Source organism: Dicentrarchus labrax, unplaced genomic scaffold (assembly GCF_905237075.1).
Source record: "Dicentrarchus labrax unplaced genomic scaffold, dlabrax2021, whole genome shotgun sequence".
Lineage (NCBI taxonomy): Eukaryota > Metazoa > Chordata > Actinopteri > Moronidae > Dicentrarchus > Dicentrarchus labrax.
The window spans coordinates 1-121,731 of record NW_026136824.1 but is presented as its reverse complement, the minus strand read 5'-3'; the positions used below and the strand labels follow the sequence as shown (position 1 = coordinate 121,731).

General features: G+C 40.4%; 3 protein-coding genes across 4 annotated transcripts; all 3 read right to left on the bottom strand.

Annotated features, from left to right (window-relative positions):
- Positions 1–2,715: 2,715 nt before the first annotated feature.
- On the bottom strand, positions 2,716–59,870 carry LOC127359923 (NACHT, LRR and PYD domains-containing protein 3-like). Its single transcript, XM_051394253.1, has 13 exons — positions 59,823–59,870; positions 57,024–57,146; positions 56,348–56,464; positions 55,797–55,895; positions 55,567–55,645; positions 55,176–55,404; positions 46,643–48,446; positions 46,327–46,500; positions 14,347–14,520; positions 12,976–13,149; positions 11,548–11,718; positions 4,441–4,487; positions 2,716–4,289 (listed from the first exon to the last, which is right to left on the bottom strand). Exons 2-13 carry the CDS (start codon positions 57,110–57,112, stop codon positions 3,718–3,720), a joined length of 3,729 nt encoding a protein of 1,242 aa, XP_051250213.1. The 5' UTR covers positions 57,113–57,146; positions 59,823–59,870; the 3' UTR covers positions 2,716–3,717.
- Positions 59,871–70,319: 10,449 nt separating this feature from the next.
- LOC127359924 (NACHT, LRR and PYD domains-containing protein 3-like) lies at positions 70,320–81,950 on the bottom strand. The gene is made up of 9 exons (XM_051394254.1): positions 81,828–81,950; positions 81,152–81,268; positions 80,628–80,706; positions 80,237–80,465; positions 75,018–76,821; positions 74,732–74,905; positions 72,946–73,119; positions 72,206–72,252; positions 70,320–72,054 (listed from the first exon to the last, which is right to left on the bottom strand). The coding sequence occupies exons 1-9, from the start codon at positions 81,914–81,916 to the stop codon at positions 71,504–71,506; spliced, it is 3,264 nt and encodes a 1,087-aa protein (XP_051250214.1). The 5' UTR covers positions 81,917–81,950; the 3' UTR covers positions 70,320–71,503.
- LOC127359925 (NLR family CARD domain-containing protein 3-like) lies at positions 70,320–121,725 on the bottom strand. 2 transcript variants are annotated; one of them, XR_007883046.1, is made up of 12 exons: positions 120,807–121,725; positions 120,312–120,437; positions 119,636–119,752; positions 119,085–119,183; positions 118,501–118,579; positions 118,140–118,368; positions 115,709–117,512; positions 115,397–115,570; positions 114,126–114,299; positions 113,129–113,175; positions 111,834–112,977; positions 70,320–70,925 (listed from the first exon to the last, which is right to left on the bottom strand). XR_007883046.1 is itself a non-coding variant. In XM_051394255.1 (11 exons), exons 2-11 carry the CDS (start codon positions 120,398–120,400, stop codon positions 92,940–92,942), a joined length of 3,372 nt encoding a protein of 1,123 aa, XP_051250215.1. In that variant the 5' UTR covers positions 120,401–120,437; positions 120,807–121,096; the 3' UTR covers positions 91,876–92,939. The 2 variants fall into 2 exon arrangements, 1 of the variants encoding a protein (XP_051250215.1); XM_051394255.1 differs by lacking the exons at positions 70,320–70,925; positions 111,834–112,977; positions 113,129–113,175; ... (3 more) ...; positions 118,140–118,368; positions 118,501–118,579 and adding exons at positions 91,876–93,490; positions 93,642–93,688; positions 98,298–98,468; ... (2 more) ...; positions 104,193–104,421; positions 104,584–104,662 and having other exon boundaries at positions 120,807–121,096.
- Between the last annotated feature and the right edge of the window lie 6 nt (positions 121,726–121,731).

The following is a 121,731-nucleotide window of genomic DNA, read 5'->3' as shown; positions in this document are numbered from 1 at the left end:
ACAATTTAACAGAGTCCTATAACGACTTTAGTCCCTCTGAAATTGATAATCTTGTCGATAGTGCTACAGGCTCACTACGATCAACATTAGACTCTATCGCTCCTATAAAAAGGAAATTAAAACATAGGAGACTAGCACCTTGGTACAACCACCAAACCCGCCAGTTAAAGCAAATAGCTAGGAAATCTGAAAGGAAATGGCACTCTTCCAAATTATCAGAATATCGCTCAATTTGGCAAGATAATCTTAAAACTTATAGAAAGGCCCTCCGTAATGCCAGAGGAGCCTATTACTCAGCACTAATAGAAGAAAATAAGAATAACCCTAGGTTCCTCTTCAGCACTGTAGCCAGGCTGACAGAGAGTCACAGCTCTATTGAGCCACATATCCCCATAAACTTAAGTAGTAATGACTTCATCAGCTTCTTCTATAATAAAATTATTACTATTAGAGAGAAAATTAATCACGAACTGCCATCAACAGTTACCAGTGGCTCTCCAAGTTTAGGGACTTCTGCCAATGTAAACTTAGATATATATTTAGACTGTTTTTCTGCTATCGATCTTCATCAGTTAACTTCAATCATTTCTTCATCGAAGCCATCAACCTGTCTATTAGACCCGATCCCAACTAGGCTGCTTAAAGAAGTTGTTCCCTTAATTGGCACTTCTTTACTAGATATGATTAATCTTTCTTTATTATCAGGATATGTACCACAGTCCTTTAAAGTAGCTGTAATTAAACCCCTTCTTAAAAAGTCCACTCTTGACCCAGGGGTTTTAGTCAACTATAGACCGATTTCTAACCTCCCCTTCCTCTCTAAGATTCTGGAGAAAGTAGTCGCCAAAGAGTTGTGTGACTTTCTACATAACAATAGTTTATTTGAGGATTTTCAGTCAGGATTTAGAGTTCATCATAGCACAGAGACAGCTCTGGTTAAAGTTAATAATGACCTTCTGACTGCTTCTGACAATGGACTTGTCTCTGTACTTGTATTATTAGATCTTAGTGCTGCATTTGACACCACTGACCATAATATTCTTTTACAGAGACTTGAGCATCAAATTGGCATTAAAGGAACTGCACTAAGCTGGTTTAAGTCATATTTATCAGATCGCTCGCAGTTTGTACATGTTAACGATGAATCTTCGATAAATACTACAGTTAGTCATGGAGTTCCACAAGGTTCTGTACTTGGACCAATACTATTTACTTTATATATGCTCCCTTTAGGCAACATTATTAGGAATCACTCCATTAACTTTCACTGTTATGCAGATGATACACAGTTATATCTATCAATCAAACCCAATGAAATTAATCAATTATCTAAATTACAAACATGTCTTACGGACATAAAATCCTGGATGACCTGCAATTTTCTGATGTTAAACTCAGAAAAAAACTAAATTCTTGTTCTTGGCCCCAAAAACCTTAGAGACTCATTGTCTAAAGATATAGTTACTCTAGATGGCATTAACTTGGCCTCTAGCACCACTGTCAGGAATCTTGGAGTTATCTTTGATCAGGATTTGTCATTTAACTCCCACATGAAGCAGACCTCTAGGACTGCCTTCTTTCATTTACGTAATATTAGAAAAATTAGACACATCCTGTCACAGACAGATGCAGAAAAACTAATCCATGCATTTGTTACTTCAAGGCTGGATTACTGCAACTCTTTATTATCAGGTTGCCCCAATAAGTCCATTAAAACGCTCCAATTAATTCAGAACGCTGCAGCACGAGTACTGACAGGAACTAGAAAAAGAGATCACATCTCTCCTGTACTAGCTACTCTGCATTGGCTCCCTGTAAAATGTAGAATAGAATTTAAAATCCTCCTCCTCACCTATAAAGCTCTTCATGGTCAGGCCCCTTCATATCTTAAAGAGCTCATAGTACCCTATTACCCCACTAGAACACTACGTTCTCTGAATGCTGGGCTACTTGTGGTTCCTATAGTCTCTAAAAGTAGAACAGGAGCCAGAGCCTTCAGTTACCAAGCTCCTCTCCTGTGGAACCAGCTTCCAGTTGTGGTTCGGGAGGCAGACACCATCACCACATTCAAGAGTAGGCTTAAGACATTCCTCCTTGATAAAGCTTATAGTTAGGGCTGGATCAGGTGAGTCCTGAACCATCCCTTAGTTATGCTGCTATAGGCCTAGACTATCGGGGGATTTCCCATGGTGCACTGAGCTCCTCTCTTCCTCTCTCTTTCTGCACTCATTCATGTCCCATTAATGCATGTTACTAACTTCACTTCTTCCCCGGAGTTCTTGTGCTTTCTCGTCTCGCAGGTTCTCATGGATCCTGGTGGAGCCTCCTGCCATGGTCCTGCTTGACTGCCATTGCCAATACTGTTGTTGCTGTGCACCTGTCTGTCTGTCTGTCTCTCTCTCGCTCTCTCTCTGCCTCTCTCTCTCGCTCTCTCTCTCTCTCTCTCTCTCTCACCCCAACTGGTCGAGACAGACGACCACCCACCTAGAGCCGGAGGATCTGTCCTAGGTTTCTGCCTTTTAACAGGCAGTTTTTCCTTGCCCTTGTCGCCAAGGTCTTGCTCATGGTGGTACTGTTGGGTCTCTGTAATTAATGTTAAAGAGTTCGGTCTAGACCTGCTCTATTTGAAAAGTGTCCTGAGATAACTTCTGTTATGAATTGGCGCTATACAAATAAAATTGAATTGAATTGAATTGAATTGAATTGAATTGAACATTCAGAGTCAACAAACTTAAATTTAATTTTTACACAAATAATGAAACAAATACAAACAAGAAAAAAACCAGTGGAGTAGAAAACAAATGAAGAAGAGAAAGATGGATTGTGTACAGAGTGAAAAGCTGCAGATTGTTTGACGTCAGACTAATGTGACACTATCTCTACTGTACTAATGCCAACATGTCAGTCTGATCACTTTTAAATTTGTTCATGAAATTAATCATTAGACTTTATCTCATTTCAAAGAACTTTTGGACTCTTTCACTTTCAATATAAAGTATGAAGCTGGATTTAACTAATCCTTCATTTTATACAGTGTTGGATCCATTTGGACAGTTTTGCTTTGACATCATTTAGATGTGGTTTCCAGCATCATTTATTATCTAGAATCATCCCAAAACTTTGATTTCTTTTGATTTCAACCTGACTTATCAAAGTTTGTACATTTGTTCCACGATGACCAAAGATGATGAATTTAGTTTGTTCCAATCAAAGCCACTCTTTACACCTTGGAACTATTTTTACACAGATGCTGAATTTGATCCTGAAAGACTCTTGTTTGACATTTGAACACATTTTTTCTTCACAGAAACAAATGTTTTAAGGCAACAAAGTTCAGTTTTAGACTCAAAGTTGAATATTTGTTCACACTTTAATATTTGAGTCATAAAAACACTTTCCCTCTAACTGTGCTTTCAAAAAGAAGAAGATTTGAAAAACAAGCAGCCACACTTGATCCTAAAAATGTTCATTTTTCTCAGAGTTATAGAAGAAAATCAATTCTTTCTATCATTTCTTTATCTCTACGTCTGCAGGCTGCACATTACCCTCACACATGATCCCTTCATCCCAGCATGCTTTGCTCTTCTCTTCCTTCAGCCTCCTCTTCCTCCTCTATTACAGTAAACACATCAGGTTGGTACTAACTAACATCAGCTGTGTGTGATCCTGTACAGACTGAACTATCTGGTCAGCAGTGAGAAAGTTTCTCTCTCCCTCCTACAGAGGACACAGAGACACTGAGGAACCAGAGCTGAACCAGAACCTGAACCCAAACCCAGGATAAAGAGGTTCAGTGAATGTGGTGTTGAAGGTGTGGAGGTGGATCAGTGTGTCAGAGGAGACTGTGTAGAAGGACAGAGTGCCAGCAGGACAGTCCACATACATTGCTACTCTACCAGAGGAGAAGGAGGAGGAGGAGGAGGAGGAGGAGGAGGAGGAAGAGGAGGAGATGGGTGTTTTTATGTTATTGTGACAGACAGAGTAACCATCATCAGAGCACTCCAGACTCCAGGACTGATCATTCCCTCCAAACAAACAGTCTATACTGTTTCCTCTCCTGCTGATTCCTCTGTAACTCACTGTTATAGTAACTCTTCCTCTCCACTCGACCTCCCAGTAACAGCGACCAGTCAGACCATTTCTACACAGCAGCTGCCACCTGTAGTCAAATCTGTCTGGATGATCAGGATATGACTGATCCCCGTTCACTAGTGTCATCTCCCTGTTGTTGTCAGACAGTTTGATGTATCTGTGTACTGTGTTTGTGTCGACTGTGAGTTCACAGGAATCTGATGGAGAGAACAAGACACAATACAGCTGCAGTTATTGATCTATCATCTGATCATTGATTGACACTTTGATGATGACATCAGAGCTGTGAATGAGTGATGTCACAGTGTGAAGATGGTTGAATGTGTGCTGCTTTGTTTTCACACTTACACTTCCTCAGACCTGGTCTCAACCATCGGACTCCAGCAGGCTCCACCCTGAAAGGAGGAGGGGGGTCAGAGCAGCATGGAAACATGGACATTACATCGCTCTCATACACAGAGCTTATTCTCTACACACACACACACACACACACACACACACACACACAGACACACACACACACACACAGTCTTTGGTGTGTATCATTGTATGGTCCCTGGGTATACTCTCAATTTTTGCCCTTTTTTAACGCAGCCCTGTTTTAGAAACAGTGACATGTAATTTATTAGATATATTATATATTCTAATATTATTATATCTATTTAGTTTACCCAAAAATCTGTCAGTAGTATTTGCTCATTGTCACATCATTTCTGCTGCTTGATCTCAGGGAGGAAGGATTATGAAATTACTGAACCAATACTGGCCCACAGACTAGTGAGAGACAACTATGCATTTTGAGTGAACTATTCCTTATTCCTGGAAGGACACCTATTCTCTCACTTGGCAAGTCAGTAGTTTCTTTTGTAAACTGTCTTTGAACAGCTGATTGCAACAGATAGCGTGGGCCAGAGTGTGCCACTATTATAAAATGAACATGACTTGATCAGGAGCAGTTTGTAGGTATTACTGGTCACACAGGCAGCCTGCATGAATGGAAAATATAGATGAGGCAAACATGGTGTTTCAGTTATTTTTTGAACATTTATTTAAACTAGAAAATTCCTAAAGAAATTTTGATTGTGCCTTGCTCTGGCCAATATGTTAATACCATGTCTTGCTCTCTAGCACGCTAGCATATTAATGCCAGAGCCCGTGTACCGAGAGCCTGGCCTCTCTCTATTAAGTCCCATTGTACCGAATACTGGTTGCAGTTCCAGCAGAGGTCCACTGGGGGCGATCGCCCATCAGTGCAGAATGAATGGGAGCAGATGGAGCTAGACGGCTACATTTGTCTCTTTCACCTGATTGTGGTTGAGAAATCTCAGATGTGATTGTAGTTTTTAAAGTTCAACATGGGTTATAGGTCGAAAGCTGAATGAACGAGTTCTGATGTCCTTTAGATTTCTTACAGGACGAGTTGTTGTTGCCCATAACGCGCTAGCATTCTGCTAATGAACGCTGATTGGTCAGTGAAGGACTGATTACGACCAGAGATCCCGCTCGATGGCATCGTGGCATCCGAACCGGGACCACAATGTTAAGGCGGATTTTTTCGCCCAAGTTCTTTTTTTTTAACACAGCAACTTTTTTTGTGTTGCTGGTACTTTTATCTGCCGATCGTTACGTCTGTGTCGTCGAAGCACAAAGAGACTCGAGGCTTGCCGTATGACGTCATTGACATTTTAAAAGACTTTTTAAAGCAAATAAGTGACTCTAACAAATCTAACACCCAGCAATGTGTCATTTCTTTGCGTCCCCTTTCGAATGCAACATTCAAATTACTAGACAAACAATGATATCCTGAGAAAAGTGGATTGTGAGGGTATAGCTCCATAGAGCTCCATTCATTCTGCACTCATCCTGTGAGCGCCCTCACATGGAGCCAGAGGGGAACTGCAACAGCTCAGAACCCGGACTACTTACTGAGAGTGGAAGTTCTCTCCTTATTAGACGTTCTCTGTTCATGTAATCCTCCCTAGCTAGCGCTAACATATTAATACCATGTCACTCTCTTTAGCTAGCTAAACACATTAACCAAAGCTAGCGATTAGCACTTAGCTAGCGTAGCTAAGTGCTAGCTTTAGTCAATGTGTTTAATTGTATTATGCTCCTGAAGAAGTGCTAATGTAAATTAAGGAACAGCTCATAGTAGGGTAAAATATTTAAGGTGTATTGTTCTTATTTTGTGTTAATATTAAAATCATTCAGCTTTAAATTGTTTGTTTGTTAGCCGCCTGCTAATTATCTTTAGCTAGCGCTAGCTTATTAATGCCTTGTCAGCCTCTGTAGCTAGCTGTGTGTGTGTATGTGTGTGTGTGTGTGCCAGTGTGTGTGTGTGTGTGTGTGTTCACAGCCAGGCCTTTGTTGTCGTGGCAACCAGGGGAGGCCACAGCACTTGAGAGTCTTGAGAGAGACAGAAACATTTAAAATGAATCCCCTCGAACCCATGGCCAGGAACGACCCAAATGAAAACCGAAAACACCGTGAGCGTCGTCATCTTGTTGACTATAGCACTGCCGAGTTTCAGTGGCTAAAGTTAAAAAATGTGACCTGGGGAGATTGAGAGAGAAGAGGTTCAACGAGCTCCTTTAAACATTTCTCCTCTCCATTTTAACATGGGAGTAGATGGGGCCATGAGAGGGTGTTGCTGGCGCATCAGTGTGTCTCCCGCCAAAACTATTTGTCTGACAGCTTCAACAGTGGTATCACTGAGACCCCAACGGATTTACCTACGTTTCTATCTATAAATTATTTCTGTAGAGTGACATTTGTTGACTTGAGAGCAGTTTACAAATGTATTTTTTGACAAATTTTTCTCTCTCCCCACACTCTAGTGATGATGTCACGCACTCTAGCGGCTGAACATTCTCGCAATACACACCCATTCATTTTTTGGACCGGTTTTTGGCGATTTATCGGCAAACCGGTCCAAATTAAAAGTGATATACTCTCTGAACTAGGGCTGTAGCAATACACTAATCTCACGATACGATACGATACGATACACGATATTCAGCTCAAGATACGATTCGATACACTTACATAATTTTTTGAAAGATTTTAAAGGGACAGTGTCATTTTGGTGACTTGTTGTGAGTGTTCCATTGAATTGGATTGAATTAATTGAACTAAAAACTGAAATATATATTCAATATATGGCTCTGACTGGACAGATAGTCTACAGCTTGCAAATGCTGGACAAAATGAATCAAAGATGTGGTGAGAATTTTTTATTTTTTTTTTATTTTATTTAAAGTGCAGTATTACAATGAACAATGGAGAGTTAAAAAGTGCAGCAAGTGGCCTGTTCTGAACAGATTCTTTGACAGCTTTTATAGTTTGACAGCTTTCCTTATTCTTTTTAAACCCAAAGTGCTCCCACACATCTGCTTTTAAGCATGAAGGTGCTGGATTTATATTCGCCGCCATTCTTTTGAATCTCCTCGCTCTGACTGCGTAAACAGGAAGAGGAAGACGTCGGCGTCTGTGTAAAGCAGTGATCCTCACTATTTTTTTCACAAGAGCCAGATTAGCAGAGCAAAATCAAGGGGAGAGCCACTTTTACGACAACATACCAAGTCACCTTTGCAAATGTGCATTTCTACATATAAATTGGACATCCCACAAAAAAAAGAAACAACACAGCCAATACATTTTCAATTAAGAACAAATAAGAATTCGTCTATCCACTTCTCTTGAAATGTCCTGTGCTCATCTTGTATGCCTCGTACCTTTCGTTTTTTACTGGGAACACCTGACGTTTGCCTGCTCGTCCCCTCTCCGGTGTCTTCATGTTGATTTTCGCTGCTTCCTCAGACTCTTTTTCCTCACTATTCGTTACAACGCTGTGTGTCTGTCTGTTCGGTTTTTGTCCTGGTTTTTGCTACTTTTTTATTAGAAATCGATCCATTTTGTGTCTGCATCTCACGCTGGCTAGCGGAGCTAACGTAACCTGGCTGCCACCTATGGAGGACTGAAAGTGCCACAATTAAATAAATAAATACACCATTAAATAATGACTTAAATGTGTCATTAATTAATTAAAATTGGAATTAAATACATAAATATGATATTAAATGTGTCATTAATTAATTCAAATACGATTCATTTTATGTAAAATACATATATAATTATTTCACTATTTACATTTACATTTCATGGTCCTGCGTTGCAGTGCTTCATGAATTACTTAAAACTGTCAAAGCCAGCCATCAAACTCAGTGGGTGGGGCCAACGCGAATCTAGCCTGATCCATTGCTTTGGTCTGAAGTAGAGTGCCTGGAAGATCTTCATGAACTTTCTAGGGCAGAGGTCGCTAACAGGCGAGTCTGGACCCAGACACCGTCCTATGCGGACCCAGACCTATAATCAATTCATTATTGAGGATTCTAAATTTTGATGGGGAGCTTCTATTTTAACCAGCACAGCTTTTCTAGTCTTTACGGTATTTGTTTAGCAGATCAGGAAGCTCACAGACCAACTCAACCAGTATCCTGACCAGTGTTGGGAGTAACGGCGTTTAAGTATAACTCAGTTACTTTTTGGGATAAGTAATTTGTAACTATAACTAATTACTTTTTTAAAGTAAGATGACCAACACTGATCCTGACCCATTCATTCACTGCCCAACGAGGGAGAGAGGTTAGAGCTCAATTCTCTCACTGAACAACAGAAAGTGTGTAGAAAGATATAAAAGGGAAAGAAAGAGAAACTGTTCAATTGTAAAGATGTGTTGATATTCATTTATAAAATTTGTTGAGACTGTTAATCAAGATATTAAACAGTTAACAAAGAAAAAGGGAAACTCAAGCTGCTGCTACACTTTATTTTTCAAAGTTAAACACTTTATTTTATTTTTTAGACTTAGCAGAGGATGTGGAAGCAGGAGCTGCTGACCCAGAGCATGTAGCGAGTAAAGCAGAGGCAATGAGTGTCTCTGGTGTAAAGGGAGTATCTAGACTGTTCAAGGTGTATGAACTCAGGGTTTTTTTTCTTGAATTGATGCTTTAATAGAAACTGTCATGACAGATTTGTGACTTAAAGAAGATGTCTCATCAATTAGGACAGCTAACTTACTGGATGATGCTATAATGTTACTGACAATTGTGCTCTGCATCTCACTGGCAACATGTTGTATTATTTGTGTTGCACTGTAACCTGAATAAAGTATTGAGCCCATTTTTACACCATTCAGTTCCTGCAGCTCAATGAGGCTCTCATGGTCAGAAAAGGGTCGGTTCTTTTTGGCCAGATGGTAGGCTGTTCGAAACCCGGCTTCAGTTTCCTTCATGTAGGACTCACTCATATTCTCCATTGCATTCTCAATGGCAGCTTTGTTCTGTTGCTCTGCCACGTTCACAGCCTGAGTGTGGGCCTTGGACAAAGCATGTTTCGTCACCTTATTTCTAAAGGCAAACAGACTTGTTGTTCTACTTCCCTGGCCAGACAATTTCAAAGTTCATCCATTCTCTTGAGAGTGATACACCTTGCTCCTTGTTGATCCCAATGGAGTCGGCTCCCGTCTCCCGGGTCGGTCAAAAAATGCCTCCGAACACACCAAACCGACGCCGACTGGAGCGTACATTCTGCGCGTGCGCAATATGTACCCATAACAGCAGGCGGCGCTAATCTGTGTTGTCGCCCAAAAAAATTTAAACCGGAAAAATGACCTAGTAAACACAGCGCACGCTTTTGTCAGTCATTGTTTTCATCAGAGAGTGTTGATAGTAGTCAAGAGGGATCGTTATTGTCATTACTCGCCAAAATGAACCCCGACTGAAGACGGTACGGGACACACCGAACCGACTCGAGTCACCGACCTCGCCGATAATCGGGTTGGTGTGTCCGGGCCTTTAACTGTACCGGTGTAGCATCGCTAACATCAGCTGAGCTGCTGGCTGATGTTGATGTTTGTAATTGTCAAATGAAATGTTTGTTTGGATAGCTCGCTTCATCTTACCGGTTCATTACAAATCCTAAAGGCAAATCATTTAAAGTAAACTTGTAAAAGTGAATTTGTCTTTAGCAATATTTACCTCGGCATGACCCGCCCTTGTCTGCCTCCGATTGGCTCATTCCTCGTCATGCCTAAAGTTAACCAATCCAATCAGTAAAGGCAGCGAGTATTGGCCAATTAGAGGCAGAGAAGCGTGGGTCATGGCTTCACCATCCTAGGGAAAAAAATGGGCAATTTGGCTCGCAGATACTACTGAATGGTGGCATCAGGGGGGTTTAGAAATGGGTATACGCAATGCTGACTGAAAAATAAGCGCGTATACATTACTTATTTTACTAATGTAATGTTTTAAGGCAATTGTTAGTTTGGTTAAGGAACAGCTCATAGCAGGGTAAAATATTAAAGGTGCATTGCACTTATTTTGTGTTGATATTAAAATCATTCAGCTTTAAATTGGTTATATATTTTAATGATTTGTTACCCAACTACATTGTGTTTGAGCTGGTTTTGTTTATTAAATTGTACATGATAAATACATCCAATTAAACGTCCTGTTTATAGTCTAAAATATTAAATGATGTATGGAATAGTTAAAAACAATGTTGCATATAGAAAGTGATGATAAATCATTTATTAGTTGATGATAGAATACCAATTGTTGAGGTACATAGAAATTCATGATTGAGATTTGTTGGTGCTTAAAGTACCAGTTGCTATTACATTTGGTAGTTCATTCCATTGTAGTCATTAGTCATTGGTTATTACTAAGCTAACTAAGAAAATTAGGTAATGAGGTTTCATGTTAGAAATAAGAACAGAACAGAGTAACTTAATACTCGGCACTATTTGTGCAGGTTGGTTTATTGAGCTACCAGAAAGAATCTAGAGGATCCAATGATGGCGAGCCCAGCCCAGAGTGACTGTGGAGGGTCGGGGACGCGGTGAAGACATTGGACTAGTTTGCACATTCAGGAACAGATAAGACTGCCTACTTACTATTAACTCCACCTGGGTAGTAGTAGTATAATCAGTGATCATATAATAGGATCAGGAACTGAACCTTGAACTCTGAACTCAATACCTGACTCCTTAAAGGACTATTTCTTTTCTTTTATTATTTTACATCTGAGAGAGCTCTATTTGATTTTGTATTTTTATTTACATTCCATGTGAATTGCTGATCATATTGTTGGATTGGTTGAGACAATAAATACTGTCAACTGTTCAATCCCCAAACTAACTCATCCTGAGTTATTAAAGGCACCGTACCTCTGACCTAGGTAGATGTTAGTTGCTCTACTATTACTTCCTTTGGGTAAGCCTTAGGGGCACTACATGTTCATTTGATAACTGGCTGTATGAGTTTTACTTTGGGTCAGTTACACAGTTCTTGACTCCTAAAATTCCTCTTTGGTATGTCAGGTTCCAGCAGCAGAGGCAAAATAAAAACTACTCTAAAATATGAGGATAGAAAGAACAGATTAATGAATCCTCACCTGATGATTTGTGTACAGTGTGGACTCTCCAGTCCCACATTCAGCAGCTTCAGTCCTGAATCCTGCAGGTTGTTGTTACTCAGGTCCAGCTCTCTCAGACTAGAGGACTGGGAGCTGAGAACTGAGGACAGAGCTTCACAGCTTCTCTCTGAGAGGTTACAGCCACTCAGTCTGTAGAGACAATGATCAACATGAAGAAATGATAAGATATTCAAGGGATCATACCTGACAAGCTCTATGTTCTATGGTTGTAAACAGATGACACAGTGGTTAAGAACCAGCCTTTGTCAAGTGCTGGGTTTAAAATCTACTTTGGAAACCAGTAAAGAAATGTGCTTTCTCGTGTCGCAGGTTCTCATGGATCCTGGTGGTTCCTGCTGCTGTGGTCCTGCTTATTATTATTATTATTAGTAGTAGTAGTATCATCATCACTATTATTCACCATTACACATCTCTGTGGCCATTGACAACGTCATTGTCATCATCATCATCATTATCATTAGAATTGTCTACTGGTATAGTTTTTGCTTTATACTTTCAAACAGATTAAAAACATTAGAATCCATAATGATAACTAGATACTACAAAGTACTTTCAGACCTCCACCAAGGAGGCAGCTCACTGAGGAGTGATGGTTAAAGTCTGTAAGAATGCAGTCCTGATTGTGTGATCTGTTATTGTGCATGTGACACCTGTAGTTAAATATGGTTTAATACTACAGCTCACATAATTCTGGGGGAAACTAAACCAACTATTGGTTTTAATACAGAAGTCAGACAATAATTGGTCTTTTTTCATCAATTATCATTATCAACTAAGTAACTGTGATCTGATTTCATGCTGCACACAGTATGAGTCTGAACAGCGACAGTGAAAGTAACTTTGGTTACCTGGCTGAGAGGTTGCAGGTGTGCAGCGTGTCACCTGCAGCTCTTCCTCTAACAGTTCACTGTGGCTGCTCCTTCTTGTTCCATTACTCCCTGACATATTTCAAACTCATCTACTGTCAGAAATTATCAAAAATGGCCGATGTCTTGGTTTGTAGATGTATTTTAGATTAACAATAGTTGGCAGCCAACGTCAAACTCACAGACAAACACGCATTTAATTTCAACTTGTTTTTCTCCAGTTAAATACTTTTAATTTGCAGCTGCTGCAGACGGAAATGTTCGGTTTTCATTAGCAGTGACTTAATGCTGCAGTTTTTCTGAGTACGTCCCCATTGATATTAATTTAACACTGTAAATATATAAATACTGAAATACTGTCATCAGTAGCTATGCTGTGGGTGGGATGGCAAGCTTTGGCGGGTCGGATGTGGCCTGCGGGCCGCCAGTACGCTAGGACAGTAAATGTTTTTGTCAGAGGGGCCAATCGGGCTGATATTTACCTTCCTTTAACTAAAGATTAACTATACTATGATCTGACCTGAGAGTTTCCAGTGTACAGTGTGGACTCTTCAGTCCCACATTCAGCAGCTTCAGTCCTGAATCCTGCAGGTTGTTGTTACTCAGGTCCAGCTCTCTCAGACTAGAGGACTGGGAGCTGAGAACTGAGGACAGAGCTTCACAGCTTCTCTCTGAGAGGTTACAGTCACTCAGTCTGTAGAGACAATGATCAACATGAAGAAATGATAAGATATTCAAGGGATCATACCTGACAAGCTCTATGTTCTATGGTTGTAAACAGATGACACAGTGGTTAAGAACCAGCCTTTGTCAAGTGCTGGGTTTAAAATCTACTTTGGAAACCAGTAAAGAAATGTGCTTTCTCGTGTGGCAGGTTCTCATGGATCCTGGTGGTTCCTGCTGCCGTGGTCCTGCTTATTATTATTATTATTAGTAGTAGTAGTATCATCATCACTATTATTCACCATTACACATCTCTGTGGCCATTGACATCGTCATTGTCATCATCATCATCATCATCATCATCATTAGAAATGTCTACTGGCATAGTTTTTGCTTTATACTTTCAAACAGATTAAAAACATTAGAATCCATAATGATAACTAGATACTACAAAGTACTTTCAGACCTCCACCAAGGAGGCAGCTCACTGAGGAGTGATGGTTAAAGTCTGTAAGAATGCAGTCCTGATTGTGTGATCTGTTATTGTGCATGTGACACCTGTAGTTAAATATGGTTTAATACTACAGCTCACATAATTCTGGGGGAAGCTAAACAAACTATTGGTTTTAATACAGAAGTCAGACAATAATTGGTCTTTTTCATCAATTATCATTATCAACTAAGTAACTGTGATCTGATTTCATGCTGCACACAGTATGACTCTGAACAGCGACAGTGAAAGTAACTTTGGTTACCTGGCTGAGAGGTTGCAGGTGTGCAGCGTGTCACCTGCAGCTCTTCCTCTAACAGTTCACTGTGGCTGCTCCTTCTTGTTCCATTACTCCCTGACATATTTCAAACTCATCCACTGTCAGAAATTATCAAAAATGGCCGATGTCTTGGTTTGTAGATGTATTTTAGATGAGCAATAGTTGGCAGCCAACGTCGAACTCACAGACAAACACGCATTTAATTTAAACTTGTTTTTCTCCAGTTAAATACTTTTAATTTGCAGCTGCTGCAGACAGAAATGTTCGGTTTTCATTAGCAGTGACTTAATGCTGCAGTTTTTCTGAGTACGTCCCCATTGATATCAATTTAACACTGTAAATATATAAATACTGAAATACTGTCATCAGTAGCTATGCTGTGGGTGGGATGGCAAGCTTTGGCGGGTCGGATGTAGCATGCGGGCCGCCACTAAAGATTAACTATACTATGATCTGACCTGAGAGTTTCCAGTGTACAGTGTGGACTCTCCAGTCCCACATTCAGCAGCTTCAGTCCTGAATCCTGCAGGTTGTTGTTACTCAGGTCCAGCTCTCTCAGACTAGAGGACTGGGAGCTGAGAACTGAGGACAGAGCTTCACAGCTTCTCTCTGAGAGGTTACAGCCACTCAGTCTGTAGAGACAATGATCAACGATAAAAGAAAAAAAAAAAACATTTGTGTTATTAATATATTCATAATGATAGGGTTAGTAAGATAGCACAGTATTTAAGTAATGATACAGAAATCCAACTCTGTCTGTACTTACAGAGCTTTGTTGGAGGATTTGACCACTGGCAGCAGCCTCAGGAGAGCCTCCTCTGAAGCAGAGTATTTCTTCAGGTCAAACACGTCCAGATCTTTTCCTGATGACAGTAAGATGAAGACCAGAGCTGACCACTGAGCAGGAGACAGTTTATCTGTGGAGAGACTTCCTGAACTCAGGAACTGTTGGATCTGATCCACTAGAGAACGATCATTCAATTCATTCAGACAGTGGAACAGATTGATGCTTCTCTCTGCAGAGGGAGTCTCTTCGATCTTCATCTTGATGTACTGGACTGTTTCCTGATTGGTCTGTGAGATACTTCCTGTATGTGTCAGCAGACCTTGAAGGGAGATTCTGATTGGTCTGCAGTGAAAGGCCCAGGAGGAAGCGGAGGAACAAGTCCATGTGTCCATTTGGACTCTGTAAGGCCTTGTCCACAGCAATCTGGTGGAGATCTTTTAGATTCTGTTTGTCAGAAAAAAAAAAAAATAATAATTGAGACCACCAGGATGTTGTTTGTTCTTCTGCCAGCAGATTGACTCCAGAGTTGATGAATGTCAGATGGACGTGAAGAGCAGCCAGAAACTCCTGAACACTCAGATGGACGAAGCAGAAGACCTTGTCCTGGTACAGTCCTTTCTCCTCTTTAAAGATCTGTGTGAACACTCCTGAGTACACTGAGGCTGCTCTGATATTGATGCCACACTCTGTCAGGTCTGATTCATAGAAGATCAGGTTGCCTTTCTGCAGCTGCTCAAAAGCCAGTTTTCCCAGAGACTCAATCATCTTCCTGCTCTCTGGACTCCAGTGTGGATCTGTCTCAGCTCCTCCATCATACTTGATGTTCTTCAGTTTTGACTGAACTACCAGGAAGTGGATATACATCTCAGTCAGGGTCTTGGGCAGCTCTCCTCTCTTTCTGGTCTTCAACACATCCTCCAGAACTGTAGCAGTGATCCAGCAGAAGACTGGGATGTGGCACATGATGTGGACGCTTCGTGATGTCTTGATGTGGGAGATGATTCTGCTGGCCTGCTCCTCATCTGTGAACCTCTTCCTGAAGTAGTCCTCCTTCTGTGGGTCAGTGAACCCTCTGACCTCTGTCACCATGTCAACACACTCAGGAGGGATCTGATTGGCTGCTGCAGGTCGTGTGGTTATCCAGAGGCGAGCAGAGGGAAGCAGTTTCCCCCTGATGAGGTTTGTCAGCAGCACATCCACTGAGGTGGACTCTGTAACATCAGTCAGGATCTCAGTGTTGTGGAAGTCCAGAGGAAGTCGACACTCATCCAGACCGTCAAAGATGAACACAACCTGGAACTCTTCAAACCTGCAGATTCCTGCTTCTTTGGTTTCAGTAAAGAAGTGATGAACAAGTTCCACCAAGCTGTACTTTTTCTCTTTCAGTACATTCAGCTCTCTGAAAGTGAATGGAAACATGAACTGTATGTCCTGGTTGGCTTTGTCTTCAGCCCAGTCCAGAGTGAACTTCTGTGTTAAGACTGTTTTCCCAATGCCAGCCACTCCCTTTGTCATCACTGTTCTGATTGGTTCATCTCTTCCAGGTGAGGCTTTAAAGATGTCTTCTTGTCTGATTGTTGTTTCTGGTCTGTCTGGTTTTCTGGATGCTGTTTCAATCTGTCTGACCTCATGTTCATCATTGACCTCTGCAGTCCCTCCCTCTGTGATGTAGAGCTCTGTGTAGATCTGGTTCAGAAGGGTTGGGTTTCCTGCTTTAGCGATCCCCTCAAACACACACTGGAACTTTTCCTTCAGGTTAGATTTAAGTTCACGCTGACAGACTCCAACAATATGTTCTTAATGAAGACACAGAAAAGAAGATCAAGTGATTGATTAAAAAATATGACAGTTTCTTTCCACTAAAGCAGTGTTTCCCAAACATTGTGTTAAACTTTCAGCTGGTGGCAGCTACCTTGAAATAATAAAAATACATCATGAATGTAACGATAAGAGTTACATTTATAAACTAATAATGAAGAAGATTACAGCACACACTAGTCAGAAGAGCGTTTTCTCTTCTTCTGTTTTCAGTGTGAAATTTAATTCACATATCAAAACATTGTTACGTTGTTATGCATTTTAATTGGAGACCTGGAGAGATTATTGGTATCATACGTTTTATAACCGATCGCTGATAAAATCTGTGCCACGGTGGTTTTGATGGAGCTGCTTCTCTCTTTCTGTAGTATAGCTCAGTGTCCCGCCCACAGGTTTATCTGATTGAGAGTAAAATATAATATTAAATATTAAAAATGATTCTGAAAAAATATTTTGTTAAACACATGATTAAACTGATACTGATATCACACTACTTGAAGAGACTAAGATAACAGTTATTAATGTGTTCAATCTATAATATTGATTCATAATTTATAAGTTGATTTATATTTGATATTGATAATGTGAATCTGCAAAGTAACTAAAGTAATAAATAAATGCTCTTAGTTTTGTAGCAGCCTAGAAATAGGGTTGTCATGCTGCAATTAATTGCGCCAGCTGACCACTAGGGCGGCAGTACATAAGTACGGCCCTCCTTTCTCATGCTCTCACTAACTATGGCGGGGGGGACACTCAAAGGTTTTTATTATGGTACGTTAATTTTTCAACAGTTTTTTGGGTTGAGCCGGTTTCTTTTTTGCTCACAATTTCTTCACATTTGCAGTTATAAAGTGTTAAAGGCGCTCAAATTCAAAACTGTCTCAACCTGTCACCTGTCAGAATCGAGACGAGGCAGTGAATCGCCTGATTGGACTGCGAACCAGTCAGCTCCATTCAGGCAATGAAGCAGTTGTTGCTTCGGACGCCATATGTCACGTGATTTTTTTCGCACTAAAGCTTTGAAGCAGTGGTTCTATGGAGCTGTAGTTCAGGGTTTGATGCATGAATCGAAGCTTCAGTGTCACACTGCCATCACTAGTCCCTTGTCCTCTCTAGCGATGGTAGATGTCCGCTGCCGTGTGGGTCTCTCTCTCCCTCCCTCTCCCTGTGCAGGTTTGACTTTGAACATAGGGAACGCTCATCAGCTGGCCGAAATCTACAGGTGGTGATTCACGTGACTCCACCACCAGCTAATTGGGGCTACTGCTAGCTTTGTCTACACAGATTTATCTACACAGCTCTGTCTGCTGTTTTGTCTCTGCCGTTAAACGCACGGCTGTGTCGCTGCTGCTTTGTCGCTAGCTTTGCCTACCCTGCTTTGTCTACATAGCCGCTAACCACACAGCTTGTCTCTGCCGCTTGGTGCTGTTGCTGGCTTTTGGCTACAGTCGGCTTCATGGTGGATTGCTGACACCACACTTTTAACCTGTTTTATTTCTTTAATTTTAGCCGAATGATTGTGAGGAACTATTTCCTGTCTTATACTGTATGTTTTGTTGTACATTTTGGGTTAATTATTTCTATAGTAACTTCCTTTGTTTTTCCTTCTCAGTGGCTGCAGGCTGGTGGTGGTGCTGGTGATGTGGGTGGTGGTGTCCCTCCTTCTTGTGTGCTGTGCTTCCTTGGACTTGGTGAAATCATAGTGTGTGACTGCCACGTATGTCTGGGTGAACCCTTTTTCTTTAATTTAGTTTTGTTGAGTCCCCTTCCCCTTCACCTGCTCTTTCCCCACCAGTAGGCCTCAGCCCCTGATTAGGTTCCTTTTTTTTATTATTTGGGATGAATGATCATTTTTATTATATATTATATATATATATATATATATATATATTTTATTAAATAAAGTATCTTTGTAAACTGGGAACCACGTATCTTGCCTATCGAGTGGAACGAACCTGTGTTTTGATCAATGTAAAATAATTCCTTGGGTGCAATTCCCAAGGTGGCGTTGTTCACATTGAGAGCCTCCACACACGCCACAGTTTCGCTGGTTATTCAAAAGAATGTTTCCTGCGAATGTACGGTTTCCTTCATTACTAATAATCGGTATCTGTAACGGCCCTGAAAGAAACATATCAGTCGATCCCTATCAGTGACCCATTCTGGGTCCCAACCCAAAGTTTGGGAAACGCTGCTTTAAAGAATGAGTATGTGAATATATTTTGGTCCGTCTGTTGAGACATCAGTAAATGTCTCATTTATCCAGCGAGTTCAATCTTTAGAGAAATCCTCTTACTGCTCTGCAGACAGTCAGCCAGCTCCTCCTGCTTCATTCTCCTCAGGAAGTGCAGTGTGATCTTCAGAAATGCCTCTCTGCTGCTCCTCCTCTGCTCTTCATCCTCACCGTCCAACACCTCCTCATCCTCCCTCTGACTCTCCAAGCATTCTGGGTAATCTGAACTCAGAACCTTCTGGATCTTCTTCAGCTCGTTCTTCACAAAAGTGACAATGTTGTCCTCCAGCAGCTGGAACAGAATATTATATGAATGACTCAATCAAAGTCAAATCATGGATCCATGTTGGACAGACTGACAATCCACTGGTCTAAAAAGTGCAGCATGGAGATTATTGTGAACACAATAGATGTAAAAGTAGTTGTTGTCCATGTACAGACCATAAATATGGAGTCCAGGTGTGTTTGATGCTGCTGGGCAGACTGACCACTGGGAACCTCTGAGCTCTCCTGGTCCACTCTGTGGAGGAATCATGAAGAATGAGCTCACATTATGTCTGTCCACACAGAGACAAACACAAGGTAAAGGTCCATGAAGTGATATTTGGATGTGAACAGTGAATCTGATGACTCCCTGTAGTGGTAAAGGTTTACTAGTCCTTTGGTTCAGTCCCAACAGCTCTCACTAACCCACACTGCTGAAGTGCCCTGGAGCAAGGCACCTAGAGCCTCCAGCTGCTCCAGTGGAGCTGCTCAGTGTCTGCTTGTATCAGACTGGTTGTACTGGGCAGCTCCCAGTGTGAATGTGTGTGACTGTGTGAGTGTGAGGCAGCTGCTGCTGGAACAGAGTGTTGGTGCTCAGAGAACTTCATCTGAGTCAATAAAGGTTTAAAAACTGGAGATTTCACAACTGAGAGTCTGATAAAAACACATCAGTTTATTTTCATCATCAGTTTGAAATTCTCACCTTTGATCAACAGAGTGGCGGCCATCTTTGAAGTTTATAATTTGACCCATAGAGCGATCACTCTTCATGGACACACAGCTGGGTTCAGGTTCAGGACAGTCTGGTCTCTGATGGATCCTGATAGAAAGAAATTCATTAAAGCTCACATATTCAGAAACATTGTCACTGAATCAAAGACTTTGTGAAATGATGTATAATTTGAAATGTTTGAATACAGGGCTGGACAATAAGAACAATGTCTTCAATTACTGACATTATGGACGTGTTACTGAACACAATTTACTGATGTCACACACTTCAACACACTGTCTGAATTCCATATAATTAAAGTGAGAGCAGCTACAACATCTAACCAGCGAGCAATCAGCTCCCAGTCCAGTCCAGAAGAGCAGAATGTGGAACTGGTCAGACTGGAATGAATCAGGACAAACATCAGCAGTGAGCAACATGAGGAAGGAAATCTGCTCTGATTGATTCAAACACATGTTACTGTTACATTTCTCATTATGAAGCTGAATGTTTCTCCTGATACTGATTTGAGATCAGATTGTCCAGCCCTGTTTGAATACTGACAACTACGTACTTTAGCTCAGATAAATGTCTTTGTTTCAAATGGAGAATCAAAGCCTTTGTGACATGGAGAAGAGTCATGGACAGTTAGAGATCCTCATCTCACCTCTGAGCTTTGGTCCTTGTGTCATGTTCCCCACACAGAGTGCTTTTAGAGGGAGGGACTCCCTCCTCTCTGTCCTCACACTGATTCATAGCAGAGCCCACACCTTCACACAGACACAGCAACCTGCTGGGAGATATCACACATTGTTTCATATTTATTTCTACTATCAGTCCACTAGATGGCCTCATGGAGCTGAAGGGGGGATTTTACTGCTCTGCTTCATGGAAATAAAAAATATGTTGCAGTAACTGAATTTGACCACTTGAGGGCAGTGAAGAGTCACTTTAACCATTCTACACCTCCTTCTGTCTGCTCCTCTTTTCCTCCTCCTCTCCTCAAACCAGCAGCTGGCAGCAAACAAAAAAACTGTCTCAACCTGTCACCTGTCAGAATCGAGATGAGGCAGTGCCAGTAAACTGTCCGCCGGAGCCGTTGTGCTGCACACAATCTCTGCCACTGGCTGCCTGTGACTGTGACCGTGAGCTGAGACCCACTCCTCATTGGTCAGCCCGTATGAGCAAGGTCAAGGTGACCAATCAACGTGCACTGAGCACGTCAAGCGCCGCTACACAACACAACTCAAAAAGTGCAAACATGGAGAAGCTAAGTGGGAGCGCCGAACGGAAATTAAAAAAGGAAAATGATATCAGGAACACCGAAAATGTAAAATATATACTGAAAGTAGGGAGTTTCTTCATGCTAGTAAACGTTAGCAACTGTTCTGCTGAGGCAGCATCTGTCAACGAGGACAGCTCAGCTAGCCAGGACACTTCTTCACTGCCGGAGCCAGCTAATGTTCACAGCCCCGAGAGCGAAGAGCCCCCCGGCGGCATCTTCAACCGACGGCCCGGATTCTGCTGCGAGTGCGACCGTTGAGGGAAGCGGTGATGGGTCTCGAGTCTGCCCGCCATCTGAACCGCTCGTCGAGTCTGCGAGCAGCCCCTGTACGGTACAGGCTCCATGAAAATGCTGTCCATTGTTTATTGTTGTTGAGAGAAAACAGGCAGATTCAAACTGTTTATATCGCACTGTAACTGGATTGTCCTGTTGAATTCTGATTTTTGCTTAAAATGAGCTGAGGACCAAAATGCTTCTTGATTCTAGGAGATTATGGATTTTTGTTTGTGTCTTGTCTGTGGACTTCCTCTGTGATGGCTCTATCAGTTCAATACATTTGTGTTGGGAGTAGGTGTTGTTAGATAAATATTGGATGCTTTGAAAGTGGTTGCTTATTATTTGTTTGTGAAAATGGAGGACACTTCCTTCCCTCTCTATGTAGTGGGTCAGTTTTGCCAGATTAAACTGATGCTGATGTGTTTAGTTTTCATAACCTATGTGAGTGAGTGGTCTTGACAAGAGAACATAGCGGTGTGTTTGTAGTTCTATGAGCATTTGCACATCTGTACATCAAAATGCACTTGATGACAGTTACTTATTGAAGTATTGATTACATTTACTGTATATTACTGTCATTTATTCTGTATTTTGCCAGATTATGGCAATCCTGGGGTCGTGATGATGGGGCCCTTGAATATTGTTGCCCAGGGTACAGTGAAGTGTTAATCTGGCCCTGGTACTGTTGTAGAGTAGCTACCGCGAGTACCATGCAACACTAAATGTTTAAATCACAGCCCTACGTTGTACGGCAGGCTGTAGCCAACGATATATAGCACAATTCATTACTTATGGGAAACGTTTCAAGAGCAACAGGCTACCTCCAAGCAGCACAGCACAGGGAGAAGTGGGTGTAATGCGGAAGACGCAGCCAGTCAAACCAACCAATAGAAACTCTTCTCTCGTCCACCAGCATAGGCCCCGCCCATCAAGTGCAGTTGAATTCGCAAGTAAAACTTTATAACTCGCAAGTAAAGAGGACTGATTAATAAGCTAAATAGTTGTATGTTTTTACTTTCAAACATTAGTTTTGATTAAAGTTGAAGAAATCTCTCTCTCTCTCTTTTTGGTTTCAAATCTATTATATTCGATTGAATAATAAAGGAACAAAATTCTCTCCATATTCCTCCTCCTCTCCTCAAACCAGCAGCTGGCAGCAAACACAGACCTGAAACTGGTTTTCCTGCGTTCCACCACTGATGACAAGATATCAAAGGTTAAGTTGGAGCAGAGAGAAGGGCTTGGTTTGTTGGCACAACTTCAGTTTTGATTTTAGTTGTTTTTACAGTGAAGGCCGACTTAAAGCACACAAAGAAACACACATTCATTCAAAATGGCTTCTCTCCTGTTCAGCTCCGCTTTAACACAGAAAAACATCTTTAAAAACTGTTAAAAGTCTGCCGGCAAAAGTTGTCACATGGTTTCTGTTGAATTTCATTAAAATACAAACTGTTCATCTCCAATAAAAATACCATCAAATAACAGAGGGGGTCAGTCTGATCCCTGTTGGGTCCTAGTGCTGGACCGTCTGCTGCCTCCCCCTCTACATCAATAAAAGTCCTTACTGTTGTGGACCACATCAGACCCCAGATCAGACTGAACTCATCTTCCTCATCACAGAGTCATCATTCAAAGAGAGCACGACTGTTTGAAAGCAGCACAGACTTTAAACAATCACACATTCACCATCAATGTGAACAGAAACCATTTCAACCAATCAGAGCTCCACTTACTGAACTTTTAGCCACAAACTTCATCAGTGTGCAGCTCTCTTCTGTCCTCAGCAGCTCTGTGGAGAAAAGGAGCTTCATGCTTCAAGTTCAACTTCAGATAAAATGAAGAGACGTCACTGCTTCTCCTTCATTACTGTGTGTGTGTGTGTGTGTGTGTGTGTGTGTGTGTGTGTGTGTGTGTAAGCAGTCTAACTGGTTGGACTGAGTCTCAGACTGAGCTGCGTTCAAAGCAAAATAAATAATCTTGTACAGAGTTGGTTTGACAGCAGACTGGATTCTGATAGTTCAGAGGAGTTGTACTCGCCCCTCTTTGTGACCTGGATTTCTCTTCTATCTGGACTACTGGGGAAGAGGATCAAGCAGAAACCAGAGTCTGACTTCCTGCCCAGAACTTTAATTAATAATACAGTTAACAATATACTGCTTTGTTACCTGGGGAGAAAATCACCAGACTCTATTTAAAAATCACAGTTTTTGATGTGTTGAGTCAGAGGAAACTTTCTACAAGAGGGGTCTTAAACTGCCGGCCCAGGGGCCATTTCTGGCCCTCCATCCACCGCCCTCCGGCCCTCAACATGATGTAAAAAACATAGAATATAATCCGGCCACAAGACCTGCAAGATTTGTATGATTTCATAAGGAGTACGGTGTAGACCAGCTCTGTTTGAAAAGGTCCTGAGATAACTTCTGTTGGGATTTGGTGCCATACAAATAAAACGGAACTGAATTATTAATTGTTTTGAGTTGTTTCTTAGCAATTTGAACGCCAACATCACGTACAATTTAAAAAAATAATTTATATTTGTGAAAATGTATTTGCTTTGGTAGAAATTACTGGCACAGGTCAAAGGTCAAATGTGCCTGTAAATGTGTACCAACAGTTGATGAGAATAGAGTTTCATACCTTCATGATGATATAAACTGTACAGAAACTGCTGTATAATGTTAGTAATGGAAATACTCTCTACTCTCTGCTTTCCTGTAACACTTGAACGTTGCAGTGGCCCCAAGACAATGTGAGTCTGACTTCCTGTCCAGAATTAAATAAATACATTTATGAAGACAACAGAGACCGACCTAAGAGTGTTTTTTTATCCCTCACTCCACCTTGTTGTTGTTGTGGTTGAACCTGTTGGGGGCGGGGCAACTCACCCAGTTAGTGCAGGTAGTTTGGTGACATCCCATAATTCCCAGCACAGCTCCACCCAACGTCCTCCTGACTAGAGGTCTAATCAGCCAGTGAGTGAAAACAGCTGTGTGGGTGTGCAGAGACTTTGATTTGTAAAGTAACTGAAGCTGTCAGATAAATGTAGTGGAGTAAAAAGTACAAGCTGTCTCTCTGAGATGTAGTGCAGTACAAGTAGAGAGGAAAGTACAAGTACTGTAGTACAGTGCAGTAGTTGAGTAAATGTACTCGGTTCCTTTCCAGCAGTGAAATGGACGACACATTGGAACAGAGACAGAAATGTGTCACATGTGAATGAGTCACTGCTGATTGTTCTGGAGAACAATGACTGAATAATGGAGCTGAGATCTCCTTTAAATGAGGAGTGCTCCTCGTCATGGAGGAGGATTTGGCTCCCTTTGGTGTCACAAACATAAAGTGCATCCTGTCAGTTGAAGTGAAACAGATTACAGACTGTTTTCAGTGTTTGGAAATCATCCAGATATCAACAGGTAGATATCATTGGTCCTGATGTTACATCATGTCAGCTCTGCTCAGTAGTTTGTTATTTCCTGTGTTAAACAGCTGTCTTTGTCTTTGGGGGTGAAAGCAGCTTCACATCTGGAACATCTGGAACTACAGATTCACCCAGAAAGAGATTCTGTCTCTTCTTCTCTGGACTTTATAGGACTGTGTTACAGTCTATAACTATACTATACTATACACTGTAAGTGTGTTTGTTTCTGCTGCTGCACACTGGAACACAGACAGGAAGTTAGGGACTTTATTTTGGTGGCTGTATTCTATTCTGAAAGAATTCACAGGAAATGGCAGTATGCTGTTGTTTAATGATATGAGCAGTGTTGATTGGACAGTGCTGCAATTACTCATTTTGGCCACTGGAGGGAGCTGTTGCATTTAATTTCTGTTTTGGCTGATCTGGAGTCAGGTGTGTGTGTGTGTGTGTGTGTGTGTGTGTGTGTGTGTGTGTGTGTGTGTGTGTGTGTGTGTTGTTCATGTAATATTAACAATTATGATATTACTAATATTAATTTTCAATATCAAATTTCATAGATTTTAGTGAAGTTAATACAGATTTGAGTCCATCTGACAGGAATACTAGGTTAGAGAGGTCAGGACTGACACAGGCAATGAGTCATTTCAATAATCACTAAAACTTGAAATAAAGTAATATTAATAATATCATTATTGTTACCTTTATATAAATTAGACAGTGCAGACCTCCGCCCTGTATCTACAGCTCTTACATATGCACTGTATTTAACATCTGTCCCATATACACAGCACTGACTTCTATCCTGTATCTGTCTGTCTGTAACTTAGTATTATTGTCAAATAGAAATCAACCTTTGATCTGATTTCTGGACGCCAAAAGAGCACACGTCCAGGAGCACCACTCCGCTTGACCAATCATATTTTTAACACAATTCTTTTACTGATTTTACTTTTTTTCCCATTGTGTTGTTTTATGAGTTACTTTTGAACTGAATTATACCATAATGGCTGTATGTGCAGACTGTAAACTTCAGTACTCACAGCTAAGGGAGAATATCCATGCCTCAAGTCAGAGCTTCAGGAAAGGGATCACCAGATCGAAGGCATTGTATCCATAACTGCTGCCCAGGCAAAGCATATTTCCCTTTGGATTTAGATCATACTGCACACATATAGAGCCTTTTTGTTCCACTGATATAAAAACACAGTATATTTGTAGGATTGGTTGTATTACTACTTTAAAGAGAGCAGGGACACAGCCTGAAGTCTGAGTCTTACCTGAAAAGATGAGCAGCAGATGTTTAACATGTTTTCACTACATTTATGAAAGAAGACAAACATACTCCAGTTTATAAAGTTTTATTTGACAGTACACATGTCAGATTTGACTAATACAGTAAAAAATATCCTTTTTTGCCCTAAACTGAATAAAGTAGATAAATTGAAGGTTTTATAAGCTTTCTTGTTCTTAAAGTAGAAAATCAACCTGACTTATCAAAGTTTGTACATTTGTTCCACGATGACCAAAGATGATTCAATTCAATTCAATTTCAATTCATTTCAATTCAATTCAATTCAATTCAATTTTATTTGTATAGCGCCAATTCATAACAGAAGTTATCTCAGGACACTTTTCAAATAGAGCAGGTCTAGACCGAACTCTTGAACATTAATTACAGAGACCCAACAGTACCACCATGAGCAAGACCTTGGAGACAAGGGCAAGGAAAAACTGCCTGTTCAAAGGCAGAAACCTAGGACAGATCCTCTGGCTCTAGGTGGGTGGTCGTCTGTCTCGAGCAGTTGGGGTGTGAGAGAGAGAGAGAGAAAGAGAGAGAGAGAGAGAGAGACAGAGAGAGACAGAGAGAGAGAGACAGACAGGTGCACAGCAACAATAGTATTGGCAATGGCAATCTAGCAGGACCATGGCAGGAGGCTCCACCAGGATCCATGAGAACCTGCGAGACGAGAAAGCACAAGAACTCCGGGGAAGAAGTGAAGTTAGTAACATGCATTAATGAGACATGAATGAGTGCAGAAAGAGAGAGGAAGAGATGAGCTCAGTGCACCATGGGAAATCCCCCGATAGTCTAGGCCTATAGCAGCATAACTAAGGGATGGTTCAGGACTCACCTGATCCAGCCCTAACTATAAGCTTTATCAAAGAGGAATGTCTTAAGCCTACTCTTGAATGTGGTGAGGGTGTCTGCCTCCCGAACCACAACTGGAAGCTGGTTCCACAGGAGAGGAGCTTGGTAACTGAAGGCTCTGGCTCCTGTTCTACTTTTTAGAGACTATAGGAACCACAAGTAGCCCAGCATTCAGAGAACGTAGTGTTCTAGTGGGGTAATAGGGTACTATGAGCTCTTTAAGATATGAAGGGGCCTGACCATGAAGAGCTTTCTAGGTGAGGAGGAGGATTTTAAATTCTATTCTACATTTTACAGGGAGCCAATGCAGAGAAGCTAGTACAGGAGAGATGTGATCTCTTTTTCTAGTTCCTGTCAGTACTCGTGCTGCAGCGTTCTGAATTAATTGGAGCGTTTTAATGGATTTATTGGGGCAACCTGATAATAAAGAGTTGCAGTAATCCAGCCTTGAAGTAACAAATGCATGGATTAGTTTTTCTGCATCTGTCTGTGATAGGATGTGTCTAATTTTTGTAATATTACGTAAATGAAAGAAGGCAGTCCTAGAGGTTTGCTTTATGTGGGAGTTAAAAGACAAATCCTGATAAAAGATAACTCCAAGATTCCTGACAGTGGTGCTAGAGGCCAAGTTAGTTCCATCTAGAGTAACAATATCGTTAGACAGTGAGTCTCTAAGGCTTTCGGGGCCAAGAACAAGAATTTCGTTTTTTTCTGAGTTTAACATCAGAAAATTGCAGCTCATCCAGGATTTTATGTCCTTAAGACATGTTTGTAATTTAGATAATTGATTAATTTCATCGGGCTTGATTGATAGATATAACTGCGTATCATCTGTATAACAGTGAAAGTTAATGGACTGATTCCTAATAATGTTGCCTAAAGGGAGCATATATATAGTAAATAGTATTGGTCCAAGTACAGAACCTTGTGGAACTCCATGACTAACTGTAGTATTTATTGAAGATTCATCGTTAACATGTACAAACTGCAAACGATCTGATAAATATGACTTAAACCAGCTTATTGCGGTTCCTTTAATGCCAATTTGATGCTCAAGTCTCTCTAAAAGAATATTATGGTCAATGGTGTCAAATGCAGCACTAAGATCTAATAATACAAGTACAGAGACAAGTCCATTGTCAGAAGCAGTCAGAAGGTCATTATTAACTTTAACCAGAGCTGTCTCTGTGCTATGATGAACTCTAAATCCTGACTGAAAATCCTCAAATAAACTATTGTTATGTAGAAAGTCACACAACTCTTTGGCGACTACTTTCTCCAGAATCTTAGAGAGGAAGGGGAGATTAGAAATCGGTCTATAGTTGGCTAAAACCCCTGGGTCAAGAGTGGGCTTTTTAAGAAGGGGTTTAATTACAGCTACTTTAAAGGACTGTGGTACATATCCTGATAATAAAGAAAGATTTATCATATCCAGTAAAGAAGTGCCAATTAAGGGAACAACTTCTTTAAGCAGCCTAGTTGGGATCGGGTCTAATAGACAGGTTGATGGCTTCGATGAAGAAATGATTGAAGTTAACTGATGAAGATCGATAGCAGAAAAACAGTCTAAATATATATCTAAGTTTACATTGGCAGAAGTCCCTAAACTTGGAGAGCCACTGATAACTGTTGATGGCAGTTGGTGATTAATTTTCTCTCTAATAGTAATAATTTTATTATAGAAGAAGCTCATGAAGTCATTGCTACTTAAGTTTATGGGGATATGTGGCTCAATAGAGTTGTGACTCTCTGTCAGCCTGGCTACAGTGCTGAAGAGGAACCTAGGGTTATTCTTATTTTCTTCTATTAGTGCTGAGTAATAGGCTCCTTTGGCATTACGGAGTGCCTTTCTATAAGTTTTAAGATTATCTTGCCAAATTGAGCGATATTCTGATCATTTGGAAGAGCGCCATTTCCTTTCAGATTTCCTAGCTATTTGTTTTAACTGGCGGGTTTGGTGGTTGTACCACGGTGCTAGTCTCCTATGTTTTAATCATTTCCTTTTTATAGGAGCGATAGAGTCTAATGTTGATCGTAGTGAGCCTGTAGCACTATCGACAAGATTATCAATTTCAGAGGGACTAAAGTCGTTATAGGACTCTGTTAAATTCAGACATGGCATTGAATTAAACACTGAAGGGATCTCCTCCTTAAATTTAGCTACAGCACTGTCAGATAGACATCTGCTGTAGGAAGTTTTGCCTAATGGCTTATAATCTAATAGTATGAATTCAAAAGTTATTAAATAATGGTCAGATAGGAAAGGATTATGTGGGAAGACTGTTAAATGTTCAATATCAATGCCATATGATAGAACAAGGTCAAGAGTGTGATTAAAACAATGAGTTGGTTTATTTACACTCTGACAGAAGCCAGTTGAGTCTATTAATGATATAAATGCGTTACTAAGGCTGTCATTGTTAACATCCACATGAATATTAAAATCACCTACAATAATTACTTTATCTGATTTAAGGACTAAACTTGATAAAAACTCTGAGAATTCAGATATAAAATCAGAGTACGGTCCAGGAGCGCGGTACACTATAACAAATAGAACTGGCTGCAGTGTTTTCCAGTTTGGGTGAGAAAGACTAAGAACAAGGCTTTCAAATGAATTATAATTTAGTTTAGGTTTAGGGTCCATTAAAACGCTCGAATCATATATGGCTGCTACTCCACCCCTCGGCCAGTGCCTCGAGGAATGTGAGTATTAATATGACTGGGGGGGTGGATTCATTTAGGCTAACATACTCCTCGTGGGACAACCAGGTCTCAGTAAGACAAAGTAAATCAATATCATAATCTGATATTAATTCATTCACTAAAACAGCTTTAGAGGACAGAGACCTGATATTTAACAGCCCACATTTCATTCTCTTATTTTGTGCTACTGAGGAGTTGGTTTTAATTTTTATTAGATTTTTATGTTGAACTCCTCTTGTTTTAATTTCTTTAAATAACTTAGGTGGTCCGGGGACAGACACAGTCTCTATGGGGTTTTGGGTGGGTGACTGTTCTAAAGAAAGAGCAGAGAAGTGTGTAAGACAGCAGCTCTGCTTCCTGGTCCTAACTCTGGACTGTCAGGTTTTAGAAATAAACTTCGCCATATTTCTAGATAAGAGAGCCGCTCCATCCAAAGTGGGATGGATGCCGTCTCTCCTAATCAGACCAGGTTTTCCCCAAAAAGGCTTCCAGTTATCAATGAAGCCCACATCGTTTGCTGGACACCACCTCAACAGCCAGCGGTGGAATGACGACATGCAGCTATACATGTCATCACTGGTGACATTGGGCAGGGGTCCAGAGAAAACTACGGAGTCCGACATAGTTTTAGCATACTTACACACCGACTCCACATTAATCTTAGTGACCTCCGATTGGCGTGAACGGGTGTCATTACCGCCGACGTGGATAACAATCTTACTGTATTTACGTTTATCTTTAGCCAGCAGTTTTAAATTTGATTCAATGTCGCCCGCTCTGGCCCCAGGGATACATTTAACTATGGCCGCTGGCTTCACTAACTTCACGTTTCTGACTATGGAGCTGCCAATAACCAGAGTTGGTTCCTCAGCGGGTGTGTCGCTGAGTGGGGAAAATGTATTAGAAACATGAATGGGTTGGTGGTGAACTGTGGGCTTCAGTGTTTTAGTCTTCCTTCGCTCAGTCACCCAGCCTCCCTGTCTTCCCGGCTGCTCGGGATCTACCTGGGGAACTACCGGGGGAACTACCGGGGATCTACCGGGGGAACTACCGGGGGATCTACCGGTGTGTCGGTTTAACTGGTGGTTGAATTAACTGGTGATATTCCCGAGCATTGATGCAGATCTGTACACTAGAAATACTGACTGAATTGACTTCTTTTCATAATTTTAACCAACCAGAATGAAATCCTTAACACTGTCAACACTCCAGTTCTGATGTCTAATAAGATTAACGGAGGTACCTGGAGTTTGAATTAATTTTATTTGCGACGGCGATCTCCAGACGCTTGAAGAGAATGACACAGTAGGTGACTGTGTCGATGCCTGTTCCAAACACTGCAAATGTCTATAAATAATTCAGAAAATGTCTTTGCTGTCGTTTTACGAATCCTTATTAATCTGATGTCAAGTGTATTTGAGAAGAGTTTATACTGTCACACAGTGTGTAAGGAAACATACAGTCTGCAGTATATGTTTAATGCAATGTGGAGTCAGCTGTGGCAAAGCGTGATACGCCCAGATCAACTGGTGACAACATTTTACCATCGATCATGTGCGTCTACACTTTTATCTCACCAATCACAATGATATTATTTACACAACAGCACACTCTTTCTTGCAAATTAGACAACTGTCAAATCTCATTTTGCAATAGGAACAGAAATTGGATAATGTTAAAACTTTAATCAGTAGAGGGTCTACACTATACAAATCCTTTTCACATTCACAACTTTGTGGGATTTTGAATAAATGGGACAGAGATTATAAGATGTGGTAGAATTGTGGTATTATATATAGAAACAGTCAGTATATGTTTAATACCATCTTGAAGTAGAGTTGTGGCAAAGCATTATATGATCAGATTAACTTGTGATGCAACGTCTGTCTACCATTGATCACGTTTCATATTAAGGTTTACAGAGTTTTCTCTTTTATTTATATTCTATACATGTCATGAAGTCTTTCAACCAAATTACATATTGTAACTAATTTGGCAAATAGGAGCAGAAGTTGGATGCCCAGCTGAACACAACTTATTCAAATCCACAGAGCTGTGACATTCCAGCAAACATGTTGACTGAATCTTGTAGACTGTTGGGATGAGTGAGCGAAACGTCTAGATTTTAGTATTAAACCCGATCGTCAGTAAATACAGATAGTGTAGCCTGAATGAATGTGCACTCTGCCACAGCTGACACAGTTCTCCACACTGCTTGCAGCGTAAACTCAGACTGATTCATTTATATGCTGGATGTAATTACACACATTAAAAACAACTATGACACACATGAGGATTTTGGACGTTTTATTGACGTTATCAGTGTTATGTCACATACATTGCCATTCCCTATAGTCCTCACTTTATACTCTCAGAGATTTGAGAACCTGCTGGTTCCTGAGGAATACATAAATATTCATTATAGAGACGTTTTTGTGAAGGTTTTCTTTTTTTTCACATGAGAAACTACGAACAATGAGCTCATCATCTCAACCAGTCTCACTCAGGATAATATCACAGGTTAATCCAAACTCGAGCTACTCCGTTAATGTGGTTTTACAATAGTGTGAGGATGTGGTTGCCTTTATAAACAATTACATTTTGGTGTGTTTAAATTATTTAAAATAGTTAGTGTTTCTAAGATGTATTGTAAAGCCATTGTATGATTACTATATACGATATCCAAAGGAGTCTTTCTTCGATGTAACGTTATAGCTGTTAATGTCACCATGACAGTGAATAATAGTTCTGTAGTGAGGAGCAGACACCAACATTATTGTTCCAGTAAAGATTTTTTATTGCAGAATTTTAAAAGTCACCAACAAATGAATGTCATAGAAGTAGTCAGAATCTTTATTTCCTAGTTCGGCAATAAGGGGTCCTAAAAAGTTTGAAAGTAGCTTAAAGTCGCTAAAAGAAGGAGAAACTCCGAGTGCTTAGGTAGAACTAGTCTACGTTTAAATGAGTCTGTACGCTTACCGTAGCACGTCACACTTTGACTTGCCTGGTACGTGTTCTACCTGTTGAGCTCCTCTTCCTCCTCTATTACAGTAAACACATCAGGTTGGTACTAACTAACATCAGCTGTGTGTGATCCTGTACAGACTGAACTATCTGGTCAGCAGTGAGAAAGTTTCTCTCTCCCTCCTACAGAGGACACAGAGACACTGAGGAACCAGACCTGAACCAGAACCTGAACCCAGGATAAAGAGGTTCAGTGAATGTGGTGTTGAAGGTGTGGAGGTGGATCAGTGTGTCAGAGGAGACTGTGTAGAAGGACAGAGTGCCAGCAGGACAGTCCACATACACTGCTACTCTACCAGAGGAGGAGGAGGAGGAGGAGGAGGAGGAGGAGATGAGTGTTTTTCTGTTATTGTGACAGACAGAGTAACCACCATCAGAGCACTCCAGACTCCAGGACTGATCATTCCTTCCAAACACACAGTCTCTACTGTTTCCTTTCCTGCTGATTCCTCTGTAACTCACTGTTATATAAACTCTTCCTCTCCACTCGACCTCCCAGTAACAGCGACCAGTCAGACCATTTCTACACAGCAGCAGAGGATAGAAGTCAAATCTGTCTGGATGATCAGGATATGACTGATCCTCCTTCACATGAATCATCTCCCTGTTGTTGTCAGACAGTTTGATGTTTCTGTGTACTGTGTTTGTGTCGACTGTGAGTTCACAGGAATCTGATGGAGAGAACAAGACACAATACAGCAGCAGTTATTGATCTATCATCTGATCATTGATTGACACTTTGATGATGACATCAGAGCTGTGAATGAGTGATGTCACAGTGTGAAGATGGTTGAATGTGTGCTGCTTTGTTTTCACACTTACACTTCCTCAGACCTGGTCTCAACCATCGGACTCCAGCAGGCTCCACCCTGAAAGGAGGAGGGGGGTCAGAGCAGCATGGAAACATGGACATTACATCGCTCTCATACACAGAGTTTATTCTCTACAAATGGACTTACATCTTCACATGGAGCACTTATTATTAATCAGCTGATAGTGACATAGTCTTTGGTGTGTATCATTGTATGATCCCTGGAGAAGTGGGTATACTCTCAATAATTTTTGCCCTTTTTAACGCAGCCCAGAAAAACGTTTTAGAAACAGTGACATGTAATTTATTAGATATATTATATATTATAATATTATTATATCTATTTAGTTTACCCAAAAATCTGTCAGTAGTATTTGCTCATTGTCACATCATTTCTGCTGCTTGATCTCAGGGAGGAAGGATTATGAAATTACTGAACCAATACTGGCCCACAGACTAGTGAGAGACAACTATGCATTTTGAGTGAACTATTCCTTATTCCTGGAAGGACACCTATTCTCTCACTTGGCAAGTCAGTAGTTTCTTTTGTAAACTGTCTTTGAACAGCTGATTGCAACAGATAGCGTGGGCCAGAGTGTGCCACTATTATAAAATGAACATGACTTGATCAGGAGCAGTTTGTAGGTATTACTGGTCACACAGGCAGCCTGCATGAATGGAAAATATAGATGAGGCAAACATGGTGTTTCAGTTATTTTTTTAACATTTATTTAAACTAGAAAATTCCTAAAGAAATTTTGATTGTGCCTTGCTCTGGCCAATATGTTAATACCATGTCTTGCTCTCTAGCACGCTAGCGCTAGCATATTAATGCCAGAGCCCGTGTGCCGAGAGCCTGGCCTCTCTCTAGTCCCATTGTACCGAATACTGGTTGCAGTTCCAGCAGAGGTCCACTGGGGGCGATCGCCCATCAGTGCAGAATGAATGGGAGCAGATGGAGCTAGACGGCTACATTTGTCTCTTTCACCTGATTGTGGTTGAGAAATCTCAGATGTGATTGTAGTTTTTAAAGTTCAACATGGGTTATAGGTCGAAAGCTGAATGAACGAGTTCTGATGTCCTTTAGATTTCTTACAGGACGAGTTGTTGTTGCCCATAACGCGCTAGCATTCTGCTAATGAACGCTGATTGGTCAGTGAAGGACTGATTACGACCAGAGATCCCGCTTGATGGCATCGTGGCATCCGAAACCGGGACCACAATGTTAAGGCGGATTTTTTCGCCCAAGTTCTTTTTTTTAACACAGCAACTTTTTTGTGTTGCTGGTACTTTTATCTGCCTATCGTTACGTCTGTGTCGTCGAAGCACAAAGAGACTCGAGGCTTGCCGTATGACGTCATTGACATTTTAAAAGACTTTTTTAAAGCAAATAAGTGACTCTAACAAATCTAACACCCAGCAATGTGTCATTTCTTTGCGTCCCCTTTCGAATGCAACATTCAAATTACTAGACAAACAATGATATCCTGAGAAAAGTGGATTGTGAGGGTATAGCTCCATAGAGCTCCATTCATTCTGCACTCATCCTGTGAGCGCCCTCACATGGAACCAGAGGGGAACTGCAACAGTTCAGAACCCGGAAGTTTACTGAGAGTGGAAGTTCTCTCCTTATTAGACGTGTGTGTGTGTGTGTGTGTGTGTGTGCGTGTGCCAGTGTGTGTATGTATGTGTGTGTGTGTGTGTGTGTGTGTGTGTGTGTGTGTGTTCACAGCCAGGCCTTTGTTGTCGTGGCAACCAGGGGAGGCCACAGCACTTGAGAGTCTTGAGAGAGACAGAAACATTTAAAATGAATCCCCTCGAACCCATGGCCAGGAACGACTGAAATGAAAACCGAAAACACCGTGAGCGTCGTCATCTTGTTGACTATAGCACTGCCGAGTTTCAGTGGCTAAAGTTAAAAAATGTGACCTGGGGAGATTGAGAAAGGAGAGGTTCAACAGACTCCTTTAAACATTTCTCCTCTACATTTTAACATGGGAGTAGATGGGGCCGTGAGAGGGTGTTGCTGGCGCATCAGTGCGTCTCCCGCCAAAACTATTTGTCTGACAGCTTCAGCAGTGGTATCACTGAGACCCCAACGGATTTACCTACGTTTCTATCTATAAATTATTTCTGTAGAGTGACATTTGCGGTCTTGAGAGCAGTTTACAAATTTATTTTTCGACAAATTTTTCTCTCCCCCCACACTCTAGCGATGATGTCACGCACAATACACACCCATTCATTTTTTGGACCGGTTTTTGGAGATTTATCGGCAAACTGTTTTTGCGAAACACTTAGAAAAGTCATAGCACTAATGTCCTCACCGAGCCGCACGTTTTGATACCTTTTTTGTGTATGTGCGACCAAAACTGCGGGAGGAGGAGCGCGCCGAAAAACGTACGGAAGAATAATAATAAGTATGAGAGAGAGTAGTATTGTGCTTTTTAAGGCACAATAATAAAATACTTCAGATCTGAATTTGACAATGTATCCTTGTTCATATTTAACCGTAGATTAAAAAAACATAAATCATTCTCTTCCACACATCAAAACCAATCAGATAAACTCAAAAGTGCACTGTTGTAAAATTGAAATAAACACTTTTTTAGCATAACTCGTTATATATATATAAATATCATATGATGATTGAACATCATCATTCAAATTATTCAACAAAACAATATGTAACAAACAACAATATTTAGTTTACAATGAAAAAATATATATGCATTTACAACACATCAACAGTGATATACTCTCTGAACTAGGGCTGTAGCGATACACTAATTTCACGATACGATACGATGCGATACACGATATTCAGCTCACGATACGATATATATCACGATATTCAGCCAACGATACGATTCGATACACTTACATAATTTTTTGAAAGATTTTAAAGGGACAGTGTCATTATGGTGACTTGTTGTGAGTGTTCCATTGAATTGGATTGAATTAATTGAACTAAAAACTGTAATATATATTCAATATATGGCTCTGACTGGACAGAGAGTCTACAGCTTGCAAATGCTGGACAAAATGAATGTGGTGAGAATTTTTTTTAATTTTTTAATTTTTTAATTTTATTTAAAGTGCAGTATTACAATGAATAATGGAGAGTTAAAAAGTGCAGCAAGTGGCCTGTTCTGAACAGATTCTTTGACAGCTTTTATAGCTTGACAGCTTTCCTTATTCTTTTTAAACCAAAGTGCTCCCACACATCTGCTTTTAAGCATGAAGGTGCTGGATTTATATTCGCCGCCATTCTTTTGAATCTCCTCGCTCTGACTGCGTAAACAGGAAGAGGAAGACGTCGGCGTCTGTGTAAAGCAGTGATCCTCACTATTTTTTTCACAAGAGCCAGATTAGCAGAGCAAAATCAAGGGGAGAGCCACTTTTACGACAACATACCAAGTCACCTTTGCAAATGTGCATTTCTACATATAAATTGGACATCCCACAAAAAAAGAAACAACACAGCCAATACATTTTCAATTAAGAACAAATAAGAATTCGTCTATCCACTTCTCTTGAAATTTCCTGTGCTCATCTTGTATGCCTCGTACCTTTCGTTTTTTACTGGGAACACCTGACGTTTGCCTGCTCGTCCCCTCTCCGGCGTCTTCATGTTGATTTTCGCTGCTTCCTCAGACTCTTTTTCCTCACTATTCGTTACAACGCTGTGTGTCTGTCTGTTCGGTTTTTTGTCCTGGTTTTTGCTACTTTTTTATTAGAAATCGATCCATTTTGTGTCTGCATCTCACGCTGGCTAGCGGAGCTAACGTAACCTGGCTGCCACCTATGGAGGACTGAAAGTGCCACAATTAAATAAATAAATACACCATTAAATAATGACTTAAATGTGTCATTAATTAATTAAAATTGGAATTAAATACATAAATGTGATATTAAATGTGTCATTAATTAATTCAAATACAGATTCATTTTATGTAAAATACATATATAATTATTTCACTATTTACATTTACATTTCATGGTCCTGCGTTGCAGTGCTTCATGAATTACTTAAAACTGTCAAAGCCAGCCATCAAACTCAGTGGGTGGGGCCAACGCGAATCTAGCCTGATCCATTGCTTTGGTCTGAAGTAGAGTGCCTGGAAGATCTTCATGAACTTCGCTAACAGGCGAGTCTGGACCCAGACACCCTCCTATGCGGACCCAGACCTATAATCAATTCATTATTGAGGATTCTAAATTTTGATGGGGAGCTTCTATTTTAACCAGCACAGCTTTTTTAGTCTTTACGGTATTTGTTTAGCAGATCAGGAAGCTCACAGACCAACTCAACCAGTATCCTGACCAGTGTTGGGAGTAACGGCGTTTAAGTATAACTCAGTTACTTTTTGGGATAAGTAATTTGTAACTATAACTAATTCCTTTTTTAAAGTAAGATGACCAACACTGATCCTGACCCATTCATTCACTGCCCAACGAGGGAGAGAGGTTAGAGCTCAATTCTCTCACTGAACAACAGAAAGTGTGTAGAAAGATATAAAAGGGAAAGAAAGAGAAACTGTTCAATTGTAAAGATGTGTTGATATTCATTTATAAAATTTGTTGAGACTGTTAATCAAGATATGAAACAGTTAACAAAGAAAAAGGGAAACTCAAGCTGCTGCTACACTTTATTTTTCAAAGTTAAACACTTTATTTTATTTTTTAGACTTAGCAGAGGATGTGGAAGCAGGAGCTGCTGACCCAGAGCATGTAGCGAGTAAAGCAGAGGCACTTATTGAAGTTCTTGGAGTTATTTCCGCACTTTCTGACCAAGATATTGACCACAGAGTGACTGCAGATTTAGAAGAAGTAGTCCAATAGCGCCACCCAGTGTATTGGAATGTGTTCACTAGCTCTGCATCAATCCATTATCTGGAATTGATTTGTCTTGGCTTGATGCGCAGGGTAACCAATGAGGCGTTAGGTTCCGCCTACCAACTTTTGATGGGTGAGTTTGACAGTTTGAAGTAATTCATGAAGCACTGCAACGCAGGACCATGAAATGTAAATGTAAATAGTGAAATAATTATATATGTATTTTACATTAAATGAATCGGTATTTGAATTAATTAATGACATATTTAATTACACATTTATGTATTTAATTCCAATTTTAATTAATGAATGACACATTTAAGTAATTATTTAATGGTGTATTTATTTATTTAATTGTGGCACTTTCAGTCCTCCATAGCCAGCATGCACTGCAGTCAAATGTAAACAATGCCATAAGCGGGCTGCGTCGCCAGGTTTGACAGTGCCCCCTTTAGGAAACACCATTAATGAAGGTGAAAGGAGAAGTGTAATGCAGTGCTGTGTTCACTGTATATTTATGTAGCACATTTGAAAAAATGTATTGGCTGTGTTACCATATTGTTATAAGCTACCATGCGAGCCACCAATTAAAACTTGACGAGCCGCGCAATGAGTGTCTCTGGTGTAAAGGGAGTATCTAGACGGGTAACTTGCTAGAAATGCTCTACAGTGACACTAGCGGCTGGCTGACCTAATCGCTCTTCCTGCAAAGCCAACGGGGGAAATGGGCAGCGAGCAGAGTGCCAGGCGGAACACGGGGGATTTGAATGGGAATTAATGTATCGATACTCGCGGCTAGAACGCACAGAAGAGGCAGCACGATGGCTCTTCAACCAGGTCCTTGTATATTTTCTAGGATCAAACTTGGAAGTAGGCGGGCCGTTGATATTAATCATCATCAAGTTTGATATGTTTGAGATCAGTAGGACAGCCCTCTTGTCTGAGCTTATATTGTTCATAAGGCTGAAGTTCCTCTCACACTCTGCTGTACTGACAGGGAATGTTTTCATACAGTTCATGAGTGGTTTTAGGTCTTTGGGCTCACTACTGGGCTCTTCCAGTAGGTCCCACATCCCATTCAGTGCTTGGTCTGTGCACAGGTTAAATTGCTTGCACAGTCGCTTAATTTGTTCTTCACCATGGCGGATGCTGGGCTTTGATGGCCATTCACTCAGATCAAGGATGCTGAGGTCCTTGATGGTCTCATCCTCAAAACACAAGCGTTTCTCCAGATTGTTCACAAGGCTTTGTAAGAACTGGCCTGGGTTGATAGACTTCAGCTTATATGAACTCAGGGCTTTCTTCTTGAATTGATGCTTTAATAGAAACTGTCATGACAGCTTTGTGACTTAAAGAAGATGTCTCGTCAATTAGGACAGCTAACTTACTGGATGATGCTATAATGTTACTGACAATTGTGCTCTGCATCTCACTGGCAACATGTTGTATTATTTGTGTTGCACTGTAACCTGAATAAAGTATTGAGCCCATTTTTACACCATTCGGTTCCTGCAGCTCAATGAGGCTCTCATGGTCAGAAAAGGGTCGGTTCTTTTTGGCCAGATGGTAGGCTGTTCGAAACCCGGCTTCAGTTTCCTTCATGTAGGACTCACTCATATTCTCCATTGCATTCTCAATGGCAGCTTTGTTCTGTTGCTCTGCCACGTTCACAGCCTGAGTGTGGGCCTTGGACAAAGCATGTTTCGTCACCTTATTTCTAAAGGCAAACAGACTTGTTGTTCTACTTCCCTGGCCAGACAATTTCAAAGTTCATCCATTCTCTTGAGAGTGATACACCTTGCTCCTTGTTAAACCCAATGGAGTTCACACTGCTACAGACCAGACATCCTGTGAAGCATAAACAAACTGTACTGTATCCAGCTGTATGGGTGCATGGTCCATTTCTTCCATATACATCCAAGGACACACACACACACACACACACACACAATATTTCTGTGTGTCCACTGTTTCAGAAGAAAATCTTCTTTTTGTTTGGCAGTCCACAGGTCTGGCCAGTTATTATTAATGTCTACAGAAAAACAACAAAAGTGATTGAATTACAGGTTATAAAACAACAAAAGTGATTGAATTACAGGATATAAATGTAACAAGGGAAACAATGACCACAACCCATTCAAAAGTGTAAAGTTGTCATAATCCGTTTCATTTTATTTATTTAATTTTTCCCCCCTAAACAGTCAATTACTACGGAGCCCTGGAGGTGACATGGATGTGTTTTTATTTTACTTGTACGCGCGACCTACTATCTCTAAAAAAACCTCATCTCACCTCCAGGGCTCCTTAACTTACACATGATGTAGCTGTAGCTATCTCCGTGACTGTCGAGCCCTGACATGTTATTAACATCATTTACAAGGTCCAGCAATAAAAAAAAAGGCCCACGCCCACCTACCGTAGTTGACGTCTTCATCCGAAGTTGTACCGGCATCTTTGACTGTGGGCGAAGAGGCTGCATCTCCTTCACTGACAGCATCCTCTCCGACGGGGGTGGGGGCAGAGCGAGCCAACCCGATGGCCGACCGTCGACTGAAAAGCAGTCGGACTGATCAGTCGGCTCCCGTCTCCCCGGGTCGGTCAAAAAAATGCCTCCGAACACACCAAACTGACGCCGACTGGACATTCTGCGCGTGCGCAATATGTACCCATAACAGCAGGCGGCGCTAATCTGTGTTGTCGCCCCAAAAAAATGAAAACCGGAAATGACGGATCACTCTAGACCTAGTAAACACAGCGCACCCTGTTGTCAGTCATTGTTTTCATCAGAGAGTGTTGATAGTAGTCAAGAGGGATCGTTATTGTCATTACTCGCCAAAATGAACCCCGACTGAAGACGGTGCGGGACACACCGAACCGACTCGAGTCACCGACCTCGCCTGACTGTTCGACGACGTCCGACGGCCGATAATCGGGTTGGTGTGTCCGGGCCTTTACCTGTACCGGTGTAGCATCGCTAACATCAGCTGAGCTGCTGGCTGATGTTGATGTTTGTAATTGTCAAATGAAATGTTTGTTTGGATAGCTCGCTTCATCTTACCGGTTCATTACAAATCCTAAAGGCAAATCATTTAAAGTAAACTTGTAAAAGTTAATTTGTCTTTAGCAATATTTACATCGACATGACCCGCCCTTCTCTGCCTCCGATTGGCTCATTCCTCGTCATGCCTAAAGTTAACCAATCCAATCAGTAAAGGCAGCGAGTATTGGCCAATTAGAGGCAGAGTAGCGTGGGTCATGGCTTCACCATCCTAGGGAAAAAATGGGCAATTTGGCTCGCAGATACTACTGAATGGTGGCATCAGGGGGGGTTTAGAAATGGGTATACGCAATGCTGACTGAAAAATAAGCGGGTATACCCGCGTATACCCTGGACTACTAATGTAATGGTTTAAGCCAATTGTTAGTTTGGTTAAGGAACAGCTCATAGCAGGGTAAAATATTAAAGGTGCATTGCACTTATTTTGTGTTGATATTAAAATCATTCAGCTTTAAATTGGTTATATATTTTAATGATTTGTTACCCAACTACATTGTGTTTGAGCTGGTTTTGTTTATTAAATTGTACATGATAAATACATCCAATTAAACTTCCTGTTTATAATCTAAAATATTAAATGATGTATGGAATAGTTAAAAACAATGTTGCATATAGAAAGTGATGATAAATCATTTATTAGTTGATGATAGAATACCAATTGTTGAGGTATATAGAAATTCATTATTGAGATTTGTTGGTGCTTAAAGTACCAGTTGCTATAACATTTGGTAGTTCATTCCATTGTAGTCATTAGTCATTGGTTATTACTAAGCTAACTAAGAAAATTAGGTATTGAGGTTTCATGTTAGAAATAAGAACAGAACAGAGTAACTTAATACTCGGCACTATTTGTGCAGGTTGGTTTATTGAGCTACCAGAAAGAATCTAGAGGATCCAATGATGGCGAGCCCAGCCCAGAGTGACTGTGGAAGGTCGGGGACGCGGTGAAGACATCGGACTAGTTTGCACATTCAGGAACAGATAAGACTGCCTACTTACTATTAACTCTACCCGGGTAGTAGTAGTATAATCAGTGATCATATAATAGGATCAGGAACTGAACCTTGAACTCTGAACTCAATACCTGACTCCTTAAAGGACTATTTCTTTTCTTTTATTATTTTACATCTGAGAGACCTCTATTTGATTTTGAATTTTTATTTACATTCCATGTGAATTGCTGATCATATTGTTGGATTGGTTGAGGCAATAAATACTGTCAACTGTTCAATCCCCAAACTAACTCGTCCTGAGTTATTAAAGGCACCGTACCTCTGACCTAGGTAGAATAGGTCAAAATAAAACTACTCTAAAGGATAGAAAGAACAGATTAATGAATCCTCACCTGAGGATTCCCAGTGTGCAGTGTGGACTCTTCAGTCCCACATTCAGCAGCTTCAGTCCTGAAGCCTGCAGGTTGTTGTTACTCAGGTCCAGCTCTCTCAGACTAGAGGACTGGGAGCTGAGAACTGAGGACAGAGCTTCACAGCTTCTCTCTGAGAGGTTACAGCCACCCAGACTGTAGAGACAATGATCAACATGAAGAAATGATAAGATATTCAAGGGATCATACCTGACAAGCTCTATGTTCTATGGTTGTAAACAGATGACACAGTGGTTAAGAACCAGCCTTTGTCAAGTGCTGGGTTTAAAATCTACTTTGGAAACCAGTAAAGAAATGTGCTTTCTCGTGTCGCCGGTTCTCATGGATCCTGGTGGTTCCTGCTGCCGTGGTCCTGCTTATTATTAGGGACCTCGCAAGCGACCGCTGGAGGTCCCTATTGTTTTTGCTCGATTTCTTACCTATTATTATTATTTTTAGGCCACTTCGACAGCGTTTTTCCCCCCCTGAACATATACGAAAACTCAATTTTATTTGGCAAAGTTGTCAGGCCTGGTGAAAAATTTGATATTCTATGTGTCTTTTTCAGGTCGGCCACTAGGTGGCGCTACTATTTAGGAAAGTATTTTCACTTTTTGGTTACTTAATAACTTTTGCATATTTTGTCGCACATTCAAAAAACTTATATCCACGCGTTCAGTGAATGGAGCTGAATCTTCCTATATAGGCCCCGCCCACTTCCGCCTATAATTTTTTTTCGCTAGAGTGCGAAAAGTCCTTAAAGTACGTTTTCGTGGTCCTCCTACACGCTTTGTCCAATTCCCACGAAATTTTTCACCTAGCACCTGGGGACCGCCCTGGCAAAAAAAGTCATTTGAACCTTTTTGAAATTTCAAAAGATAAGCGTGCTATAAAATTAAGACTTCCTGTAGATTTTTCGTCAAAAAAGGAAGAGGACCATTTCTTAATATTGGTATGTTCGATTGACATCAAACTTAGGTCCATAGTTCCTCATGTCCTCCTTAGGCACCGTGCACAATTTCAGACCATTACCACTAGGTGGCGCTCTTTAAAATGAAGGAGTTTATATCTCTGCAACGGCACGTGTGATTAAAATGAAACTTGGTAGGATGCTTGCCCATGGCTCCCTGAGGCTCACCTTAAAAGGAAAAAAAATCAGGCCACTGGGTGGCGCTCTGGTGGCAGGATAAATCACTGTGCGGAGACCGTAATAGTTATGAATATGAAATTCACAGGGCACGTGTAGAGTAGTGCCTGAAGCTCACATACCAAAAATCGTGTTTGTCGTGTGTGTAGCGCCCCCTACAGGATAAAAAAACAGCAGCCCCGGCGCCACGTTTCACCGATATGTACGAAACTTGGTAGGCATGTTTAACATGCTGAGACGTACAAAAAAGCCTCTTGGACCCATACCCCAAACCCCACAGGAAGTCGGCCATTTTGATTTAAAGTTTCGATTTCGGTGAACTTTTCGCGTTGTATTTGAACGAACTCCTCCTAGGGAATTTATCGGATATGCTTCAAAATTTGTGAGTACACTCAAAAAATGGTGCTGATTAAAGGTTGTGCTATTTGTGCATGTACGTTGAAGCGAGTGTCCGTGGCGTGGCATCAAAGTCAGCCATTTAGATTTTTTGGGTCATTTTCTGTGATTTTTCGTGTTGTATTTGAACGAACTCCTCCTAGGGAATTTATCGGATCTACTTCAAATTTAATCAGCACAATCTAAAGACATTCATGATTAAAAGTTGTGCTAATTACGACATTCCGTCAAACGGCGTGTCCGTGGCTTGGCATCAAAGTCAGCCATTTTGCATTCTGTGCTCATTTTCTGTGATTTTTCGCCTTGTATTTGAACGAACTCCTCCTAGGGAATTTATCGGATCTACTTCAGATTTAATCAGCACAATCTAAAGACATTCATGATTAAAAGTTGTGCTATTTACGACATTCCGTCAAACGGCGTACCCGTGGCGTTGCGTTGAATTTCAACCATTCACCATAAACAGATAGTACTCAACTTCAGTGTACAGTCCCACCCTGAACACGTCCTCATAACTTCAGCGTACATTATCCAATCTCAATGAAACTTCACGTGTTTGATAACAGTCCCACCCTGAACACGTCTACATGACAATATTCAGACATAGTGATAGCGCCACCTTCTGGCAACAGGTGGTAAGCGCTGCATGGCGATTTTGTGCTGCGTTACGTGAAATGACCGTGCCAGTGACGACTTGTCAAATTCAGCGGATTCGCCATGAAATACCACTCATAACTTCAGTGTGCAATGTCCAATCTCCAGTGAACTTCATATATTCTGTAACAGTCTCGCCCTGAACACGTCCTCATAACTTCAGCGTACGTCGTCCAATCTCAATGAAACTTCACGTGTGTTACGACAGTCCCGCCCTGAACTTGTCTACATGACAATATTAAGACATAGTGATAGTGCCACCTTCCGGCAACAGGTGGTAAGCGCTGCGTGGCGATTTTGAGCTGATTTACGTGACATTTTCATGTTGTGGTCCCCAAGTGTTATGACGGCACGCGACGCGGCCGCAGCACGCCCCGAGTTGGGTGGGGTGCGAGGTCCCGCTCAACGCTGCTTGCAGCTTTAATTATTATTATTATTATTATTATTATTATTATTATTAGTAGTAGTAGTAGTAGTAGTAGTATCATCATCACTATTATTCACCATTACACATCGCTGTGGCCATTGACATCGTCATTGTCATCATCATCATCATCATCATCATCATCATCATTAGAAATGTCTACTGGTATAGTTTTTGCTTTATACTTTCAAACAGATTAAAAACATTAGAATCCATAATGATAACTAGATACTACAAAGTACTTTCAGACCTCCACCAAGGAGGCAGCTCACTGAGGAGTGATGGTTAAAGTCTGTAAGAATGCAGTCCTGATTGTGTGATCTGTTATTGTGCATGTGACACCTGTAGTTAAATATGGTTTAATACTACAGCTCACATAATTCTGGGGGAAACTAAACCAACTATTGGTTTTAATACAGAAGTCAGACAATGATTGGTCTTTTTCCATCATTCTGTGAGTAACTGTGATCTGATTTCATGCTGCACACAGTATGAGTCTGTGAACAGCGACAGTGAAAGTAACTTTGGTTACCTGGCTGAGAGGTTGCAGGTGTGCAGCGTGTCACCTGCAGCTCTTCCTCTAACAGTTCACTGTGGCTGCTCCTTCTTGTTCCATTACTCCCTGACATATTTCAAACTCATTCACTGTCAGAAATTATCAAAAATGGCCGATGTCTTGGTTTGTAGATGTATTTTAGATGAGCAATAGTTGGCAGCCAACGTCGAACTCACAGACAAACACGCATTTAATTTAAACTTGTTTTTCTCCAGTTAAATACTTTTAATTTGTAGCTGCTGTGGACGGAAATGTTCGGTTTTTATTAGCAGTGACTTAATGCTGCAGTTTTTCTGAGTACGTCCCCATTGATATTAATTTAACACTGTAAATATATAAATACTGAAATACTGTCATCAGTAGCTATGCTGTGGGTGGGATGGCAAGCTTTGGCGGGTCGGATGTGGCCTGCGGGCCGCCAGTACGCTAGGACAGTAAATTTTTTTGTCAGAGGGGCCAATCAGCCCTTGGGCTGATATTTACCTTCCTTTAACTAAAGATTAACTATACTATGATCTGACCTGAGAGTTTCCAGTGTACAGTGTGGACTCTTCAGTCCCACATTCAGCAGCTTCAGTCCTGAATCCTGCAGGTTGTTGTTACTCAGGTCCAGCTCTCTCAGACTAGAGGACTGGGAGCTGAGAACGAAGGACAGAGCTTCACAACTTCTCTCTGAGAGGTTACAGTCACTCAGTCTGTAGAGACAATGATCAACGATGAAAGAAAAAAAAAACATTTGTGTTATTAATATATTCATAATGAAAAATAATTAGTTGATAGAAAAGATAGCAGAGTATTTAAGTAATGATACAGAAATCCAACTCTATCTGTACTTACAGAGCTTTGTTGGAGGCTTTGACCACTGGCAGCAGCCTCAGGAGAGCCTCCTCTGAAGCAGAGTATTTCTTCAGGTCAAACACGTCCAGATCTTTTTCTGATGACAGTAAGATGAAGACCAGAGCTGACCACTGAGCAGGAGACAGTTTATCTGTGGAGAGACTTCCTGAACTCAGGAACTGTTGGATCTGATCCACTAGAGAACGATCATTCAGTTCATTCAGACAGTGGAACAGATTGATGCTTCTCTCTGCAGAGGGAGTCTCTTCGATCTTCTTCTTAATGAACTGAACTGTTTCCTGATTGGTCTGTGAGATACTTCCTGTCTGTGTCAGCAGACCTTGCAAGAGATTCTGATTGGTCTGCAGTGAAAGGCCCAGGAGGAAGCGGAGGAACAAGTCCATATGTCCATTTGGACTCCGTAAGGCCTTGTCCACAGCACTCTGGTGGAGATCTTTTAGATTCCTTTTGTCTTTAACTAATTTAGACCACCAGGATGTTGTTTGTTGTTCTGCCAGCAGATTGACTCCAGAGTTGATGAATGTCAGATGGACGTGAAGAGCAGCCAGAAACTCCTGAACACTCAGATGGACGAAGCAGAAGACCTTGTCCTGGTACAGTCCTCTCTCCTCTTTAAAGATCTGTGTGAACACTCCTGAGTACACTGAGGCTGCTCTGATATTGATGCCACACTCTGTCAGGTCTGATTCATAGAAGATCAGGTTGCCTTTCTGCAGCTGCTCAAAAGCCAGTTTTCCCAGAGACTTAATCATCTTCCTGCTCTCTGGACTCCAGTGTGGATCTGTCTCAGCTCCTCCATCATACTTGACCTTCTTCAGTTTGGACTGAACAACCAGGAAGTGGATGTACATCTCAGTCAGGGTCTTGGGCAGCTCTCCTCTCTTTCTGGTCTTCAACACATCCTCCAGAACTGTAGCAGTGATCCAGCAGAAGACTGGAATGTGGCACATGATGTGGAGGCTTTGTGATGTCTTGATGTGGGAGATGATTCTGCTGGCCTGCTCCTCATCTGTGAACCTCTTCCTAAAGTAGTCCTCCTTCTGTGGGTCAGTGAAACCTCTGACCTCTGTCACCATGTCAACACACTCAGGAGGGATCTGATTGGCTGCTGCAGGTCGTGTGGTTATCCAGAGGCGAGCAGAGGGAAGCAGTTTCCCCCTGATGAGGTTTGTCAGCAGCACATCCACTGAGGTGGACTCTGTAACATCAGTCAGGATCTCAGTGTTGCGGATGTCCAGAGAAAGTCGACACTCATCCAGACCGTCAAAGATGAACACAACCTGGAACTCTTCAAACCTGCAGATTCCTGCTTCTTTGGTTTCAGTAAAGAAGTGATGAACAAGTTCCACCAAGCTGAACTTTTTCTCTTTCAGCACATTCAGCTCTCTGAAAGTGAATGGAAATGTGAACTGTATGTCCTGGTTGGCTTTGTCTTCAGCCCAGTCCAGAGTGAACTTCTGTGTTAAGACTGTTTTCCCAATGCCAGCCACTCCCTTTGTCATCACTGTTCTGATTGGTTCATCTCTTCCAGGTGAGGGTTTAAAGATGTCTTCTTGTCTGATTGTTGTTTCTGGTCTGTCTGGTTTCCTGGATGCTGTTTCAATCTGTCTGACCTCATGTTCATCATTGACCTCTGCAGTCCCTCCCTCTGTGATGTAGAGCTCTGTGTAGATCTGGTTCAGAAGGGTTGGGTTTCCTGCTTTAGCAATCCCCTCAAACACACACTGGAACTTCTTCTTCAGGTTAGATTTAAGTTCACGCTGACGAACTCCAACAATATGCTCTTAATGAAGACACAGAAAAGAAGATCATTAAATGATTTATTAAAAAATAATATGATATTATAATATATAATATGATCTATAATATATACTGTATAGTTATATTAATAACATGATTCTTTCCACTAAAGCAGTGGTTCCCAAAATTTTACAGCTTGAAAGCCAAAAAAGAAACTTTTTACAGAGTTAAACTTCTGGTGGTACCCAGCTGGTGGCAGCTACCTTGGAAATGCTTTTTGGGAGAACACTTGTTCTAGCTGGCTGTTGCTGCTCAGCTGTGTGAAACGGCTTTTACAAAACACACATCATGAATTTCCATAAGATTTACATTTATAAACTACTGTTAAAGAAGCATATAGCGAGCGCCTGGTTAGCTCAGTAGGTAGAGCTGGTGACCCATGTACAGAGACTCAGTACTTGTTGCAGCAGCCTAGGGTTCGAATCCGATCTACGGCCCTTTGCTGCGTGTCATCCCCTCTCTCTCTCTGCCCCCCTTTCCTGTCTGTCTTCAGCTGTCCTATCAAATAAAGGCAATATAAGCCCCAAAAAATCATTTCTTTACTACAAAAAAAGAAGAAGCGTACAGCACACACTAGTCAGAAGAGCATTTTCTCTTCTTCTGTTTTAAGTATGAAAATGAATTCACATATAAAAGCATTGTTACACGACTTCCGGTCTAGCGGCCGCTAAGATGGCAGCGTGAGAGAGAATCTCCCCCGACCACTAGAATTTAAGTCCCCATTAACTTGACGAACTCGATTTAAAACTGATGGTAAAACATGGATAAGGGCAAGACTTCATTGCGAGATAGGCAAAGCAAAGTAAGACATAGGAAACCTGCACAGAATGCCAAAACACATGAAACCCAGAGTCCGGAGTCCCTCCCAGCTAGCTGTGGCTCACCAGCTAATGATGACGGAGAGGAAGGGGAAGCTTACCTGGAGGCTAGCCTGAAAATAATTCTCGCAGTGATAAAAGATTTCCGACACGATAATAAGCAACAACTCGAGGAAATTAAAGAAGAGATCAGCAAAACCAAAAAGAGACTCGACGAAGTAGAAGAGCGTGTTTCAGACACAGAGGAGAGAATGCAGTCGCTGGAAGAAGTGATGGAGGAGCTAACAAAACTTCAAGCTCACCTGGAAGAAAGACAGGAGGACCAGGAGGGGAGATCTAGACGAAACAACATTAGAATCTACTCCATCCCAGAGGGGTCAGAAAACGAGTCTTCGTCAATGATAGAGTTTGTCGGAAAACTGCTGAAACATGGCTTGTCTTTGTCAGAGGACGCGGACCTTAACATTGAACTTGGACCCGTGCCAAAAGAGCTACAGAACAAAAGAGGAAATCTTATGAACAGCGTGGCAGAAAAGGGGCTTTATGTGGAAAAATAAACAAATCAATCTGGACAATGACTACGCACCGAGTGTGTTGAAGAAAAGGCAACAGTACATAGAGGCTAAGAGGGTCCTGAAGGAGAAAGGGATCCGCTTTCAGACTCCCTTCCTGGCTAGACTTCGAGTTTTCTACGCGGATGGGACACGCACCTACAACACAGCTGAGGAAGCAACGAAGGAGATGGCAGAGAAGGGGCTGCAGGTCACAGTGCTTAAACCACCCGAGACGCTGCTGGAGCAGATACGGAGGCTGTCCTGGTCGGTGAGCGGCAGACGAGGACGAACACAGACGCATGCACGTCGAGGACCAATGATCAGAGACAAGCTCCAGACATTCAGCTGGGGTCCGGCGCAGAGAGGTCAAGATGCGGCTGAATAGAGAATGATCACGCAAGTATGGTTTAGAAGGAGTCCGATTACAGAATTGGACATCTTTGATTTATGCTCGGGCATTGCAGAGCTGTTTCTGAAAAGCAGTGGGAGCTCCTCACTTACGTGTTGTCTAATGAGTGAGTGTAAGACTTGTATAGAAGATGCAAAACCCCTCCACTGCGAGAAAAAAGTGTAAAATAGTAAGCCACACATCCTGATATTTTAGGTTTATGTTTGGAAGAGAGAGGATTGTTCTCCATGTAACAGAGGCTCCTAATTATTATTTCAAAGTGAAGTATAAAGGTGGGTGACGGTAGATTCTGTTAAAAAAAACAACGTAAATTTCATTTAAGTTATCAAAGAGCCTAATTGAGGATGATCATTATGTCGGGGGCACATTTTTGACATTATGGATGAGATTCCTGCTGAATCCATTACAGATGAGGGCCCTCTCATAGAAGAGAGGCTTTCCCTCTCTAAGGCCGCATTTAAACACCTAATACAGGGTTTTTCTTTTAACCCCACCTTTGGAAGCCCTAACGAACATTTTCAGTTTCTCATTGGTTTTTGTTTTGTTTGTGTGTTCACTGCAGTTCAGAGCAGAAATAGAGATGGTACTGATAAATAATACTCTGAAAGTGGTCTCTTTCAATGTGAATGGAATACTCCACCCGATCAAGAGAGGCAAGATATTGTCAAAATTGAGAAAGGAAGGTGCTCAGGTAGCATTCCTTCAGGAAACGCATTTATCTGAAACTGAACATGCAAAATTGAGAAGAGGAGGCTTCAAATATGTATTTCACTCATCCTATAAATCAGGCATCAGACATAGAAGAGGGTCTGCCATCCTTATTTCAAATCAAGTCCAATATGAGCACATTTCAGAGACTAAAGATAAAGAAGGCAGATATGTAATGATAACAGGAAGGATCGATGGGCTGATGGTAACTTTCTTTAGCATATATGCTCCTCCTGGGAGTGATTGGACCTTTTATAAAAAAATATTTGATATGTCTGCTGAAGCTCAGGGTGTGCTTATATGTGGAGGAGATATAAATATAAGATTATCAAAAATGGAATCTTCTATCTCTAATTTAGGACATAGTAAACCTATGAATAATAAGATAAACTCTATAATGAAAGAAATTGGCATAATAGATGTTTGGAGGGAGTTTAATCCAACAGGCCATGACTACACTTATTTTTCTGCACCTCAGTCTACCTATTCGAGGATTGATTACTTCTTTGCATTTAAGAGAGAACGATTTAGAATTCAATCATGCGATATTGGAACAATTGATATGTCTGACCAAGCATCAATTATAATGACAGTTAATATTGGTAATAACCCAAAATCTACACTATGGAAATTGAACTCAAGCTTATTGAATAACCCCAGGTGAAAGGAGAGTTGGAAAAGGAAATAGATACCTATTTCAAAGAAAACAACAATGGAGAAGTGTCTCCTCCTATGGTGTGGGATGCATTCAAGGCAGTCCTGAGGGGGAAATAATCTCTATTTCCTCATCACTAAAAAAACGTAGACAGGAGAGGCTGAATTCTCTATACACTAAACTCAGAGATTTACAAAAAGATCACAAGGCTAGACCAGGGACCAAGGAAGTATCAATTAAAAAACTGCAAAATGAGATTGATGAGATATTCTCAGAAGAGGTTAAAAAGAAACTGGTATTTTTGAAACAGGGGCACTATGAGGCAGGGAGCAAGGCAATGAAACTGTTATCATATAAACTGAGGAAACAACAGGCAGACGCCACTGTTAATAAGATAAGATGCCCTCAAACTAAGAAAATACAGCATAGACTAGACCTAATTCAACAAAGTTTTGAAATTTATTATTAGGAACTATACTCACAACCAAAAGTAGATAACGAAGAAGAGATGAAGAGTTTCCTTGAATCTCTGAATCTTCCCACAATCACACAAGAACAAAATAAAGCCCTGTCTGCGGATATTACTGAAATAGAGGTCAAGGCAGCAATATCAAGACTCAAACCACATAAGAGTCCAGGTTCAGACGGCTTCACAGCCGAATGGTATAAGTCTTTCAAGGAACAGCTGATTCCAAAACTGTGCCAGATATGTAATGGAGCACTCAAAAAGGGAGAGATTCCCCCCTCATGGAAGCAAGCCATGATCTCAGTAATACCAAAGGAAGGCAAAGATTCATTAGATTGTAAACAATTTCGACCCATCTCAGTGTTAAATTTAGATTATAAAATGTATATGTCAATATTGGCTAGGAGAATTGAAAAACTCTTGCCATCTCTTATTCATTTGGACCAGACGGGTTTTATTCATGAGAGACAGACCCAAGACAGCTTAAGGAGGACGCTACATATTATGTGGTATATCCAACAAAACAGGACACAAGCTATGTTAATGGGATTGGATGCTGAGAAGGCATTTGACTCAGTAAGGTGGACTTTTTTGTATAAGGTATTAGATAAATTTGGTTTTCATCATACTCTTATTGAGGCTTTCAAAGCGGTATATAGTAAGCCAACAGCAAGAATTAAAATAAATGGCAGTCTCTCAAATTCTTTTATTTTGGAACGTTCTTGTAGGCAGGGTTGCCCCTGTTCTCCACTTCTCTTTGCCCTCTTTATAGAACCTCTCAGTCAATATATTAGGCAAAACGGGCAAATCAAGGGCATAAATATTGCAGGACAGGAACACATAATATCTCTGTTTGCAGATGACATGTTCATTTTTTTATCACAACCATCCACATCTCTACCAGCTTTAATGTCATCATTGGATAGGTTTGGTCAATTATCAGGCTATAAGATAAATATCCAGAAAACTCAGGCTATGTCTTTTCATTTCAACCCACCAGATGATTTGGTAACTAAATACAGCCTGAGCTGTAACAAGAAATCAATGAAGTATCTGGGAATTAATCTTACCCAAGATATTACAAAATTATTTAAAGCCAACTATATCCCCCTCAACCTTAAAATCAAATCTGACATCTCCAGATGGAATCACTTACCTTTTCTGAGTTTAACATCAAGGATTGAATTGGTCAAAATGGTGATTTTACCCCGCCTGTTGTATCTCTTCCTATCGCTGCCAATTGAAATAAGTGATCAACAGTTCATTGAATGGCAGAAATTAATTTCTCGATATATCTGGATGGGTAAAAAACCAAGGATAAAATTCAAAGTAATGCAATTATCAAAATACAAAGGGGGAATGGCATTGCCAAATTTAAAAGATTACTACCATGCGGCTCAGATAAGATCCCTGGTGTATCTCTGTGACCCGCAGTTCAGGGCCAGATGGAAGGATATAGAAGAGGGAGGATCTATGGGCCCACCTGTGCAGGCAGCAATGGCAGACAAAAAACTAGTAGACAGTCTTTCAAATAAAAATAACCCCTGGTTAAAAACAACACTAAGAATCTGGTACAAAGTAGTTAGGAAATACAATTTAAAGGGTGCAGGAAAAATATTACGTTGGTGTGCATATGACATGGATTTTATTCCAAATAGGACAGATAGTAGATTTAAAATATGGATGGAAAGGGGCCTTACGGCTTACTGCTGCTTCACACACAATGGGTATCTTAAAAGATTTTTTAAGATACCTTCAAGTAAGGCATCGATTAAATACAATTTTGACAGAGGACTTGGGTAGTGATATCCTGAAGGTTTTTGTTTCAACTTACAAATCCGGGAGTGGAAAGAGACTAATATCTAGATTATATAAAAGTTTTCTAAACTCCTCAAATTCGAACACCCTGCATGTTAAATGTAGATGGGAAAGGGATAAATACCTAATGAAGATATTGTTAATTGGCGCGAAGAAAGCTGTAACAAGAAAGTGGCTACAACCCAACGCACCGACACTGGAAGAATGGCAAGGAACTGTTCATGAAATCTGCAACATGGAGAGACTGACGTTCGACTACAATCAGAGAAATTTAAGAGATGGTGGTCAAAATGGATTAGATATATAAGATTACGGAGACCTGAACTGCTTTAAGTACCTTTATCACATGGCCTGACGTACCAGATTATTGAATATTGGGATAACTGAAAATTGCTGTCGGTAGATCTGGATGGGAAATGAGGAAGTGTGACATCCGTTGTTCAATTGTTCGTTTTACACATTGTAAAAAAGAAGAAAAAGGAGAGTAATAGATGAGAGATTATATGATAGTGCAATTATGTAAGTGCTTGATTCTGTTTTGCGTTGTGTGTGTGTATAATTGTACTGACTTTACCTTGTATGTTTCTCCTTGATAAAAATAAAATAAAAAAATAAAAAAGCATTGTTACACATTTTAATTGGGGACCTAATAAAATGGGTCCATGACCAGGCATAGACCGATTATTGGATCCGATATTCAGCATTTTTCTATTTGTACCATACATTTTTTTAAACCGATTGCTGATAAATACACACATTAGTGAGAGTAGAGTAAAATGTAAAATGATTCTGAAAAGATATTTTTTGCAACATTTGATTAAACATGTTTAAATTACTCAGATATTTTACTTAAGTTAAAGTAGCAACATCACAATACTTAAAGAGACTAAGATTATAATTATCAATGTGTTCTATCTATAATAATTATTCATAATTTATAAGTTGATTTATATTTTATATTGATAATGTGAATCTGCAAAGTAACTAAAGTAATAAATAAATGCTCTTAGTTTCACTGGTTGTTCAAAATATTTTTTCCTGCAATTGTTCGGTTCCAAATATTGATTATCGGTTTCCTTCATTACTAATAATCGGTATCTGTAACAGCCCTGAAAGAAACATATCAGTCGATCCCTATCAGTGACCCATTCTGGGTCCCAACCCAAAGTTTGGGAAACACTGCTTTAAAGAATGAGTATGTGAATATATTTTGGTCCTTCTGTTGAGACATCAGTAAATGTCTCATTTATCCAGCGAGTTAAATCTTTAGAGAAATCCTCTTACTGCTCTGCAGACAGTCAGCCAGCTCCTCCTGCTTCATTCTCCTCAGGAAGTGCAGTGTGATCTTCAGAAATGCCTCTCTGCTGCTCCTCCTCTGCTCTTCATCTGTACCATCCAACCTCTCCTCATCCTCCCTCTTACTCTCCAAGCATTCTGGGTAATCTGAACTCAGAACCTTCTGGATCTTCTTCAGCTCGTTCTTCACAAAAGTGACAATGTTGTCCTCCAGCAGCTGGAACAGAATATTATATGAATGACTCAATCAAAGTCAAATCATGAAAGCAAACATCAGATCCATGTTGGACAGACTGACAATCCACTGGTCTAAAAAGTGCAGCATGGAGATTATTGTGAACACAATAGATGTAAAAGTAGTTGTTGTCCATGTACAGACCATAAATATGGAGTCCAGGTGTGTTTGATGCTGCTGGGCAGACTGACCACTGGGAACCTCTGAGCTCTCCTGGTCCACTCTGTGGAGGAATCATGAAGAATGAGCTCACATTATGTCTGTCCACACAGAGACAAACACAAGGTAAAGGTCCATGAAAAGGTTTAAAAACTGGTCTGGAGTCTGATAAAAACATCATCATTTCTTTTCCATCATCAGTTTGAAATCCTCACCTTTGATCAACAGAGTGGCGGCCATCTTTTAAGTCTATAAAACGATCATTAGAGCGATCACTCTTCATGGACACACAGCTGGGTTCAGGTTGTTTCCTCCTGATAGAAAAACAGGATCAGTTCTGCACTGCACCCACAACACACTGAGACAGAACCAGTGACTGAATACACCGACTGTACACAGTGTATTTGTACCCAGGGAGTTCTTGGTTAGGATTTCTATAAAGTCAGTGTTTGATTTAGACATGTTTCACTGTGTATTTTAAAGCTGTATCAGTGCAGTGTGCAGTATAGGCGGGGAAATGATGGAGTGCAGTGACCATATCGGTCCAATTAGGATAAAAAGAGGAACAGACGTGGTGTCAAAGCAGTGAGTTTCTATAAACTGCTGCAACTATTTGTTCACTGTGAAACTGAGGCTGTTGTAAACTGACACAAACCATCACCGTCCATTAAAAGACATTTTAAAACATTTAAAAATAGAGATTTCACAACTGAGAGTCTGATAAAAACACATCATTTTATTTTCATCATCAGTTTGAAATCCTCACCTTTGATCAACAGAGTGGCGGCCATCTTTGAAGTTTACAGGACGACCCATAGAGTCATCACTCTTCATGGACACACAGCTGGGTCCAGGTTCAGGACAGTCTGGTCTCTGATGGATCCTGATAGAAAGAAATTCATTAAAGCTCATATATTCAGAAACATTGTCACTGAATCAAAGACTTTGTGAAATGATGTATAATTTGAAATGTTTGAATACAGGGCTGGACAATAAGAACAATGTCTTCAATTACTGACATTATGGACGTGTTACTGAACACAATTTACTGATGTCACACACTTCAACACACTGTCTGAATTCCATATAATTAAAGTGAGAGCAGCTACAACATCTAACCAGCGAGCAATCAGCTCCCAGTCCAGTCCAGAAGAGCAGAATGTGGAACTGGTCAGACTGGAATGAATCAGGACAAACATCAGCAGTGAGCAACATGAGGAAGGAAATCTGCTCTGATTGATTCAAACACATGTTACTGTTACATTTCTCATTATGAAGCTGAATGTTTCTCCTGATACTGATTTGAGATCAGATTGTCCAGCCCTGTTTGAATACTGACAACTACGTACTTTAGCTCAGATAAATGTCTTTGTTTCAAATGGAGAATCAAAGCCTTTGTGACATGGAGAAGAGTCATGGACAGTTAGAGATCCTCATCTCACCTCTGAGCTTTGGTCCTTGTGTCATGTTCCCCACACAGAGTGCTTTTAGAGGGAGGGACTCCCTCCTCTCTGTCCTCACACTGATTCATAGCAGAGCCCACACCTTCACACAGACACAGCAACCTGCTGGGAGAGATCACACATTATTCCCCATCATTCCTCTCAGTCACATGACAAACACACACAGCTCTGATTGGAGGAAACGGCTCATTCAGCTCAATACTAAATCCACTCATCTGACAGTTTCCATGGCAGAGTAGAAATGTTGTTGGCACTTTGAGCTGCAGTATCTAAGAAATGACATTCACAATGCTCTTTAGTCTGTGGGGTTGGTTGAAGACTAGAGGAATATACTTCATGTTGCTGTTTCACTTCTATTTGACTGACTTTGAAAAGCTCCTCAACAGTTGAAATGTTGCTCTTTTTCCAAGTCTACTATATCCAGTCAGAGCATGCAGTGGCAGCTCGTCCAATAATCCAAAATCAATCCTGTTACCTTGGCAGCTGCTGCTGAATTCACATCCACATCAGCTCCCAGAGACTTTCTACCTTCATCTGTAGAGGAAACACTGAGAGCAGAGCTGAAAGCATCAGTCCAATCACTGATCAGCACTGAGAACTCATCATCACTCATTCATCCTTTACATCAGTGGTTCCCAACCTTTTTCTATCACTGAGTAAACTGACGACCCCTGACTGAGGGACATATTTTATACATATTTCATATTATATCCAAATCTGTACAATCAACCCAAATATTGAACTCAGTAACTGCAAGAAGTTGAAGTTGATTCTGATGAATTCTGGAAGTTTTTATACAGTTTGTCTGTGTTATGTATCTTTTATCATTGTTTTTATCATAAATACTTAATATGCTTATCTCTTCCCTGATGTTTGGTCATTGATCTATTAGACAGTTTACTTTACATTGACTTTTCTTCACAGAAGTGAACCAGATGCTGAGATATAGGCCGACCAACAGACCCCCCATGAAGCTATGGTGACCACTAGTGGGGGTCCCGACCCTCAGGTTGGGAACCACTGATTTACATCATTTCTCCTGTAAAACTATCAGCTGCTTCTCCACTGATTGGCTGCTTCTCTCTGTTTCCTCTCAGTGTCAGTTGAATCCCTTTGGCTTGTTGGACTGTTGCTCAGACTAAAGAAGCAGTTAGAAAACATGACTGTGAACTCTGGGAACTACTGATGGCCTTTTCTCATCACTGTCACACATTGCAAACTAATCAATCCATGGATCAATAGTGGTTTGTTATTGGCCAGAGGAGATGCTGCTTGTTCTCATTGGTCAGTGTTGAGGAAGAATGAGAGCAGAAAGCTGCCATCAGCTGCTCTACTTCTACTATCAGTCCACTAGATGGCCTCATGGAGCTGCATTTATCTGACAGCTTTACTTCCTGCTTACTTTTCAAACATGGGATCAGTTTATAAAATAGAATTCATTATTTTACATTCAAGCAGCCAAAAGTATTTGAAGTAGTTCATATTGGCTCCACCTGCAGCAACTCCAACATTAAAGTAGTGATTACATGTTAATGCATCAATAATAATCATCCACTAATATAATAATACAACACTGACAGAGGCCATTCTGTACACTGACTACTTTCACTTTACATACTTCAACTACATTGATAAGGTGAGCTCATAAAGACAGACAGAAATCATACAGTGAGTACTCTGAGTACTGTCAGTGAGTACTCTGATTACTTTGAACAGTGACACACTGACAGTAAGATGGAGGAAACTCTTCCTCCATGTTGGTTCTCAGTTGACTGTTAGTAGAGTTTTCTGCTCTTTCTACTGAACTAAACTAACAAGATGAACAAAGAGTCATTGAGGAGTCAAACAGTGAAAAGTGTCTCTTACTAACCTTCACATGGACAAAAGAAGAAGCTGCGACACGACGAGCTCACAAAGTGAAAGTTACCTGTGGACAGGGAGTGGCAGTGACATCACGGTTGTCAGGGCAACGGAAGGTGTGGGGGATGGGAGTGAGATAAGACTGAGTGAGTGTCTACAGAGAGAGACTGGGAGCTTCAACTACATTGTGCTGATAATACTTCTGTAAGTGAGGAACTGTTTTAATGCAGCACTTTAAGTTGTAATGGAGTATTTCTGTAGTGTAGTATTACTACTTTTACTATTCTCAGCTTTGAACTGTTGGTCAGACAACATTGTGTCACTGTGGGCTCTGGATGATTGTAACGGGCATTTCATATATTTTAGATTAATGACAATAATAATTAGTCACAGTCCTTCCTCAATAGTTGAAATCAGCTCCACCTGAGCAGCTACAACAGCCAAATACAGCAGTAATAATAATCTAATGATAGAATATAATATAGTGTAACAGCTGTAGTTCCTTACTCCCCCCAGGGTGTCCTGACTCAATCCTCTGTTCCTCTAATCCAAGTCTACAGGAGGACGGACTGGTCCCTGAGGCCTCTGGTTACTGGTTGAGGGTCAGTCCCCATACTGGGGTCAGAGGCCCGACCCTCCACCACAGGGAGCTTTAAACCTGCCGTGTCGTGGGGTCAATCTCTGTGTTCAACCCCAGAGGAGAAGGCCTCCAGCTTGGTTTGGACTCACGTGTTGATCCCACTCTCTATGATCTCTTCTAACCTCTGACACTCTCCAGTTTAAAGGATATCACACATACAGAAAGGCAGTTCTCATCATATATGACCTCTGTACAATGAACATATACAGATATCAAACATTTCTGATGCCCACCAACATACAGCAGACAGAGGCCCTGGAGAGGACTACTTAACTCACCTGGAGGATGCTGTATTCCTCGTACACCAAAAGGAAAATGGAATAAAATGACGACAAACAAAAGTGTTTATGAGAAATGAGTCTGTCTCTTTTCAGAGGCACAAACCTTGGACAGACCCCGGCTCTAGGTGGGTGGAAGAATTGATCTTCTTCTATAACTGAGAAACATTGGCTCGAATCAAATGTGGCTGCTTGTTTTTCAAATCTCTTTTTTTTAAATCTCAATAAGAGGGAAAGTGTTTTTATGACTCAAATATATGAAGAAATATTCAACTTTGAGTCTTAACTGACCTTTGTTGGTAAAAACTTTACTTTTCTTTGGTCATCGTGGAACAAATGTACAAACTTTGATGAGGTTTTATGCTCATGGTTGTATTTTATGGACACAGAGTCTTATAGATCAGTACTCACATGCAGTCTCATGTTCTTTAAAGTTCTCATGTTCTCATTATCATTGTTCCCTTTCTTATCAACATGTTTGCTTTTACTGATTATTCCTCTGCTGAAGCTAATGGCTTCCAGATTATTCACTTTATTTTATTGTTGGCACAAACACATATTCATAAATCTTCCAATCACAAACCTTCATTTTTAGTCTTTGACTAAACATAAAAACACGTTTGTACTCTAAGAACAAGAAAGCTTGTAAAACCTTCAATGTATCTCCTTTATTCCATTGTTCTTTAATATTCTGTTATGGTCAGTACCATACTCCAGTAGTGTCAGTGTTTCTAGTGTCTTCCTCTGTTTGTGTGTTGTGGCTGTGGGACTCGTCTCACTCTCACTGGTTGCCTGAGGACTTGACTACCTGCTCACCTGTCTGACTGCTCAAACCTGCCAGCCTTCAACTCATCAGTGCTGCAATATATCAACCCTGGTTCTTCATGCGCCCCCTCCAGATCCTTGTTTCAGCCTGTTTGGTAGATACTCTCTCAGCCGTCAGGTGAAATGTATGATGTGTGTTTTCCTCGTGTTGGCGTTCTTAACCTTGTTTTTTCTGTGCCTGAGGATCATCACCTGCTCTTCAGCCAGCCTGCTCCTTCTGCACACTGCCTCCACCCTCCGCTCCACTCTGCCTAGATCTCAGCCATTATCCACTCACCACTGCCAACCGGAGCTTCACCTCACCATCTCATCAGCCACCAACTAGTTTTACAATAAAGCCCTATTTTGGTCGTCATACTCAGTTTGTGTTCTGCCTGTGGGTTCCTGTGTTTAACACAACATGTTCTTGTCCTCATGTCACTGTGATGTCTCCACGGTGTATGATTTCTGTCTCTAAATCAGAATCAGAAGTTTTTACACATACGAGGAATTTGCCTTGGTGCATCGGTGCATAAGAATCCCAAACATATAAATAAAGACCGAGAGATCTAAAGCTGTACAAGAATGACATTTACAATGTGCAAGGTAGGAAAAAACAGTAATGTAATGCATATATACAGGGTGGGTTTAGGAGTCAGTGTCAGTGGGGGGGTCCGGGCCTTGTTAATGAGGACAGCTGCAACAGCAACAACAAAGTGGAGTGATGAAGAAGAAACACTCACAGGTCAGTCTCTGTGGTCTTCATGACTGTATTTATTAAAGTTGTGGGGCAGGAAACAGCAGTTTCTATACATATTATACATTATATAAGGTGACGTCCTCAAACCCAAAGATATTCAGATCTTCATTCTGATGGTATTTCTTCAAACAATGAAGCTATTATTCAAATAAGAAGTGATTGATTGATTAGTTTACACAGAAGTGATTCATGAAGATCCAATAAAACAACCTTTTACCTTTTGAACCAGCTGGATCTGCTGCACGGGCTCCGTCAGCTCCAAACAGGACTGCAGGGTCTGAGCGAGCTGCCTGACTCCATCCTCTCCTCCACCCACAGAGAGGGACGCTGGGAAACATCACACACAGCTATTAATCACTTAGGAAGCGTAATGCGTTTGCTCGTCAGCAGTTGGGCCACGTTACCTATCAGCTGGTGCAGTTTGTCCTCATCCAGAACCACGGCCTCCACTCTGGCCGTCTTCTTCTTCACCACCATGACTCCGCCCTGAGTGAGTGAGGAGCACCAGCGCTTGCATTCAGTTCATCAGTGTAAAGCAACATTTCCACATTGTAAATGGCGTTGACTTTAAATACGTCAACCTCTATAAACCCTCACTCTCTCTCAGACAATGGATCACATTACAGCCACACAGGGTTGTGTTTGGGCAACAATCTGCTGATAGGAAATGTATTAAAAAGTCTCATTTTAGGAAAACGGACACACCACCATATGGATCAAATCTGAGTTTCAAAAGGTTTTTATGGAAGCAGAACAATGAATGTGTGTCTGTGTTTATCCTATAACATCCAACATCAGAGCCAGTTTGTCTCCCCAGCTGGAGGTTTAAACCCAACAATCAATACAGCCGATTAGAGAATGGATGCAAGATCACAATATGACATTTCAACAAAAAGCTTTGCTGTTAGAAATAGAAAGGATTAGAAACACTTCCAACAATTACTATATTAAAGAGCTTTTTTGAAATGAATGCTTTTAAAAATAGAACTTGTGTCTGTACAGAGCTGCTAGAAAGTTTTCAGATTATTTCTTTATTCAATAGGAAATCACTTTATCAATGAAATGAAATGAGAGATCTTTAGGGAACAAACTGGCTTGGAGAGAAAGTTCCCTAAAATAGGAGCAAAAGTCCAAATTCATCAACATTTGTGCTTTTCCACAAACTTCCTGCAGTTCTTGTGTTCCCTATTTAAAGTCCATCAGCTGTTCTCTAACTGTTACTGTGTATGCATTTAATATCAGATGAAATCTCCAGAAACTCACTCAGTCAATCAGTTGACTCACTGACAGAAAAGGAGCTTGCTGATGTTAGCTGCTAACTATTAGCTCGTTAGCTGCCTGTCGCTGACTCTACGTCCGTCATTCAAATGCGACACAGACACAGAAAACCCCGAAGCAATAAAACAATAAAACAACTCTCCCAAAAAGAGCCGAGCGCTTCACTTAAAGAGGAAAGTTCAATAGAAGAATCATTCACCTCAGTTCAGCATGTGCTTCACTCTCAGCTCCTCAGCTGCAGCTGGAACCGGATGTCAAGCTGGAGCACACAGCCTTCACTGCCGGGACTTTCACAATAAAACCAGGTTCAACACACAACAAAATAAAAGCACAGAGATTCAACACATAATAATATAAAATCAGATACATTCAACAAATAAAATAAAATCAGATTCAACAAATAAAATAAAATCAGATTCAACAAATAAAATAAAATCAGAGAGATTCAACAAATAAAATAAAATCAGAGAGATTCAACAAATAATAATATAAAATCAGAGAGATTCAACAAATAACAAAATAAAATCAGAGAGATTCAACAAATAAAATAAAATCAGAGAGATTCAACAAATAAAATAAAATCAGAGAGATTCAACAAATAAAATAAAATCAGAGAGATTCAACAAATAATAATATAAAATCAGAGAGATTCAACAAATAAAATAAAATCAGAGAGATTCAACAAATAAAATAAAATCAGAGAGATTCAACAAATGAAATAAAATCAGAGATTCAACAAATAAAATAAAATCAGAGAGATTCAACAAATAATAATATAAAATCAGAGAGATTCAACAAATAAAATAAAATCAGAGAGATTCAACAAATGAAATAAAATCAGAGATTCAACAAATAAAATAAAATCAGAGAGATTCAACAAATAACAAAATAAAATCAGAGAGATTCAACAAATAAAATAAAATCAGAGAGATTCAACAAATAAAATAAAATCAGAGAGATTCAACAAATAACAAAATAAAATCAGAGAGATTCAACAAATAAAATAAAATCAGATTCAACAAATAAAATAAAATCAGATTCAACAAATAAAATAAAATCAGAGAGATTCAACAAATAAAATAAAATCAGAGAGATTCAACAAATAAAATAAAATCAGAGAGATTCAACAAATAAAATAAAATCAGAGAGATTCAACAAATAAAATAAAATCAGAGAGATTCAACAAATAATAAAATAAAATCAGAGAGATTCAACAAACAAAATAAAATCAGATTCAACAAATAATAAAATCTGAGAGATTCAACAAATAAAATAAAATCAGATTCAACAAATGAAATAAAATGAGAGAGATTCAACAAATAAAATAAAATCAGAGAGATTCAACAAATAATAAAATAAAATCAGAGAGATTCAACAAATAAAATAAAATCAGAGAGATTCAACAAATAAAATAAAATCAGATTCAACAAATAAAATAAAATCAGAGAGATTCAACAAATAATAATATAAAATCAGATTCAACAAATAAAATAAAATCAGAGAGATTCAACAAATAAAATAAAATCAGAGAGATTCAACAAATAAAATAAAACCAGAGAGATTCAACAAATAAAATAAAACCAGAGAGATTCAACACATAATAATATAAAATCAGATTCAACACACAATAATATAAAATCAGATTCAACAAATACAATAAAATCAGAGAGATTCAACAAATAATAATATAAAATCAGATTCAACAAATAAAATAAAATCAGAGAGATTCAACACATAAAATAAAATCAGAGAGATTCCACAAATAAAATAAAATCAGAGAGATTCAACAAATAAAATACAATCAGAGAGATTCAACAAATAAAATCAAATCAGATTCAACAAATAAAATAAAATCAGAGAGATTCAACAAATAAAATACAATCAGATAGATTAAACACACAACAAAATAAAAGCAGAGAGATTAAACAAATGAAATAAAATCAGATTCAACAAATAAAATAAAATCAGAGAGATTCAACAAATAAAATAAAATCAGATAGATTAAACACACAACAAAATAAAAGCAGAGAGATTAAACAAATGAAATAAAATCAGAGAGATTCAACAAATGAAATAAAATCAGATTCAACAAATAAAATAAAATCAGATTCAACAAATAAAATAAAATCAGATTCAACAAATAAAATAAAATCAGGGAGATTCAACAAATAAAATAAAATCAGAGAGATTCAACAAATAAAATAAAATCAGATTCAACACATAAAATAAAATCAGAGAGATTCAACAAATAAAATAAAAGCAGAGAGATTCAACAAATAATAATATAAAATCAGATTCAACAAATAAAATAAAATCAGAGAGATTCAACAAATAAAATAAAATCAGAGAGATTCAACAAATAAAATAAAAGCAGAGAGATTCAACAAATAATAATATAAAATCAGATTCAACAAATAAAATAAAATCAGAGAGATTCAACAAATAAAATAAAATCAGAGAGATTCAACAAATAAAATAAAATCAGAGAGATTCAACAAATAAAATAAAACCAGAGAGATTCAACAAATAAAACAAAACCAGAGAGATTCAACACATAATAATATAAAATCAGATTCAACAAATAATAATATAAAATCAAATTCAACAAATAAAATAAAATCAGAGAGATTCAACACATAAAATAAAATCAGAGAGATTCCACAAATAAAATAAAATCAGAGAGATTCAACAAATAATAAAATAAAATCAGAGAGATTCAACAAATAAAAGCAGAGAGATTCAACAAATAAAATAAAATCAGATTCAACAAATAAAATAAAATCAGAGAGATTCAACAAATAAAATAAAATCAGATAGATTAAACACACAACAAAATAAAAGCAGAGAGATTAAACAAATGAAATAAAATCAGAGAGATTCAACAAATGAAATAAAATCAGATTCAACAAATAAAATAAAATCAGAGAGATTCAACAAATAAAATAAAATCAGAGAGATTCAACAAATAAAATAAAATCAGAGAGATTCAACAAATAAAATCGGAGAGATTCAACAAATAACAAAATAAAATCAGAGAGATTCAACAAATAAAATAAAATCAGAGAGATTAAACAAATAAAATAAAATCAGGGATGTTGGAAAACGCTCAATTCATGATTTGATATCATTCATATTAAGATTGAAGATGAAAAAAATCAGACAAAAAACATATTCTGTATCAAATATTTTTATTTCTGAGGAACAAACTGATGTCTTTATGCCTTAATACCACAATTAATATATATATATATATTATCTAATATGTTAATATTTCTATTCTTTATTTAACTGAACAATAAATCAATTTTGTGCAACATTTCAATCAATTAAATGTATTATTTGTATAGCAGCTTTCACAGTGTTTCACAGATGATTGACAAGCTGATGATAAGACAGAATAGAATACAAACTAGATAAGGTAGATTCAGAATTAAAATATAAAGATAATTAAAGCTGCAGGTGTGTGAGTTTATCATGAGTGGACCACAACCTGAAAATCTCATGTAAATTAGATCATAATCACCACACAAGGCTTACTTTCTATTGCCAGTAGGTGGCGATATCACTGACTATATATTGGCATGTAGATGAGTTCAGGGCCGGACTCTTATTAAACATGAAGTTTGGTGGAGATTGGACCATGTATGCTGAAGTTCAACTTCCTGTTTCATGACAGAAGCTGCAGATACATCCAGATATGTTACAGAGCAAACTAGAGTCTGTGGGAATGGACCTTGGAAAAACCTCACTTCTTTAAATGACCGAGACAAGTTATGCATGTTAGAGCCGGCGTAGAATTGTGACTGTTTCACAAAGAGGCTTGAAGAGCAGGCCGTCCCTCGCCATATATATATATAACAGAGACTTGGAGAATATACTTGGAGAGGTCAGTTTTAATGAAAAGATGCTGTTTATTGTGGAGTCCAGAGGAAACAACTGGATGTGTAACATTTACAAGAAGACCCAAATAAAGAACATCTGTCATAGACAGCATTTCACTAAGTTCATAAAGTTTCTTCTCACTCAATAACTCCCAAACTGAGATTTTTCAAGGTAGTCTGGTGATATTGCAGTTCAGTCAAATGAGTTCAATTTATACCCTGAATGGGCAATGTATCTCAGGAGTGAGAAAATACATTTATGCCCATTTAAAGCTGTAATCTATAGCTATAATAATGTAACATTTCCTCATTAAACAGTGTATAAACTTTAGAGCTATGTCCTATATGTAGTTAAGTTGTGTCCCAAATTGAAGCAGTTGTTCCTAGCTCGTTCCACTTTACAGGAATTTGAGCTTTTGTGTCAGACCAGCTATTCCAGCTATTTTTCCCTGTAATATCTAAAAAAAATGCCACAAGATGGCGACAAATAGCCACACTAAAATAACCTGTGATAGCAGATTGCCTCCAGCCCTACTGCCTGCTGCCAATGAACACCTGAAATCAGTTCAAGCAATCACTGCGCACACACAGTGTCCCTCTACAACTGTCTGTAAAGACACCATGAGGAACAAATATCTCAAAAAAATATATGTTTTGTACTTTATTCATAAGCAATGCTGCTGGATCCCTCTTGTATTTGTTGTTGTTTTTGTTCTTCTTCCGTTCTCCGCTATAATGTTGGTGCAGCAAAAACTAGGCTTGTTGAAGATGAACTGCCCCTCACCTGGAAAATGGACGAGATCAGGCAGCAGCAGCAGGAGGAGGTGACAATACGCTGCAGTCAGTTTCCAGCAGCCTTCAAAAAATAAACACAAAGTCACAGAAATATTTACATACCTGTAGTTTCAGAATGAGATTTATTGCGAGGTAGGTTTTTACACATACGAGGAATTTGTCTTGGTGCAATGGTACGGAAGCGTATTGCATTCACTTGAAAATGTATTTTTTGGTTTGTTTTTCTAAGTAATTATTTCTGTTTTTCTGAGTAATTGTTTTTGGTTTGTTTTTCGGACAATTTTTTTTTCTGAGTTTAGAGAGCATTTGAAACAAGTTCAGTCAAGTCTTACTTTGATCTGGGTTTAAGACACTGGGAGATAGTCCGGTCTTTGAGTCATATAGATGGTTTTATCATTAGTTTGTCGACTCTATGCAGGCACCTGAGGACTTTGCGGTTGTTCTGAAGGAAAGCCCATTCAGATCTGCTAGACATAGCAGTGTTTGTCCAGGATCAGCTGGACAGATATGGCATGCTCCATGGATACAAGATGATGCATTTGAAATGCATTCAGGCTGGCTACATGGTGACTCAAGAGACGATCAGGAGACTGCTGAAAATATTGGATCTGCACGGTGTGCAGCTGAGGCGCTGGAATCGCCTTCGGCGGCGTATGTACCAGAATCCAGGCCCAAACTTTTTGTGGCATGTAGACTCGTATGATAAACTCAAACCGTACGGGATCTGCATCAATAGTGCAATAGATTGGTTTTCACAAATGGTGATTTGGCTACATGCTTACTCTACAAACAGTGATCCCAAGATAATCGCGCAATTCTTCATTGATGAGGTGTCATCAAGGAATGGAACTGCTGCCCGAATTCGTTCGGACCTCTGAACTGAGAATTGATACATTGAACAAATGCAGATGTTCTTGAGGCACGATCATCTGGACAACTTTTCGCACAGATGTTATCTGTATGGATCGAGCAATCACAACCAAAGAATAGAGAACTGGTGGGGCTTTTGAGGGAGGCAGCAAGCACAGTTCTGGATGAACCTGTTCCAAGATTTAAAAGACTCAGACTCCTTTTCTGGTGACTTCCTAGACAAAAGTCTCATTCAGTTCACATCTTGAAATAATAGAGGTCAGAACTGCAATACGTTTATGTTGTTTTTTTTTCTTTTGTGCTATATTATGTCAGAACAATACTGTGACACCTTCTTAGTGGTTAAAGTTAATGTTTTACTTCACCAAAAGCAGTAGTACCACCCTGTGTAGTGGGTTAGTTTTAGTGTGGTGTTACTAATATCATAGGCCTACTGATATAAGTGAAAAGAGCTCACTCCATGTAGGCTTTATTCAAAACCTTACTAAAGTGAAAGGACAGTATTATCAGCAGTATATATTCAAAGTACTTAAAGTAGGAAAAGTATGTTCCCTGTCAGTGTTCTGATGTTTTTAATTGCATGATAGTTTACAATTGCAGATGTTTCAGTTGGAGCTCATTTGATCTACATTACTGGCTAGTTTAATGCATTATGATATCTACTGCAATTGGTATAGCAAATGTGTGAGCTGATTTTCTGACTTTCTATTTTTATTTATATGTACAGAGAACTGAAGGAAGTTGTTCACCTCTGAAACACTCACAGAATTCGCCCATGCAGAAATGCTGTGTCTTCAGGTGGGCGCCCAGTGATGATGTACACCCTACCCCAACCTTTTGGTGCCAGAGAGTACCTGAAAGAGGTATCCCAGCAAAAGATAGAAGCCTGCAGAGAGGAATGCCTTCAGAGAACACCGTATCCCTGTGATGATACAGTGTTTGACATTTGCTGCCTTGCCATGGCAGAAAACAGTCTTCATCCACCCAGCTCTCCAGAGGAACCATTGAGCTTTACATGTTCATACGTGCTTACATAGGAGCTCAAATTTAATGATCACAACCTGCTCTACTGGATCAAATGACTGGATGTAAGCCTCCACATAAGGGTAGAAAATCTTATCGACCATGAATTTCACTGTAAAGGGTATTGAGTTTAAAGAGTAAAATAACTGTGAACTCTTTACTAATGGACATCCCCTTTGTGCTTTTATATCCTCTTTCTATTCAATATGGAAAAATTACACATCAAAATAAGTGCTTACAGTCCAATAGCTGCATATGAAATATCGCATCACATGTTACATGTTGTGAAAAAAATTGTAAAAAGAGCAGCCTACAAAAAGGACAGTCATTATAAATAATAAATCAAACAGGTTATAATATCTTGTCCACAATGGTGTCTATGCTGAATGTCAAATGTAGCTCTTACAGACACAATACCTGTTAACACAGGAAATAACAAACCACTGAGCAGAGCTGACATGATGTAACATCAGGACCAATGATCTCTACCTGTTGATATTTGGATGATGATGGATGATGTCAGGAGGATGTTGGGCGGAGCTGTGCGGGAAATTATGGGATGTCACCAAGCTACCTGCATTAATTGGGTGAGTTGCCCCGCCCCCAACAGGTGCAACAACAACAACAAAGTGGAGGGATGAATAAAAATCGCTCTCAGGTCGGTTTCTGTTGTCCCCTTTAAACCATTGTTACTCCAACAAATGGTGCCCAGTGTGAGGCAAAGTCTGAGTAGTAGTATATAGTTACTGAGACAGATAAAACCTGTTATTAGTTTATAAAATGTGATGCAATATTACAGATTCAACCACCAACAGTATCTAAAAGAGTTGAAATGATCTCAACTACTACAACACTAAAATACGTGTTACACATGAATGCATCAGGAGTAATAATCCAACAATATCATATATAACAGTGTAACACTCACAGGGGACACTTTTATTAATTATTAGTACTTTTACTTTTGAACTTTAGTGACATTTTTAATGCAGGACTTTTACTTGTGATGGAGTATTTTTATATTGCAGTACTGTTACTTTTACTGAAGTAAATTAAAGTAAATTATCCACCACTGCACACTGGGAGTCACCAGCAGGTTTATTTCTTTAAAACTTTATTGAACAAGAATGACAAAGACAGACAGAAATCATACACTGTGGCAACATCACAGTGACATCAGGACAAGAAAGTTAAAGAAAAAGAAAAACTGAATAAAGTAGTTTTTACAAGTTTTAAATTGAATGTTTTACAAGGAATAATCAGTAAAAGCAAACATGTTGATAAGAAAGGAAACATTCAGAGTAAACAAATTGAAATTTTACACAAATAATGAGACAAAAAAATTGCAAAATAGAAAAAACAAACCAAAAAAAAGAGTGAAAAGCTGCAGATTATTGAGTGTTTGACGTCAGACTAATGTGACACTATCTCTACTGTACTAATGCCAACATGTCAGTCTGATCACTTTTAAATTTGTTCATGAAATTAATCATTAGACTTTATCTCATTTCAAAGAACTTTTGGACTCTTTCACTTTCAATATAAAGTATGAAGCTGGATTTAACTAATCCTTCATTTTATACAGTGTTGGATCCATTTGGACAGTTTTGCTTTGACATCATTTAGATGTGGTTTCCAGCATCATTTATTATCTAGAATCATCCCAAAACTTTGATTTCTTTTGATTTTAACCTGACTTATCAAAGTTTGTACATTTGTTCCAGGATGACCAAAGATGATGAATTTAGTTTGTTCCAATCAAAGCCACTCTTTACACCTTGGAACTATTTTTACACAGATGCTGAATTTGATCCTGAAAGACTCTTGTTTGACATTTGAACACATTTTTTCTTCACAGAAACAAAAGTTTTAAGGCAACAAAGTTCAGTTTTAGACTCAAAGTTGAATATTTGTTCACACTTTAATATTTGAGTCATAAAAACACTTTCCCTCTAACTGTGCTTTCAAAAAGAAGAAGATTTGAAAAAAACAAGCAGCCACATTTGATCCTAAAAATTTTCATTTTTCTCAGAGTTATAGAAGAAGATCAATTCTTTCTATCATTTCTTTATCTCTACGTCTGCAGGCTGCACATTACCCTCACACATGATCCCTTCATCCCAGCATCCTTTGCTCTTCTCTTCCTTCAGCTTCCTCTTCCTCCTCTATTACAGTAAACACATCAGGTTGGTACTAACTAACATCAGCTGTGTGTGATCCTGTACAGACTGAACTATCTGGTCAGCAGTGAGAAAGTTTCTCTCTCCCTCCTACAGAGGACACAGAGACACTGAGGAACCAGAGCTGAACCCAAACCCGAACCCGAACCCAGGATAAAGAGGTTCAGTGAATGTGGTGTTGAAGGTGTGGAGGTGGATCAGTGTGTCAGAGGAGACTGTGTAGAAGGACAGAGTGCCAGCAGGACAGTCCACATACACTGCTACTCTACCAGAGGAGGAGGAGGAGGAGGAGGAGGAGGAGGATGTTCTTCTGTTATTGTGACAGACAGAGTAACCACCATCATCAAAGCACTCCAGACTCCAGGACTGATCATTCCTTCCAAACCCACAGTTTCCACTGTCTCCTCTCCTGCTGATTCCTCTGTAACCCACTGATATAGAAACTCTTCCTCTCCACTCGACCTCCCAGTAACAGCGACCAGTCAGACCATTTCTACACAGCAGCTGAGGCCAGAAGTCAAATCTGTCTGGATGATCAGGATATGACTGAACCTCCTTCACATAAATCATCTTCCTGTTGTTGTCAGACAGTTTGATGTTTCTGTGTACTGTGTTTGTGTCGACTGTGAGTTCACAGGAATCTGATGGAGAGAACAAGACACAATACAGCTGCAGTTATTGATCTATCATCTGATCATTGATTGACACTTTGATGATGACATCAGAGCTGTGAATGAGTGATGTCACAGTGTGAAGATGGTTGAATGTGTGCTGCTTTGTTTTCACACTTACACTTCCTCAGACCTGGTCTCAACCATCGGACTCCAGCAGGCTCCACCCTGAAAGGAGGAGGGGGGTCAGAGCAGCATGGAAACATGGACATTACATCGCTCTCATACACAGAGCTTATTATCTGTACTGTCAGTGTGAATTAAACAAACTAATTAATACTTATCTTCATTCCAGGGAAGAGTCTTCTTATTGGCCGATGAATAGGACTCATTTTTTACTTTTTATGTTTTATAAGAAAATTCATATTGTTGAACTATTCATCTGTTTATTTATTAATCTCCTTATGTCCTGTTCTGAATAGAAGACAAATCTGTGTAAACAGTTACCTGACAAAGATAAACTTTGTTATTACACAATCATTTTTCAACTACTGACAAGTTGTTTCCTCCCAGTTGGGGAACATTAGTGTTTGATGGTTCCAGCTGATGAGCAGCTCCAGTCAGTCGTCTTTGTGATGGAATATTTTATAACAGTGTGATGAGTCAGTGTTTATTAACTCTGGTTGATTCAAATAAAACTGACATATCACCATGCTGAGTAACAGTCTCCATCATCAAATAAAGAAACTCTACCACAGAAACTGTTCATTGAATAACTGGCTGTATGAGTTTTACTTTGGGTCAGTTACACAGTTCCTGACTCCTAAAATTCCTCTTTGGTATGTCAGGTTCCAGCAGCAGAGGCAAAATAAAACTACTCTAAAATATGAGGATTGAAAGAACAGATTAATGAATCCTGACCTGAGGATTCCCAGTGTGCAGTGTGGACTCTCCAGTCCCACATTCAGCAGCTTCAGTCCTGAATCCTGCAGGTTGTTGTTACTCAGGTCCAGCTCTCTCAGACTAGAGGACTGGGAGCTGAGAACTGAGGACAGAGCTTCACAGCTTCTCTCTGAGAGGTTACAGCCACTCAGTCTGTAGAGACAATGATCAACATGAAGAAATGATAAGATATTCAAGGGATCATACCTGACAAGCTCTATGTTCTATGGTTGTAAACAGATGACACAGTGGTTAAGAACCAGCCTTTGTCAAGTGCTGGGTTTAAAATCTACTTTGGAAACCAGTAAAGAAATGTGCTTTCTCGTGTCGCAGGTTCTCATGGATCCTGGTGGTTCCTGCTGCTGTGGTCCTGCTTGACCTTCACTGCCATTATTATTGTTATTATTATTATTATTATTATTATTAGTAGTAGTAGTAGTAATTTTACCATCATCTTCATCATCACTATTATTCATCATTCCCTTCACTGTGGCTATTAGTCGTCATCATCATCATCATCAGTCATTTCTACCAGTATAGTTGTTGCTGTGGACCTTTGTCTCTGGGCTTCTCTCTTTTCTCAATCTGAAGAACAGAGCTCTCCACATCTCCTTTTCCCTCTCTCACTCTTCACTGTGACTTCTCCAGATCTCTTTATTTTATCTTCTGTTTTGGTCTGGTTTTGGTCTCCAGTCCTCTCTCCTTTTCCCTACAGCTGTCTCTCAGACTCAGACTACCAAAGTCCTCTCTCTCCTCCTCCAGCCGTTCATTGGAAGTTCAGATTCAATCAAATATCAAACATGTTTTTTTGAGGTTTACAAAAGTATTGTGGTTACAGATTTGATGTATATACCAGGGGTATTTAACTGCATTTGTCCAATGGCCAGAATTTTTATAAGCAAACCCTGTGGGAGCCGGACTATTAAAGTATTGTTAATATATCCTCTTAAAAAAGCTGATCTCATTTTTATTTGCCTATATCAGTGTGAACAAACTTAAAACATTAAAATCCATAATGATAGCTAGATACTAAAAAGTACTTTCAGACCTCCACCAAGGAGGCAGCTCACTCAGGAGTGATGGTTAAAGTCTGTAAGAATGCAGTCCTGATTGTGTGATCTGTTATTGTGCATGTGACACCTGTAGTTAAATATGGTTTAATACTACAGCTCACATAATTCTGGGGGAAACTAAACCAACTATTGGTTTTAATACAGAAGTCAGACAATAATTGGTCTTTTTTCATCAATTATCATTATCAACTAAGTAACTGTGATCTGATTTCATGCTGCACACAGTATGACTCTGAACAGCGACAGTGAAAGTAACTTTGGTTACCTGGCTGAGAGGTTGCAGGTGTGCAGCGTGTCACCTGCAGCTCTTCCTCTAACAGTTCACTGTGGCTGCTCCTTCTTGTTCCATTACTCCCTGACATATTTCAAAACTCATCCACTGTCAGAAATTGTCAGAAATGATGGTTGTCTTGGTTTGTAGATGTATTTTAGATTAACAATAGTTGGCAGCCAACGTCAAGCTCACAGACAAACACGCATTTCATTTCAACTTGATTTTAATTTAACACTGTAAATTTATAAATATCGAAATACTTCCATCACTAGCAACGCTGTGGGTGAGATGGGAGGCTTGTCGCCTGCGGGCCACCAGTAAGCTATGAAAGCAAATTATTTTTTTCAGTGGGGCCAATTGGCCCTTGCGCTGATATTTGCCTTCCTTTAACTAAAGAGCAACTATACTATGATCTGACCTGAGAGTTTCCAGTGTACAGTGTGGGCCCTTCAGTCCCACACACAGCAGCTTCAGTCCTGAATCCTGCAGGTTGTTGTTACTCAGGTCCAGCTCTCTCAGACTAAAGGACTGGGAGCTGAGAACTGAGGACAGAGCTTCACAGCTTCTCTCTGAGAGGTTACAGTCACTCAGTCTGTAGAGACAATGATCAACAATGAAAGAAAACAAACATTTGTGTTATTAATACATTCATAATAAAAAGTATTTAAGTAATAACACAGAAGTCCAACTCTGTCTGTACTTACAGAGCTTTGTTGGAGGCTTTGACCACTGGCAGCAGCCTCAGAAGAGCCTCCTCTGAAGCAGAGTATTTCTTCAGGTCAAACACGTCCAGATCTTTTTCTGATGACAGTAAGATGAAGACCAGAGCTGACCACTGAGCAGGAGACAGTTTATCTGTGGAGAGACTTCCTGAACTCAGGGACTGTTGGATCTGATCCACTAGAGAACGATCATTCAATTCATTCAGACAGTGGAACAGATTGATGCTTCTCTCTGCAGAGGGAGTCTCTTCAATCTTCTTCTGGATGTACTGGACTGTTTCCTGATTGGTCTGTGAGATACTTCTTGTCTGTGTCAGCAGACCTTGCAAGAGATTCTGATTGGTCCACAGTGAAAGGCCCAGGAGGAAGCGGAGGAACAAGTCCAGGTGTCCGTTTGGACTCTGTAAGGCATTGACCACGGCACTCTGGTGGAGATCTTTGAGATTCCTTTTGTCTTTAAATAATTGAGACCACCAGGATGTTGTTTGTTGTTCTGCCAGCAGATTGACTCCAGAGTTGATGAATGTCAGATGGACGTGAAGAGCAGCCAGAAACTCCTGAACAGTCAGATGGACGAAGCAGAAGACCTTGTCCTGGTACAGTCTTCTCTCCTCTTTAAAGATCTGTGTGAACACTCCTGAGTACACTGAGGCTGCTCTGATATTGATGCCACACTCTGTCAGGTCTGATTCATAGAAGATCAGGTTGCCTTTCTGCAGCTGCTCAAAAGCCAGTTTTCCCAGAGACTCAATCATCTTCCTGCTCTCTGGACTCCAGTGTGGATCTGTCTCAGCTCCTCCATCATACTTGAGGTTCTTCAGCTTTGACTGAACAACCAGGAAGTGGATGTACATCTCAGTCAGGGTCTTGGGCAGCTCTCCTCTCTTTCTGGTCTTCCACACATCCTCCAGAACTGTAGCAGTGATCCAGCAGAAGACTGGGATGTGGCACATGATGTGGACGCTTTGTGATGTCTTGATGTGGGAGATGATTCTGCTGGCTTGCTCATCATCTGTGAACCTCTTCCTGAAGTAGTCCTCCTTCTGTGGGTCAGTGAACCCTCTGACCTCTGTCACCATGTCAACACACTCAGGAGGGATCTGATTGGCTGCTGCAGGTCGTGAGGTTATCCAGAGGCGAGCAGAGGGAAGCAGTTTCCCCCTGATCAGGTTTGTCAGCAGCACATCCACTGAGGTGGACTCTCTAACATCAGTCAGGATCTCAGTGTTGTGGAAGTCCAGAGGAAGTCGACACTCATCCAGACCGTCAAAGATGAACACAACCTGGAACTCTTCAAACCTGCAGATTCCTGCTTCTTTGGTTTCAGTAAAGAAGTGATGAACAAGTTCCACCAAGCTGAACTTTTTCTCTTCCAGCACATTCAGCTCTCTGAAAGTGAATGGAAATATGAACTGTATGTCCTGGTTGGCTTTGTCTTCAGCCCAGTCCAGAGTGAACTTCTGTGTTAAGACTGTTTTCCCAATGCCAGCCACTCCCTTTGTCATCACTGTTCTGATTGGTTCATCTCTTCCAGGTGAGGGTTTAAAGATGTCTTCTTGTCTGATTGTTGTTTCTGGTCTGTCTGGTTTCCTGGATGCTATTTCAATCTGTCTGACCTCATGTTCATCATTGACCTCTGCAGTCCCTCCCTCTGTGATGTAGAGCTCTGTGTAGATCTGGTTCAGAAGGGTTGGGTTTCCTGCTTTAGCAATCCCCTCAAACACACACTGGAACTTTTTCTTCAGGTTAGATTTAAGTTCCCGCTGACAAACTCCAACAATATGTTCTTATTAAACACAAGAAAAGAAGATCATTAAGTGATTGAGCTTCTCTGCACTGGCTCCCTGTAAAATGTAGAATAGAATTTAAAATCCTCCTCCTCACCTATAAAGCTCTTCATGGTCAGGCCCCTTCATATCTTAGCTCTTAGTACCCTATTACCCCTCTAGAACACTACGTTCTCTGAATGCTGGGCTACTTGTGGTTCCTATAGTCTCTAAAAGTAGAACAGGAGCCAGAGCCTTCAGTTACCAAGCTCCTCTCCTGTGGAACCAGCTTCCAGTTGTGGTTCGGGAGGCAGACACCCTCACCACATTCAAGAGTAGGCTTAAGACATTCCTCTTTGATAAAGCTTATAGTTAGGGCTGGATCAGGTGAATCCTGAACCATCCCTTAGTTATGCTGCTATAGGCCTAGACTACCAGGGGATTTCCCATGGTGCACTGAGCTCCTCCCTTCCTCTTTCTTTCTGCACTCATTCATGTCTCATTAATAGGGTACTATGAGCTCTTTAAGATATGAAGGGGCCTGACCATGAAGAGCTTTATAGGTGAGGGGGAGGATTTTAAATTCTATTCTACATTTTACAGGGAGCCAATGCAGAGAAGCTAGTACAGGAGAGATGTGATCTCTTTTTCTAGTTCCTGTCAGTACTCGTGCTGCAGCGTTCTGAATTACTTGGGGCAAGCTGATAATAAGGAGTTGCAGTAATCCAGCCTTGAAGTAACAAATGCATGGATTACTTTTTCTGCATCTGTCTGTGATAGTATGTGTCTAATTTTTGTAATATTATGTAAATGAAAGAAGGCGGTCCTAGAGGTCTGCTTTATGTGGGAGTTAAATGACAAATCCTGATCAAAGATAACTCCAAGATTCCTGACAGTGGTGCTAGAGGCCAAGGTAATGCCATCTAGAGTAACTATATCTTTAGACAGTGAGTCTCTAAGGTTTTTGGGGCCAAGAACAAGAATTTTGTTTTTTTCTGAGTTTAACATCAGAAAATTGCAGGTCATCCAGGATTTTATGTTTGTAATTTAGATAATTGATTAATTTCATCGGGCTTGATTGATAGATATAACTGCGTATCATCTGCATAACAGTGATTCCTAATAATGTTGCCTAAAGGCAGCATATATAAAGTAAATAGTATTGGTCCAAGTACAGAACCTTGTGGAACTCCATGACTAACGGTAGTATTTATTGAAGATTCATCGTTAACATGTACAAACTGAGAGCGATCTGATAAATATGACTTAAACCAGCTTAGTGCGGTTCCTTTAATGCCAATTTGATGCTCAAGTCTCTGTAAAAGAATATTATGGTCAATGGTGTCAAATGCAGCACTAAGATCTAATAATACAAGTACAGAGACAAGTCCATTGTCAGAAGCAATCAGAAGGTCATTATTAACTTTAACCAGAGCTGTCTCTGTGCTATGATGAACTCTAAATCCTGACTGAAAATCCTCAAATAAACTATTGTTATGTAGAAAGTCACACAACTCTTTGGCGACTACTTTCTCCAGAATCTTAGAGAGGAAGGGGAGGTTAGAAATCGATCTATAGTTGACTAAAACTTCTGGGTCAAGAGTGGACTTTTTAAGAAGGGGTTTAATTACAGCTACTTTAAAGGACTGTGGTACATATCCTGATAATAAAGAAAGATTAATCATATCCAGTAAAGAAGTGCCAATTAAGGGAACAACTTCTTTAAGCAGCCTAGTTGGGATCTCAATAGAGCTGTGACTCTCTGTCAGCCTGGCCACAGTGCTGAAGAGGAACCTAGGGTTATTCTTATTTTCTTCTATTAGTGCTGAGTAATAGGCTCCTCTGGCATTACGGAGGGCCTTTCCATAAGTTTTAAGATTATCATGTCAAATTGAGCGATATTCTGATAATTTGGAACAGCGCCATTTCCTTTCAGATTTCCTAGCTATTTGTTTTAACTGGCGGGTTTGGTGGTTGTACCACGGTGCTAGTCTCCTATGTTTTAATCATTTCCTTTTTATAGGAGCGATAGAGTCTAATGTTGATCGTAGTGAGCCTGTAGCACTATCAACAAGATTATCAATTTCAGAGGGACTAAAGTCGTTATAGGATTCTGTTAAATTCAGACATGGCATTGAATTAAACACTGAAGGAATCTCCTCCTTAAATTTAGCTACAGCACTGTCAGATAGACATCTGCTGTAGGAAGTTTTGCCTAATGGCTTATAATATAATAGTATGAATTCAAAAGTTATTAAATAATGGTCAGATAGGAAAGGATTATGTGGGAAGACTATTAAATGTTCAATATCAATGCCATATGATAGAACAAGGTCAAGAGTGTGATTAAAATAATGAGTTGGTTTATTTATACTCTGACAGAAGCCAATTGAGTCTATTAATGATATAAATGCGTTACTAAGGCTGTCATTGTTAACATCCACATGAATATTAAAATCACCTACAATAATTACTTTATCTGATTTAAGGACTAAACTTGATAAAAACTCTGAGAATTCAGATATAAAATCAGAGTACGGTCCAGGAGCGCGGTACACTATAACAAATAGAACTGGCTGCAGTGTTTTCCAGTTTGGGTGAGAAAGACTAAGAACAAGACTTTCAAATGAATTATAATTTAGTTTAGGTTTAGGGTCCATTAAAACGCTCGAATCATATATGGCTGCTACTCCACCTCCTCGGCCAGTGCCTCGAGGAATGTGAGTATTAATATGACTGGGGGGGGTGGATTCATTTAGACTAACATACTCCTCGTGGGACAACCAGGTCTCAGTAAGACAAAGTAAATCAATATCATAATCTGATATTAATTCATTCACTAAAACAGCTTTAGAGGACAGAGACCTGATATTTAACAGCCCACATTTCATTCTCTTATTTTGTGCTACTGAGGAGTTGGTTTTAATTTTTATTAAAAATGTTATGTTGAACTCCTCTTGTTTTTATTTCTTTAAATAATTTAGGTAGTCGGGGGACAGACACAGTCTCTATGGGGTTTTGGGTGGGTGACTGTTCTAAAGAAAGCGCAGAGAAGTGTGTAAGACAGCAGCTCTGCTTCCTGGTCCCAACTCTGGACTGTCAGGTTTTAGAAATAATATGACAGCTTCAAAACTAAGGTTGCCAAACTTTTTTACGTTGAGACTCAAAAGAGATATCTGGTGTCTCCCAAAGACCCAAACTAATGGGGCTTTTACACCACTGGGTGATAACTCACTGCTTCTTTTATTTATAAACTACTAATAAAGAATCTGATACAATCTTCTCATATTTTAATACAATCAATTATCATGGCATTGTTATGCATTTTAATTTGGGACCCAATAAAAATGCGTCTCTAAGTTGTGACCCATTTTGGCCTTAAAGTTAAATGTCTAATTTATCCAGCGAGTTATATCTTTAGAGAAATCCTCTTACTGCTCTGCAGACAGTCAGCCAGCTCCTCCTGCTTCATTCTCCTCAGGAAGTGCAGTGTGATCTTCAGAAATGCCTCTCTGCTGCTCCTCCTCTGCTCTTCATCTGTACCATCCAACCTCTCCTCATCCTCCCTCTGACTCTCCAAGCATTGTGGGTAATCTGAACTCAGAACCTTCTGGATCTTCTTCAGCTCGTTCTTCACAAAAGTGACAATGTTGTCCTCCAGCAGCTGGAACAGAATATTATATGAATGACTCAATCAAAGTCAAATCATGGAAGCAAACATCAGATCCATGTTGGACAGACTGACAATCCACTGGTTTAAAAAGTGCAGCATGGAGATTATTGTGAACACAATAGATGTAAAAGTAGTTGTTGTCCATGTACAGACCATAAATATGGAGTCCAGGTGTGTTTGATGCTGCTGGGCAGACTGACCACTGGGAACCTCTGAGCTCTCCTGGTCCACTCTGTGGAGGAATCATGAAGAATGAGCTCACATTATGTCTGTCCACACAGAGACAAACACAAGGTAAAGGTCCATGAAGTGATATTTGGATGTGAACAGTGAATCTGATGACTCCCTGTAGTGGTAAAGGTTTACTAGTCCTTTGGTTCAGTCCCAACAGCTCTCACTAACCCACACTGCTGAAGTGCCCTGGAGCAAGGCACCTAGAGCCTCCGGCTGCTCCAGTGGAGCTGCTCAGTGTCTGCTTGTATCAGACTGGTTGTACTGGGCAGCTCCCAGTGTGAATGTGTTTGACTGTGTGAGTGTGAGGCAGCTGCTGCTGAAAGAGTGTTGATGCTCAGAGAACTTCATCTGAGTCAGTAAAGATTGAAAAACTGGAGATTTCACAACTGAGAGTCTGATAAAAACACATAATTTCGTTTCCATCTTCAGTTTGAAATCCTCACCTTTGATCAACAGAGTGGCGGCCATCTTTGAAGTCTATAAGACGACCCATAGAGCGATCACTCTTCATGGACACACAGCTGGGTTCAGGTTCAGGACAGTCTGGTCTCTGATGGATCCTGATAGAAAGAAATTCATTAAAGCTCACATATTCAGAAACATTGTCACTGAATCAAAGACTTTGTGAAATGATGTATAATTTGAAATGTTTGAATACAGGGCTGGACAATAAGAACAATGTCTTCAATTACTGACATTATGGACGTGTTACTGAACACAATTTACTGATGTCACACACTTCAACACACTGTCTGAATTCCATATAATTAAAGTGAGAGCAGCTACAACATCTAACCAGCGAGCAATCAGCTCCCAGTCCAGTCCAGAAGAGCAGAATGTGGAACTGGTCAGACTGGAATGAATCAGGACAAACATCAGCAGTGAGCAACATGAGGAAGGAAATCTGCTCTGATTGATTCAAACACATGTTACTGTTACATTTCTCATTATGAAGCTGAATGTTTCTCCTGATACTGATTTGAGATCAGATTGTCCAGCCCTGTTTGAATACTGACAACTACGTACTTTAGCTCAGATAAATGTCTTTGTTTCAAATGGAGAATCAAAGCCTTTGTGACATGGAGAAGAGTCATGGACAGTTAGAGATCCTCATCTCACCTCTGAGCTTTGGTCCTTGTGTCATGTTCCCCACACTTTTGTCTTTTAGAGGGAGGGACTCCCTCCTCTCTGTCCTCACACTGATTCATAGCAGAGCCCACACCTTCACACAGACACAGCAACCTGCTGGGAGAGATCACACATTATTTCATATTTATTTCTACTATCAGTCCACTAGATGGCCTCATGGAGCTGAAGGGGGGGATTTTACTGCTCTGCTTCATGAAAATAAAAAGTATGTTGTAGTAACTAACTTTAACCACTGGAGGGCAGTGAAGAGTCAGTTTAACTATTCTACACCTCCTTCTGTCTGCTCCTCTTTTCCTCCTCCTCTCCTCAAACCAGCAGCTGGCAGCAAACACAGACCTGAAAACTGGTTTTCCTGCGTTCCACCACTGATGACAAGATGTCAAACATTTAGTTGGAGCAGAGATAAGGGCTTGGTTTGTTGGCACAACTTCAGTTTTGATTTTAGTTGTTTTTACAGTGAAGGCCCTAACCCTTAAAGAACACAAAGAAACACACATTCATTCAAAATGTCTTCTCTCCTGTTCATCTCCCCTTTAACACAGAAAAACATCTTTAAAAACTGTTAAAAGTCTGCCAGCAAAAGTTGTCAAATAGTTTCTGTTGAATTTCGTTAAAATACAAACTGTTCATCTCCAATAAAATACCATCAAATAACAGATGGGGGTCAGTCTGATCCCTGCTGGGTCCTAGTGCTGGACCGCCTGCTGCCTCCCCCTCTACATCAATAAAAGTCCTGACTGTTGTGGACCACATCAGACCCCAGATCAGACTGAACTCATCTTCCTCATCACAGAGTCATCATTCAAAGAGAGCACGACTGTTTGAAAGCAGTACAGACTTTAAACAATCACACATTCACCATCAATGTGAACAGAAACCATTTCAACCAATCAGAGCTCCACTTACTGAACTTTTAGCCACAAACTTCATCAGTGTGCAGCTCTCTTCTGTCCTCAGCAGCTCTGTGGAGAAAAGGAGCTTCATGCTTCAAGTTCAACTTCTATCAGATAAAATGAAGAGACGTCACTGCTTCTCCTTCATTACTGTGTGTGTGTGTGTGTGTGTGTGTGTGTGTGTGTGTGTGTGTGATAAGCAGTGTAACTGGTTGGATTTTGGTGCCATACAAATAAAACTGAACTGAATTAGTTAGTATTTTGAGTTGTTTCTTAGCAATTTGAACTTCAGCATCACGTACAATTAAATACTTTTTATTTGTGAAAATGTATTTGGTTTGGTAGAAATTACTGGCAGAGGTCAAAGGTCAAATGTGCCTATAAATGAGTTTCAGACCTTCATGATGATATAAAATGTAGAAATTACTGTATAATGTTAGTAATGGAAATACTCTCTGCTCTCTGCTTTCCTGTAACACTTGAACGTTGCAGTGGCCCCAAGACAATGTGAGTCTGACTTCCTGTCCAGAACTTAAATACATAAATACATTTATGAAGACAACAGAGACCGACCTGAGAATATTTTTATCCCTCACTCCACCTTGTTGTTGTTGTTGTTGCACTTGTTGGGGGCGGGGCAACTCACCCAGTTAGTGCAGGTAGTTTGGTGACATCCCATAATTCCAAGCACAGCTCCACCCAACGTCCTCCTGACTAGAGGTCTAATCAGCCAGTGAGTGAAAACAGCTGTGTGGGTGTGCAGAGACTTTGATTTGTAAAGTAACTGAAGCTGTCAGATAAATGTAGTGGAGTAAAAAGTACAAGCTGTCTCTCTGAGATGTAGTGCAGTACAAGTTGAGAGGAAAGTACAAGTACTGTAGTACAGTGCAGTAGTTGAGTAAATGTACTCGGTTCCTTTCCAGCAGTGAAATGGACGACACATTGGAACAGAGACAGAAATGTGTCACATGTGAATGAGTCACTGCTGATTGTTCTGGAGAACAATGACTGAATAATGGAGCTGAGATCTCCTTTAAATGAGGAGTGCTCCTCGTCATGGAGGAGGATTTGGCTCCCTCTGGTGTCACAAACATAAAGTGCATCCTGTCAGTTGAAGTGAAACAGATTACAGACTGTTTTCAGTGTTTGGAAATCATCCAGATATCAACAGGTAGAGATCATTGGTCCTGATGTTACATCATGTCAGCTCTGCTCAGTAGTTTGTTATTTCCTGTGTTAAACAGCTGTCTTTGTCTTTGGGAGTGAAAGCAGCTTCACATCTGGAACATCTGGAACTACAGATTCACCCAGAAAGAGATTCTGTCTCTTCTTCTCTGGACTTTATAGGACTGTGTTACAGTCTATAACTATACTATACTATACACTGTAAGTGTGTTTCATTCTGCTGCTGCACACTGGAACACAGACAGGAAGTTAGGGACTTTATTTTGGTGGCTGTATTCTATTCTGAAAGAATTCACAGGAAATGGCAGTATGCTGTTGTTTAATGATATGAGCAGTGTTGAATGGACAGTGCTGCAATTACTCATTTTGGCCACTGGAGGGAGCTATTGCATTTAATTTCTGTTTTGGCTGATCTGGAGTCAGGTGTGTGTGTGTGTGTGTGTGTGTGTGTGTGTGTGTGTGTGTGTGTGGTGCGTGCGTGCGTGCGTGCGTGCGTGCGTGCGTGTGTGTGTTGTTCATGTAATATTAACAATTATGATATTACCAATATTAATTTTCAATATCAAATTTCATAGATTTTAGTGAAGTTAATACAGATTTGAGTCCATCTGACAGGAATACTAGGTTAGAGAGGTCAGGACTGACACAGGCAATGAGTCATTTCAATAATCACTAAAACTTGAAATAAAGTAATATTAATAATATCATTATTGTTACCTTTATAATTAGACAGTGCAGACCTCCGCCCTGTATCTACAGCTCTTACATATGCACTGTATTTAACCTCTGTCCCATATATACAGCACTGACTTCTATCCTGTATCTGTCTGTCTGTAACTTAGTATTATTGTCAAATAGAAATCAACCTTTGATCTGATTTCCGGACGCCAAGAGAGCACACGTCCAGGAGCACCACTCCGCTTGACAAATCATATTTTTAACACAATTCTTTTACTCATTTTACTTTTATCTTCATATTTCCCATTGTGTTGTTTTATGAGTTACTTTTGGACTGAATTATACCATAATGGCTGTATGTGCAGACTGTAAACTTCAGTACTCACTGCTAAGGGAGAATATCCACGCCTCAAGTCAGAGCTTCAGGAAAGGGATCACCAGATCGAAGGCTTTGTATCCATAACTGCTACACAGGCAAAGCATATTTCCCTTTGGATTTAGATCAAACTGCACACATATAGAGCCTTTTTGTTCCACTGATATAAAAACACAGTATATTTGTAGGATTGGTTGTATTACTACTTTAAAGAGAGCAGGGACACAGCCTGAAGTCTGAGTCTTACCTGAAAAGATGAGCAGCAGTTCTTTCATAAATGTAGTGGAAACATGTTTCCACTACATTTATGAAAGAAGACAAACATACTCCAGTTTATAAAGTTTTATTTGACAGTAAACATGTCAGATTTGACTTATACAGTAAAAAATATACTCCTTTTTTGCCCTAAACTGAATAAAGTAGATAAATTGAAGGTTTTATAAGCTTTCTTGTTCTTCAAAAGTCAAATCAAAGTTTGTACATTTGTTCAACGATGACCAAAGATGATAAATTTAGTTCAAATCAAAGCCACTCTTTACACCTTGGAACTATTTTTACACAGATGCTGAATTTGATCCTGAAAGACTCTTGTTTGACATTTAAACACATTTTTTCTTCACAGAAACAAAAGTTTTAAGACAACAAAGTTCAGTTTTAGACTCAAAGTTGAATATTTGTTCACACTTTAATATTTGAGTCATAAAAACACTTTCCCTCTAACTGTGCTTTCAAAAAGAAGATTTGAAAAACAAGCAGCCACATTTGATCCTAAAAATGTTCATTTTTCTCAGAGTTATAGAAGATCAATTCTTTCTATCATTTCTTTCATCTCTACGTCTGCAGGCTGCATATTACCCTCACACATGATCCCTTCATCCCAGCATCCTTTGCTCTTCTCTTCCTTCAGCCTCTTCTAATTCAATTCAATTCAATTTTATTTGTATAGCACCAATTCATAACAGAAGTTATCTTAGGACACTTTTCAAATAGAGCAGGTCTAGACCGAACTCTTTAAAAACTATTTACAGAGACCCAACAGTACCACCATGAGCAAGACCTTGGCGACAAGGGCAAGGAAACACTGCCTGTTAAAAGGCAGAAACCTAGGACAGATCCTTCAGCTCTAGGTGGGTGGTCGTCGGTCTCGACCAGTTGGGGTGAAAGAGAGAGAGAGCGAGCGAGAGAGAGACAGAGAGAGAGAGAGAGAGAGAGAGAGAGAGAGAGAGAGACAGACAGACAGACAGGTGCACAGCAACAACAGTATTGGCAATGGCAATCTAGCAGGACCATGGCAGGAGGCTCCACCAGGATCGATTAGAACCTGCGAAACAAGAAAGCACAAGAACTCCGGGGAAGAAGTGAAGTTAGTAACATGCATTAATGAAACATGAATGAGTGCAGAAAGAGAGAGGAAGGGAGGAGCTCAGTGCACTATGGGAAATCCCCCGGTAGTCTAGGCCTATAGCAGGATAACTAAGGGATGTTTCAGGACTCACCTGATGCAGCCCTAACTATAAGCTTTATCAAAGAGGAATGTCTTAAGCCTACTCTTGAATGTGGTGAGGGTGTCTGCCTCCCGAACCACAACTGGAAGCTGGTTCCACAGGAGAGGAGCTTGGTAACTGAAGGCTCTGGCTCCTGTTCTACTTTTAGAGACTATAGGAACCACAAGTAGCCCAGCATTCAGAGAACGTAGTGTTCTAGTGGGGTAATAGGGTACTATGAGCTCTTTAAGATATGAAGGGGCCTGACCATGAAAAGCTTTATAGGTGAGGAGGAGGATTTTAAATTCTATTCTACATTTTACAGGGAGCCAGTGCAGAGAAGCTAGTACAGGAGAGATGTGATCTCTTTTTCTAGTTCCTGTCAGTACTCGTGCTGCAGCATTCTGAATTAATTGGAGCGTTTTAATGGACTTATTGGGGCAACCTGATAATAAGGAGTTGCAGTAATCCAGCCTTGAAGTAACAAATGCATGGATTAGTTTTTCTGCATCTGTCTGTGATAGGATCTGTCTAATTTTTGTAATATTACGTAAATGAAAGAAGGCAGTCCTAGAGGTTTGCTTTATGTGGGAGTTAAAAGACAAATCCTGATCAAAGATAACTCCAAGATTCCTGACAGTGGTGCTAGAGGCCAAGTTAATTCCATCTAGAGTAACTATATCTTTAGACAGTGAGTCTCTAAGGTTTTTGGGGCCAAGAACAAGAATTTCGTTTTTTTCTGAGTTTAACATCAGAAAATTGCAGCTCATCCAGGATTTTATGTCCTTAAGACATGTTTGTAATTTAGATAATTGATTAATTTCATCTGGCTTGATCGATAGATATAACTGCGTATCATCTGCATAGCAGTGAAAGTTAATGGAGTGATTCCTAATAATGTTGCCTAAAGGGAGCATATATAAAGTAAATAGTATTGGTCCAAGTACAGAACCTTGTGGAACTCCATGACTAACTGTAGTATTTATTGAAGATTCATCGTTAACATGTACAAACTGCGAGCGATCTGATAAATATGACTTAAACCAGCTTAGTGTGGTTCCTTTAATGCCAATTTGATGCTGAAGTCTCTGTAAAACAATAATATGGTCAATGGTGTCAAATGCAGCACTAAGATCTAATAATACAAGTACAGAGACAAGTCCATTGTCAGAAGCAGTCAGAAGGTCATTATTAACTTTAACCAGAGCCGTCTCTATGCTGTGATGAACTCTAAATCCTGACTGAAAATCCTCAAATAAACTATTGTTATGTAGAAATTCACACAACTCTTTGGCGACTACTTTCTCCAGAATCTTAGAGAGGAAGGGGAGGTTAGAGATAGGTCTATAGTTGGCTAAAACCCCTGGGTCAAGAGTGGGCTTTTTAAGAAGGGGTTTAATTACAGCTACTTTAAAGGACTGTGGTACATATCCTGATAATAAAGACAGATTAATCATATCCAGTAAAGAAGTGCAAATTAAGGGAACAACTTCTTTAAGCAGCCTAGTCAGGATCGGGTCTAATAGACAGGTTGATGGCTTCGATGAAGAAATGATTGAAGTTAACTGATGAAGATCGATAGCAGAAAAACAGTCTAAATATATATCTAAGTTTACATTAGCAAAAGTCCCTGAACTTGGAGAGCCACTGATAACTGTTGATGGCAGTTGGTGATTAATTTTTTCTCTAATAGTAATAATTTTATTATAGAAGAAGCTCATGAAGTCATTGCTACTTAAGTTTATGGGGATATGTGGCTCAATAGAGCTGTGACTCTCTGTCAGCCTGGCTACAGTGCTGAAGAGGAACCTAGGGTTATTCTTATTTTCTTCTATTAGTGCTGAGTAATAGGCTCCTCTGGCATTACGGAGGGCCTTTCTATAAGTTTTAAGATTATCTTGCCAAATTGAGCGATATTCTGATAATTTGGAAGAGCGCCATTTCCTTTCAGATTTCCTAGCTATTTGTTTTAACTGGCGGGTTTGGTGGTTGTACCACGGTGCTAGTCTCCTATGTTTTAATAATTTCCTTTTTATAGGAGCGATAGAGTCTAATGTTGATCGTAGTGAGCCTGCAGCACTATCGACAAGATTATCAATTTCAGAGGGACTAAAGTCGTTATAGGATTCTGTCAAATTCAGACATGGCATTGAATTAAACACTGAAGGAATCTCCTCCTTAAATTTAGCTACAGCACTGTCAGATAGACATCTGCTGTAGGAAGTTTTGCATAATGGCTTATAATCTAATAGTATGAATTCAAAAGTTATTAAATAATGGTCAGATAGGAAAGGATTATGTGGGAAGACTATTAAATGTTCAATATCAATGCCATATGAAAGAACAAGGTCAAGAGTGTGATTAAAACAATGAGTTGGTTTATTTACACTCTGACAGAAGCCAGTTGAGTCTATTAATGATATAAATGTGTTACTAAGGCTGTCATTGTTAACATCCACATGAATATTAAAATCACCTACAATAATTACTTTATCTGATTTAAGGACTAAACTTGATAAAAACTCTGAGAATTCAGATATAAAATCAGAGTACGGTCCAGGAGCGTGGTACACTATAACAAATAGAACTGGCTGCAGTGTTTTCCAGTTTGGGTGAGAAAGACTAAGAACAAGGCTTTCAAATGAATTATAATTTAGTTTAGGTTTAGGGTCCATTAAAACGCTCGAATCATATATGGCTGCTACTCCACCTCCTCGGCCAGTGCCTCGAGGAATGTGAGTATTAATATGAGTGGGGGGGTGGATTCATTTAGGCTAACATACTCCTCGTGGGACAACCAGGTCTCAGTAAGACAAAGTAAATCAATATCATAATCTGATATTAATTCATTCACTAAAACAGCTTTAGAGGACAGAGACCTGATATTTAACAGTCCACATTTCATTCTCTTATTTTGTGCTACTGAGGAGTTGGTTTGAATTTTTATTAGATTTTTATGTTGAACTCCTCTCGGTTTTATTTAAATAATTTAGGTGGTCGGGGGACAGACACAGTCTCTATGGGGTTTTGGGTGGGTGACTGTTCTAAAGAAAGCGCAGAGAAGTGTGTAAGACAGCAGCTCTGCTTCCTGGTCCCAACTCTGGACTGTCAGGTTTTAGAAATAAACTTTGCCATATTTCTAGATAAGAGAGCCGCTCCATCCAAAGTGGGATGGATGCCGTCTCTCCTAATCAGACCAGGTTTTCCCCAAAAAGGCTTCCAGTTATCAATGAAGCCCACATCGTTTGCTGGACACCACCTCGACAGCCAGCGGTGGAATGACGACATGCGGCTATACATGTCATCACTGGTCACATTGGGCAGGGGTCCAGAGAAAACTACGGTGTCCGACATTGTCTTAGTAAAATTACACACCGACTCCACATTAATCTTAGTGACCTCCGATTGGCGTAAACGGGTGTCATTACCGCCGACGTGGATAACAATCTTACTGTATTTACGTTTATCTTTAGCCAGCAGCTTTAAATTTGATTCAATGTCGCCCGCTCTGGCCCCAGGGATACATTTAACTATGGCCGCTGGCTTCACTAACTTCACGTTTCTGACTATGGAGCTGCCAATAACCAGAGTTGGTTCCTCAGCGGGTGTGTCGCTGAGTGGGGAAAATGTATTAGAAATGTGAATGGGTTGGTGGTGAACTGTGGGCTTCAGTGTTTTAGTCTTCCTTCGTTCAGTCACCCAGCCTCTCTGTCTTCCCGGCTGCTCGGGATCTACCTGGGGAACTACCGGGGGATCTACCGGGGGATCTACCGGTAGGGGTGGGCGATATGGGCAAAAAATTATATCTCAATATTTTTGGGGATTTTGGCGATAACGATAATCAGTCGATATCCTTTAAAATGTAATTAGAATTGTCTGAGCTGGATTTGTGTCCACCAAACGCGTTAACAGCGCTGAGAGCGCTCAAAAACTCATTTTCCGAGCGCCCAGCGGTGTTAAAAGTTGAACAGATTTCAACTTGAAGCACTCTGAGCGCTGCGCTAAAAAAAAACCGTCCCTGACTGAATCCTGCCATGCTGTAGAGAGCGCTGTTTCCGCGGGCGTTTCATTGTTTTTGTCGAAGTAATTTAAATACTCGATAATGGAAATTTGCACATCGTCAAAACAACAATGACGATATTATCGCAAACGATATATATCGCCCACCTCTATCTACCGGTGTGTTGGTTTAACTGGTGGTTATATTAACTGGTGATATTCCCGAGCATTGATGCAGATCTGTACACTAGAAATACTGACTGAATTGACTTCTTTTCATAATTTTAACCAACCAGAATGAAATCCGCAACACTGTCAGTTCTGATGTCTAATAAGATTAACGGAGGTACCTGGAGTTTGAATTCATTTTATTTGCGACGGCGATCTCCGAAAATACGCTTGAAGAGAATGACACAGTAGGTGACTGTGTCGATGCCTGTTCCAAACACTGCAAATGTCTATAAATAATTCAGAAAATGTCTTTGCTGTCGTTTTACGAATCCTTATTAATCTGATGTCAAGTGTATTTGAGAAGAGTTTATACTGTCACACAGTGTGTAAGGAAACATACAGTCTGCAGTATATGTTTAATGCAATGTGGAGTCAGCTGTGGCAAAGCGTGATACGCCCAGATCAACTGGTGACAACATTTTACCATCGATCATGTGCGTCTACACTTTTATCTCACCAATCACAATGATATTATTTACACAACAGCACACTCTTTCTTGCAAATTAGACAACTGTCAAATCTCATTTTACAATAGGAACAGAAATTGGATAATGTTAAAACTTTAATCAGTAGAGGGTCTACACTATACAAATCCTTTTCACATTCACAACTTTGTGGGATTTTGAATAAATGGGACAGAGATTATAAGATGTGGTAGAATTGTGGTATTCTATATAGAAACAGTCAGTATATGTTTAATATCATGTTGAAGTAGAGTTGTGGCAAAGCATTATATGATCAGATTAACTTGTGATGCAACGTCTGTCTACCATTGATCACGTTTCATATTAAAGTTTACTGACTTTTCTCTTTTATTTATATTCTATACATGTCAGCAAAGTCTTTCAACCAAATTACATATTGTAACTAATTTGGCAAATAGGAGCAGAAGTTGGATGCCCAGCTGAACACAACTTATTCAAATCCACAGAGCTGTGACATTCCAGCAAACATGTTGACTGAATCTTGTAGACTGTTGGGATGAGTGAGCGAAACGTCTAGATTTTAGTATTAAACCGATCGTCAGTAAATACAGATAGTGTAGCATGAATGAATGTGCACTCTGCCACAGCTGACACAGTTCTCCACACTGCTTGGAGCGTAAACTCAGACTGATTCATTTATATGCTGGATGTAATTACACACATTAAAAACAACTATGACACACATGAGGATTTTGGACGTTTTATTGACGTTATCAGTGTTATGTCACATACATTGCCATTCCCTATAGTCCTCACTTTATACTCTTACAGATTTGAGAACCTGCTGGTTCCTGAGGAATACATAAATATTCATTATAGAGACGTTTTTGTGAAGGTTTTTTTTTTTCACATGAGAAACTACGAACAATGAGCTCATCATCTCAACCAGTCTCACTCAGGATAATATCACAGGTTAATCCAAACTCGAGCTACTCCGTTAATGTGGTTTTACAATAGTGTGAGGATGTGGTTGCCTTTATAAACAATTACATTTTGGTGTGTTTAAATTATTTAAAATAGTTAGTGTTTCTAAGATGTATTGTAAAGCCATTGTATGATTACTATATACGATATCCAAAGGAGTCTTTCTTCGATGTAACGTTATAGCTGTTAATGTCACCATGACAGTGAATAATAGTTCTGTAGTGAGGAGCAGACACCAACATTATTGTTCCAGTAAAGAGTTTCTATTGCAGAGTTTTAAAAGTCACCAACAAATGAATGTCATAGAAGTAGTCAGAATCTTTATTTCCTGGTTGGGCAATAAGGGGTCCTAAAAAGCCTCAGTATCACCAGTTAACTCAACTCCAGTTAAACCGACACACCGTTACTCTAACTCACTAAGCCTCGCCTCCAGCCTCGCCTCCAGCCTCGCCTCCAGCGCAGTAAATAACCTACACTTAATACAAGAACCATTATCACTAAAGGAGGCAGAGGAATAACTGAACATCTGACACACTGAGCAGGACAGAGGAGAGGGAGAGGGAGAAGCCATAGCTAACTGCTAATGCTAATGAAAGAAGGAGAAACTCTGAGTGCTTAGGTAGAACTAGTCTACGTTTAAATGAGTCTGTACGCTTACCGTAGCACGTCACACTTTGACTTGCCTGGTACGTGTTCTACCTGTTGAGCTCCTCTTCCTCCTCTATTACAGTAAACACATCAGGTTGGTACTAACTAACATCAGCTGTGTGTGATCCTGTACAGACTGAACTATCTGGTCAGCAGTGAGAAAGTTTCTCTCTCCCTCCTACAGAGGACACAGAGACACTGAGGAACCAGGCCAGAACCTGAACCCAGGATAAAGAGGTTCAGTGAATGTGGTGTTGAAGGTGTGGAGGTGGATCAGTGTGTCAGAGGAGACTGTGTAGAAGGACAGAGTGCCCGCAGGACAGTCCACATACACTGCTACTCTACCAGAGGAGGAGGAGGAGGAAGAGGAGGAGGAGGAGGAGATGGGTGTTATTCTGTTATTGTGCCAGACAGAGTAACCACCATCATCAGAGCACTCCAGACTCCAGGACTGATCATTCCATCCAAACTCACACTCTGTACTGTTTCCTCTCCTGCTGTTTCCTCTGTAACTCACTGATATAGAAACTCCTCCTCTCCACTCGACCTCCCAGTAACAGCGACCAGTCAGACCATTTCTACACAGCAGCTGAGGCCAGAAGTAGTCAAATCTGTCTGGATGATCAGGATATGACTGATCCTCCTCCACTAATGTCATCTTCCTGTTGTTGTCAGACAGTTTGATCTCTCTGTGTACTGTGTTTGTGTCGACTGTGAGTTCACAGGAATCTGATGGAGAGAACAAGACACAATACAGCTGCAGTTATTGATCTATCATCTGATCATTGATTGACACTTTGATGATGACATCAGAGCTGTGAATGAGTGATGTCACAGTGTGAAGATGGTTGAATGTGTGCTGCTTTGTTTTCACACTTACACTTCCTCAGACCTGGTCTCAACCATCGGACTCCAGCAGGCTCCACCCTGAAAGGAGGAGGGGGGTCAGAGCAGCATGGAAACATGGACATTACATCGCTCTCATACACAGAGCTTATTCTCTACACACACACACAGTCTTTGGTGTGTATCATTGTATTAATACTAAAAAGGGCGTTAACGCTAACGGCTAGCTAAGTGCTAGCTTTGGTTAATGTGTTTAATTGTATTATGCTCCTGAAGGAGTGCTAATGTAAATTAAGGAACAGCTCATAGTAGGGTAAAATATTTAAGGTGTATTGTTCTTATTTTGTGTTAATATTAAAATCATTCAGCTTTAAATTGTTTGTGTGTTAGCCACCTTCTAATTGTGCTTTTAAGTCACAATAATAAAATACTTCAGATCTGAATTTGACAATGTATCCTTGTTCATATTTAACCTTAGATTAAAAAAACATAAATCATTCTCTTCCACACATCAAAACCAATCAGATAAACTCAAAAGTGCACTGTTGTAAAATTGAAATAAACACTATTTTAGCATAACTCGTTATATATATATAAATATCATATGATGATTGAACATCATCATTCAAATTATTCAACAAAACAATATGTAACAAACAACAATATTTAGTTTACAATGAAAAAAAAATATGCATTTACAACACATCAACAGTGATATACTCTCTGAACTAGGGCTGTAGCGATACACTAATTTCACGATATGATACGATACGATACACGATATTCAGCTCAAGATACGATATATATCACGATATTCAGCCAACGATACGATTCGATACACTTACATAATTTTTTGAAAGATTTTAAAGGGACAGTGTCATTTTGGTGACTGGTTGTGAGTGTTCCATTGAATTGGATTGAATTAATTGAACTAAAAACTGAAATATATATTCAATATATGGCTCTGACTGGACAGAGAGTCTACAGCTTGCAAATGCTGGACAAAATGAATCAAAGATGTGGTGAGATTTTTATTTTATTTAAAATGCAGTATTACAATGAACAATGAAGAGTTAAAAAGTGCAGCAAGTGGCCTGTTCTGAACAGATTCTTTGACAGCTTTTATAGCTTGACAGCTTTCCTTATTCTTTTTAAACCCAAAGTGCTCCCACACATCTGCTTTTAAGCATGAAGGTGCTGGATTTATGTTTGCCGCCATTCTTTTGAATCTCCTCGCTCTGACTGCGTAAACAGGAAGAGGAAGATGTCGGCGTCTGTGTAAAGCACTGATCCTCACTATTTTTTTCACTAGAGCCAGATTAGCAGAGCAAAATCAAGGGGAGAGCCACTTTTACGACAACATACCAAGTCACCTTTGCAAATGTGCATTTCTACATATAAATTGGACATCCCACAAAAAAAGAAACAACACAGCCAATACATTTTCAATTAAGAACAAATAAGAATTCGTCTATCCACTTCTCTTGAAATTTCCTGTGCTCATCTTGTATGCCTCGTACCTTTCGTTTTTTTACTGGGAACACCTGACGTTTTGGTTCCGCCTACCAACTTTTGATGGGTGAGTTTGACAGTTTGAAGTAATTCATGAAGCACTGCAACGCAGGACCATGAAATGTAAATGTAAATAGTGAAATAATTATATATGTATTTTACATTAAATGAATCGGTATTTGAATTAATTAATGACATATTTAATTACACATTTATGTATTTAATTCCAATTTTAATTAATGAATGACACATTTACGTAATTATTTAATGGTGTATTTATTTATTTAATTGTGGCACTTTCAGTCCTCCATAGCCAGCATGCACTGCAGTCAAATGTAAACAATGCCATAAGCGGGCTGCGTCGCCAGGTTTGACAGTGCCCCCTTTAGGAAACACCATTAATGAAGGTGAAAGGAGAAGTGTAATGCAGTGCTGTGTTCACTGTATATTTATGTAGCACATTTGAAAAAATGTATTGGCTGTGTTACCATATTGTTATAAGCTACCATGCGAGCCACCAATTAAAGCTTGACGAGCCGCGCAATGAGTGTCTCTGGTGTAAAGGGAGTATCTAGACGGGTAACTTGATAGAAATGCTCTACAGTGACACTAGCGGCTGGCTGACCTAATCGCTCTTCCTGCAAAGCCAATGGGGGAAATGGGCAGCGAGCAGAGTGCCAGGCGGAACAAGGGGGATTTGAATGGGAATTAATGTATCGATACTCGCGGCTAGAACGCACAGAAGAGGCAGCACGATGGCTCTTCAACCAGGTCCTTGTATATTTTCTAGGATCAAACTTGGAAGTAGGCGGGCCATTGATATTAATCATCATCAAGTTTGATATGTTTGAGATCAGTAGGACAGCCCTCTTGTCTGAGCTTATATTGTTCATAAGGCTCAAGTTCCTCTCACACTCTGCTGTACTGACAGGGAATGTTTTCATACAGTTCATGAGTGGTTTTAGGTCTTTGGGCTCACTACTGGGCTCTTCCAGTAGGTCCCACATCCCATTCAGTGCTTGGTCTGTGCACAGGTTAAATTGCTTGCACAGTCGCTTAATTTGTTCTTCACCATGGCGGATGCTGGGCTTTGATGGCCATTCACTCAGATCAAGGATGCTGAGGTCCTTGATGGTCTCATCCTCAAAACACAAGCGTTTCTCCAGATTGTTCACAAGGCTTTGTAAAAACTGGCCTGGGTTGATAGACTTCAGCTTTGCAATTGTTTTCAGTGCTGTAGACCGATACTCCCCAGTCTTTTTTGCTTCTAAAGCCTCACTATATTTCTCACCTGGACTCTCTTTGAATGACTGGATCACTCCGATTGAGCGTTTCAGCAGATGCTCCGCTCTGAGCAGAGTTATAGAACGAGATTGAAGCTCCTGTGACAGGAGACTTAGTTCATGGAGAGTGTCATACATGAGCCCAAGGTCACAAATAAATTCTGGACTTTGAACACGGTCTAGTAAACCTCTGTACATTTGCCTGTCTGTGGTGGACCTCGTTTCATCACAGCAAGCATTTTTAAAGTGCTGCACAAGAGCTCTCAGGGATGTCCGAACAGCACAAACAGTCCGAAAGCTACTGGCCACCCAGCGTACATCCAAGATTCTGCCAATGAGAAGAAGTTGTGACCGTGTTTGTAATGTCAAATGAAATGTTTGTTTGGATAGCTCGCTTCATCTTACTGGTTCATTACAAATCCTAAAGGCAAATCATTTAAAGTAAACTTGTAAAAGTGAATTTGTCTTTAGCAATATTTACCTCGGCATGACCCGCCCTTCTCTGCCTCCGATTGGCTCATTCCTCGTCATGCCTAAAGTTAACCAATCCAATCAGTAAAGGCAGCGAGTATTGGCCAATTAGAGGCAGAGAAGCGTGGGTCATGGCTTCACCATCCTAGGGAAAAAATGGGCAATTTGGCTCGCAGATACTACTGAATGGTGGCATCAGGGGGGGTTTAGAAATGGGTATACGCAATGCTGACTGAAAAATAAGCGCGTATACATTACTTATTTTACTAATGTAATGTTTTAAGGCAATTGTTAGTTTGGTTAAGGAACAGCTCATAGCAGGGTAAAATATTAAAGGTGCATTGCACTTATTTTGTGTTGATATTAAAATCATTCAGCTTTAAATTGGTTATATATTTTAATGATTTGTTACCCAACTACATTGTGTTTGAGCTGGTTTTGTTTATTAAATTGTACATGATAAATACATCCAATTAAACTTCCTGTTTATAGTCTAAAATATTAAATGATGTATGGAATAGTTAAAAACAATGTTGCATATAGAAAGTGATGATAAATCATTTATTAGTTGATGATAGAATACCAATTGTTGAGGTATATAAAAATTCATGATTGAGATTTGTTGGTGCTTAAAGTACCAGTTGCTATAACATTTGGTAGTTCATTCCATTGTAGTCATTAGTCATTGGTTATTACTAAGCTAACTAAGAAAATTAGGTAATGAGGTTTCATGTTAGAAATAAGAACAGAACAGAGTAACTTAATACTCTACACTATTTGTGCAGGTTGGTTTATTGAGCTACCAGAAAGAATCTAGAGGATCCAATGATGGCGAGCCCAGCCCAGAGTGACTGTGGAGGGTCGGGGACGCGGTGAAGACATTGGACTAGTTTGCACATTCAGGAACAGATAAGACTGCCTACTTACTATTAACTCTACCCGGGTAGTAGTAGTATAATCAGTGATCATATAATAGGATCAGGAACTGAACCTTGAACTCTGAACTCAATACCTGACTCCTTAAAGGACTATTTCTTTTCTTTTATTATTTTACATCTGAGAAAGCTATTTGATTTTGTATTTTTATTTACATTCCATGTGAATTGCTGATCATATTGTTGGATTGCTTGAGGCAATAAATACTGTCAACTGTTCAATCCCCAAACTAACTCGTCCTGAGTTATTAAAGGCACCGTACCTCTGACCTAGGTAGATGTTAGTTGCTCTACTATTACTTCCTTTGGGTAAGCCTTAGGGGCACTACATGTTCATTTGATAACTGGCTGTATGAGTTTTACTTTGGGTCAGTTACACAGTTCTTGACTCCTAAAATTCCTCTTTGGTATGTCAGGTTCCAGCAGCAGAGGCAAAATAAAACTACTCTAAAATATGAGGATAGAAAGAACAGATTAATGAATCCTCACCTGATGATTTGTGTACAGTGTGGACTCTTCAGTCCCGCATTCAGCAGCTTCAGTCCTGAATCCTGCAGGTTGTTGTTACTCAGGTCCAGCTCTCTCAGACTAGAGGACTGGGAGCTGAGAACTGAGGACAGAGCTTCACAGCTTCTCTCTGAGAGGTTACAGTCACTCAGTCTGTAGAGACAATGATCAACATGAAGAAATGATAAGATATTCAAGGGATCATACCTGACAAGCTCTATGTTCTATGGTTGTAAACAGATGACACAGTGGTTAAGAACCAGCCTTTGTCAAGTGCTGGGTTTAAAATCTACTTTGGAAACCAGTAAAGAAATGTGCTTTCTCGTGTCGCAGGTTCTCATGGATCCTGGTGGTTCCTGCTGCTGTGGTCCTGCTTATTATTATTATTATTAGTAGTAGTAGTATCATCATCACTATTATTCACCATTACACATCTCTGTGGCCATTGACATCGTCATTGTCATCATCATCATCATTAGAATTTTCTACTGGTATAGTTTTTGCTTTACACTTTCAAACAGATTAAAAACATTAGAATCCATAATGATAACTAGATACTACAAAGTACTTTCAGACCTCCACCAAGGAGGCAGCTCACTGAGGAGTGATGGTTAAAGTCTGTAAGAATGCAGTCCTGATTGTGTGATCTGTTATTGTGCATGTGACACCTGTAGTTAAATATGGTTTAATACTACAGCTCACATAATTCTGGGGGAAACTAAACCAACTATTGGTTTTAATACAGAAGTCAGACAATAATTGGTATTTTTTCCTCAATTATCATTATCAACTAAGTAACTGTGATCTGATTTCATGCTGCACACAGTATGACTCTGAACAGCGACAGTGAAAGTAACTTTGGTTACCTGGCTGAAAGGGTGCAGGTGTGCAGCGTGTCACCTGCAGCTCTTCCTCTAACAGCTCACTGTGGCTGCTCCTTCTTGTTCCATTACTCCCTGACATATTTCAAACTCATCCACTGTCAGAAATTATCAAAAATGGCCGATGTCTTGGTTTGTAGATGTATTTTAGATGAGCAATAGTTGGCAGCCAACGTCGAACTCACAGACAAACACGCATTTAATTTAAACTTGTTTTTCTCCAGTTAAATACTTTTAATTTGCAGCTGCTGCAGACGGAAATGTTCGGTTTTCATTAGCAGTGACTTAATGCTGCAGTTTTTCTGAGTACGTCCCCATTGATATTAATTTAACACTGTAAATATATAAATACTGAAATACTGTCATCAGTAGCTATGCTGTGGGTGGGATGGCAAGCTTTGGCGGGTCGGATGTGGCCTGCGGGCCGCCAGTACGCTAGGACAGGAAATGTTTTTGTCAGAGGGGCCAATCGGGCTGATATTTACCTTCCTTTAACTAAAGATTAACTATACTATGATCTGACCTGAGAGTTTCCAGTGTACAGTGTGGACTCTCCAGTCCCACATTCAGCAGCTTCAGTCCTGAATCCTGCAGGTTGTTGTTACTCAGGTCCAGCTCTCTCAGACTAGAGGACTGGGAGCTGAGAACGAAGGACAGAGCTTCACAACTTCTCTCTGAGAGGTTACAGTCACTCAGTCTGTAGAGACAATGATCAACGATAAAAGAAAAAAAAAACATTTGTGTTATTAATATATTCATAATGAAAAACAAGCAGTTGATAGAAAAGATAGCAGAGTATTTAAGTAATGATACAGAAATCCAACTCTGTCTATACTTACAGAGCTTTGTTGGAGGCTTTGACCACTGGCAGCAGCCTCAGAAGAGCCTCCTCTGAAGCAGAGTATTTCTTCAGGTCAAACATGTCCAGATCTTTTTCTGATGACAGTAAGATGAAGACCAGAGCTGACCACTGAGCAGGAGACAGTTTATCTGTGGAGAGACTTCCTGAACTCAGGGACTGTTGGATCTGATCCACTAGAGAACGATCATTCAATTCATTCAGACAGTGGAACAGATTGATGGTTCTCTGTGCAGAGGGAGTCTCTTCGATCTTCATCTTGATGTACTGGACTGTTTCCTGATTGGTCTGTGAGATACTTCCTGTATGTGTCAGCAGACCTTGTAGGAGATTCTGATTGGTCTGCAGTGAAAGGCCCAGGAGGAAGCGGAGGAACAAGTCCATGTGTCCATTTGGACTCTGTAAGGCCTTGTCCACAGCACTCTGGTGGAGATCTTTTAGATTCTGTTTGTCAGGGAAAAAATTAAAAAATAATTTAGACCACCAGGATGTTGTTTGTTGTTCTGCCAGCAGATTGACTCCAGAGCTGATGAATGTCAGATGGACGTGAAGAGCAGCCAGAAACTCCTGAACGCTCAGATGGACGAAGCAGAAGACCTTGTCCTGGTACAGTCCTTTCTCCTCTTTAAAGATCTGTGTGAACACTCTTGAGTACACTGAGGCTGCTCTGATATTGATTCCACACTCTGTCAGGTCTGATTCATAGAAGATCAGGTTGCCTTTCTGCAGCTGCTCAAAAGCCAGTTTTCCCAGAGACTCAATCATCTTCCTGCTCTCTGGACTCCAGTGTGGATCTGTCTCAGCTCCTCCATCATACTTGATGTTCTTCAGTTTTGACTGAACTACCAGGAAGTGGATATACATCTCAGTCAGGGTCTTGGGCAGCTCTCCTCTCTTTCTGGTCTTCAACACATCCTCCAGAACTGTAGCAGTGATCCAGCAGAAGACTGGGATGTGGCACATGATGTGGACGCTTCGTAATGTCTTGATGTTGGAGATGATTCTGCTGGCTTGCTCATCATCTGTGAACCTCTTCCTGAAGTAGTCCTCCTTCTGTGGGTCAGTGAACCCTCTGACCTCTGTCACCATGTCAGTACAGTCAGGAGGGATCTGATTGGCTGCTGCAGGTCGTGAGGTTATCCAGAGGCGAGCAGAGGGTAGCAGTTTCCCCCTGATGAGGTTTGTCAGCAGCACATCCACTGAGGTGGACTCTGTAACATCAGTCAGGATCTCAGTGTTGTGGAAGTCCAGAGGAAGTCGACACTCATCCAGACCGTCAAAGATGAACACAACCTGGAACTCTTCAAACCTGCAGATTCCTGCTTCTTTGGTTTCAGTAAAGAAGTGATGAACAAGTTCCACCAAGCTGTACTTTTTCTCTTTCAGCACATTCAGCTCTCTGAAAGTGAATGGAAATGTGAACTGTATGTCCTGGTTGGCTTTGTCTTCAGCCCAGTCCAGAGTGAACTTCTGTGTTAAGACTGTTTTCCCAATGCCAGCCACTCCCTTTGTCATCACTGTTCTGATTGGTTCATCTCTTCCAGGTGAGGGTTTAAAGATGTCTTCTTGTCTGATTGTTGTTTCTGGTCTGTCTGGTTTCCTGGATGCTGTTTCAATCTGTCTGACCTCATGTTCATCATTGACCTCTGCAGTCCCTCCCTCTGTGATGTAGAGCTCTGTGTAGATCTGGTTCAGAAGGGTTGGGTTTCCTGCTTTAGCGATCCCCTCAAACACACACTGGAACTTCTTCTTCAGGTTAGATTTAAGTTCACGCTGACAGACTCCAACAACATGTTCTTAATGAAGACACAGAAAAGAAGATCAAGTGATTGATTAAAAAATATGACAGTTTCTTTCCACTAAAGCAGTGTTTCCCAAACATTGTGTTAAACTTTCAGCTGGTGGCAGCTACCTTGAAATAATAAAAATACATCATGAATGTAACGATAAGAGTTACATTTATAAACTAATGATGAAGAAGATTACAGCACACACTAGTCAGAAGAGCGTTTTCTCTTCTTCTGTTTTAAGTGTGAAATTTAATTCACATATCAAAACATTGTTACGTTGTTATGCATTTTAATTGGAGACCTGGAGAGATTATTGGTATCATACATATTTTATAACCGATCGCTGATAAAATCTGTGCCACGGTGGTTTTGATGGAGCTGCTTTTCTCTTTCTGTAGTATAGCTCAGTGTCCCGCCCACAGGTTTATCTGATTGAGAGTAAAATATAATATTAAATATCAAAAATGATTCTGAAAAAATATTTTGTTAAACACATGATTAAACTGATACTGATATCACACTACTTGAAGAGACTAAGATAACAGTTATTAATGTGTTCAATCTATAATATTGATTCATAATTTATAAGTTGATTTATATTTGATATTGATAATGTGAATCTGCAAAGTAACTAAAGTAATAAATAAATGCTCTTAGTTTTGTAGCAGCCTAGAAATAGGGTTGTCATGCTGCAATTAATTGCGCCAGCTGACCACTAGGGCGGCAGTACATAAGTACGGCCCTCCTTTCTCATGCTCTCACTAACTATGGCGGGGGGGGGGACACTCAAAGGTTTTTATTATGGTACGTTAATTTTTCAACAGTTTTTGGGTTGAGCCGGTTTCTTTTTTTGCTCACAATTTCTTCACATTTGCAGTTATAAAGTGTTAAAGGCGCTCAAATTCAAAACTGTCTCAACCTGTCACCTGTCAGAATCGAGACGAGGCAGTGAATTGCCTGATTGGACTGCGAACCAGTCAGCTCCATTCAGGCAATGAAGCAGTTGTTGCTTCGGACGCCATATATCACGTGATTTTTTTCGCACTAAAGCTTTGAAGCAGTGGTTCTATGGAACTGTAGTTCAGGGTTTGATGCATGAATCGAAGCTTCAGTGTCACACTGCCATCACTAGTCCCATGTCCTCTCTAGCGATGGTAGATGTCCGCTGCCGTGTGGGTCTCTCTCTCCCTCCCTCTCCCTGTGCAGGTTTGACTTTGAACATAGGGAACGCTCATCAGCTGGCCGAAATCTACAGGTGGTGATTCACGTGACTCCACCACCAGCTAATTGGGGCTACTGCTGTTTTGTCTGCTGCTTTATCGCTAGCTTTGTCTACACAGATTTATCTACACAGCTCTGTCTGCTGTTTTGTCTCTGCCGTTAAACGCACGGCTGTGTCGCTGCTGCTTTGTCGCTAGCTTTGCCTACCCTGCTTTGTCTACATAGCCGCTAACCACACAGCTTGTCTCTGCCGCTTGGTGCTGTTGCTGGCTTTTGGCTACAGTCGGCTTCATGGTGGATTGCTGACACCACACTTTTAACCTGTTTTATTTCTTTAATTTTAGCCGAATGATTGTGAGGAACTATTTCCTGTCTTATACTGTATGTTTTGTTGTACATTTTGGGTTAATTATTTCTGTAGTAACTTCCTTTGTTTTTCCTTCTCAGTGGCTGCAGGCTGGTGGTGGTGCTGGTGATGTGGGTGGTGGTGTCCCTCCTTCTTGTGTGCTGTGCTTCCTTGGACTTGGTGAAATCATAGTGTGTGACTGCCACGTATGTCTGGGTGAACCCTTTTTCTTTAATTTAGTTTTGTTGAGTCCCCTTCCCCTTCACCTGCTCTTTCCCCACCAGTAGGCCTCAGCCCGATTAGGTTCCTTTTTTTTATTATTTGGGATGAATGATCATTTTATTATATATTATATATATATATATATATATATATTTTATTAAATAAAGTATCTTTGTAAACTGGGAACCACGTATCTTGCCTATCGAGTGGAACGAACCTGTGTTTTGATCAATGTAAAATAATTCCTTGGGTGCAATTCCCAAGGTGGCGTTGTTCACATTGAGAGCCTCCACACACGCCACAGTTTCGCTGGTTATTCAAAAGAATGTTTCTTGCGAATGTTCGGTTTCCTTCATTACTAATACTCGGTATCTGTAACGGCCCTGAAAGAAACATATCAGTTGATCCCTATCAGTGACCCATTCTGGGTCCCAACCCAAAGTTTGGGAAACACTGCCTTAAAGAATGAGTATGTGAATATATTTTGGTCCTTCTGTTGAGACATCAGTAAATGTCTCATTTATCCAGCGAGTTAAATCTTTAGAGAAATCCTCTTACTGCTCTGCAGACAGTCAGCCAGCTCCTCCTGCTTCATTCTCCTCAGGAAGTGCACTGTGACCTTCAGAAATGCCTCTCTGCTGCTCCTCCTCTGCTCTTCATCCTCACCATCTAACACCTCCTCATCCTCCCTCTGAATCTCTAAGCATTGTGGGTAATCTGAACTCAGAACCTTCTGGATCTTCTTCAGCTCGTTCTTCACAAAAGTGACAATGTTGTCCTCCAGCAGCTGGAACAGAATATTATATGAATGACTCAATCAAAGTCAAATCATGGAAGCAAACATCAGATCCATGTTGGACAGACTGACAATCCACTGGTCTAAAAAGTGCAGCATGGAGATTATTGTGAACACAATAGATGTAAAAGTAGTTGTTGTCCATGTACAGACCATAAATATGGAGTCCAGGTGTGTTTGATGCTGCTGGGCAGACTGACCACTGGGAACCTCTGAGCTCTCCTGGTCCACTCTGTGGAGGAATCATGAAGAATGAGCTCACATTATGTCTGTCCACACAGAGACAAACACAAGGTAAAGGTCCATGAAGTGATATTTGGATGTGAACAGTGAATCTGATGACTCCCTGTAGTGGTAAAGGTTTACTAGTCCTGCTGATCCCACTGAGAATCAACAGCTCACTTTGGTTCAGTCCCAACAGCTCTCACCAACCCCTCCATATAGCTCTCCCTCCCTCACTGTACACTGCTGAAGTGGCCTGGAGCAAGGCACCTAGAGCCTCCAGCTGCTCCAGTGGAGCTGCTCAGTGTCTGCTTGTATCAGACTGGTTGTACTGGGCAGCTCCCAGTGTGAATGTGTTTGACTGTGTGAGTGTGAGGCAGCTGCTGCTGAAAGAGTGTTGGTGCTCAGAGAACTTCATCTGAGTCAGTAAAGGTTGAAAAACTGGAGATTTCACAACTGAGAGTCTGATAAAAACACATCATTTTATTTTCATCATCAGTTTGAAATCCTCACCTTTGATCAACAGAGTGGCGGCCATCTTTGAAGTTTATAAGATGATCCATAGAGTGATCACTCTTCATGGACACACAGCTGGGTTCAGGTTCAGGACAGTCTGGTCTCTGATGGATCCTGATAGAAAGAAATTCATTAAAGCTCACATATTCAGAAACATTGTCACTGAATCAAAGACTTTGTGAAATGATGTATAATTTAAAATGTTTGAATACAGGGCTGGACAATAAGAACAATGTCTTCAATTACTGACATTATGGACGTGTTACTGAACACAATTTACTGATGTCACACACTTCAACACACTTTGTGACATGGAGAAGAGTCATGGACAGTTAGAGATCCTCATCTCACCTCTGAGCTTTGGTCCTTGTGTCATGTTCCCCACACAGAGTGCTTTTAGAGGGAGGGACTCCCTCCTCTCTGTCCTCACACTGATTCATAGCAGAGCCCACACCTTCACACAGACACAGCAACCTGCTGGGAGATATCACACATTATTAGGGACCTATGAGGTCCCTCTTGTATCTCCAGGAATTATTATTTGCTCCGTCTAAAACATGCTCAAAAGCTCATGGAAATTTGCACAAAATTCAAACGTATCAAAAACTTGAGTATGCAATTGTCCCCGTGCCCCCGAATCAGCCCCCAAGACGCATAAGGCCGCCATGTACGAAACTTGGTACGCATGTGTATCGTGATGACAGAAGCAGAGAAGGCTCTTGGACCCATACCCCAAACCCAACAGGAAGTCGGCCATTTAGGATTTCGTCGTTGCATTCCTCCTAGGGAATTTATCGGATCAACTCCACACTTAGACACACCCATCTAAAGACATTCACGATTAAAAGTTGTGCTATTTACGACTTTCCGTCGAACAGCTTGCAGGTGGCGTGGCGTCCAATTTCGATCCTTCGCCAGAAAGAGAAAGAGGGATTTTGTCATAACTTCTGCATACATGATCCAATCGCAACGAAACTTCACGTTTGATAAGAGTCCCACCATGAACACGTCTATGTGATGTCAACAACAACAACAACAACAACAACACAAGTAATGAATTATAATGCCCTGCTGCTGCAAGCACACTGATTAGCAGCAACATGGTTGTCTCTGCTAGTCACGGCCTGAGCAGAGTAGCCTAATGAGTGAGTGAATTACAGGGAGGCGTATACAACGTAGGGCTGTGATTGAAACATTTAGTGTTGCATGGTACTCGCGCTACAGCTGTTCTAATGTGTTCACACGTGGCGAATAATTACAATCACAGGACATGTCTTTTGGTCTGATTACAGATCAGTGGTGCTGAAATTTGTGTTTCTCTTCTACAACCTACACATTGTACATCTCTGAGGTCAGAAGCATCATTCAGTGTCATTTAAGTCGGACCGTCTGACGCAGCTGCTCCTGTATAGAGCAGTAATGCTGGCTGGTTAGGGTTATATGTGCGTGAATTTGTTAAATTATTCGCCACGTGTGTTTGTTGACATTAGAACAGCTGTAGAGAACGGGAGCCGGGAGGAGTAGCGGCAGCCCGCTACACAGTGGAAACTGGCCCCGCGTTCAGCGGTAGTTTAGTAATCCACGGTAGTACTGTTCAAGGCCGGATTAACCATATGGGCAACTGGGCAATTGCTCAGGGGCCCACGACCTCTAAAGGGCCCAGGGCAGTGAGGGCACAAGAAAAATATCTGGTTATATCTCGCTTATATGTTAAACTGTCCGCAGGAGCCATTGCACTGCACACAATCTCTGCCCCTGGCTGCCTGTGACTGTGACCGTGAGCTGAGACCCTCTCCTCATTGGTCAGCCCGTATGAGAAAGGTCAAGGTGACCAATCAACGTGCACTGAGCAGGTCGCGTGACGTCAAGCGCCGCTACACAACACAACTCAAAAAGTGCAAACATGGAGAAGCTAAGTGGGAGGAAAATGATATCAGGAACGCCGAAAATGTAAAATATATACTGAAAGTAGGGAGTTTCTTCACGCTAGTAAACGTTAGCAGCTGTTCTGCTGAGGCAGCATCCGTCAACGAGGACAGCTCAGCTAGCCAGGACACTTCTTCACTGCCTGCGATAGCTAATGTTCACAGCCCCGAGAGCGAAGAGCCCCCGGCGGCATCTTCAACCGACGGCCCGGATTCTGCTGCGAGTGCGACCGTTGAGGGAAGCGGTGATGGGTCTCGAGTCTGCCCGCCATCTGAACCGCTCGTCGAGTCTGCGAGCAGCCCCTGTACGGTACAGGCTCCATGAAAATGCTGTCCATTGTCTATTGTTGTTGAGAGAAATCAGGCAGATTCAAACTGTTTATATCGCACTGTAACTGGATTGTCCTGTTGAATTCTGATTTCTGCTTAAAATGAGCTGAGGACCAAAATGCTTCTTGATTCTAGGAGATTATGGATTTTTGTTTGTGTCTTGTCTGTGGACTTCCTCTGTGATGGCTCTATCAGTTCAATACATTTGTGTTGGGAGTAGGTGTTGTTAGATAAATATTGGATGCTTTGAAAGTGGTTGCTTATTATTTGTTTGTGAAAATGGAGGACACTTCCTTCCCCTCTCTATGTAGTGGGTCAGTTTTGCCAGATTAAACTGATGCTGATGTGTTTAGTTTTCATAACCTATGTGAGTGAGTGGTCTTGACAAGAGAACATAGCGGTGTGTTTGTAGTTCTATGAGCATTTGCACATCTGTACATCAAAATGCACTTGATGACAGTTAGTTATTGAAGTATTGATTACATTTACTGTATATTACTGTCATTTATTCTGTATTTTGCCAGATTATGGCGATCCTGGGGTCGTGATAATGGGGCCCTTGAATATTGTTGCCCAGGGTACAGTGAAGTGTTAATCTGGCCCTGGTACTGTTGTAGAGGAACCGCGAGTACCATGCAACACTAAATGTTTAAATCACAGCCCTACGTTGTACAGCAGGCTGTAGCCAACGATATATAGCACAATTCATTACTTATGGGAAACGTTTCAAGAGCAACAGGCTTCTCCAAGCAGCACAGCACAGGGAGAAGTGGGTGTAATGCGGAAGACGTAGCCAGTCAAACCAACCAATAGAAACTCTTCTCTCGTCCACCAGCGTAGGCCCCGCCCATCAAGTGCAGTTGAATTGGCAAACAAAACTTTTTAACTCTCAACCAAAGAGGACTGATTTATAAGCTAAATAGTCGTATGTTTTTACTTTCAAACATTAGTTTTGATTGAAGTTGAAGAAATATGTTCTCTCATATTTTTTGTTTTCAATTGCAACCTGTTCTGTTTCCATCTCAAAAAATTTTTTTTGATTGCCACTTACTCTTTTTTGCTCGCAAATCTCTTTTTTGGTTTCAAATCTATTCTATTTGATTGAATAATAAAGGAACAAAATTCTCTCCATACTCCTCCTCTCCTCAAACCAGCAGCTGGCAGCAAACACAGACCTGAAAACTGGTTTTCCTGCGTTCCACCACTGATGACAAGATATCAAAGGTTAAGTTGGAGCAGAGAGAAGGGCTTGGTTTGTTGGCACAACTTCAGTTTTGATTTTAGTTGTTTTTACAGTGAAGGCCGACTTAAAGAACACAAAGAAACACACATTCATTCAAAATGGCTTCTCTCCTGTTCAGCTCCCCTTTAACACAGAAAAACATCTTTAAAAACTGTTAAAAGTCTGCCAGCAAAAGTTGTCACATGGTTTCTGTTGAATTTCATTAAAATACAAACTGTTCATCTCCAATAAAATACCATCTAATAACAGATGGGGGTCAGTCTGATCCCTGCTGGGTCCTAGTGCTGGACCGCCTGCTGTCTCCCCCTCTACATCAATAAAAGTCCTGACTGTTGTGGACCACATCAGACCCCAGATCAGACTGAACTCATCTTCCTCATCACAGAGTCATCATTCAAAGAGAGCACGGCTGTTTGAAAGCAGCACAGACTTTAAACAATCACACATTCACCATCAATGTGAACAGAAACCATTTCAACCAATCAGAGCTCCACTTACTGAACTTTTAGCCATGAACTTCATCAGTGTGCAGCTCTCTTCTGTCCTCAGCAGCTCTGTGGAGAAAAGCTTCATGCTTCAAGTTCAACTTCAGATAAAATGAAGAGACGTCACTGCTTCTCCTTCATTACTGTGTGTGTGTGTGTGTGTGTGTGTGTGTGTGTGTGTGTGTGTGTGTGTGTGTGTGTGTGTAAGCAGTCTAACTGGTTTGACTGAGTCTCAGACTGAGCTGCGTTCAAATCAAAAGAGTTGGTTTGACAGCAGACTGGATTCTGATAGTTCAGAGGAGTCGTACTCGCCCCTCTTTGAGTCCTGGATTTCTCTTCTATCTGGACTACTGGGGAAGAGGATCAAGCAGAAACCAGAGTCTGACTTCCTGCCCAGAACTTTAATTAATAATACAGTTAACAATATACTGCTTTGTTACCTGGGGAGAAAATCCTCAGACTCTCTTTAAAAATCACAGTTTTTGATGTGTTGAGTCAGAGGAAACTTTCTACAAGAGGGGTCTTAAACTGCCGGCCCAGGGGCCATTTCTGGCCCTACATCCACCGCCCTATTAAAAAATAGAATATAATCCGGCCACAAGACTTGCAAGATTTGTATGATTTCATAAGGAGTACGGTGTAGACCTGCTCTGTTTGAAAAGGTCCTGAGATAACTTCTGTTGGGATTTGGTGCCATACAAATAAAACGGAACTGAATTATTTATTGTTTTGAGTTGTTTGTTAGCAATTTGAACGCCAACATCACGTACAATTTAAAAAAATAATTTATATTTGTGAAAATGTATTTGCTTTGGTAGAAATTACTGGCACAGGTCAAAGGTCAAATGTGCCTGTAAATGACCTTCATGATGATATAAACTGTACAGAAACTGCTGTATAATGTTAGTAATGGAAATACTCTCTACTCTCTGCTTTCCTGTAACACTTGAACGTTGCAGTGGCCCCAAGACAATGTGAGTCTGACTTCCTGTCCAGAACTTAAATAAATACATTTATGAAGACAACAGAGACCGACCTGAGAGTGTTTTTTATCCATCACTTTGTTGTTGTTGTTGTGGTTGAACCTGTTGGGGGCGGGGCAACTCACCCAGTTAGTGCAGGTAGTTTGGTGACATCCCATAATTCCCAGCACAGCTCCACCCAACTTCCTCCTGACTAGAGGTCTAATCAGCCAGTGAGTGAAAACAGCTGTGTGGGTGTGCAGAGACTTTGATTTGTAAAGTAACTGAAGCTGTCAGATAAATGTAGTGGAGTAAAAAGTACAAGCTGTCTCTCTGAGATGTAGTGCAGTACAAGTAGAGAGGAAAGTACAAGTACTGTAGTACAGTGCAGTAGTTGAGTAAATGTACTCGGTTCCTTTCCAGCAGTGAAATGGACGACACATTGGAACAGAGACAGAAATGTGTCACATGTGAATGAGTCACTGCTGATTGTTCTGGAGAACAATGACTGAATAATGGAGCTGAGATCTCCTTTAAATGAGGAGTGCTCCTCGTCATGGAGGAGGATTTGGCTCCCTCTGGTGTCACAAACATAAAGTGCATCCTGTCAGTTGAAGTGAAACAGATTACAGACTGTTTTCAGTGTTTGGAAATCATCCAGATATCAACAGGTAGAGATCATTGGTCCTGATGTTACATCATGTCAGCTCTGCTCAGTAGTTTGTTATTTCCTGTGTTAAACAGCTGTCTTTGTCTTTGGGGGTGAAAGCAGCTTCACATCTGGAACATCTGGAACTACAGATTCACCCAGAAAGAGATTCTGTCTCTTCTTCTCTGGACTTTATAGGACTGTGTTACAGTCTATAACTATACTATACTATACACTATAAGTGTGTTTCATTCTGCTGCTGCACACTGGAACACAGACAGGAAGTTAGGGACTTTATTTTGGTGGCTGTATTCTATTCTGAAAGAATTCACAGGAAATTCTTCTACAGCTCTTACATATGCACTGTAATGTCCCATATATACAGCACTGACTTCTATCCTGTATCTGTCTGTCTGTAACTTAGTATTATTGTCAAATAGAAATCAACCTTTGATCTGATTTCCGGACGCCAAGAGAGCACACGTCCAGGAGCACCACTCCGCTTGACAAATCATATTTTTAACACAATTCTTTTACTCATTTTACTTTTATCTTCATGTTTCCCATTGTGTTGTTTTATGAGTTACTTTTGGACTGAATTATACCATAATGGCTGTATGTGCAGACTGTAAACTTCAGTACTCACAGCTAAGGGAGAATATCCACCGCCTCAAGTCAGAGCTTCAGGAAAGGGATCACCAGATCGAAGGCTTTGTATCCATAACTGCTACACAGGCAAAGCATATTTCCCTTTGGATTTAGATCAAACTGCACACATATAGAGCCTTTTTGTTCCACTGATATAAAAACACAGTATATTTGTAGGATTGGTTGTATTACTACTTTAAAGAGAGCAGGGACACAGCCTGAAGTCTGAGTCTTACCTGAAAAGATGAGCAGCAGATGTTTAACATGTTTTCACTACATTTATGAAAGAAGACAAACATATAAAGTTTTATTTGACAGTAAACGTCAGATTTGACTAATAAAAAAATAAAATAATAATAAACTGAATAAAGTAAGAAATTCAAGGTTTTATAAGCTTTCTTGTTCTTAGAGTAGAAAATCAACCTGACTTATCAAAGTTTGTACATTTGTTCCATGATGACCAAAGATGATGAATTTAGTTTGTTCCAATCAAAGCCACTCTTTACACCTTGGAACTATTTTTACACAGATGCTGAATTTGATCCTGAAAGACTCTTGTTTGACATTTGAACACATTTTTTCTTCACAGAAACAAAAGTTTTAAGGCAACAAAGTTCAGTTTTAGACTCAAAGGTGAATATTTGTTCACACTTTAATATTTGAGTCATAAAAACACTTTCCCTCTAACTGTGCTTTCAAAAAGAAGAAGATGTGAAAAACAAGCAGCCACATTTGATCCTAAAAATGTTCATTTTTCTCAGAGTTATAGAAGAAGATCAATTCTTTCTATCATTTCTTTATCTCTACGTCTGCAGGCTGCACATTACCCTCACACAGGATCCCTTCATCCCAGCATCTTTGCTCTTCTCTTCCTTCAGCCTCCTCTTCCTCCTCTATTACAGTAAACACATCAGGTTGGTACTAACTAACATCAGCTGTGTGTGATCCTGTACAGTCTGAACTATCTGGTCAGCAGTGAGAAAGTTTCTCTCTCCCTCCTACAGAGGACACAGAGACACTGAGGAACCAGAGCTGAACCTAAGCCAGAACCTGAACCCAGGATAAAGAGGTTCAGTGAATGTGGTGTTGAAGGTGTGGAGGTGGATCAGTGTGTCAGAGGAGACTGTGTAGAAGGACAGAGTGCCAGCAGGACAGTCCACATACACTGCTACTCTACCAGAGGAGGAGGAGGAGGAGGAGGAGGAGGAGGAGGAGGAGGAGGAGGAGGAGATGAATGTTTTTCTGTTATTGTGACAGACATAGTAACCATCATCAGAGAACTCCAGACTCCAGGACTGATCATTCCCTCCAAACACACAGTTTCTACTGTTTCCTCTCCTGCTGATTCCTCTGTAACTCACTGATATATAAACTCCTCCTCTCCACTCGACCTCCCAGTAACAGCGACCAGTCAGAACATTTCTACACAGCAGTTGAGGACAGTCAAATCTGTCTGGATGATCAGGATATGACTGATCCTCCTTCACTAATGTCATCTTCCTGTTGTTGTCAGACAGTTTGATCTTTCTGTTCACTGTGTTTGTGTCGACTGTGAGTTCACAGGAATCTGATGGAGAGAACAAGACACAATACAGCTGCAGTTATTGATCTATCATCTGATCATTAATTGACACTTTGATGATGACATCAGAGCTGTGAATGAGTGATGTCACAGTGTGAAGATGGTTGAATGTGTGCTGCTTTGTTTTCACACTTACACTTCCTCAGACCTGGTCTCAACCATCGGACTCCAGCAGGCTCCACCCTGAAAGGAGGAGGGGGGTCAGAGCAGCATGGAAACATGGACATTACATCGCTCTCATACACAGAGCTTATTCTCTACAAATGGACTTACATCTTCACATGGAGCACTTATTATTAATCAGCTGATAGTAAACACACACACACACACGCACACACGCACACACACACACACACACACAGTCTGTGTTAAACATTTCTTTGTTCAGTTGTTTGAACCTGAATTGAAAATAATGCTGGGGGCTGCAAATGAGCTTCAGCTACACTCTGTATACATCATCTGTTGCATTGAGTCTTCTTGTGCATTCAATAATTATGAATCATATATAATGATAATGATTATCTTTACTGTCAGTGGGAATTAAACTAACTAATTAATACTTATCTTCATTCCAGGGAAGAGTCTTCTTATTGGCCGATGGCTACGACTCATTATTTTTACTTTTTATGTTTATAGGAAAATATAACTATTCATCTGTTTATTTATTAATCTCCTTATGTCCTGTTCTGAATAGAAGACAAATCTGTGTAAACAGTTACCTGACAAAGATAAACTTTGTTTTTACACAATCATTTTTCAACTACTGACAAGTTGTTTCCTCCCAGTTGGGGAACATTAGTGTTTGATGGTTCCAGCTGATGAGCAGCTCCAGTCAGTCGTCTTTGTGATGGAATATTTTATAACAGTGTGATGAGTCAGTGGTTGTTAACTCTGGTTGATTCAAATAAAACTGACACATCACCATGCTGAGTAACAGTCTCCATCATCAAATAAAGAAACTCTACCACAGAAACTGTTCATTGAATAACTGACTGTATGAGTTTTACTTTGGGTCAGTTACACAGTTCTTGACTCCTAAAATTCCTCTTTGGTATGTCAGGTTCCAGCAGCAGAGGCAAAATAAAACTACTCTAAAATATGAGGATAGAAAGAACAGATTAATGAATCCTGACCTGAGGATTCCCAGTGTGCAGTGTGGACTCTCCAGTCCCACATTCAGCAGCTTCAGTCCTGAATCCTGCAGGTTGTTGTTACTCAGGTCCAGCTCTCTCAGACTAGAGGACTGGGAGCTGAGAACTGAGGACAGAGCTTCACAGCTTCTCTCTGAGAGGTTACAGTCACTCAGTCTGTAGAGACAATGATCAACATGAAGAAATGATAAGATATTCAAGGGATCATACCTGACAAGCTCTATGTTCTATGGTTGTAAACAGATGACACAGTGGTTAAAAACCAGCCTTTGTCAAGTGCTGGGTTTAAAATCTACTTTGGAAACCAGTAAAGAAATGTGCTTTCTTGTGTTGCAGTGTGTTGTGTGTTGATCCTGGTGGTTCCTGCTGCTGTGGTCCTGCTTGACCTCCACTGCCATTATTATTATTAATATTAATATTATTATTATTATTATTATTATTATTATTATTATTATTATTATTATTATTTTTGTTGTTGTTGTTATTCTTGTTGTTCATCTCTGTGGCTATTGTAGTCTTCGTCGTCATTGTCATTTCTACTAGTATAGTTCTTGCATTGCACCTTTTTCTCTGTGCTTTTCTATCTCTAATTCTCAATCTGAAGAACAGAGGTCTCCAGATCTTTTATCTTCTGTTTTGGTCTGGTTTTGGTCTCCTGTCCTCCCTCCTTTCCCCTACAGCTGTCTCTCAGACTCAGGCTACCAAAGTCCTCTCTTTCCTCCTCAAGCCGTTCATTGGAAGTTCAGATTCAATCAAATATCAAACATGTTTTTTTGAGGTTTACAAAAGTATTCTAGTTACAGATTTGATGTGTACCAGGGCTACTCAACTGCATTTGTCCAAAGTCCAGAATTTGTCTAAGCAAACCCTGTGGGGGCCGGACTATGAAAATATTGTTAATATATCCTCTTAAATAAACTGATGTTATTTTTATTAGTCTATATCAATGTGAACAGATTAAAAACATTAGAATCCATAATGATAACTAGATACTAAAAAATACTTTCAGACCTCCACCAAGGAGGCAGCTCACTGAGGAGTGATGGTTAAAGTCTGTAAGAATGCAGTCCTGGTTGGTAGCAAATATGAATCACCTTTAATGTTTTTACAATATTATGCAGTTGCATTATTATTGTTCATGTGCCCGCTGCCAGTAAGCTATGAAAGTAAAAGATTTTGTCAGAGGGGTCAATTGGTCCTTGGGCTGATATTTACCTTCCTTTAACTAAAGATTAACTATACTATGATCTGACCTGAGAGTTTCCAGTGTACAGTGTGGACTCTTCAGTCCCACAGACAGCAGCTTCAGTCCTGAATCCTGCAGGTTGTTGTTACTCAGGTCCAGCTCTCTCAGACTAGAGGACTGGGAGCTGAGAACTGAGGACAGAGCTTCACAACTTCTCTCTGAGAGGTTACAGCCACTCAGTCTGTAGAGACAATGATCAACAATGAAAAAACAAACATTTGTTTTGTTAAAACATTCATAATGAAAAACAAGCAGTTAACAGAAAAGATAGCAGAGTATTTAAGTAATAATACAGAAATCCAACTCTGTCTGTACTTACAGAGCTTTGTTGGAGGCTTTGACCACTGGCAGCAGCCTCAGGAGAGCCTCCTCTGAAGCAGAGTATTTCTTCAGGTCAAACACGTCGAGATCTTTTCCTGATGACAGTAAGATGAAGACCAGAGCTGACCACTGAGCAGGAGACAGTTTATCTGTGGAGAGACTTCCTGAACTCAGGGACTGTTGGATCTGATCCACTAGAGAACGATCATTCAGTTCATTCAGACAGTGGAACAGATTGATGCTTCTCTCTGCAGAGGGAGTCTCTTCGATCTTCTTCTTGATGTACTGAACTGTTTTCTGATTGGTCTGTGAGCTACTTCCTGTCTGTGTCAGCAGGCCTTGTAGGAGATTCTGATTGGTCTGCAGTGAAAGGCCCAGGAGGAAGCGGAGGAACAAGTCCAGGTGTCCATTTGGGCTCTGTAAGGCCTTGTCCACAGCACTCTGGTAGAGTTGTTTTAGATTCAGTTTGTCCTTAAATAATTTGGACTTTAGAGATATTGTTTTTTCTTCTGCCAGCAGATTGACTCCAGAGTTGATGAATGTCAGATGGACATGAAGAGCAGCCAGAAACTCCTGAACACTCAGATGGACGAAGCAGAAGACCTTGTCCTGGTACAGTCCTCTCTCCTCTTTAAAGATCTGTGTGAACACTCCTGAGTACACTGAGGCTGCTCTGATATCGATGCCACACTCTGTCAGGTCTGATTCATAGAAGATCAGGTTGCCTTTCTGCAGCTGCTCAAAAGCCAGTTTTCCCAGAGACTCAATCATCTTCCTGCTGTCTGGACTCCAGTGTGGATCTGTCTCAGCTCCTCCATCATACTTGAGATTCTTCAGTTTGGACTGAACCACCATGAAGTGGATGTACATCTCAGTCAGGGTCTTGGGCAGCTCTCCTCTCTTTCTGGTCTTCAACACATCCTCCAGAACTGTAGCAGTGATCCAGCAGAAGACTGGGATGTGGCACATGATGTGGACGCTTCGTGATGTCTTGATGTGGGAGATGATTCTGCTGGTCTGCTCCTGATCTGTGAACCTCTTCCTGAAGTACTCCTCCTTTTGTGGGTCAGTGAACCCTCTGACCTCTGTCACCATGTCAACACACTCAGGAGGGATCTGATTGGCTGCCGCAGGTCGTGTGGTTATCCAGAGGCGAGATGATGGAAGCAGTTTTCCCCTGATGAGGTTTGTCAGCAGCACATCCACTGAGGTGGACTCTGTAACATCAGTCAGGATCTCAGTGTTGTGGAAGTCCAGAGAAAGTCGACACTCATCCAGACCGTCAAAGAGGAACACAACCTGGAACTCTTCAAACCTGCAGATTCCTGCTTCTTTGGTTTCAGTAAAGAAGTGATGAACAAGTTCCACCAAGCTGTACTTTTTCTCTTTCAGCACATTCAGCTCTCTGAAAGTGAATGGAAATGTGAACTGTATGTCCTGGTTGGCTTTGTCTTCAGCCCAGTCTAGAGTGAACTTCTGTGTTAAGACTGTTTTCCCAATGCCAGCCACTCCCTTTGTCATCACTGTTCTGATTGGTTCATCTCTTCCAGGTGAGGCTTTAAAGATGTCTTCTTGTGTTATTGTTGTTTCTGGTCTGTCTGGTCTCCTGGATGCTGTTTCAATCTGTCTGACCTCATGTTCATCATTGAGCTCTGCAGTCCCTCCCTCTGTGATGTAGAGCTCTGTGTAGATCTGGTTCAGAAGGGTTGGGTTTCCTGCTTTAGCAATCCCCTCAAACACACACTGGAACTTCTTCTTCAGGTTAGATTTAAGTTCACGCTGACAGACTCCAACAAGATGTCCTCAATGAAGATACAGAAAAGAACAACATTAGGTGATGCATTAAATATATCCGTATGACAATTTCATTCCACTAAAGTAGGGATGCCAACACTTTTTCAGCTTGAGAGAGAAAATAAAAAAGTAGTTTTCTGTCCAAGACCCAAACTCAGGGGCTTTAAAACTTCTGGGGGCTAACTCACTACCTCGACTCATTTCATTGAGGGGAAGGGGTTCTAAAGACGGTGGTAGAAGTATGTAGTAATTCTTGCTCACATCCATGTAGATTTTGCTATGCCTTACGAAGATCTCTTTGTCAAACCTCTGATACTGACAATGCATTTTAGGTAAAAACCTGTGCAAGGGATGTTGGTACGGCGGCCTTCACACACTACAGCATTAGTAATAGCAGCATACGTCAGAAGAAAAGGACCATTCCCTGTTTTTATAACTTAATATATCATTAACCTCCTTTTAAAAAAAATGATAAATTATCATGGCATTGTTTTGCAGTTTAATTTTGGAATTTGAGTCGTGCCCAATTTTGGTGTTAAAGAATAAGTATGTGAATATATTTTGGTCCGTCTGTTGAGACATCAGTAAATGTCTCATTCATCCAACGAATTAAATCTTTAGAGAAATCCTCTTACTGCTCTGCAGACAGTCAGCCAGCTCCTCCTGCTTCATTCTCCTCAGGAAGTGCAGTGTGATCTTCAGAAATGCCTCTCTGCTGCTCCTCCTCTGCTCTTCATCTGTACCATCCAACCTCTCCTCATCCTCCCTCTGACTCTCCAAGCATTCTGGGTAATCTGAACTCAGAACCTTCTGGATCTTCTTCAGCTCGTTCTTCACAAAAGTGACAATGTTATCCTCCAGCAGCTGGAACAGAATATTGGAAGCAAACATCAGATCCATGTTGGACAGACTGACAATCCACTGGTCTAAAAAGTGCAGCATGGAGATTATTGTGAACACAATTGATGTAAAAGTAGTTGTTGTCCATGTACAGACCATAAATATGGAGTCCAGGTGTGTTTGATGCTGCTGGGCAGACTGACCACTGGGAACCTCTGAGCTCTCCTGGTCCACTCTGTGGAGGAATCATGAAGAATGAGCTCACATTATGTCTGTCCACACAGAGACAAACACAAGGTAAAGGTCCATGAAGTGATATTTGGATGTGAACAGTGAATCTGATGACTCCCTGTAGTGGTAAAGGTTTACTAGTCCTGCTGATCCCACTGAGAATCAACAGATCAGTTTGGTTCAGTCCCAACAGCTCTCACCAACCCCTCCATTTAGCTCTCCCTCCCTCACTGTACACTGCTGAAGTGCCCTGGAGCAAGGCACCTAGAGCCTCCAGCTGCTCCAGTGGAGCTGCTCAGTGTCTGCTTGTATCAGACTGGTTGTACTGGGCAGCTCCCAGTGTGAATGTGTTTGACTGTGTGAGTGTGAGGCAGCTGCTGCTGGAAAAGAGTGTTGGTGCTCAGAGAACTTCATCTGAGTCAGTAAAGGTTTAAAAACTGGATATCTGACAACTGAGAGTCTGATAAAGACACATCATTTTGTTTTCATCATCAGTTTGAAATCCTCACCTTTGATCAACAGAGTGGCGGCCATCTTTGAAGTCTATAAGACGACCCGTTGAGCGGTCACTCTTCATGGACACACAGCTGGGTTCAGGTTGTTTCCTCCTGATAGAAAAACAGGATCAGTTCTGCACTGCACCCACAACACACTGAGACAGAACCAGTGACTGAATACACCGACTGTACACAGTGTATTTGTACCCAGGGAGTTCTTGGTTAGGATTTCTATAAAGTCAGTGTTTGATTTAGACATGTTTCACTGTGTATTTAAAGCTGTATTCAGTGCAGTGTGCAGTATAGGCGGGGAAATGATGGAGTGGAGTGACCATATCGGTCCAATTAGGATAAAAAGAGGAACAGACGAGGTGTCAAAGCAGTGAGTTTCTATAAACTGCTGCAACTATTTGTTCACTGTGAAACTGAGGCTGTTGTAAATTGACACAAACCATCACCGTCCATTAAAAGACATTTTAAAACATTTAAAAATAGAGATTTCACAGCTGAGAGTCTGATAAAAACACATCATTTTATTTTCATCATCAGTTTGAAATCCTCACCTTTGATCAACAGAGTGGCGGCCATCTTTGAAGTCTATAAGACGACCCGTAGAGCGATCACTCTTCATGGACACACAGCTGGGTTCAGGTTCAGGACAGTCTGGTCTCTGATGGATCCTGATAGAAAGAAATTCATTAAAGCTCACATATTCAGAAACATTGTCACTGAATCAAAGACTTTGTGAAATGATGTATAATTTGAAATGTTTGAATACAGGGCTGGACAATAAGAACAATGTCTTCAATTACTGACATTATGGACGTGTTACTGAACACAATTTACTGATGTCACACACTTCAACACACTGTCTGAATTCCATATAATTAAAGTGAGAGCAGCTACAACATCTAACCAGCGAGCAATCAGCTCCCAGTCCAGTCCAGAAGAGCAGAATGTGGAACTGGTCAGACTGGAATGAATCAGGACAAACACCAGCAGTGAGCAACATGAGGAAGGAAATCTGCTCTGATTGATTCAAACACATGTTACTGTTACATTTCTCATTATGAAGCTGAATGTTTCTCCTGATACTGATTTGAGATCAGATTGTCCAGCCCTGTTTGAATACTGACAACTACGTACTTTAGCTCAGATAAATGTCTTTGTTTCAAATGGAGAATCAAAGCCTTTGTGACATGGAGAAGAGTCATGGACAGTTAGAGATCCTCATCTCACCTCTGAGCTTTGGTCCTTGTGTCATGTTCCCCACACAGAGTGCTTTTAGAGGGAGGGACTCCCTCCTCTCTGTCCTCACACTGATTCATAGCAGAGCCCACACCTTCACACAGACACAGCAACCTGCTGGGAGATATCACACATTATTTCCCATCATTCCTCTCAGTCACATGACAAACACACACAGCTCTGATTGGAGGAAACGGCTCATTCAGCTCAATACTAAATCCACTCATCTGACAGTTTCCATGCAGAGTAGAAATGTTGTTGGCACTTTGAGCTGCAGTATCTAAGAAATGACATTCACAATGCTCTTTAGTCTGTGGGGTTGGTTGAAGACTAGAGGAATACACTTCATGTTGCTGTTTCACTTCTATTTGACTGACTTTGAAAAGCTCCTCAACAGTTGAAATGTTGCTCTTTTTCCAAGTCTACTATATCCAGTCAGAGCATGCAGTGGCAGCTAGTCCAATAATCCAAAATCCATCCTGTTACCTTGGCAGCTGCTGCTGAATTCACATCCACATCAGCTCCCAGAGACTTTCTACCTTCATCTGTAGAGGAAACACTGAGAGCAGAGCTGAAAGCATCAGTCCAATCACTGATCAGCACTGAGAACTCATCATCACTCATTCATCCTTTACATCAGTGGTTCCCAACCTTTTTCTATCACTGAGTAAACTGACGACCCCTGACTGAGGGACATATTTTATACATATTTCATATTATATCCAAAACTGTACAATCAACCCAAATATTGAACTCAGTAACTGCAAGAAGATAAAGTTGATTTGGATGAATTCTGAGCAGATTATTTCCTTTTCAGGGAACTTTTCTCCTGTAAAACTATCAGCTGCTTCTCCACTGATTGGCTGCTTCTCTCTGTTTCCTCTCAGTGTCAGTTGAATCCCTTTGGCTTGTTGGACTGTTGCTCAGACTAAAGAAGCAGTTAGAAAACATGACTGTGAACTCTGGGAACTACTGATGGCCTTTTCTCATCACTGTCACACATTGCAAACTAATCAATACATGGATCAATAGTGGTTTGTTATTGGCCAGAGGAGATGCTGCTGGTTCTCATTGGTCAGTGTTGAGGAAGAATGAGAGCAGAAAGCTGCCATCAGCTGCTCTACTTCTACTATCAGTCCACTAGATGGCCTCATGGAGCTGCATTTATCTGACAGCTTTACTTCCTGCTTACTTTTCAAACATGGGATCAGTTTATAAAATAGAATTCATTATTTTACATTCAAGCAGCCAAAAGTATTTGAAGTAGTTCATATTGGCTCCACCTGCAGCAACTCCAACATTAAAGTAGTGATTACATGTTAATGCATCAATAATAATCATCCACTAATATAATAATACAACACTGACAGAGGCCATTCTGTACACTGACTACTTTCACTTTACATACTTC

What these genes read in the sequence shown, in the direction of transcription:
- LOC127359923 (XM_051394253.1), bottom strand. Translation starts at nt 57,112, where the DNA reads ATGAATCAGTGTGAGGACAGAGAGGAGGGAGTCCCTCCCTCTAAAAGC. An exon ending in CGCCACTCTGTTGATCAAAG is followed by an intron (nt 55,646 to 55,796) that starts GTGAGGATTTCA and finishes ATTCCTCCACAG; the next exon opens with AGTGGACCAGGAGAGCTCAG. An exon ending in TGTACACTGGAAACTCTCAG is followed by an intron (nt 13,150 to 14,346) that starts GTCAGATCATAG and finishes TTGTCTCTACAG; the next exon opens with ACTGAGTGACTGTAACCTCT.
- LOC127359925 (XM_051394255.1), bottom strand. Translation starts at nt 120,400, where the DNA reads ATGAATCAGTGTGAGGACAGAGAGGAGGGAGTCCCTCCCTCTAAAAGC. An exon ending in CGCCACTCTGTTGATCAAAG is followed by an intron (nt 104,663 to 119,084) that starts GTGAGGATTTCA and finishes ATTCCTCCACAG; the next exon opens with AGTGGACCAGGAGAGCTCAG. An exon ending in ACCTGGACTCCATATTTATG is followed by an intron (nt 104,422 to 104,583) that starts GTCTGTACATGG and finishes ATTCTGTTCCAG; the next exon opens with CTGCTGGAGGACAACATTGT.
- LOC127359924 (XM_051394254.1), bottom strand. Translation starts at nt 81,916, where the DNA reads ATGAATCAGTGTGAGGACAGAGAGGAGGGAGTCCCTCCCTCTAAAAGA. An exon ending in GGCTGACTGTCTGCAGAGCA is followed by an intron (nt 76,822 to 80,236) that starts GTAAGAGGATTT and finishes GTGTTTAATAAG; the next exon opens with AACATATTGTTGGAGTTTGT. An exon ending in TGCACACTGGGAATCCTCAG is followed by an intron (nt 72,253 to 72,945) that starts GTCAGGATTCAT and finishes TCCTCCTTTCAG; the next exon opens with GGTGGAGCCTGCTGGAGTCC.